This window comes from Microtus oregoni, unplaced genomic scaffold (assembly GCF_018167655.1).
Source record: "Microtus oregoni isolate MIOR12 unplaced genomic scaffold, Mior012 000043F_ref0000047, whole genome shotgun sequence".
NCBI classification, from domain to species: domain Eukaryota; kingdom Metazoa; phylum Chordata; class Mammalia; order Rodentia; family Cricetidae; genus Microtus; species Microtus oregoni.
Genome location: NW_024543210.1, coordinates 473,491 through 612,925, shown reverse-complemented (window position 1 = coordinate 612,925; position 139,435 = coordinate 473,491). Strand labels below are relative to the sequence as shown.

At 51.9% G+C, this 139,435-nt stretch overlaps 5 protein-coding genes across 13 annotated transcripts; 4 read left to right on the top strand and 1 right to left on the bottom strand.

Annotated features, from left to right (window-relative positions):
- The first annotated feature begins 36,283 nt into the window (after positions 1 to 36,283).
- Positions 36,284 to 62,224, top strand: Inf2 (inverted formin 2). 6 transcript variants are annotated; one of them, XM_041633314.1, is made up of 25 exons: positions 36,336 to 36,419; positions 40,971 to 41,092; positions 44,822 to 44,935; positions 47,306 to 47,705; positions 48,726 to 48,841; positions 48,915 to 49,074; positions 49,532 to 49,565; positions 50,444 to 50,585; positions 51,064 to 51,205; positions 51,353 to 52,138; positions 52,612 to 52,757; positions 52,846 to 52,907; positions 53,316 to 53,418; positions 53,612 to 53,697; positions 54,109 to 54,209; positions 54,997 to 55,067; positions 55,603 to 55,710; positions 56,042 to 56,112; positions 56,880 to 57,000; positions 57,327 to 57,491; positions 57,662 to 57,764; positions 57,896 to 58,057; positions 58,571 to 59,200; positions 59,715 to 59,771; positions 61,591 to 62,224. In XM_041633314.1, the coding sequence occupies exons 4-24, from the start codon at positions 47,315 to 47,317 to the stop codon at positions 59,768 to 59,770; spliced, it is 3,756 nt and encodes a 1,251-aa protein (XP_041489248.1). In that variant the 5' UTR covers positions 36,336 to 36,419; positions 40,971 to 41,092; positions 44,822 to 44,935; positions 47,306 to 47,314; the 3' UTR covers position 59,771; positions 61,591 to 62,224. The 6 variants fall into 6 exon arrangements, with proteins under 6 accessions (XP_041489250.1, XP_041489247.1, XP_041489251.1 ...); XM_041633316.1 differs by lacking the exon at positions 40,971 to 41,092 and having other exon boundaries at positions 36,284 to 36,419; positions 58,574 to 59,200; XM_041633313.1 differs by lacking the exon at positions 40,971 to 41,092 and having other exon boundaries at positions 36,284 to 36,419.
- A 4,904-nt stretch (positions 62,225 to 67,128) lies between these two features.
- On the top strand, positions 67,129 to 89,171 carry Adss1 (adenylosuccinate synthase 1). Its single transcript, XM_041633292.1, has 13 exons — positions 67,129 to 67,397; positions 75,716 to 75,818; positions 79,842 to 79,904; positions 80,317 to 80,367; positions 80,679 to 80,745; positions 81,896 to 82,003; positions 82,125 to 82,206; positions 82,392 to 82,518; positions 82,995 to 83,149; positions 83,902 to 84,026; positions 85,670 to 85,767; positions 87,109 to 87,258; positions 88,786 to 89,171. The coding sequence occupies exons 1-13, from the start codon at positions 67,206 to 67,208 to the stop codon at positions 88,836 to 88,838; spliced, it is 1,374 nt and encodes a 457-aa protein (XP_041489226.1). The 5' UTR covers positions 67,129 to 67,205; the 3' UTR covers positions 88,839 to 89,171.
- A 4,110-nt stretch (positions 89,172 to 93,281) lies between these two features.
- Positions 93,282 to 101,293, top strand: Siva1 (SIVA1 apoptosis inducing factor). Of its 2 annotated transcripts, XM_041633381.1 has the most exons (4): positions 93,289 to 93,457; positions 96,318 to 96,512; positions 99,797 to 99,953; positions 101,127 to 101,293. In XM_041633381.1, exons 1-4 carry the CDS (start codon positions 93,340 to 93,342, stop codon positions 101,182 to 101,184), a joined length of 528 nt encoding a protein of 175 aa, XP_041489315.1. In that variant the 5' UTR covers positions 93,289 to 93,339; the 3' UTR covers positions 101,185 to 101,293. The 2 variants fall into 2 exon arrangements, with proteins under 2 accessions (XP_041489316.1, XP_041489315.1); XM_041633382.1 differs by lacking the exon at positions 96,318 to 96,512 and having other exon boundaries at positions 93,282 to 93,457.
- A 7,039-nt stretch (positions 101,294 to 108,332) lies between these two features.
- On the bottom strand, positions 108,333 to 128,829 carry Akt1 (AKT serine/threonine kinase 1). Of its 2 annotated transcripts, none has more exons than XM_041633367.1 (14): positions 128,581 to 128,829; positions 126,123 to 126,258; positions 116,365 to 116,493; positions 113,793 to 113,904; positions 113,360 to 113,507; positions 112,856 to 112,987; positions 112,713 to 112,778; positions 111,907 to 111,975; positions 111,538 to 111,663; positions 111,341 to 111,469; positions 111,052 to 111,266; positions 110,734 to 110,821; positions 109,500 to 109,602; positions 108,333 to 109,197 (listed from the first exon to the last, which is right to left on the bottom strand). In XM_041633367.1, exons 2-14 carry the CDS (start codon positions 126,166 to 126,168, stop codon positions 109,118 to 109,120), a joined length of 1,443 nt encoding a protein of 480 aa, XP_041489301.1. In that variant the 5' UTR covers positions 126,169 to 126,258; positions 128,581 to 128,829; the 3' UTR covers positions 108,333 to 109,117. The 2 variants fall into 2 exon arrangements, with proteins under 2 accessions (XP_041489301.1, XP_041489302.1); XM_041633368.1 differs by lacking the exon at positions 128,581 to 128,829 and adding an exon at positions 128,285 to 128,465.
- Positions 128,830 to 132,887: 4,058 nt separating this feature from the next.
- On the top strand, positions 132,888 to 136,741 carry Zbtb42 (zinc finger and BTB domain containing 42). Of its 2 annotated transcripts, XM_041633041.1 has the most exons (2): positions 132,888 to 132,986; positions 133,590 to 136,741. In XM_041633041.1, the coding sequence occupies exon 2, from the start codon at positions 133,675 to 133,677 to the stop codon at positions 134,689 to 134,691; it is 1,017 nt and encodes a 338-aa protein (XP_041488975.1). In that variant the 5' UTR covers positions 132,888 to 132,986; positions 133,590 to 133,674; the 3' UTR covers positions 134,692 to 136,741. The 2 variants fall into 2 exon arrangements, with proteins under 2 accessions (XP_041488975.1, XP_041488974.1); XM_041633040.1 differs by lacking the exon at positions 132,888 to 132,986 and having other exon boundaries at positions 133,374 to 136,741.
- The last annotated feature ends 2,694 nt before the right edge of the window (positions 136,742 to 139,435 follow it).

Here is a 139,435-nt window from a genome sequence, read left to right as displayed (position 1 = left end):
CTTCTCATTATTTGGATGCTTTTAGAACTTTCTTTGAATAGGAAGCATAAGCCATGTCTGGTGCTCCCTTTCCCTCTCTGTTTTTCCTTCTGAGCCCTTCCAGTATCCACCACGGACTTAGGGGAAAACCCTCCAGTTCCCTACATCCCACCACTTCCACCACTTAGGCAGCTCAAGCCCCACACCTGCTGACTTGTCTCCATCTAATCTCTCAAGGCTGCTACTGTGGCTGCCCTCCTGATCAACCCGTCTTTAGCTCCTTCTGCGATCATGATTGGTGTCATTTCAACAACATCAGACCTGGGGTTTCCCCTTCTCCTTCTCCATTGGCGGTTTCCTCCTCCTCGATACTGCCCTTCTTTGTCTACCTCCTCTCTCCCTTGATTCCATTTCCTCAGGCTTACATTGCTACATTCCATTTGTTTGTTTATCTATCTAACGTGTGTGTTTGTGTCTGTGTTTCTGTGTCTATGTGTCTGTGTCTATGTCTGTGTGTCCATGTGTCTGTGTCTATGTCTGTGTCTGTGTTTCTGTGTGTCTATGTGTTTGTGTGTGTGTCTGAGTTTCTGTGTCTATGTGTCTGTGTGTGTGTTTCTGTGTCTATGTGTCTGTGTGTCTGTGTTTCTGTGTGTATGTCTATGTGTCTGTATCTATGTCTGTGTGTCCATGTGTGTCTGTGTGTGTGTTTCTGTATGTCTATGAGTCTGTGTGTCTGTGCGTCTGTGTGTCTGTGCGTCTGTGTGTCTGTGTGTCTGTGTTTCTGTGTTTCTATGTGTCTATGTATCTGTGTATGTGTGTCCGTGTGTGTCTGTGTCTGTGTTTCTGTGTGTTTCTGTGTTTGTGTGTGTCTATGTGTCTGTGTCTGTCTGTTTCTGTGTGTTTCTGTGTTTGTGTGTGTCTATGTGTCGTGTCTCTGTTTATCTGTCCGCGTGTTTCTGTCTATTGCAGTGTCGCAGTTTGCATGTGGAGATCAGAGGACGGCTTGCATCTCTCCCTCCACACATGAGTCCAGGAGATTGAGCTGACAGCAACCATCTTTGCCAGCTGAGCCATACATCTGGTACCTCTCCATGCTTGCTCTAAATGCCTGGTTCCTCTATGCCACGCATATCACCTCAAGCAGGGACTCGTTTTTTTTTTGTTTGTTGGTTTGTTTGTTTGTTTAATTGGTTGGTTCTGTTTTTTTTGTTGTTGTTGTTGTTTTTGTTTTTGTTTTTTAATATTTATTTATTTTTATTATGCATACAATATTCTGTCTGTGTGTATGTCTGCAGGCCAGAAGAGGGCACCAGACCTCATTACAGATGGTTGTGAGCCACCATGTGGTTGCCGGGAATTGAACTCAGGACCTTTGGAAGAGCAGGCAATGCTCCTAACCACTGAGCCGTCTTTCCAGCCCGGTTCTGTTTTTTTTTTTTTTTTTTTTTTTTTTTGAGACAGCATTTTACTGTGTATCTCCGGCTGGCCTAGAACTATGTAGACCAGGCTGTCCTCGAGCTCACAGAGATCTGCCTACTTCTGCCTCCTGAGTGCTGGAGTCAAAGGTGTGTGCCATCACATCCTGCTTGTTTTTGTTGTTGTTGTTTTTATTTGTTTAGAGTAAGGATCTCCTGTAGCCCAAGCTGAGAACTTACCAAAAAGTGGAGAACGACTTTGAACTCTTGACCCTCTGCTTCTACCTCCCTCCCAGTGCTGCTCTACGACAAAGTGGGGGTGATCTAGCCAGGCCTGGCTTTGTGCATATCAGATAAGCACGTGCCCAGTTCTCCAGCTGAGGACTTGATAATGCCTCTCTACCTGCCCTTGCAGGAGCCCAGGCTCCCTCTACAGGGAGGATCCAAGAAGTGGAGATGCCCAGGATGCTGGCTCTGAGAGAACTGATGGACTTGACCTAGGAAGAAAGGTTCCTTAGTGACCCCCTAAGTCTGCCCTAGGAGCTGTAGACAAAGAACAGTGACCAAGGAGCCTAGCCACTCTTGCCACCTGGACCAACAGGTGATCACCTGTAGTGGGAGAAGAAGATACCTTTGCCTTGTAACCGGGGATTCTCTGAGATAGTTGTTATAATTTTGCTGGTCTTCCCTGTCAGTACCTTGTGCCTGTAAGAGACAAGCTCCTCCCACTCCAAGTCTCTCCTGCAAGCTGGTCTCCTGCTCTTCCTCCCCCTCTTGCTCCTCTCCTCTCCTGAGGAGGCAGCTTTCTGTCTTTCTCCCCTTCTCTTCTCTCTCCTCTTCCCTCTCTCCCTCTATTTCTCTCTTTCTCTTTCTTCCCCCATACCCTCCCATCCTTATACCTTCCCAGTACTCACTAAATACACTCTCCATACCCAAGCTCTTTCTGCATGGCACATCTGTCTGTCCCTTACCCACCACAGTCCCCACACCAGCAGTGGGACCTGCCAGGGTCACTTGTGCCCTTCATCTTAACAATAGCCACCTGCACAGTAAAGACGAGAAGTCGCTGCCGCCACGTGCAAAGTGCTGAAAGGACAAGAAGGGAAAGAGAAAGAAAGGGTCTCACCCCAATGTGGGGCCTGGGCCACCCTCTACACACACACACACACACACACGCACGCACGCACGCACGCATGCATCTCCACATGCTCTCATGCAAAGCCTACAGTTCCCTCAAGCCTCTTGGCATTTTCTTTCTTTCTTTCTTTCTTTCTTTCTTTCTTTCTTTTCTTTTCTCTTTTTTTTTTTGAGACAGGGTTTCTCTGTGTAGCCCTGGCTATCCTGGAACTCACTCTGTAGACTAGGCTAACCTTGAACTCACAGAGATCCTCCTGCTTCTGCCTCCCTAGTGCTGGGATTAAAGGCATCCGCCATCATCACCTGACACCTCTTGGCATTTTCTGTGCTCCAGTACTTACAAGAAAAGCCAGAGAGAACTCTGGTCAGACATCCCAGCTTAAGAAAGTCCAAGAACTCATTAGCCTCAAAGTTTTTAAATGATGCAAAATACAGAGAATCCTCAGTTTCTCGCTACCTGGGGAACAAGCACCCCCCCCCCCCCCCCGAGAGGGCATGAATGCCCCCATGTCCTCTATCAGGGGCTGCTGGTTCTTAACCAGAAACAAGATGTGTGTCCTCTCACCTCTTCTGCTATAGAAGAGACTTCACAGCCTGTTGACACCTGGATGTGAGCCCTGCAGCCGAACCAGGCAGACCAGGCTAGACCAACGGACATGTAGGGAAGGCAGTAGAGTGGGGTAGTAGTTGCTCAGGTTTGTGGGTGAACCCTACCTGGGAACATTACTAGGACCCCGCTGACTCCAAGTGGACAGGCCCTTGGGTGTCTGAATCTTGGTACTGTCGGGGCTCCAGACAGGCTGCCTCCTCGTTACAGGGGCTGTCTAATCACCTCACTGGCTTGCAGTGTCCTGGACAGAGGCCAGAGTCCAGCTAATAGATCAGAAAGAAAGACTTTGTGTTCTTACATTCCCACAATGTAAGAGCTCTCTCTTCCACCCCTTGTCCTTAGGTCCCCATGATGTAACAGCTCTCTCTTCTACCCCTTGTTGCATGCCACACACTTTCTTGGTACAAGGCTGTGGTGTCCTCAGAGCCAGGTGTGATGGTTTCAAAGAAAATGGCCAGCAGAGGGAGTGGTACTACTAGGAGGTATGGCCTTGTTGATGAAAGAGTGTCACAGTAGGGTGGGCTTCAAGGTCTCATTTGTTCAAGCTTCTCTCAGAGTGACAGTCAGTTGACTTCCTGTTGCTTCTGAGTCAAGATGCAGGACTCTCAGCTCCAGCACCACGTCTGCCTGCATGCCACCATGCTCCTGTCATGATGATAAGGGACTGAACCTCTGAAACTGTGAGCCCCCTTAATTAAATGTTTTCCTTCATAATAGTTGCCATGGTCATGGTGCCTCTTTACAACAATAAAAACCCAAACTAAGACATAAGTTGGTACCAGGGACTGGGGTATTGTGATAGTCCAGACCATGCTTCTGTTTGGGGTAATATGGACCTTGGGGCTGTGGATTAGAAAAGCCGTTGCTTGTATTAGGTGCTGCCTAGTTGCTGTCCTAGTATAGCATGGAAGAGAGCGATGCTGAACAAGGGCTGATGAACTGGGGGGTGGGGGGGGCACTGCCTCAAGATGATTCAGAGGAGAATTTTAGTATGCTGCTTAGAGATCATTCTTATGATATTTTGGTGAAAATAGTGGCTGCCTTTGTCTTTGTCCAAAGAGTCTGTCTGAGACTAAAGTGAAGAATTTTGGATTAATTTCATTGGCAGAAGAAATCTCAAAACAGCCTAGTATAGACTCTGTCCTGTGGTTTTTGGCAGCAACTCTAATGAAGATTTGTAATGAAAAGGAACTAAAGAAAAGTTAGAGCCAGATGTAATGGTGCGTGCATTTGGAGGCAGAGGCAGGCGTATCTGTTGGTGGCCCTATCAGAGGAGCATCAGGTGGCAACTGAGGTTCAAGGAGTCAGCTCACCAGGGGGTCAATCCCTGAGGACTGAATCTCTGCTCAGCAAGGCCCCAGGACACAGACTCCAGAATGTCTTTGCTTCTGCTGTGCCATTGTTCCATGGTATCTGGCATGGTGTGAATGGGTGTGGAGAGAGCCCCACTGTCTGTAATATAGCGTGTTTATCTCGTGGAATCATCCAGTTCTACTGGGCATTTTTACCTGTGAATTATTATGAAGATGATTTCTTCTTAAGATGTACTGTCTAATTGATCATGAAAATGTCAGTTTAAGTAGAGTTTTGGTGATAAAAAAAAATGAAACAAGAAAGTGTCACAAGGCTAGAACTCGGGAGTTTCTATTGAAGGGTCATATAGACTGTGGCTTAGGTTAATGATTGAGAAAAACGTTGAGTCCCGGTAGCACAGACAGTTTAAATTCTTCTAATCGTCATGTTGGGAGATGTGTTCACAGGTTTCAGAGTGCATCATAGCTATACCAAAGCTTTGAAAATAACTTAGACTAATATGTTTTTGTCAGATAGCTTTGAAGGGAAAATCCCAACAAGACAATCTAAAGTTTGAGAAAGGCACATGGTTGAGTCGGGGACTCGTTAAGGTCAGGGGACAAGAACAAAGCAGCCCAATTATTAGTGACTGATGTGCCTCTCTTGCTAGGATTGGTTGATGACCAAACATGATGATTAATTCCTTATACTCAGTTTTGTCCTCAATCTCTTGATGACTGGGTATGCACCCTAAAGAATTAAAGTAGAGCTCACTGATTGTTTTCCATATCTAAAAGTTTATATTCATGATTCTTTTTAGATTCCTTCTAAGCTGACCTTTCAGAATAAGTAATAAAGTGATTGGTCCTTTCTTTGTAACCACAGGATGAAGCCTGCCGGTAAAAGAATACCTTGCTTGTTTACACGCTGTTAATCTATAACAAGTTGCTTGGAATAATGTGTTTTTCTCCTGTAAAATGTTTGCACATGTAAGGGAAATGGAAAACATAATGGTTTTTACTTTTATTCATTGTAATCATTCACTTGAAAAACAGAATGTACCCACATTGTAATTTTTATATTGGCTGAAAGAATTTTCTGGGGTATATAAGCTGTAAGGGAAAGAATAAATATAGAGTTAAAGTGAGTTAGAAGGAAAAGATCAAGAATAAGTTAGAAAGAATTAGAAGGAAACATAAAGAATAAAGATAGAATTTGAAGAAAAACATCAAGAATGAGAAGGAAGTCTCTAGCAAAATAAATAATAGAGAATATGGGAAAAGAATAAAGAAGAGGTCTGAAGAAACCCATCAAGAGTGTGTATGTGCGATACCTGCTGAGGAGAGCTCCTGGGAGGGAGTGGAACCAGCCCAGGAGAAAGAAGTGTGTTACAGTCAACAAAGCTGAACAGAGCGGGAGATTGGAGAACTTTTCAGCGCAGTTTGGAGTTTGCCCAGCTGGTTTTCAGTCTTACTTTGGTCTAATATTTCCTCACTATGCTCCCTTCCCTGTGTTTTGGAATGGTACTGTATATCCTGTGACATTATATGTTGGAAGTATGTAGTCTGCTTTTTGATTTTGATTTTTACAGGGGGTTATAGGTAAGAGACTGCCATGAGTCTCAGAAGAGACTTTGGACTTTGAAACAAGTTTAAGAATGTTATAGACTATTGGGACTTTTGAAGTTAAACTGAAAGCATTTTTTTTTTACATTATGATATGGCTATAAGCCTTTGTGGGGGCAGGGAGTGGGATGTGGTGGTTTGAAAGAAAAGACCCCTAGAGGAAGTGGCAGTATTAGGAGGTGTGGTCTTGTTGGAGGAAGTGTATCACAGTGGAGGCTGGCTTTGGTACCCTTTTGCACGTTTCTCTCAGTATGACAGTCAGTCAACTTCCATTTGCCTCTGAGTTGAGATGTGGACTCTCAGCTCCAGCACCATGTCTGACTACAGGCCACCATGCTCCCCATCATGATGATAATGGACTGAACCTCTAAAACTCTATGCAAGCCCCCTCAACTAAATGTTTTCATTTATAAGAATGTTTTCATTTATAAGATGTCATGACCATGGCAACCCATGGTCATGGCATCTCTTCATAGAAATAAAAACCCCAAGTAAGACAGCACGCAGTCTCAAGTTGCCACTGAAGCTTGAGGAATGACAGTTTGGGGCCAGCCAAGGGCACTGTGGCTAGTCTGCCATGTTCCCGGAACTCTTCAAGTTCAAGCACACTAGAGAGCTGAGTTGCAAGAAGAGCACAGTTCTGGGATTGCTGTATGTAGACAGAGACATGAAGCCTCCAAAAAAGAATGTGCCAGATCTTGTTCCGGGTCATCTCTCCACTGTGGCATGGGACAGCCACGTGACTCCTTCAGCAGCAGGAGGTTCCCGTATCATGACCTACACAACATCAGGCATGGGGCTTCAAAATCAGAACTGCCAGCTACTGGATGACACCTGAAAAAATATTCCCCAAACTGACAATAGTAAAATTGGGGTTCATCCAATTATATTCCAAGCAGGACCAGGGCTCACCAGAAAGGACAAAGTAGGCAATGCACTTGCCTGAATAGAGGCTGTGAAGAACAGTAACTGTTACACAGAATGGTTTTTTCAATTAGTAAAACTCCTTTGATAATAATCAAAATATATTGTATAAAAAAATCTATTTTCAGTAAGAGAAAGATAGAAAAAAATGTTAGGGGCGTTTGCTATGTATGTGTGATGTGGGATTCCCCTCTGTATCCTATGAATACCATTGGTTAATAAAGAAGCTACTTTTGGCCTCTTGCAGCGAAGAATAGGGTAAGGTGGGAATTCTGAGCAGAAGATATAGAGAAAGAGTGGAGTCAATGAGACACCATGTAGCTCTGCAGGAGACAGACACCAAATGGAACTTTACCCAGTAAGCCACAGTCACATGGTGACACACAGATAATAGAAATGGGTTAATTTAAGAAATAAGAGTTAGCCAAAAATATGCCTAAGCTAATAGGCCAAGCAGTGTTTTAAGTAATACAGTTTCTGTGTGATTATTTAGGTCTGGGCAGCTGGGAACAAATGAGCAGTCTCTACCTACATATGTGTGCACAGCAATTTGGGGGGACTTTTGTTCAAACTGTATATAAAGAATTCTTCCAAGTCAGGCATGGTGGTCAACTCCTTTAACTCCAGCACTCAGGAAGCAGAGGCAGGCAGATCTCTGTGAGTTTGAGGCCTGGTTTACATAGAGAATTTCAGGTCAGTCAGAGCTACATAGTGAGATCCTACCTCAAAATAAACAAACAGCAAAAAATGGAGCTCTTTCAAATCAATAAGAAAAGGGCAGACATTCAAAGAGAACTGGACTCAAGAACAAGAAAAACTGTATGAGGACAGCTCGGAGGTCAGTGGACATACGGGAAGGCACCATGGAATGTGAATTAGAACCACAGTGTGATCTCAACTGGACTGGTCAGTATGGAGAAAGGGTTATTTTTGGTTATTACAAGGACACAAAAGAACAGGGCTCCTTGTGTTGCTGGTGACTAACAGTGTAGCCACAATGATAAAGTACTAGATCATACCCATTAAAGTTGAACAAATGCAGATCCACTCCTAAGAAGCACCCAATAAAAATGTATTCAGAGCCAGTCAGACACACATTTTTTGACTACCCATGAAGTACTATGCAACAGAGCCCCTATAGGCTTCATAGCTATTTTAGTCTGTATGTCAGATGACCATAAATTTCCCTAAGAACACAGTCCTCAGAATGCAGCCAGTGGTTCAGTGACACAAAACTGTAACAGGTCTCTCTTTGGACTGCTGCTCTCAAAAAATGACATGGAGATGTTTTATTAAGTATGAAAGCTTGCCCTTGTCTTAGGCTCATTCCCAACTGGCTCTTAAAACTTAAATTAAGGGGCTGGAGAGATGGCTCAGCGGTTAAGAGCACTGACTGCTCTTCCAGAGGACCCGGGTTCAATTCCCAGCACCCACATGGCAGCTCACAACTGCCTGAAAATGCAGTTCCATGAGATCTGACACCTTCACAGCAATGCATATAAAATAAAGTTAAATAAATCATTAAAAAATTAAAAATTTATAAAAAAAACTTAAATTAACCAGTTTATATTAATCTACATCTTGCCATGTGGCTTGTTACCTCACCTCAGTACCACACATCTGACTTCATGTCTGACTGACAAACCTCCTTTCCCAGAGTTTCTATCTCTGCTTGGAAGTCCCACCTATCCTGTCCTTCCTAGCTACTGACTGTTCAACCCTTTATTAAAGCAATCAGGTACCTTAGGAAGGTGAGGTAAAAGAGAGACACATCATTACACAGTATACAAAACGATTATTCCAACATAACCCCCTTAGTCCAATAAAAGGCTCTTCCTCTAACATTAATAAACTTTATACAATAAAACAATCATCAGGTAAGAATTACATCCACAATGTCCAGTCTATTTGTATTGGCAACTTTGGAGAAAGCACACTATTATCTGTCCTATCTTAGTGAGTCCAAGGTTTTTTACCTAAATCACTTTCTTTCATAACTTGCATTACCAGCCTAAAAATATATTCCCTAAAACATTTCTTAAATAACTTAAACTTTTATGTCTCTCGGCCCTTATAAAATTTGCATCTCTTTTGTGAGTTTCTTTTCTGAATTTAGTAATGTGAAAAATGGTAAAGATATAACTATCTAATCTTCAACCCCATCAGAAACCTGAGGAGGATAAAGTATTACCTGAGTAAACAGGAAGTGCAAAACTATAGAAGTGTCAGAGAGACCTGATGGTCACTCAAGATTCCCCTGTAACATTGAGGCATCCATCTTTGGCCTGCCTACAGGCCCAGAATCTCTGACAGACTTTTCTGTGAAGTAGGAATTTTGAAGGACTGGCCTACCTTAAATGCAGCAGTCAACTTCTTTTGCATCCTGCTTGTCCAGTTTGGAAGGCATACAGTCAGCAGTTGAGACAGGGGAAGTTTCTTCCCAGTGGCTAGATTTTCCACATCAAGAGCAAACTCCATATGGAGGTTCTTCACTGCTCATCATCTTCTCTGAAGTAGATTGGTTCTGCAGGAGCAGATGTTTCTCACTGTCATGAAAAGCCTTATGTTATGAAAACATCTTAAATGTTATATTCTTTAGATCTCTGAAGTGTTTGAAGACCACTTATCTATCTAAAATATATTTTCGTTTAACCTTGAAGACATACCTACCAAGACTACAAGTTTGATTGTTATAGATGATTAAACTACTAGCCTGCCTCTCTTAATTATTCTAAACAGTTTGTAATAATAGCTTTCAAGGACTAGAACTTTACATTTCAAATAAACTGCACATCTATAATACCTGAAATAAGAGTAGAAATATATATATGGTATATTATAACAAAAATAATCTTTGAAATTTATATCAATATACAAAAATCCATACTAATGAAAAATATTTGAAACTAGTAGTTGATTTTTAGCTTAGAAGTAGATATTTAAACTAAAAAAAATAAGTATATTTTTAAACTTCTATCCTATCATTCCTATATTCCTGCCTTTTTAACTAGGTAAGAGAGAAAAGATAGAGGAAACAAAAAGTAGAAAAGAGAGAGAAAGAAAGAAAGAAAAGAAAAGAAGAAAAAAAGAAAAGAAATCTCTTAATCTAACTTCCTTTGTTTAGTTTCTTCCCTGACCATGACTGACAACTTGCAACTAACCTCCCTAAATGATGACAAACTTCCATAAACCACCGAACCACCCATCCCACCTCTTGGGAATGTGGGCATAGTGTTTTTCAAGTTACTTCCTGTTGTCTGGGGGTGATGGCATCTCTAGGGGACCCTGAGAAAATGGAGATAATGGTCAAGTCCTGTACCATTTGTTGTACAGTCTCTGTGTGACAGGAAAGTGAAGCCCTGGCTGGAGTAGCCTGTAAGGCTGGACCATCTTAGATAACCACTTTAAAGTTGTTCTAGATGCAGATTTTTGAGAAAACTGTAACAGGGGCATTCTGAGAGGCAGGATCACCTAGGCTACTAGTCTTTATTGGTCCTGGTCCTTTTTTCTAAAAACACACAAACTATTAAAGGTAACGTATCTACATTAACATAAATATGGAGTTGCAGTGTACACAGATCAGCTAAAGCTCTTTTCTCTGTGTTCGAGCAGGTAAAAGACATTTGTCAGCTTACTGTAATACAAGTCTCCATCCATGCCATATGGAAGGGTGGCATGTAATAAAAAGTCATGAGGACTCTGCAGCTGACAAGATTTATGGTGTCTCATCCAGTTCCAGGGCTGTCCCATGTCACCTGTGGTGCAGTCTTTCTTGGTTTCTTTCTTCATGTCTGCAGTCAAGATTTTCAAGAAGTCTCCCCAGTCAGATCTGATCTTTATTAATTTTGGAACAAGCCGTAGCTTTTTGTTACCTGTGGAAACAAAGGCACAACCTCTCCCCCAACACAACACATTTTTCTGACCTCCATTTTGAAGTTAAGACATTCTTAAACTATATAGGCGAATTCAATTCAGCAAGTTTTTCTACTATCCAATGTCTCTCAGCAGTTGCTGCTTTTTGCTCATTAGTATTTTAAAAACCTAGTTAATAAAGCACTTTATAAGGTGCAAATGTCTTGTGTTATGGTATTTCCCATCCTCATGTGGCTTATTCTTTTTATATTATTTTAGTCTCTCCTTAAAGACTTAACTTCATTATTTTCAAACTCTTTATTTTTTCCATGACTGTGTATACCCTTTCTTCAGCACCTAAGCACATTTTCAAGCATACTGTACCTGTTCCAAGGTTTTATTGGTCTCGACCAGGCTTTTTGTGTGATGTGGCTCCAGGAAAATGTTGTAAAGCCCTTCTGTGTCTCTGCTTAGCACATGGTGCTGGTGATTGGCTCTGTCCCCCGCCCCCCTTCCTGGGTCCATGAGAGCTTAACCTCGTGCCTATCCTCTCCTGCCTAGCTAGGGCCATTCAGCTCTTTATTAAGCCAATCAGAAGGTGCCTTAACCACGTGAGGTAAAACAAAGACATTTTCACACAGTATACAAAAGGATTATCCCAACACAAACAGTGCTAGAATGCTCAGGGTGGTGCTGGAAGCCACCAGCACACATATCGGTGTACTACTTCTCTATTCCTGAAATATTAGCCACACCTGTTGACAACCTTGAGAGAGCTTAACTCTCTGATCTAAATCTAAGTGGGACCTTTGTTTGATGTAGAAACCCAATAACCTTGAAGGCACAGAGGTAAGTTCCAAGTCTCTGACATTAGGTCAACGTGGAAATAGGCTCACATTTTTGGACCTCCACATGATACCCACTTATGAAAGCTTACAGGGCAGTCAGAGTGGTAATATTCTTTTGTCCTGGGAAGGAGTTGACAGGGAAGGATATAGAGTGTGTGTGGGCAAGGACTGGGGCTAGACTGGATGCTAGCCCTTCCCCTGGGTGGGAATAGCTGGAGCTCACAGCTCTAACCTCGATGCACTTTTCTGTATCTTGAATAGACTTCAGAAGGAGGCTGAGCATAGTGACCCTACAGCAGCATTCTTGTGATCAGCAGACAGAGGGATATGGAGGAAGCCATATGACTGACTACACATGAACATGGGACTCCTCTACTCGGTGCTCTTCAGAGCAATTTACCCACACAAGTGAGACATCTTTAGAAACCAAAGCAACATTATAAAAATACAGAGAAAAGTAAAGAAACATGTGATGGTCTATCTTGATTGTCAACTTGACAGAACTTAGAACCATTACAGAAATACATGTGATGGCTAAAGTTATGGCCTAAGTTTAAATTACTGCACTTAAGAGTACTACAAAACAAAGCTTCTAACCTGTAAGTTTCACCTGACCAAGGACAGATAACTTCGTGTAATGCTGGGGACTGCTATTCATTTAAGCCATGTGTTTTTGCTTTCTGGAAACAGCCTTGGTTGCCACAAGTGCATAGGATGTGCTTGATCACACATAGGCCGGATGTACAAAGTCAGGAAGTTCCTCAGGATGTGTGCTTGTCCCCAGTTGAATGAGGTGGGAAGTACGTACCCTTGAGGGTTTTGCCTTTATAAGCCTCTGACTAATGTAATTTGATGCCATATTCTGGAGATCCTGGATATGGACCTGTCCTGTGTCCATCATCCTGGCTAGCATTAAATAACATTTGCTTCAAATTTCACTCAAAAATTGTGGTAATAGCCGGGCGGTGGTGGCGCACGCCTTTAATCCCAGCACTCGGGAGGCAGAGGCAGGCGGATCTCTGTGAGTTTGAGGCCAGCCTGGTCTACAAGAGCTAGTTCCAGGACAGGAACCAAAAGCTACGGAGAAACCCTGTCTCGATAAACAAAAAAAAAAAAAAGTGGTAATGGTCTTGTTCTTGCCTGGTGGGATTAACATTTTCTAGAGGCCCCAGCAAGATCAGACCATCCACCTAAATTCTAAACCTTCACTACAGGACAAGAGATGAATTTTTTAGGCTCAAATTTAACAGAAATAAAGCTGTAAAAGCCTAATCTTTTAAAAAGCTACTAACTCATTGTAAGCTGTTATATAATTCATTTACAAACAGAAGCTTTATGTATCCTCCTGTATTTGTTTTCAAGGTCCTCAAACTCTTCAGAGAGCTGCTGGATATGGCATTTTAATTATTTAATGGAAAAAATTTCCATAATTGAAAGAAATGCTAGCATCTAGTGATGATGCTAAGGTCTCCAAAGAAGACTATGGGGGAGAGACAACACCATCTTGACTGTGGCAATGCTAACCACTGGGTAAAACTGCACCATGACTCTTCCTCCACAAGAACCTGCCCAAACTGTAGACAAGCAGGACACTGGAAAGTTGATTGTTCCACTTTGCTCAGACAAGGTAGGCCAGTCACCCAGTTCCTCCTCCACAGGAAAGTGTCTCAGTTCTTCTAGACCTGGTGGCCAAACACTGATGCTTCCCTGTGATGTCTGCCCCCAGATAAGCCATGGAGACCATGGGGGCCTAGGGTAACCATCTAGGTAGTGAATAAGTCTCTGTCATTTTTTGTTTATTCATAGGTCATTTGTTTTATATGTTCTGCTATAATTTATCCTTCTCAGATCTCTGATGGTGTTTATGGCTAACTGTGGCTTTATATGAACAACTGTGAGCAAACCATCTCCTTTCCAAGGCTGCAGCCACCTTGTTAGTTCATCTCATATATAAAAATCGGGTCCTGTTTTTTTTCTAGAGTTACTAGGTCTCCTTCTGAGAAAGGCAGATAGATTTGCCTTGCTAACAGGATTCATATTAAAAGATAAACAGGTTTGAGATGTGAGTTTGTACTATTCCTCTACTTAAAAGAACTTGTTTTCAATAACTGCTCTCAGTAATAACTACTCATATGTCTGGTAAATGATTAGAGGGAAAGAAAAAGGTTTAAAGTTTATAAAGTTCAGAGGGTCCAAGGGAGTGTTGTAAGGTAAGTACAAACTATCAAGTTCTGAGGCTGTGAAAGCTTAAACTGTAAGGGTATAAAATGTGCAAATGTAAGTTATAGAGGTATAAGGAAGTGATCTAAGGGATATAAAAGATTCAGAGAGAGAGACAGAGAGAGGGAGAGAGAGAGAGAGAGAGAGAGAGAGAGAGAACTGTTTCAGATTTCTTTCCCCCTCTGTGCTATTGTTATATACTAAGATTTCAAAGGATCAGACTTTTAACATTGATCGATGGAATTCTGACAAGCTGGGAAAGCTCTGACTATACCTTCAGTCACAAGTTCAAGATTTTAAATCCTTTGGCTGTCTTCTAAGTATAGACTTTAAAGTGCTTCTCATCAGGCTAAAGGCATCTCTGTCTAGTCTAAATATTCAGCCGTCTGGACAGAGAAATGAGTGTTCATGCTTTTTAACCTAGGGCCATAGTTTTTGTGATGACTCCAAGGTGTGAGTCTACTCCAGCTGTTTTACAGACACCTGTGAGCTGCTTTTTCTACAGTGTGGATTTCAGTGCAGAATACACGCCACGGTAATGCTAGTATAAATTTCTACAAACTAAGTATTCATGTAAGCATCAAAGAGTCAAAGGGGTCTTAAGGCTTGAGTCTACCTGCCACTGGTCAAAGGGACTCCAGAGAAGTACGCCCGTCATGTCAACCAATGACCTACATTTCCCTGCTTATTGCCTATTCTGGAGGTGGGGGGAGCTCCAAATGTAAAATTTTCCTTTAAGTTTCTTAACTTTAACTTCTGTCCCTAGTCTATAGTCTATATCTGTCTTAGCAGACTTCCACTTGACTGACAGACACCATTCAGGAACCATCTACATATAAACGATTCCAAACAGCTACAAGCCCTGGACTTACTGATGTGAACCAGTTCAGACAACGTGATCGCTACTGTCTCTTCAGCTGGGTCAGCCAACAGATGCTTCTGATGAATGTCCCATTGTCTGAATCCCCTCCTGGCCTTTGACTAGCCTTCCTGGGCCCTGACAATGGCATCCTAATTTTATCAGGAAGTAGTTACAGAAGAGAGTACATAACCCCTTATGTTATTTTGAAAGGAAACCCCCTGGCAAAGGGGATAAAATGACTACCTATAATGCCTACTGACATACCAGGAAAGGCACCTGTTAAAACTAAGTAGACCAAGATTTGTCAATGGTAGATTCATTAGCTGAAGTTCTACAGTATGATAGGACACTCAACCTGTTCTATGTAGAACTAGGGGGTTATTTATGGCTTTAAGAGAAAATTGTTGTTTCTATGCAAAACCACTCATGAACCCTTAGAGATAATCTGGCTGTCCTAAAAAAACAATCTCAAGGTCTGGAGAGATGGCTCAGCTGTTAAGAGCACTGACTCTTCTTTCAGAGGTCCTGAGTTCAATTTCCAGCAACCACATGGTGGCTCACAGCCATCTATAATGAGAGTTGGTGCCCTCTTCTGGGGTGCAGGTACACATGCAAGCAGAATACTGTATGCATAATAAATAAATGAATAAATCTTTTTAAAAAAAATCTCAAGAAAGGTGGACTTGAAATGAAATAAATGACTGGTTCCCAGTATTATTTTCATGTTCTTCCTAGACAGTAAATCTGACGTCAGCCATCTCAGGGCCTTTGGCTCTTCTGCTACTTCTAACTGTACTTGGCTCTTTATCATTAATGCCTTAACTAGATACATAACTTCCCATCTGGGTGCCATTAAGTTAATGGTTCCTAGATCTTGATATAAACAGTACCTACCACAGAGTCAAGGATTTGACTCAGAGTACAACTCAAGGAGGGGGAGTGTGAGGGCTAAAGTTACGTTTTGAATTTAAATTACTGTGCTTACAAGATCTATAAAACAAATATGCCTCTAACCTGTAAGCCCCACTTGCCCAAGTACAGATAACTGGAATTCTGTGGGGTGTTGTTCATGTTTTCACTTCTGTAAACAAGCATGGTTGCCCCCACTGCACAGAATGTGCTTGACCACACATAGGCGGGAGATAGACAGGTAGGCAGGAGCATGTCAGGATGTGAGCTTGCCCCCTATTGCACAAAGGCAGAAGTATATAGCTTATAAAGGGTTTTTTGCCTTTCTAAGTCTCTGACTAATGCAGTTCAGGACCATATTCTGGGAATCCCGGTTACAAATCTGACTAATATCCACTGTCCTGGCCACTATTTAATAAAACTTGCTTCAAATTTGACTAAAAATGTGGTAATGGTCTTTTTCTCTCCCGGTGGGATTAACATCCACTCCTGGGTATGTCTATGATGGTGTTTTCTGAGAGAGTTGGCTAAGCAGGGAACTCACCTGAATGTGGGTGGCACCACCAAATGGGCTGGGGTCCCAGCCTAAATAAATATCTGACTGCAGATACAACACAACCATCTCTCCTGCTGCCGTGAATATCCCTGAAGTGATGGGCTGCATCATCAAACTGAGTCAAGATAAACCTCCCTTCCTTACACTTAGGGAAGTATACATACACTTCCTTATGCTTTTGTCGGGACAATGAGAAAAGTTACTAATATGTTCCGGGGTCCAGTTTGCTTTTCCTGATGAATGAGAGTCAGGAAATGTCTAATAAACTAAAAACTAATAAAACCAAAGTTGTCTTCAGAGGACTGGGGAGATATCTCTGTAAGTGAAGTGTTTGCCTCACCAGTGTGAGATCTGGAGTTTGCATCCCCAGAACCCATGTAAAGGGGTGCAATGCCTGTGTGACTCTCTACAATACAGTTCTCACTACTGTACCTTTCGTGAGGCTGGGCAAGGGCCTGGAGATTAAAGGAACACACAAGAAACATGGGTCATTCATGAGGAGAGAATGCCAAATGCCATTTATTCAAGCTTATAAAAACCTTATATACTTAGCTGTGCACAATGGAAATCCCCCTAGGCAGGTGGGAAATCACCAGGCTCAAGAGTAAACATAACCCCTAAGCTAACTACCAATGGGGACAGAGGGAGCACAGGAACAAACAGGATGTTTAGCCAGAAACTGCAACAAGATGATTGACCAGAAACTGTCCTCAAGATGAACCCCGGGAGGAGGGGTAGCCCTGCGGGCCTTACAGGTCCTCCTTTTATATAAATTACATGACTAGGCCTGTCTTAGGTGGCATTGGACATGAGGCAACACCCCTTACCCATCATGGGAAAGCGTCCAGGTCAAAACACATTTCCTGTCTTAGGTTGGGGCAGCCCCCCAAAGACCTTTCCTGCCATTGGCTCACTAGTCACCCATCACCATGTTCAGCCAGATTTTCACCAAAAGATCCTATGAGGCAATAGCTAAGAGGACTCACCGAATGGCGATACAATCAATTGCAAATGTAACTGCAATATTCCTTTGTGAATATAGCTATTAATATCATTTTGAGTGGCCAAGCATTTGCAACCTGCCCTGAAGAGATATCCATTGTGCTAGCAGAAGCAACTGAGTGATTAATGGCAATTCCAGCAGCCATAGCCGCTGTGGCAGCCACAGCAATGGACACCATTATGGCTGCTGTAATGCCAAAATTTCTTCTTGCTAGATGCAGGATGAGTTGATTGACAGGTAGAGGAACAATCCTCTGCACTCGGACCATGGCAGCCAGATCCTCAGGACCCCAGCAACTCCTCAGTTGACAACCTGCTCAGAACATTTTAAAACTCCAGAAATATTAGCAGGATGATGAACAACAACAAGAAAAAAGAAAGGGGCAGTGACTCAAACTCCTGCCCGGAAAGTACAGATTTTTTGCTGAATGGGATTTAAGAGTCCAGGGGGAGGTGGTAACACATGGCCCAAAGTACAGAAAGACTCCAATTGTAACTCAAGGGCTCAGGCCAGCAGCGACTGCCTGGGCTGGGCAAATTCTGCTAACAGAAATATCTACAACTGAGGAATTTTCCAAAGCCCTGTGATAATATTTTGGGTGGTATCCAAAGGCACAATGGGTTCACCTGTACTAAAATTGGTAGGTAAGAAATAGGGCCATACAGGGCTATCCAATCCCACCAGCATCAGAAACAGAAGATTCTTTCTTTTCCAGTATCCATTTGATCTCTTGGCTCTGTTCTGTCCTCAGGCTCCAGGGCAGGTACTCAGGTACCCCTACTGGACTGTCAGCATCCTGCAGGAAAACACAAACAGCCCCTCTTCTCCACACCAGTACAGGATCTGGACCATACCAGGTGCCATCTGCTAGATTCTTCCATTTGACATGAGGCATCCCAGAAGAAACTGGCCACCAATGCCAGTCAGCAGCAGTACAAGATTGAGCATCAACAGTCAAAAAATTTAAAATGTATAAAATAAAAGACAAATGGTTTCTAGGGGTGGAACCATATTCCCCCTTTTTTGTCTTATGCAAATAGGCTTTGAGCATACAATGTGCTCACTCCACTATAGCTTGTCCTTAAGGATTATAAGGTATTCCTGTTTTATGAGAAATTGAGAACTCAGAGCAAAATTTAGCAGAGCCAGTAGTGATATAGGCTGGCCTGTTATCAGTTTTTACAGTTTATGGAACTCCTATATAGGCAAAAGCTTGGAGACAGTGACTTTTAACATCCCGTCATTTTTCTCCTGTATGGGCTAAGGCAAAAATAAGATGAGAATACGTATCCAATGGTTATGTGAACATATTGCATACACCCAAAAGAAGGAACATGGGTAATATCCATTTGCCATATGTGATTAGGGGTAAGCCCCTACAGATTAACTCCCAAATGGGGAACAGCTAAAAGTTCTGTGCACAGAGTGCATTTTTAAAACAATATCAGTGGCCTGCTCTAGAGATATCTTAAAATAAAATCTTAAAGACCCAGCATTGAGGTGAAAACGATTATGAGTTCTTTCTGCAGCTTCATAAGATTCTTGACTAACTGCACAAATCTGGTGAGTAAGCTGATCAGCCAATGCATTCCCTTCGCTAAAGGGACCAGGGAGGTCAGTATGAGCCCGCAAATGCCCTACATAAATGGAAACAGATTCAAACACAGCAATGTTTGAATAGCCAATAACTGCACCTAGACTCAAGATACCAAAGCAATATAAGCTACAGTTTCCAAAGGTGTGAGAATTCTGCTTACATATTGACTGTCAGTAAAAAGTCTAAATGGAATATAATGAATATGAGCAGAGGCAAGCTTTTCTTCAATTAAAGTAATACATTGCCTTGCCCAAGGTGTCAACTTACAGAAGGAGGTTGGATCTGGATTCCCCTGCAGAATGCCAAAAAGTGGTTTTAAGGCTCCTGTAAGAATTCCCAAACTGGGTCGGACCCAATTGAGATCTCCAAGCAATTTTTCAAAATCATTCAAAGTGTGTAGTTTATCTAAATGAAGAGTAATTTTCTGTGGTTTCACTCCTGTCTGCAACAGTTGATGCCCCAAGTACTGGAAACTGTTGCCGTACCTTTTCAGAGGCAATCATCAATCCAGCATGTGCTAGGCATTCCTGCAAGTCAGCAAAAGCCTCAAGAACCATATCTGGGTCCTGTCCAGCTAATAGGATGCCATCCATATAATGAAAGATATACAGTTGAGAATACTTATGCTTATGGGGGCAATAACCCAGGCCACAAACATTTGGCAGATGATAGGACAATTAGCCATTCCTTGGGGTAGTGTCACCCATTGGTAGTGTCTATATGGTTCTTTGAAATTTATAGACAGTACACTGAAGGCAAATTTATCAGAATCTTTTTGATGCAGTGGAATGGTGAAAAAAAAACAATTCTTCAGGTCAATAACTAAAAGATGGTATCCTGCAGGAATACCCACAGGATAAGGGAGCCCAGGTTGAGTTGCCCCCATTATTTCCATAAATCATTTACTGCTTTTTGATCTTGCAGCAGTCTCCATTTACCAGACTTTTCCTTAATAACAAAGATAGGGGTATACCAGGGAGAAGTGGATAGCACTATGCGTCCTGCCTCTAGCTGTTCCTGGACCGGGGTATGAGCAGCCTGCAATTTTTCATTACTTTGGGGCCATTGTTCTAATCATACAGATTTTTCAGTTTTCCATTTTATGTAAATGCTTTCTGGCTGCTCTGCAATGGCCCCTAGGAAAAATTTCCCAACCCTGCACGCTGTCCAGGTGACTGTTGTATTATTTTCTTGTCTGCTAAAATTTGTGGGTCTCCCTGCAGATTTTTGCCCAATCCCTGCCCAGGAACAAAGCCCTGGTCTGTTAACATGTGCTGCACAGGTTCAGTGGTCAGAACTGCTTCCATAATTTGCAAAACATCTCTTCCCCACAAATTGAGAGGAAGGTGGGTGTTCCAGGACAAATGATCTAAAAATGCCCTTATAGCCTTCTTCATCCTTCCAATCTAAATATTGGGTACTGCACTCTGGAGAACTGGCCATTCCTACCCCCTGCAATGCCATAGAGGCTGGCTGTAGAGGCCAGGCTGTGGGCCAATGTTTTTTTTAGCAATCACAGAAGAATCAGCCCCCATATCTGGAAGGCTTTGGAACCTTTTCCATTGATTGTTAATGTAAGCGTGGGGTGGTTCTCTATACTAGAGACCCAAAAAGATCCAGGGAGTCCCATGGAGCCAAACCCCATACTTCCCAAGCTTGCTGGTGGTCTCTAATTGTAATGCCTGCACTACAGGATGGTTCACGAGCTGGTCAAGGGCCTGGAGATTAAGAAACCTGCAAGAGATGTGGGTTATCCATGAGAACGCCAAATGCCATTTATTCAAGCTTAGAAAAAACCTTATATACCTAGCTGCTGCACAATGGAAACCCCCAGGCACGGGGGAAATTACCAGGCTCAAGAGTAAACAAAACCCCTAAGCTAACCACCAATGGGGAGAGAAGGAGCACGGGAACAAACAGGATGTTTAGCTGGAAACTACAACAAGATGTTTGGACAGAAACTATCCTCAAGATGAACCCCTGGAGGAGGGGTAGCCCTGTGGGCCCTACAAAGGGGGATTTGTACAGGTCACCTGTAATTCCAGCACTCAGAAGGGGATCCCTGGGACAAGCTGGATGACTAGACTAAACATATTTGCAAGCTCTGGGTTCAGCAAGAAACTCTGCCCCAGTAAATAGTAAAGAACGCTCAAAGAAGACACCCAACACTGGCTTTGAGTCTCTACACACTCACATACACCTGTGTACCACACCCACCTGAACACATATTTAAAAATTGCCTATAGAGAAAATTTTCCTAAAGACATCTCAAATGCTAAAAGCCATAAATGAGGGGGTTGAAAAGATTGCTCAGGAATTAGGAGCACCTACTGCTCGTGGGGAGTTCAGATCTCAGCACCCACTGGGTGGCTCACCATTGCCTTTAACTCAGCTCCAGGGGATCCAACACCCTCTTCTGGTTTTCTTTGGAACTGTATTCATACACATAGTCACATACAAGGACACATACAGATACACATAATTCGGAGGGTCTTTGTAGCTTTGGCTGTCCTGGAATCACTATATAGACAGGATACCCTTGAACTCACAGAGATGCACCTGCCTCCGCTTCCCAAATGCTGGGATTAAAGGTGTGCACCATTATGCCCCAGCTTATATACACATAATTAAAAAATAAAAATATGATTCTTTAAATGAGGGCTGAGGATGTAGTTCAGTTGATAGAGTGCTTGCCTAGCATGCACGAAGTCCTATGTTCTAATCCCCAGCTCTGCATAAACTGGGCCTGGTAGTACACACCTTTAATGCCAGCATTTGGGAGGTAGTGGCAGGAAAATCAGAAGTTCAAGGCCACCATCTTCCACACAATGAGCTCAAGGCCAGCCTGGGATAAGACCCTGTCTCAAAAGACAAAAGGAGAGGCAGGGAGATGATAGCGTAGAGATAACCAGTGAGTGTTATTCTTGTAGAGAACCTGAGTTTGGTTTTCAGCACCCAGCTCAGGTGCCTCACAGCCATGTGTAACTCCAGCTCCAGAGGACCCGACACCCTTTTCCAGCCTCCAAAGGCACCTGCACGCAGGTGCACCTACACACATATACACATAATTTTAAAATAAAGACAAATCCTTTTTTAAAAAAAGAATAAACAAGCAACAAGAAAAGAACTGTTCCTGATAAGACCCGGACATTGCCGTCCTGAGTCTCACTCTTTCGGCCCTCCTCCCAGGTCTACACAGTGGCCTCAACAGCCACCTGAGAAGGGCATTTACACAGGGAAATCTGTAAAACGAGAAAAATAAACAGCTCATATGTCTTACTCAGACTTGAACTTTTTTGAAGTCTCAGCTATGCCTCACTTACAGCATTGTTGTAAAGACATTCTTTGAGAAATGTGACTTAAAATTCTACAGGCCCGGGTACAGCCCTGTGTCCCTCTACAGACCTCCACGGGAACTCCCACCAGGATTTCACACTGCTGTTTCCTACACGACAGCCCTGTGTCCCTCTACAGACCTCCACGGGAACTCCCACCAGGATTTCACACTGCTGTTTCCTACACGACAGCCCTGTGTCCTCTACAGACCTCCACGGGAACTCCCACCAGGATTTCACACTGCTGTTTCCTACAAGACAGTCCTGTGTCCTCTACAGACCTCCACGGGAACTCCCACCAGGATTTCACACTGCTGTTTCCTACACGATGCTCCATTTAAATACTTAACCAACTCACAAAGTTAGCTGGAGCCAAGGATCCAGCTTCACCTGTGTGGGTGTCCCTAAGGGGACAGGGATGCTGGCGACTGAGGGCTGTCTCCTAGCCGCTGCTGACAGTCAGTGTCTTTGTTCCTGATAAGATATTTACCCAGAATCCAGCAGTTCCATCCACTTAAATGCAAATGAACTGCAATTTGATGTTCCCTTCCTACACATAGTATCTACAAAGTTCCCCTCTGCCGTTTCATTCTGTCCAGCCCGCCTCTCTCTAGACTAAGGCTTGGCAATTTACCTACGGTTATTTCTTAGTTGTAGGATTGAGTTGATGTTAAAGCAACTTCTAGAACTGGTTTATTACACTTTTTGTATTCACCAATGTTTTCAATCAATCAAGTTTTTGTTTGTTGTTTGTTTGAAAAGGGGTGTCTCTATTATGCATTCCTGGCTGTCCTGGAACTCATTATGGAGACCAGGCTGGCCTCAAACTCACAGAGATCCTCGTGCCTCTGCCTCCCAAGTGCTGGGATTAAAAGAGTGTGCTTCCATCACCCAGCTGCAAATTTCGTAAACTGGATGTGGTGAAGCGTGCCTTTAATCCTAGCACTCAGGAAGCAGAGGCACAAGGATCTCCGAGCTTGAGGACGACCTCAATACATAGTGAGTTCCAGGACAGTCAGGGCTACGTAGAGGCCCTGTATCAAAAACTCAAAGTAATACATTGGTAGAAACATCAGGTGGACAGGAACTGCAAGTGAGGCAGCCTCTGGGAGGTGGGTAGGGAGTGGTTGGGGTGGGTCAGAGGCTCTCTGACGACAGTCATAGCTTTTAGGTTGGTGGCTGTTAACACATTCCCAAGGTCTTACCCGATGGTCCCAAGGGTATTAGGCCATACACAGAGGTGGGTGAGAAGAAGCTGCTGAGAGAGTAGAGATAATTTCCCAACCATCAGCAGCATTCCAATTGTCTGCAGTCTCAAAGTTCTGCGCAGTCAGTCAGCCTTGTATAATCTTCAACAAAGACTGTATCTGGCGGCTTCAGTTTACATTACAAAGCCCCGGCTGACTTCCAGCTTGTGACAATCCCAGTGCCTCAACCTCCTGAGTGCGGGATTGCACCAACTCCACACACCTGGCTGAGATTCTTAACCTGTCAACAGTAAGGAAAATTCTCACACAGACAGTGGCTATGTTAATGGTTGCAGGAGCGCAGGCGCGCTGGAGAGCCAGACTACTGCGTGGCCACACCCTCAAGATTACGGTCTGAAGGACCCTGCCCCACTCTGAAAAGACCCATCTGCACCCCACAGGATGGGAACTCCAGACTGCAGAGACTCCTGACACTGCCTGGCCCAAGGCACTTTGAGACAAGCATGCCTTTCAGGAAGAGGACAACTGAGGTTGCAGGTGCTGCTGGGAGGGTGGAACCCGGAGTGAACTGAGTTCAGAGCCTCCTGGAGATTCTAGATGCCTTGAAGCGGGGCAAGAGAGAGAGATCCCAGGGACAGTCCCTGGAGTACCTTGGTTTAGGTGAGGGGTGAGGGAAACAGGAGCTAGCTAGGTGGGAAGCTGCAGTGGAGAACACATCTTATTAAGTAGCCAGGGAGCTTCCTGACCCTCCTTGATCCTCCCTCCTTCCCCTCCCAGCCCTCTGCCTGCTCTTCCTGTAGAGACAGCTGGTGGAAACTCCTCTTCCCTCATTTTCCGGAGCATGACTCAGCCAGGCAGCTTCTCCTCCCCCACTGCCACCCCCAGCTGGATCTCCCCCCTCACCCATCAATTTCATATGTGGAGCCCTGCTGAAAGTCCCTTCCCGACCTCAGCCTGGGAGGAAAGAGCCCCCTGGGGAGACGCCACCAGCCTCCTGAGGCAGCTGCCCAGATGTGTGGTAGATCTTCAGATGACCACCCTGGTTCAAGAGAATAAAAAAAGACAGTCAGGTCAAGAAAGGCGGGAACTTGGAGAGGCGTTTCCAGGAAGCACAAGGAAGCTGGAAAACACTGGGAGTTTTTAGTTTTTCAGAAGTAGGAGGTGAGGCCTTTGTGGAATGCAACAGGACAAGGCAGACTAACCTCGACCCAGCGCTGCAGTGAGAGCCTTCCTCACCCTTCACCTCCTGCCCCTCATTCCACCCAGACAGTCCGGAAAACAGCTGCAGAAACTGACCTACAGTCAAGTCCCTTCCCCTAGGCCCAGGGCTGAAGGTGCCAGGACCATAGAACCCAGCCCAAGGCACCCAGCCTGAGGCACCACCAGTCCAGTCCTGTGAAGTACACTTGTGGCAGGTCTCCAGAGGCCCAGCTAAGAGGCTTTCTGCCAGGAGACACTCACAAGCCCAGCTGTATCCTGTGACCACACGAGTGCCCCACTCCGAAGAACGCCCCTTAGTAGCTACGCTTGCAGCTTGTGTCCAGCTGGGCACACTCAAGTTTGTTACCTTCAGGGTCTCCTCCCTACCAGCCTCTCCCGTCTTTAGCCTCAGTTTCTCTATTTGTACTTGGGAATAACAAGATCCCTGCTGTCCTGACTGCTGAGAAGACCTGAGCCTTTGACGACAGGGCCTGTGCCTTCCATGAGCCCCAGCTGAAGAGTTCCAGCTACCTCCATGGACCTCAGTCAAGTCCTTAGCTGGGCTCCTTGCCACTTCTCCTGTCTCTACCTGACCTTGACGTCTTGGCCACATCTGGGTAGGACCTGAAAGACTTGACACACATCTCCAGGTGGCTCTCCAGCAGCCTCTGGAGACTAGGAGCTGGGTCTTTATCATCATGTTCCAAGGTCTAAGAGGTCATAGCCCAGCTCCCAGCATCCTAGGTACCTGCCTGAGGTCAAGCATCTCTTCAGGGACAGAGAGAAGGCCTAGACCATCAGAAACACAACTAACGGGCACTTCCTACCTCTGAGAATTCCCTTGACAGGCCAAACCCCGGGGGCAGGAGCTTCTGTAGCCCAGCCAGGGCATGCCTTAGCTGTCAGTCTGTGCCTGCCCTCCCCCATCCCATGATCCAGCAAACCACGAGTGTGGCTGCAGCAGGGAGGTGGGAGATGACTCAGGCCCTGCCTGAGTCAGCAGCTTCCAGAAAAGGGGACAACCATCCCTTCAACACAGGAAGGGCCTCAGCTCTGTTAGCTGCGTCAGGGCTGCTCAACTACAAGTACAGGAGCCCTGGAACACACACGTGCACATGCAAGTGCACATACACACGCATGCACACACACACAAACGTGCATACACAAGCGCACATACACACACACACACACACACATGCACACACACGTGCGCACACTGCCCATTACCAGGGACTGGACAGTGTGGGAAGAAAAGTAAGGCTGTGAAGTGGGGTCTCTGGACTGAAGGCTTCCTCTTTGGCCTCCCTGACCACAGACTACCCAGCAGCACCCAGCAACACTTGAGATGGCATGGAGGAGACATGAGAAGGGAAAGGCCCCGTGCTTTAATTCTTCGCCATTTACGGATTGACACTTACGAATTTTGATATATTCGAGCAGTCCACCTGCAAAAAAAGCCACCCTGTCCTTCCCAGAAACATCACAAAGCAGACTGTTAAAGCAGACGAGAAACTAGTCCTCGAGTCCGCCTTCCTCGTGTCCTAGGGAAGTAAGTGGCGTCTCTGATCCAGGGTTTAGCTCTCCTAGCACCCCCTTCTCCAGTGGCAAGAAAATCTCTTCAAAGACAGAATTCTGTGGAGAAGAAAAAAGAACGGCTCAGCAGGCAAAGATGCTGCCACCAAATGGTCAGTCCTAAGGACCCTGGTGGATGGAGACAACTGATTCTGCACATGGACTGTGCCATATGTGCTCACACGTGTATGTGTGTATGTGTGTGCATGGAGACATACATGCACACAAATAAATGTGAAAAAAAATCTTTTAAGAAAAAAGAGGGCCTGGGAAGATGGCTCAGCAGCTAAGCATGTGTGTAGTGTTCCTCGAGAAGAACCACGATGGGTGGCTCACAGTAGCCTGGAACCGCAGGAATCCATGCTTCTGGCCTCTGCAGGCACATGCACATCCTGTCCTGCCCTCCCCACACAATATAATTTAAATAAAGTATTTTTTTTAAAGATAGATCAGCACATACACTCCCAAACATGTACACTTGGCTGCAGATAAAGGGATTCACAGCCTTGGAGCACGCAGGCGGTCACGGAGGCGCTTGGATGCAGCCCTCTCCTGACGTCCACGTTTGACTCTCTTGAAGGGCCTCCTGTCCTTTTGCTTTGGCAATAACTTTACTAGCTTTGTTTTACTTTGATTCATCCTGAAAATATTCGCTGCGGCAGAGTCCAAGGAGCAGGGTGCCCCTAACGGGAGCCCCGGGCTCTAGGGGCTCAGGCTCTGCTGGCTGGCAGCACTCGCGGTCTCTGTTCCTAACAACACACTGACTCACTCGGCAAACATCCTGACTCCTTGAACTGGGCGCTGGAGGGGCAAACATCATAAACTGCTGCCAGAGGTGGGAAGGGAAAGGGGAGTGTCCTCATCCCTGCAGAAGGAAAGAGAGCTTATGAGGAGGGCCTAAGGGCTAAGCAGCCCTTCACACCCTGCTCCCGCAGGAACTTTCTGAGTGTCTATCTATTGGACAGAGAAGCATTATCACTCAAAGTGTAAAGAAGTTCTAGAAGGAGTCAACCCTCAGAGCTTGGCATAGCTTTCCCCAACTCCCAGACAGTGAATAAGGCAGTGGCCCCATCACAACTGGGGTCTGGTGCTGGGAGTGGGGTGGGATGCCCAGGAAGGACTCACTATGGAAGGGCTCAGTCTAGCATCCAGCACCTGCCCACATCACCCATGGGACCCTGGGGCACAGCACACTGATATCCTGAAGTCCAGCGAATAGCATTGGATCCACCACTGTCCCTCTCTAAACCCTGATATCACAGGTCATGAAAGAGAAGTTGATGTCAATTTCACTTGCAAATAAAGCCAAACTAATAAGGAGTTATTTGAAGCTAGGAGTGAGCCACCAGCTAGAGAGGCAGCAGTGATGCCGTAAGTGGAGCAAGGGAGTGGTAGATATGTTCAGGCCCTAGAAGGGGACGTGAGAGGAGAACAAAGGGGAGGAGAGCAGCGACCCAGGCAGAGTGCTGCTGACTGCCTGTAGCATAAGGGATGATCCTCCATTCCAAGTCTGAAAACTCTTCGTCCCTGCCTGGAGAACTGACATACAAAGGACTCTTTCCCCTGAAGTGATGGGGCAAAACAGGGGCAAGTCGGCTAGCTGATAAAGGTTAAACCAAAGGCAAGGCTTCTGGGTGTTATTGCTTTGTGAATAGAGTGGCTGGTTTTGCTGTAGATTTTCACTGTAGCTGACTCTCCTTCTGCTACATATTTGGGAGTTAATTTCCACAGTTGAGAGCTGTTTCCTACACCTTTGGGACTTACTGATCGTATTCCCCAGCTACAGGTGAAAACAGTTTCCCACTTCCCAGCCTTTGTTCTTCTCTCCTAGGTAAACGCAGAGATCTGCCTTCCTGCAATTATCTTTGTCAGCAGGCATTTGGTCAGTGTTCAGAACTGATCACTTAGAGGCCTGGGTCTCCTCTTTTTTTGGATTTTTCGAGACAGGGTTTCTCCATAGCTTTTGGTTCCTGGCCTGGAATTAGCTCTTGTAGACCAGGCTGCCTCGAACTCACAGAGATCCGCCTGCCTCTGCCTCCCGAGTGCGCCACCACCGCCCGGCTTGGGTCTCCTCTTTGTTTCTACCACTTAGAGCAATAAGTGTAAACTTCAGACCTAGGCCCATAGAAATTGCAGCGTCTGGTGAATGTGCTAACCAGATCAGGAGCCATTAGGTCCCCTGACTGTTTACATCAAGGTTACCGGGTATCCTCCATGCATGCTGGGAGAAAAAAAAGCGGCTCACTGATTTTAAAAAACAATCTGTGCCCTGCTCATACTTTTACTGAAAATAAAACTTTTAGCTTTATCTAGACACCTAAAAGTATAGCGTAGCATACTAGCCTTCCCCTTTAGAATTCCCTGATGATTTAATTCCTTCCTTAACTAACTCTCTCACCTTTGAGCAACACTCATGGATCTGTGTGCGAGTGAGAGAGAGAGAGAGAGAGAGAGAGAGAGAGAGAGAGAGAGTGTGTGTGTGTGTGTGTGTGAAAACTCTTATCTGATTTTTATGGGAAAAAGGAATTCCAGTCCTGGAACCGGCTAGGGCTGGGGAATTGCTGGTTATAAGGGTACATATGACTGGGAACGTTTGTAACAAAGAGAACACGGAGGAATAAGGAATGAGAAAGAAAAAGAAGAAGAATGAAGAAGCATGGATAGACAGATCCTCTTGTGAGTAGATTTCTTAACCCTCAGTCTTTGCTTCCTTTCACTTATTGTGGTGTCTTTGATTGAATCCTGGGAGGGATCCTCAGAAGCTGGACTTTTAAGGACCCCAACACAAGCCATGTGCTACCTGGGCATGAGCAGGTAGGTGGAGTGTACAGGGAGCTGGGGCAGGGCCTGGAGGTTCCTGCCAGGCAGGTAAAGAAAGCTCTAGATTAGCATTCGCCCATGAACAAGGCAATGGGTCCCATCAAGCTAGGAAGCATGAGGGGCAGCCATAGCTTATGTCTTATGGCCATAAGACTGGAGGGCAGATGTTATATAAGAACTGGATGTTCTTAACTCACTTAATTCAGGCTGTGTATTATGCAACCAGCTCAAGCCTCAGGGGAAGCCAGAGTGGCTACAGGCCCACACCCCAGGCACAGGGGTATTAGAAGCTATGCAACATCACCCTTGCCTTTTCCCAGGCCCTCCTAGGATTGAATATGAAGAGGAAGTCAACAAACCCTGGGGTTATCTGGGACTCACTGAACTTTGTTTAGACGAAGGGTTATATCCAGGGTGTTTCAGTGTCACTCAGGAAAGTTGCTACAGCACTCAGCATCAGACCAAGAAGGGACCATCCCTCCCCTACATCTAAATGTCCTCTGTAAAGCAGGGATCTCGGTGATCTGAGGCTGAGAGGGTCAAAGGAGCTGGGATTCAGAGGAGTGACAGCCGGGTGCTTAGATGGGTGTGGCTGTTCCCTGAAGATTAATCACAGGTAATCAAGTAACCGACTTAGATCTCTGATTTAAAGGGAATGAAAGCATGAGTGTGCCATTGTAGACGATATTAAAGTTTTTGTTAAATTTGTTTATTTGTTTATCTGTTTATTTATTTACTGTGTGGTGTTGGTGTGTACTTTCCACAGTGTGTGTGGATGGAGTCAAAAGACAACTTTTGGGAGTAGCTTCTCTCCTTCCACCACGCAAGTTCCACTCATTAGGCTTGCTGGCAAGCACCTTTACCCACTGAGCCATCTCGGCGGCCTATAGCAGTTTTAATTTTTAAAATTTATTTTAGATATATTTTTTATAGTTGTTAGTGTTTTGCGCGTGCGTGTGTGTGTGTGTGTGTACATTTTCGTGCCTGCCACTTGTGGAGGTCAGAACCTTTGTAGCTGGAGTTAAAGATGACATGAACCACCATGTAGGTGCCGCAAAAGCAACAAGCATTCTCACCTACCAAGCCATCTTTGTAACTCCCCACAGTAGGACTCTTAAGGAACTTGAAGACCACTCTATTTGATGTCAAGTCTGATCTTGGTGTTCTGGCAAGATAGATCACATGTATTTCAATCATAAATGCACCTGAAAATGGAAGTGAGGCCCTAGAGAGTAACTGATAGCATTTACTGGGTTAGTAAGCAGAATAACAGGACTGGTCAATTAAAGAGCCATCACGTGACTCTGTGTGCTATCATAAGGTGATTGTCAGCCTTGAAAACTCGTGGGTGAGGTAACCCTGAATCCTAAACCATACAGTAATCTGAGACAGGGAGCAAGAGCAGGGGTAGGGGCAGAATAGCTGGGGTGCTCCATAACCATTGGTAACCTCTTGATATCCCCCTGGTAGCCACACGGCATCGCTCTCTTCCTATCCTACACACTGGGGCACATGCCCTGTTCACTGTTTTCTTCACCTGGATTCTCAGAGTTTCTGGACCATCAGCCAGACATGGCAGGGCAGAGTGGGTTGTCCATGGTGACCAGGGGACCTGAAGGCGAGTGTGGTAAGTGGGGAGAGACATTCAGGGAGCCCCCAGAGACGTGGTCTGTGGAGAGCAAGTTGGAAGTGCTGGGGTGCATTGGGAAGGGCTGAGAACAGCAAGGTCGTTAGGAGCCAGCCCACAGTGGCGTCCCTTCGTTTCAGTTATCAATACTATCACACCCCTTGCTTCCCCAGCCCTAGGTCAGCCCATGGCCAAAGCCAGCAGAGGGGACATGTAGGCTCTGTTCATATCACTTGAAGAGCACAGATGTGATTCTTTGCTCCAGCCATCTCCTGCCCGGCCCTGCCTCCTAAAAATCTAAAGGTTCAAGGCTACTAAGAATAAGACTACTTTCCTTCAGAGGCCAGGGTGGAATCCAAGCACCCTCCACTCAAAGCCTCAATGGGACACAGCAAGGGATTTCATCGTGTGCACATGTTCCCTCCCCACCCTCCATTTCCTAGCACCTAGGCTTCAGGTCCAGTGATTTCTTACAGAATTAACTGCAGAACCATCCTATTAGCAAAAGATGACCCAACCCCATCAAAAAGTTAAAGCTAAGGGGCTTCCCACCCCCATTGCACTAAGCATGTCTCTGGGCTATGCTCTGTGTGTGTGGGGGGGGGCAACCAGAGTCTCAGACAGGAGAAGGGAGACATGTGTTTGTCTGTGTGGAGGGGTAGAGTTAGGGTTGGGCTCAATGAAGATCAGCAGAAAGGCCCAAATTATGCTCTGGACATCTGGACATGGTTCTAGGTATTACCATGGCTGGCCAGGGGTGTGGGATAAGGAAGGCCACCAAGCAGTTAGTGATTCATGCACATCAGTCTAGCTCAGAGTCCAACAGTGAGGTGTCTGAGGTGTCACCTTTATAGCAGAGGAAGAAGCCAGGAGGAAGAATGACAACCCAGTGCTGGGTGTCCACCTAAGAGCTAAGCCGACCAGGAAGCATGTCCGGATGTGTAGATGCATAGCCCAATGGCTGACTGCACCAACCCCATTGACCACCAGCAGTCTAATGGCTGTATAGGTTGTGATGTGTTTAATGAGGGTATATTTCAAAGCGATGAAAAATAATGAGTCTAGGACTTTTACTGCTAGATAGTATCCGCTAGACATGACGGGGAGAGGTATTTGTGAACTCTTAACAATATGGTTGCTCAGCAAGACCAGCATAATGACAATAGCAGTTGACATGCTGGCTTGGCCAGGAGTAAGACCATAAGGTCCTACACCTAAGCAAAGAACTACAGTCGGCCAATGGCTGCCGGAGGAGAATCTGTTTCTTCTGGCAAACACAACTCCCACACAGGTTTCCAATCCTAAGTGGTCAGCCCTGGGCACATGTATGTACAAGCAAAGCTAAATGGACTCAGTAGGGGCTAAAGAGATGGCTCAGCAGTTAAGAACACTGGTTGAGGTTCCAGTGTGCACTGGTTCAAGTCTCAGCCCCCACATGGCAGCTCACAACCGTCTGTAACTCCGGCAGGTGATCAACTGCCCTCTTCATTCACATGGTACACAGACATGCAGGGCAGGCAGCAATGTACATACATGGAAGTAAAATAAAATAAATGTGTTTTAAATGGACTCGGTAGGTTGTGTATACACATGTGAATATATATGTGCAACAATACTAATTAAAGAGATCATGAATTTGGGGTGAACATGAGGGAGGGGCAGAAGTGATATAGATTTAGTGTTTATGTGTAAAGTTCATATATATATATATATATATATATATATATATATCTCCATGGAGGGGAGAAGAAAGGATGGGTTAGAACTACAGGGAAGCATACAATGAGCCACAGGTTTCTGTAGAAAAAAAAACAATTAAATGCAAGGGTGAACGTGCCATAAAATTGTAGTCCTGCCCCCCACCACCAAAAATATCTGAAAATGAAGTGGCAAGAAGATAAATAACCTCATCTCTGAAGGTACAAATTTGGGGTCAGAGGACACAGTGAAATTTCCCGGGGTCTAGGATGTTTCGTGTCTGGTAGCTTCCGTGGGAACACAAGAATGAAAACACACCAAGGTATAAACCAAGATCTGATTACACATCAGCTAAATACATACACTGTTTTATCATTTATTATGTCCCATAAAGCTGCCGACATAATAAGACTGATATGTCTCAGCTACAGGCCATCAGCCAGGTGTGGCTAACAAAGACTTCTGAGAAAATACAAGTGTAGGTGTCTCTGAGCTTCTGGGTCCCATCGTCCAGGCTCACGGCTCAATACGCCATTGCTCAGCACTGACTCAGGACGGCAGCACAAGATCTCACACATGAGCCACTCACTCTTCCTGCAGAAGACACGGAACAGCCCTTTTGAGCTTATGCCTGGGGTCACTTTAACAGTAAGATCACCAATAAGAAGCACAAAAATGCATGATCATGCCCTAAATAGATGGAGGAAATTTCCACCTGTCCATTGGTGACCCTGACTTTCTCAACGTGTGCATGTCTGTGAAGGACTGCCAATGTACTTCCAGTATTGATCTCAGGGCTAATTTCAGTGAGCAGGCATATTCACAAACACAGAATCTGCAGTTCTGAGATGCTCTGATGCGGTGTGCAATATCCAGACCAGGAGGATAAAGGCCTTGCCAGAGCCAAGCCCCTGGCTAACCAATCTGCATTCTGTCCCTTTTCAAAGATGCTTAGTCCTTGCTCCAACCTGCCCCCTCCCGGGGTCAGAGATGAGCTCTCTCCAGTGTCTGCCTCCTGCAGACAGGCACTTAGGGACACACAGGGGAAAGGGTGAATGCCAAGGGCCGCTGTGAGTGGTGTGGGGGCCTTCGAGCTGCACAGCAGAGCTTATTTCGAAAGTCTGGGCCTGGAGCCAGAACCCATGGCAGCCTTCTCACTAAAGCCAAGGTAATTGAACTGGTCTTGTCTCTGTCAGAACACCTGTCCAGGGTAGATGGGCGGATCGGAGGGGAGGTGGGTGTGAGTGGGTGTGCGGACGAGCTTTCACTTGCTTCGTTCTAGAACAGCATCAGAAGGCATCTCGGGGCACCCAGGAGGAAGGGAAAAGAAATGGTTTCAAAGGCAAAAGATAAAAAACATTCCAGGAACAGAGATGACGGAGGAAATGAAACCCAAGCCTGGCTGCTGCTGCTTGGGATCCTAGAGTCAAGTATCCCTTCTGGGCCTTTCAAGGGGTCACCTGCTATACCTGCTATTTGACTGGGCCTTGTACACCATGCTAACCATCCCACCCAGCTGGAAGACTTCTCTTTTGGAAACACCCACGCCTGCTTGCTTTGTTCCCGTGAAGCTCAAGCTGGCAATGCTGAGGTCTGCTCCTCCCTGGTTCCAATCGCAGCGAGTCTCTGCTTCCTGGTGAGGCAGTGGTGAGCTCTCCTCAGGCAGTGGCCTTGGCATGTCAGCTTGGGGGCACTTGCAGTGTGGGCAGGTTTGTGGGCATCTGCTGAGTGTGCTGTTGGCCCAGGGCATGGATGGCAGGTGCGTGCTTACATGTCTATAGGAATCTAGTGTTGGGGTGTGAGGAAGTACTGTGCACTCCAGCTGCAAGGGCAAACTCACAGGCCAGGATATGTGCTGTCCATAGCTATGGCTTCTAGAACGAAATTCCTATAGTCATGAAGGGCCCAGTGTGCTGAGCATGACCAGAGAAGCACACTTCTGAGGCCGCTTTGTTCTTTCCTCTTAACCCTTGGGTGCAGAAAGCTCAGGATGGGGTTGATGTGTCTGGTAATGCAGAAAGAGAGAGAGAGATCAAGAAGTATTGTGACACAGCCTGTAATCCTATTACTTCCCAAGAGCTGAGACAGGAGAATCAAGATTTCTAGACTACATGGAACAACAACTCAATAAAATGAAGAAAAAGGGAAATGGGAAGGGGCTGGGAATATCAGCAATCATAGCAGGTGGTGTTCCTGGAGCCGAGATTTCCCTGCTCTACCAGATCCCCAGCTGAGAGCCAAGGGAAAGTCCCAGTTCTCCAGAAGCCATAGCCAGAAATTACCAGATCTCTGACCCCTCACCCCAGCTACCCACTATCTACTTTGCCCTCTTCAGCCTGCTCTGGCCTCTTGTGACCTGGCCTGACCTTGAGGTACAGCTCCAATAGGCCCCCAGCAGTGCCCATATGGTACCTGCAATGTAACCCGGTCCTTGGGTCCAGCCAACCCCACTCAGGGAAGAAAATCTCCAAGCAGAAGCGGGGGTGGGGGGGGGATTGGGAAGAGGAATGGCTCTCCACCTCTATCAGGGCTACTGAGGAAGCCAATGGGGAGGGTAGTGGGGGAGGATTCGGGGGAGGGGAATGGCTCTCCACCTCTAACAGGGTTACTGAGGGAGCCAATGGGGAGGATTGGGGGGAGTGGCTCTCCACCTCTAACAGGGTTACTGAAGAAGCCAATGGGGAGGATTGGGGGGAGTGGCTCTCCACCTCCATCAATCAGGGCTACTGAGGGCAGAGGCCCCTGGAAAGATGGCACAGCTCCCTCAGAGCCTCTCAGGGTGGCTCAGGTAGATGAGGGATGGTGGTCAAGCTGAGGCCAGCAGTCCTCCAGGGTGGGGCTGAAGTCACATTCTTTCTTATGGATAAAGAAACACACCACTGACCAAAGGAAGTCCAGGACAGAGGTGAGTTCATCTGATGTCCCCTTTCCCAAAGGTGCCAGACCTAGGTGATACTGGGTAATCAGAACTGCAGTTTGGAAAAGGCAAGAAGGTCTCTGTGTCGAGGGTTACTGGGGGCTGACTGGCTTCTTAGGTAGAGGCTACGAGGACTGTGCATTCTAAGAACAAGCCAGCCCCAGTCTGGGAATGACCACAACTTACATCCCAGGCTGGACGGTGTCCAACAGCCAGTCAGCACCTGCCTTGGCGGGCTCCCCAGTGCACACCCTGCACTCAAGACCATCCCAGCACTGGCTGGCTATCAAAGACTATTCCTGCTTGGGACCCAGCCAGGGTTTCCAGGGACTGAGATGATGGGGCCACCCAAGGGGCACAGAAGCGGGAGATGACATTTACAAGCAACCAAGGGTGGGCTTAATCCCATGTGGCTGAGGAGAATCCTGAGCACCCCACATGAGGTTATGCCCAGAATAGAAGTGGCTACAAGGTTCGACAGAGACCCAAAGCCCTTCACTCTGCCCATCGGCCACACATCCTCCACTCAGCTTGGGGTACTCGAGACACAAGGGAGGGGAGAACCTTTGTTCATGCTCATAAATTTTTAGAGGTACTGCTTCAAGCCGGAGAAACTGAAGCTGCACAGGGTCTCAGCCCAGACTCAGGCCAGGGATTGCACTTCAGGTCCCCAGGACAGAACTGGAAACTGAAAGAGCTATCTCCCATAAAGGGCCAGGGTGGGTATCTATCAGAGGACCCACAACCAGCAGCCCAGAGCACGGCTCCCATGGAGGAGGCAGAATGAAACCAGAGGGGTGGGGAACCTGAACAGGTGGCCAGCGTAGGGGGCAGACCAGGAACGTGCTAGAGAGCCTGGGAGGGAACTGTCAGTGAGGTCACAGGCAAAGGGGTCACTCTAGTCGGGTCCCCAGCCTGGCCCGGAATGTACCACTCCTTCCCATCTCTCGCCCTTGCAGAAAAGCCAAACCCGGTTGGGCAGGGCCTCCTTGGAGACCCCACCCCGCCCCGCCCCGGGCAGTACCGCCTCCCACGTGGCCGCCGCCAGGCGGGGCCGCACCTCCCCTTCCTCCCTCCCGCCCCACCCGGCCCGCGAGCGCGGTTAGGTTAGACCGTGCGGAAAGCAGCCGCGGGGCCGCCGCCCGCAGCACCAGACGCTCCGGCGCCCGGACAGAGGAACCTCTGCACTATCTCTCGCTGCGCCCCCACCTGGTAAGTCTGAGGCTTCTGGCTAGTCTGGAACCATAGGGAAACTGAGTCTGGGGACGGTGAGCAAAACGGTTGAGATTGAGGAGAGGGCTTCGAGCTGCCGCGTAGGCACCAGTGTAGCCAAGATTCCGGTCCGCGCTCTAAGCGCTAGACTACCAGCAGGGGAACGTCGCTCACTGCCTGCAGGGTGTTTGCCCAGGGTCTGACTGGTGGAGGAGTTCCCCCACCTTGCGGCTACCACATCCTGACCATGAATCAGCCACAGCTGAGAAAATAAACTTCAACTCGAGGTCCGCCTACAGAGTAGCACAATGTGGGCTTGCGGCCCCGCCTTGACGGCTAGCTTCTAAAGATGCCCCTGCAGACTCTTGCACCCTACTGGCGGACCTGAGAGAGTGGCACAGGTCTACTTCTTGTGGCAACATCTGTCAACCACCATCCTGGGCCAGGATGCTAGGAATGAAGGTGATCTTAGAAGGAAAGCTGAGTGACCCCAACTATGCCTTGGTGGACTCCCCAGAGGACTATGGGGTGGAGCGGGGTCTGTAGGCCTATCTATCCAGGCCTCTAACCACGCAGGGTCCCATGTCACACAGCGGCAGGTTGGGCACACCAGGAGTCAATGGCAAAATGGCCCTTATCCTGCCTGAGCTCCAGGCCAGTGCACTTTCTCGAACGCCCGCACACCCACGCTGAAGCTACAGTTGGGAATTCCCTTCTCACTAGTCCTCCTGTGGCATTTGCCTTCTCTGGGCCTCAGTTTCTTCTCCCATTCTTGAAGGGTGGGGACAGTGGCTCAGACATGAGCAAACATCTAGATCTCTTCAGGGTGTCACCCAGGGCAGGGAGCATTTGGGGAGCAGACACTTGTAGCAAAAATGGGTGTTTGTTCCAAGGCTGGGGACTGAAAGGTCTCCCTGTCCCCACCCACTGGCTCAAGGGCAGCTGTCCAAGTTGACCTAGAAGGGTACTCCTACCAGGTAGGAGCTGAGCCTGCCAGTTCTACCCTCCCGCCCCTTCCCTAAACTCTCTAGCCCCAGTCCAGCCCTCCCAGGAAGGGCTGCCCTCCACCACCCTACCCAAGCAAGCTGCTAGCGAGGGTTCTGCTCCTGAACAGCAGCGAGTTAACCTTCAGGAGAGGCCCCTCACTTTGTGGGGGTGCTGATGGCTGTCGGAGCTAATTGCACACATCTCCCTGTGCTGGGACCTGAAAGCACCTACCTTAAATAGACTCGTTCACCTTCTACCAAAGTGCACTTGCTACAGAGGGAAAGTTTTCAGGCTCATGAGAGCTGTTGAGGGAGGCAGGGGAATTGTTAGATGCTGGGTGCAGGCAGGCTACTTCTGGCCCATTCTGGGCAGGAATGATGGCATTCTCTGGAGGAGGCACAACTCCTGGGCTCTGTGAGGGTGCTGATGTGTTGGTTCCCGGGGTCTAGGGGATACTACCTGACTCCCCTACTTCTGTCTTACACACATAAAGTGTTTAATAGGTGCACAGTTCCTCATCCAGCAGACGTCCTCTGTTGGAAAGGGCTACCTGCCTCTTTCTAGAGTGAGTCTGTCTCCACAGAGATGCCCCTGTGGCCTGAAGCGGACTGAGGCGCGTCTGGCGTGTACAGAGAGGATGGATGGAGTCCCTGTCTCCGGAGGTGTTAGAATAGGAGCCCTATTATGTCGCCTCAACCTGGTAGCCTGACTTGAGTGAAGACAATCTTGTTGAGAAAGTTCAGACAGCCCGGGCCTTGAGCCAAAGTAGGATCTGTACGGAACTACCCACCTGCCCAGCACCCAGCACATGGTGCTTCCAACTGTACAGGAACTGGGGAGGGGACCATGCCAGCTGCGCCAGTTGTCCCCTTGTGGCCCTCTCCTAATGTGTGATTACATAGGAACAGGCAGGGGCTGATTAGGGTCTCTCCTCCGTTGGGGCCACCTCCACGATCCTTCAAGCATTGGCCCCGAGCCCTCCTTTCCTTCCCGTCTGAGCGCAGACAAGCCAAGGGCTGTCGGGACCCATCTGGCCCTTTGGCTCCCACTCCGTCGGGAGACTGTATGTGCTTCTGTCTATCCTGACAAGAGGCCCTTAGAATGACTGTGCTTTAGACATCAATTCCTTGTACTGACATTGCCCACCCCCAGGAGGTGGTACCCAGTGATATGCCACACAAAGCCTTCTTATCTCCCTAACCCTTATGGAGCTCTGAGAATGGCGCCCTACTATGTGGCCTTCAGCCTGGTAGCCTGACCTTAGTGAGCACACGCTCACCACAGGACAGCATCTCAGGACTGGCCACTGCAGCTCAGACGATCAGCCGGCCTTGCCCTGGTCAGGTAGCTCCTGCTGAGTCTCTAAATAGGGTGAAGCCAGCTCACCCTCTAGGCTCCCTCTCCCCCCAGTGACTATAATAGGGCCAGATGCCCTGACTCCTGGGACCTGGTTCATGGGGCACTGGTAGGTGGAGTGGGATGTGACTGAGGCGGGTGTCATAGTTAGGGTTTCTACGCCACTGATGAAACTTGACCAAAGCAACCTGAGGTTTATTTCTTCTTACAACTCAGTAGGAACTCAGGGCAGGAACCTAAAGGCCAGAACTAAAGCAGAGGCCAGGAGGAGAGCTGCTTATTGGCTTGCTTCTCGTGGGCGTACTTCTCCTGCTTTCTTACGGTACCCAGGACCACCTGCGTGGGGCAGCACCGCCCTCTGTGGTGCTACCACATCAGTCTATCGAGAAAATGCCCTTTAGACTTGCCCGCAGGCAATCTGATGGAGGCATTTTTCTCAGCTGAGGAGCACCAGATAACTCAAGCTTGCGTTAAGATAACAAAAAACCAATCAGGACAGAGGTATGCACTGAAGCCCAGGGCCCTTCACCCCTGATGGAGGACAGGATGGCCAAGGCTGCTTTCCTAGCTCACCCTCACTATGGCTTTCCTTTCTGTAGGAAGTAGACATGGGACAGAAGAGGGGATGGGAGAGTCCAGAGAGGATGCCAGGTAGCCTCGACCAGTCTCCTGCCTCTGGCTCACTCTTGCGGCATGTGGGCTTGAGGAGAGCTAGCTGGCCCTCTGCAGAGATCTTGGCAGAGTCCGAGTACCAGGGCAGCCCCCGCCTATGCTGCCACAGCATTCCACGTGTTTCCAGAGCTGGACTTGGTCAGAGCATCCCAGGTCCACGTGGGTACTGTGTTTCCATGGGCCCAGCCTCACCAGCGTGTGGCCTGCACTGACAGAGGTCAGGCTGATTGGGGCCTTGATGTGAGCCTCTTAGTGGATGGGAGGCCAGTGTAAAACTCGCATGAAGGAATGAAGCCAACATTGAAGCCACGTGCTAGGCCAGCCAGGCCCAGTGGGTGAGGAAGGACACTTCCTGCTTAGCACACCTCATGGCGGTAGGCGTGGCTTCCCTGGGACCCCTCCAAACTTTGCAAAGCAGACTGGCATATCTGCTGCTCCAGGCCCCTGCAACCCTGGGCCGTGGTTTCCATGTGCAAACTCATCCCTTCCTCATCACCCCTGTGTCCTCGTTCCTGCTGCAGACACAGCTCTACTGCTGTCTGTGCTCATAGCAGGGAGGTAGACGTCTGTTCCCACCTAGCCACAGCTGGGAGGAGGACGCTACCTGTCCCACACCTCTCTGCCCCACGTCATATACAGACATGAGTGGCCTGGTGCAAGACCTGTCTCCACAGAGGGAAGGCTGTGGAAGTATCGACAGGAGTAGGGGCTGGGCCCTGGCATGTTGCAGAACCCCGCAGCTGGTTGCAGGGAGATGGGAGGTCACCTCTGAGAAGAGTGAAGGCTGAGCCGTGGAGGTGGTGGTGCTTGCAGGCCTGATGGTTGTCATTCTGACAGTGCTAGATCAGCCAATCCATGCCGAGTGTCCAGGGCTCCCTGGTGACCATCCTGGCCACTGTACACATAAGAAAACCCAAGTCCAGAGTAGGCTTTCTCTTGCAGAAACCCTGGTGTCCTCATTTCCCAGCCAGTACGGTGAGCGTGCACTGAGGATCTTGCTCGCCCGGTTGGGCCTGACTGGCTCCCCCAGGCCAGGTGGCTGAGGAATTCTGAGCAGGGCCCCAGAAACTGGAGCTCTGAGCTAAATAGAGACTGTCAGGGCTGAGATGACCTTGTGCGGTGGTAGTTACAGTTAAGGCGGCATTTTTTTCCTGACAACCAAGAAATCGTGGTACTGGCAGTGACGTGCTTGTATGAAGACAGAAACAGGAAGTCCATTGGGTTGTCAAGGAACCAGCAGGTCAGAGGTGAAGGCCTCCTCACTTGGAGGCAGCCTTGTCTTCTCCATGAGACCCGGCTATGCCTCTGGCTATGCTGGAGGATGCAAGTGCTATCCCTCCCCCACTTTCAGTGTGTCTTTGTTCTCATTGCCCCTGGAAGGGAAGCTTGGAGCTAGACACTGGCGGAGGGTGGAGACTGGGATCTGGGATGTGGGTGGACAGGACAGCTTTCCCATCCTGGGCATGGACAGGGCTGAGCTCAGACCAGCATATAACACTTGCCACATGAATCCTGAAGAAAGTCTGTCTTGTCAAGGTTGGGAGAGGCCTTGCCGAAAAACATCTGAGGGGTCAGAGAGCACATGGGGCCTGTTGGAGAAGAACTTTCCAAGGGTGTCTGATTTTGGAGAGAGAAAACCCAAGCAGATGGATTCTAGGGTGAGCCTGAGGTCCCCATGACCATGAACCCTCGAATTGAGCCCTTCAGATGGAGCTGGTGTGTGTAGCACCATAACCCTCGGTCACAACCCTGCCTTCCTTCCTGTGGAGCTTAGCAAACCCAGAACCCCAGGTCTGCATACCTCCTACCCCACCAGGGACGAGGTCACAGGAGGAGCGCCCTCACCGATGGAGTTGGCATTCCCCCATGCCTCTCTGCAGCTCCCAGTACTTAGTGAATGTCCAAGAGGGCCAGGCTGTCCTTGTACTTCATGCAGCTGGGGTGACATTGCAAGTCTAGGACAACTGGAGTCCCCATATCATCCCAGAGCGGGTGGAAGTGAAAGCAGCTCCCCGCTGTGGGTACCACCACCCTTCCTGTCTCCAGCTTGCCTGAGTGAAACTCCTGTAGAGGAAGGGGACACCGAGAGCACCCCAGCCTGCCCTCAGGGTCCCCCCACAGCTGCTCTGTGGACACCTTTCTCGGAGCAGGCACAGAAGGGACGGGAGCAGGAACAGGGTGTCCCCTGGCCCTAGCAGGTATTTCCTGTTTACTACTTCTGTTGCCGTTCAGGCAGGTGTCTTGGTGACAGTGTTAACTCCAGTGCTAAGAGCTCCTTCAGGCACACTCCCTCCCTGAGACTCCCACATACTAGGGTGGCCCAGTGGAATCCTCGCTCTCCTTGCACACCATAGGCAACCAATTGGGAACTGGAAGTCCGAGCTTCTGCACACTCATTCTGAGCCGCGCTGGCAAGTGGAAACGGACTAAGGTGCTGCTTAGTCAGCCTCTTGACTTGGCTTCATGCATATTTCCATGTATGTGGATATAGCGATGGCGGATGGATTGATTATTTTGCTTCCTGGGGACAGTGGATGGATTCTTTTGTTTCCTGAGGACAATGGATGGATTAATTCTTTTCTTCCTTGAGGCCTACTGTGCCTATAGGATATCTTACCTGAGTTGAGCCCTCGGCCAGCTGAGGCCCCTGAGGGGCTCACAGTCAGGAAGATGTGACCCCTGCTGGGAACCGAGACTGGTTGGGAGAGAAGGCAGTAGGGGTCCGGGTAGGACAGGGGCTGTCCTTGAGTACCGGAAGCTGCCCGGAATGTGTGCACTTCTGTAAAAGCAAGGGTTGTCAAGCAGTGGAAAATCTGGGCTTCTGGAAGGGCTAAAAATACAGTGTGGCAGCCCCTGCCACCCAGTTCCGGAATCCCGCTTCTGCCGTTTCTCCCTCCCACCCATGCAAGGCGAGCTCCCTCCTTTGTGTTTCCCCCAACCCCCAACTGGCTCTGGGCCCAGAAACACCCCGGCCTTCATTCTGGTGTTGGTTGGCAAGGTGCCCCCTCAGCTGCCTCTCTACCCTAGGCAGCAGCCCCTCCAGGGGTCCCCTACCTGGTCTGTGCCTGCCCTAGCCACTTACCTCTGAATTGGCCCATCAACTCCCTAATGCTGGCAGCCCCTGTAGGGGTTGGGTGCAGATGACAGCGCCTCCTGACCCAGGGCTTAGGTGCAAAGCCTGGCCTGCTGCTGCTCAAGGGTTACCTGAACTCTGGCATATCTGAAAGACCCAGTGTAGCTAACTGTCTGCAGGGCCTTCTGGCTACTGGAGCTATATTCCTTGTTTTCCTGGATGTAGCAATGAGGAAGTTGAGATGTGGAGTCATGTGACTCACTCAGATTCCCTAATGTATTGGAACACCACAGCCACCCTTTTGGAGACCAGGGGACCCGTGCAGGGCTTCTGCTGTCTCTCCCTTGGTTTGTTTGCATGGCATGCTGGGTAAGTGGAGTTGGCCCTCCACACCCACTCAGCTCACGTCTGATTACTAGGCAGGGGCGGAAGCCTCTGGAGTTCCATGAGTCAGAGTAGCTGCCCAGGCATGTGGAGTGGAGGTGCGGACAGCGCCATGCCAGGCTGGCCTACAGCTTATGCAGGAGACAGCCAACTATTACTGAGAGCCACCCTCCCAAGCAGTGACCCTGAGGCTTACAGGCCCTGATCCTTTCTAGGAGTCCTGTCAATGCTCAGATCTGGGCTGGTCACCATTGACCCTGAGGGAGACCCTGCCTTCATGAGTAGTCTTGAAGTGGAAGGCCTGTACTTGTGGGGAAGTAACCGTTAAGAATCATGTGTGTGGGCTGGAGAGATGGCTCAGAGGTTAAGAGCACTGACTGCTCTTCCAGAGGTCCTGAGTTCAATTCCCAGCAACCACATGGTGGCTCACAGCCATCTATAATGAGATCTGGTGCCCTCTTCTGGCATGCAAGCATACATGGAAGGAATGTTGTATACATAAAAAAAAAAAAAAAAAGAACCATGTGTGTGGGCTGGAGAGATGGCTCAGTGGTTAAGAACACTGCTGCTTTTCCAGAGGACCCAGGGTTCAATTCCCAGCACTCACAGCAGCTCATAACTGCTTATAACTCCAGTTCCAGGAGATCCAGAATCTTCACACGGACATACATACAGACAAAACACCAGTGCACATAAAGATAACTTAAAAAAAAAAATCCAGGCCGTGGTGGTACACACTTTTAATTCCAGCACTCAGGAGGCAGAGGCAGGCAGATCTCTATGAGTTTGAGGCCAGCCTAATCTAAAAGAGCACAGGCTTCAAAGCTGCAGAGAAACCCTGTCTCAAAAATCAAAACAAACAAACACGTGTAAACTGGGCATGGCAAGACGTACCTTTAATCCCAGAACTCTGTAAGTTCGATGTCAGCCACAGCCAGCCAGGGCTACTGAGTGATGCCCTGTTTTTAAAAGAAAAAGAAAGAAAAGAAAAAGCAAAACAACAATAACAAAAACATGAATAAAGGACAAGCTGCCCCGAGCCCTTGGATCTGGGGATTTTACGGGCAAAGGCCCTGCCCACTGCAGTCCCATTATTCTGAGTGAGCTGTGTAGGCAGGTGGGACAGTCTCCGTGTCCTGGTTCCATCTGCCAAAGACTGGCTGCAGAGCCAGCCCTTCTACCCTAGGATGCTGACTGGAAAAATCACCTGAAAATGGTCCCGTGCTGAGCCGTCCCTGACACCTTGGGCAAAACCAGGGTATCCAGCCCCTCCGAGTCTCTACCAGGTCTGACTCAGAGTTGAGCACTTGGCCCCAGAGCTGGGAGTGGGAGGACCAGGAAGGCACAGATGCCATTCAGACAGCTTCGTGCCAGCTGTGGTGGCACACACCTCTAGTCCCAGCACTTCAGAGGCACGGGTAAGAGGTCAGGAGTGTGAGGGACACTCTCAGCTACATACTAAGTTTGGGGCCAGCCAAGAGGACATGAAATCCTGTCACAAAGCAAAACAAAACCAGCTGCAAGTATTCCAGCTGCTCACTCTGACCGGCGGCACTAGCTCTGTATGGGTCCCACTGTAACCGACCCACTTTGCAGATGAGAGCAGAGAGAGCATGTGTGAATTTCCCTGAGACACACAGACAATAAACAGTGAGGTTCTTCCCCAGCCTTGTTTGGCACCTGTATTTTCCTGGATATTATTCCCCAGGTCTCCCATGGAAGGCAGAAGCTGGGTTCAGAGACTGCAGTAGTAAAGGGGTCACCCTCAGCTGTGTTTGTCAGAAGTTTGACAGCAGGCAGGAGAGGGAGAGCTTTATAGTCTCTGGGGGGCGGGGGTAGGATGCTTCATGGAGGCCATCCAAAAATGGGACATCCTATTGCTTAGACTTGCCTTTCTCTGATTGGTGCTAAGTTGTAAACATGCACACAGGTGATGACGGCTGTCAATCATTAATCGGATCTAATCTGTTGACCTTCCTGGCCAAAGCTGCTAGACTGTGGAGTATCCAGGTGCTGTCCACACTCGGCGTCATCCTACAGAGAGGTAGGAAGCCTGGCAGAGGAAGAAAGTGCTCCTCACTCTGGCATCCTGGTTTCCAGCCAGACTGGCTCTCCTGGGTGGACACAGTCATCAGTAGGGCTTTGGGGCATAGCCACCTTACCCCACAAACAAATTCCCAGGAAAGCGAGCATGAATCCAGGGCCCACCCCCACAGATGCAGGGAGGATCCCATCACAGAGTGAGTTCACAGTCCTTGGACAGACTACACATGGGGCAGGAGGACTGGAAAGTGCCAGAGGAGCAATTGTAAGGCAAGCAGGTACCCTGACCTTTGTATCTGGGGGCCTCAAGCCTGGGGCACAGTGACTCTGGTGATCCTGATGTCCCAGAAAGATTGGGTGGGTTCAGCACGGAAGACTAGAGCTCCTAGCCAGAGAACTCTGGATGCCAGAGGCCAGGTCTGGGTGAGTTCATACTCCAACCACTCAGCCTGTGCCAAGGGGACAGGGCCTCTGGCCAATGGAGGCAGGGATGGGGGTGGGGAGGCCAGTTCTAGGCACCTCTTTGGGCAGCACAGAAACTAGGGAGTGTGCAGAGGCCCCTCAGGCAGCTCCGTTCTGTGGTAAAACTCCCACACTTACAAGACCTACTTCAAGGGCGTAACGCTGCCCAAGAGAGACCAGTCCAGACCGGCAGCTGGCAGCAGGGATGAGAAGCTGGAGGCAGGGCCCCGAATGGGTAGGCAGAGATGGTCGGAAAGTCCTGCGCATCTGGGTGAGTAGACAGCTGGAAGCGCCTAGGATTTGGTGAAAGCAGAGATGGAGGGTAGTGGGTTCCTCCCCCAGTGAGGTGCAGCACAGGACCCAGGCTGGTCTTCCGGGACATTCCTCTGACCTACAGGTAGGAGGAACAACCCCAGTCGCAGGCAGAATCACGGTGGAGGAAACTGAGGCTCAAACAGGCCGAGTGACTGGACTGACACCCCCATAGGTCTCCAGGCCTGTCTCTGCTGCTCACCAGGCTACTTGTAAGAGGGACCCACTGGCCACCAGCATCTGAATGGGTGAAGGATGGGAAGCCAGGCAGGGGCTCTGTTAGTACTGCTTGTCAGGCATGCTCTCTGAGAGCAGCAGGGCCTCCGGTGAGGACAGCAGACGCCTGGAAGCCAGAGCCACACTAGCAGAGTGCCTGAGCTCTCGCTCGACTCAGGCGATGATCTTCAGGGCACCTCTTCAGCCTGAGCTCGCCCCTTCCCTGGAGGAGAAGCCTTATACAAAGAGCACCAGCCTGCTAGCATTCAGTGGGCTCCAGGAACACTTGCAGGGCCCAGTTGCTGTGAGTGTGGCCACAGTGTAGCCTCCCTGAGCGCTGCCCACAGCCCTTCTCCCATTCAGCAGGTAAAAAGCCTGTCCTGCGTACAGCAGAGAGTGCAAGCAAGCCCTTGGGATGGATACGGCTATGGGAGCTTGCCCCATCAAGCCCTTCCCCTCAGCGTTTTCCTCCCACGGCTCCATGATGCCTTTCTCAGATGCTAAATTTAAGATCCCAGCCATACATGGTTGCAGGAGAGCCTGGGATGCCCCTGACCTTTGACGCTGTCCCCAGGGGCTGTGATGGACAGCCTTACAGCCAGCGGGGCCTAGGGGCTGGCCCTGGAGAACCGCATGGATGGAGGAGACAAGAGTACAGTTTGTCTACAGTTAGGCTTTGAGGAAAGACATGATTTGGAGAATGTTTTAGGCCAAACTTGCCCCTGCCCCACTTGGGGGGCATTTCCGTAGTCGGAGTAGGGCCTGTTGCTGATGAGCCAAGTGAAGCTCTGTATGCCAAGGACTCACTTTCTTTCTGGGTGAACCCACTCCATTAAGCCCTGGACATCTCATCACATTGTGTCCTCAGCCTGTTCCTATGACTTGCCCCTCCTCCCACCCCCACTGTCCCCACCTCCCAGGCTGTGGGCATTGGGGAAGCAGCTGGAGCCAGATAAGGGAGCCTCAGAGATGCATCGTCACCACGATGTCACAGCATTCCAGCTGGCATGGCTGCCTGCTGCTTACCCCAGGGTTTCCTAGTTGAACTGGGGCTTGTCAGGGCAACACAACTCACGCCCCCATACCCAGGCACAGAGGTCTAACGGAACTGTCTCTCACTGAGCCTTAGGGTCTTTGTGCATATGATAGGGCTTGCCTGTCTATCATGTGATCCAGGAACAAGAAGAGCCTTTATGAAACAAAGTGGCTGTCCCAAATTCCCATTATTGGACTACAAGCCAGAAACCTAAAAGAGAAACTGAGGCAGCAAACAGTGCCTCCATGTGTCACTTATGGCCAAGCTGGCCTCTAACCTCTTAATCTGTGGGTCCTGTATATCTCCTGGTCAGGCTGATGGCTCTGTCCTCCTCTGTCCCTGCAGGTCAGCAAGATGTCTGTGAAGGAAGGTGCACAGCGCAAGTGGGCAGCGCTGAAGGAGAAGCTGGGGCCACAGGAGTCAGACCCCACGGAGGCCAACCTGGAGAGCGCGGAGCCTGAGCTGTGCATTCGGCTGCTGCAGATGCCCTCCGTAGTCAACTACTCGGGCCTGCGCAAGCGCCTGGAGAGCAGCGATGGCAGCTGGATGGTGCAGTTCCTGGAGCAGAGCGGCCTGGACCTGCTGTTGGAGGCGCTGGCGCGGCTGTCAGGGCGCGGCGTAGCCCGCATTGCCGACGCCCTGCTGCAGCTCACCTGCATCAGCTGTGTGCGTGCCGTCATGAACTCGCAGCAGGGCATTGAGTACATCCTCAGCAACCAGGGCTATGTGCGCCAACTCTCCCAGGGTGAGCTGGAGGCCATTGTGTGAGGGCAGGGCGTAGGGGCCCATCAGGGAAAACCCAGCCCTGAGGTGAGGAAGGTGGAGACAGCTCACCCCAGTCAGGCCCCGAGTCCTTCCACTAGCTGTTCCTAGTTGTTTCCTCAGTTCTGTGACCAGCAGCCTTCTGTTGGCTCTACCTACCCTCTGACCTCAGAACAGGTCCGCACGTACACTGCTTGGTTCCATGCCCTGTAATAGCACAGCACAGCCCTCCAGGCCTGGCCCTCACCTGCTAAGGACATCGCCCTCTGCCTTTCAGCCCCTTTCCTGGCCCACACCCCTCTCTTTCTACCTAGTTGGCCACCCCTGGCCATGCCTCCTGCTTCTGCCTTTGCTATCTCAAGACCAGCTCTACCTTCTGGCTTCTTGCAGTGCCTTGGCTGTGGCAAGTGGATAGGAGTCTCTGTGTGTCCCTCAGTGGAAGCAGCTAGGTCCCACTGGGGCGCTAAGACCTTCTGGGGAGCAGCGACTAGGATGGTGGTGTTGGTGTGAGCTAGGAAATCAGAGGCTGCCATATGTCTAGCCCAAGACCCACACCAGTTGTAGTCTGTCTCTCCAGCCTGGACCCGATTGTACCCCCACCCCATCAAGCCCTTGTTATTCTCAGCACAGCCAGATGAGAAGCACCCCAAAACTTCCCTAGCTCAGGATGGAGAAGGAGAGGGCTCACAGGGATGAGGAGCCATCCCTTGCTGTTAAGTTTGGAACACACTGAGTCTAGAGCCAGCTGCAGGGGCTGGGCTGGGCTGGGCTAGGCTCTGTAGACTCCAAATACCTCCCTTGCCATTCCCTGAAAGGACCTGTGTGTGTCCCAAGAGGCAAAGTCAGGGTTCTTGGAAAGAGGGGATGGGAAAGATCCTGGGCCGTAAGTTTAGCTGGGGTTGGCATGCTAGGCACCAGCGCCAGAACCAGATCACAGGTATGTTAAAGATGGATGGGGGCAGCAGGACAATGGGCCTGCTGAGACATTCCTGACCCTTCACAGCCCTGGATACATCCAATGTGATGGTCAAGAAGCAGGTGTTTGAGCTGCTGGCTGCTCTGTGCATCTATTCACCTGAGGGCCACGCCCTGACGCTAGATGCCCTGGACCATTACAAGGTGAGTAGTGGGGTCTGGGTCAACAACACAGGATCTCCTGCTGGAGCACGTCCTGACCCTGCCCAACCTACAGACGGTGTGCAGCCAGCAGTACCGCTTCAGCGTCATCATGAATGAGCTGTCAGACAGTGACAACGTGCCCTATGTGGTCACCCTACTCAGCGTGATCAACGCCATCATTCTGGGTCCTGAGGATCTCCGCACTCGTGCCCAGCTGCGGAGCGAGTTCATCGGTAAGTGCCCTCACGTGCTGACCTCCAAAGTGCCTGCCTGCTGGGCCAGCCCAGCCTGTGCCTACCCCCTTGGGAAAGTGGGACTGTTAGCAAATCCTGCCCCTGCCCCACATCCCCTAGCACCACAAAGTAAGGCACTGTTCCAGGGTCTGAGTGCCTCCTACTGCCGTCGGTTCCTATGGCAGATAGGACATCACTGCTGAGGGTTCTGTTTCGTAGCTGGCTGGGTGGTAGGGGCAGATGGGTAGCCAGCTTTCAACTCCAGCTCTGCCCCTTCAAGCAGTGGCCACTGAATAAGCAGTAGACTTTGCCCCCTCTGGAACTTTAAGACTCCCTGATGGTCTTAAAGGAGGGAGAGGGGAGATAACGGAGAGTCCTGATCATGTGACAAGGAGCTGGAGGCAGGGAGAAGCCAAAGGCAATTTCCAGACTTTCTAATCCCTTCCGTCTAACCCAGGGCTACAGCTGCTGGATATTCTGACCCGGCTACGGTGAGTCCCTGCTGTGGCTGCTTCTGCCAGCTGCTCCCTCCCCAGTCTTTCCTTGGGATTTCAGCCATTTTGCCCAAGCAGTGTTTGCAGAGGGGTTGAGAGGTTTCTTCTAGGAGTGAACCTAGGACTCAGACACTGCCCACAGGAGCCAGAATGCCTGGTTAACTCAGGATCCAGATGCACAGCAGGCCATAGTGGTGGTGCAGAACTCACTTCTATGGACAGTTGCTCGCCTTGCTCCAAAGCTCGGGTGTAACACAGCCTGGAGTCTGTGTTGACCCTGGTGTCTCCAAAGGGAGCCTGTCCATTTGAGAACCCTGATCCTGACTACACTCAAGACAGACCCCACTGGGGCTCTTCACCTCCAGGAAGTCAGCATGAGCAGCCATAGAGACTCTACTGTTGTGAAACTAGCCCAGTGCAAGGCTCTGGGACCTATCCCCAGGTGGGCAGTGAGGAGGTCAGTTAGTGGCCAGGCTGAGGTAGTGGCAGCACCCAGCCCCAGTATATACACTTGACAGCTGACTCAGGCCAGGCCCATCCCCTCCCATGTTTCATGGTGGCCTGCCTCAAGTATGATCTTGACTGTGTTTTTTTTTTTTAAACCTTTAACATGAGGGCCCAACCCCATCCTATACCTGTCATGAGAATCTGCCCTACCCCATGCCTGGACATACCCAGGTGACCCCTAGGCAGCCTGGCAGGGTGAGAAACTCAGATCCATTCTTGCTGCAGTTGCTGGCTGCAGCTCACTGGGCCTGGCTAGGAACGCTGCCCAGTGTGCTCAGGTGGGCGGCGTAGAGGTGGCTGCATGCAGCCTGGACTGTAAGGAAAGGTCCGGTGGGACAGCGACTCAACTGGCGGTCCTCATCCCCTAGAGACCTAGAGGATGCTGACCTGCTGATCCAGCTGGAAGCCTTCGAAGAGGCCAAAGCAGAGGATGAGGAGGAACTGCAGCGTGTTTGCGATGGTATCAACATGAACAGCCACCAGGAAGTCTTCGCCTCCCTGTTCCACAAGGTGCAGTCCCACCATGGCCAGGCACAGAACTAGGGTCATAGGCAGGGACTGTGTTGTCCTGGAGATGGGGTCATAATGCAAGACAAGCTTCCAGAGGTCAAAGTTGTCCAAACTGACTGTGTCTTCCTGTGCCTCCGCTAGGTAGTGATTACTGGGGACTTCAGGTAACTTAATGCCAGGTGAGGGGTCAGGAGTCTGAGTTTACATGCCCCCCCCAGTCTTAGTCACTGAATGCAGCAGCTCTCATCTGGGGGTGACAGTAATAGGTAGAAACCAGGGGTACCATTTAACATCTTACAGCATATAGGGTGATCCTCATACCACCAGTACCACAAAGAGCTCTGCATCTGTGCCACCCATCACCCAGGCTTCAGGTGAAGGGGCTTTAGGACAGGACGCCCCTGGCGCATGGGCTGGTGGGTAGCCACCTGCCCAAGGGCGGGGATGACCATCTACCTTTCTATTTTGGTTACTGCAGGTGAGCTGTTCCCCAGCGTCAGCCCAGCTGCTGTCGGTGCTGCAGGGTCTCATGCACCTGGAGCCTGCCGGCCGCTCAGGCCAGCTGCTCTGGGAGGCCCTGGAGAACCTGGTGAACCGGGCTGTGCTCCTGGCCAGCGATGGTGAGAAACTGGGAGGGGCAAGGCATGCAGAGGGGCACAGCCTGTTGGGAAGACCCTGAGATCCTCGGCCATGTGGGAGGTGATGTCCCTTTGCCTTGTTCCCATCTCTGGCCCTCTCCCTTAACTCTGCACACTTCCTTCCTGCAGCCCAGGCTTGCACCCTGGAGGAGGTAGTTGAGCGACTGCTCTCCATCAAAGGGCGGCCCCGACCAAGCCCCCTGGACAAGGCCCACAAGAGTGTCCAGGCCAACCTAGGCCAGAATCGGGACAGTTCCTCCCTAAACACTACTACTTCCACAGCTAAAGTGGAAGGCCAGCAGCTGGCAGTGGCTTCTACCTGCCAGCATGTGGGCAGCAGCCAGAGCCCCAGTGATGACATAGCTCCACAGACAGCCCTCCAACAGGCAGCCTCACCTCTACCTACCCCACCGCTCTCCAGCTCCACCCCTGTGCTCCCTCCACCCCCACCCCCCCTGCCAGGCCAAGGGACCATATCTCCCCCAGCACCCCCTCCACCCCCACCATTGCCACCCCCCTTGCCAGGCTCAAGGACCATATCTCCTCTACCCCCACCACCACCTCCTTTACCAGGCTCAGAGGCCATGTCCCCCCCAGCACCTCCACCACCTCCACCTCTGTCTGACTCCTGGAGGACCCAGCCACCACCCCCACCCTCACTCCCTGGCATGGGTGGTCCATCTCTTCCTCCTCCCCCTCCCCCACTACCTGGAACAGACGGGATTCCTCCCCCACCTCCTCCCCTGCCTGGTTTCTCTGTCCCCTCCATGGTGGGTGGTGTGGAGGAGATCATTGTGGCTCAGGTGGCCCCCGGCCTGGACTCAGCCTGGGTCCCCAGTCACCGGAGGGTAAATCCACCCACACTGCGTATGAAGAAGCTGAACTGGCAGAAGCTGCCGTCCAATGTGGCACGAGGTAAGCCCTCGTTCCAAGCCAGCCTCTGGGGAGGGTAGGTACCCACTGGTCATTCCTCCTGTGAGTGTCTACATTCACTTAGTCAAGACAGCCAGGCCCCTGTCGGAGTCCAGTTCTTACATGTCTTGCATGGGAAGAAGCCACCACCTCAGAGCCCTGTGGGTCACAGGTGTCTGCTGCCGATGGCCCTGCCCTCCTCTGAAGGCTGTCTGTAGTGCCCTAGGTGTCAGGTGCTGATGCTCAGAGAAGGCCAGCCAGAGAGCCCAGGTCGCCTGCCAGCGTGGGTGTGTGTGCCCATATGCGTGCACACAGCCTGAAACAGCTTGGAGGTTTCCTTTATCAGATATGCCACCCAGGCTGGGCTCCAGGCTCCTGCTCAGTCCCCAGAGACCTCAGCACACCTGCCTTTGGACCCGCCGGCCCACATTAAGGCGAAGTTTCAGCAGGGTACCTTGTCCATCCCTCCCCTGTAGAACGCAACTCCATGTGGGCAACACTGAGCAGCCCTTGCACAGAGGTGGTGGAACCTGACTTCTCCAGCATTGAGCAGCTCTTCTCCTTCCCCACGGCTAAGCCCAAGGAGCCCTCTGCTGCCCCCATCAGGAAGGAACCCAAAGAGGTAAGGTGGACTCTGACCATCTCCTGCGGGGATAGAATGACCTGCTATGCCCACCCTCCAAATACCAGCTAAAAGGTGGGTTTTCTAGGTAACTTTTCTGGACTCCAAAAAGAGCCTGAACCTCAACATCTTCCTGAAGCAATTTAAATGGTGAGTGAGGGACATCACGTTACTGTCAAATTCAGCCCCAGGCAAGCGGCCAGCTCTGCCCTGAGCTTCCCAGGTCTGCCCAGCAGCGCCCTCTGCAGACTGGCCATGTCTGTGCATGCTTCATTCCCAGGGCAGGAGATAGTGTATGATAGCTGCCACAGACTGTCTCATCGAAAATTCTAGAGGCCAGGGTGGAAGTGAAGCCCAGAAAATCCCTGAGGTAGACTCCTAGGCCATAAGCAAGCTGTGACCAAGTCAAGGGAAGACTAGGTAGACCCTGCCTGCCAGTTTCTAAACCCTTACCCTTCCAAGATGCCCATCAGCCACCCCCACCTCTGAGCATGGTAGGGGACAAGGGGAAGAGGGAAATTCATCATGCTTCTTGACGCCTGCCCTCACCCTCCCCAGCTCCAATGAAGAAGTCACTGCAATGATCCGGGCTGGAGACACAACCAAGTTTGATGTAGAGGTTCTCAAACAGCTCCTAAAGCTCCTTCCAGAAAAGCATGAGGTGAGCAGGGGCCCAAACCAACCAAAGAAGCAGGGATAGTGAGGTCCTGACCCGCCTCGCCCCTGTGGAGAACCACCTCACCCCCTTGGAGAGCCACTGGAAGGCTGGGAGCCACCACGAACCTTGATGAGGAGATGCAGGGAGGCAGGTGTCGGGCAGGCAGACATGGTTCCTACATGTGGCATCCATGCAGATTGAGAACCTGCGGGCGTTCACGGAGGAGCGAGCCAAACTGGCCAGTGCTGACCAGTTCTACATTCTCCTCTTGGACATTCCCTGGTGAGCAGCCCTGGGCTCCTGCTTAGCCTGTGGGGAGGGAAAGATGGGGAGAGTAGGGTAGGGGCCAAGCTTAGGAGTGGAGGAAGGGGTCAGGAAGGCAGTTGTACACAGTCCCTAGGGCTCCGAGAATGAGTCATCTCTAAGTGTCACCATGTTCCTCGTCCTCTCTGAGAAAGCAGAGGTGACCTCTTAAGTCCTGAGGCCAGAGTCTTCCTGAGAAGCTCCGGGCCCCCTAAGCTGCCTCCTTGTCCAGGCCCTATTTCTGTCCTGGGCACAGGCCTAGAAATGTGCACGTTCCCCAGCCAGGCCATGGGGACCCCTCCCCCAGACCACCCACCAAGGGCAGAGCATGTTCCCAGTGGCAAGCGTGGTGGAGCCTCTGGGCCCTAACCCCCTGCTCTGCCACACCAGCTACCAGCTGCGGGTGGAGTGCATGATGCTGTGTGAGGGCACGGCCATCGTTCTGGACATGGTGCGGCCCAAGGCCCAGCTGGTGCTCACCGCCTGCGAGAGTGAGTGGGGCCCAAAAGCCTATGGGGCTGGGAGGGACAGGCCTGCCACGCGTCAACCCCTGCTGTAGCCATGGCATGGCCATCGAGAGCTGTGAAGTTGCTGGCTTTCTCCGCCAAAGCCCATGGTCACCTCTACCGTTTCCACATGACACACACACTTTTGTACACTCAGAACAGTAACTTCCATAGTAAGTTACTGCACATATGAGTGAGGATACGTAGTCCATACCCACAGGTATAGCATGCATGCAGATATATTCATATGCAGTCACTCACAGCACACAGAAACACAAAGGCATATATGCATTCCTCTTCCGTGAATAAAGAATGACAGAGACCTGCTTAGCCACCAGATCAGGGACATAGATGGGCTCCAGTGGCCCAGGGACAGCTCACTCCTCTCCGGCACACAGCATGGTGCATGGCTGCTCCCATCTCAGCCACTGAGCCAGGAGTTTCCTCCCTGCAGCCTAAGGGACAGGGACCTGAGAATGAGGGTGGCCACGGATCGGAAGGGGCTTCTCTAGCATTCCAGAATCCTCACCCACAGGACCTGTAATGGCCGTACACCTGCTGGAGTTGAGGGCTCAGCAAACGTGGCCATGGCAGGAAGTGTTTCGAGAGTCCCTATACCTATTGGTATAGGAGCGCATAGTCCCAGGTAGCCCCTGCCTTGTGTCCTTTCTGGTGCTGTGATAGGCCCGGGGTCAGGAAGCCAAGCAAACAGCCACACTCTGGGATACTTGGAGACTTTGGGCTTTACTTCAACCCTGTTCCTCCATCACAGGCCTGCTCACTAGCCAACGGCTGCCTGTCTTCTGCCAGTTGATCCTCAAGATTGGGAATTTCCTCAACTATGTAAGTCAAAATTGTCCTGTGACCCACCTCCCACCATACCCTGGGAGTCAAGGGACTCACCCCACACCCTGAGAGTCAGTCAGGGGACTCATTCTACATCTGGGATTCAGGGGGCCCCCACACACCCTGGGAGTCGGGGCGCTCACCACACACCCTGGGAGTCGGAGGCTCACCCCACACCCTGAGAGTCAGTCAGGGGATTCATTCTACACCCTGAGAGTCGGGGAGCTCACCACACACCCTGGGAGTCGGGGGGCTCACCACACACCCCTGGGAGTCGGGGGGCTCACCCACACCCTGAGAGCAGGGGGGCTCACCCACACCCTGAGAACAGGGGGGCTCACCCCATACCCTGGGAGCGGGTGGCTCACCCCATACCCTGGGAGTCGGGGGGCTCACCCCACACCCTGGGAGTCGGGGGGCTCACCCCACACCCTGGGAGTCGGGGGGGCTCACCACACCCCAAGGGTTGAGGAACTCATCCCATACCCTGGGAGTCGGAGGGGAGTTGGGACTCACCCCCTGTCCCTCACAGGGCAGCCACACAGGAGATGCAGACGGTTTCAAGATTAGCACGTTGCTGAAGCTCACAGAGACCAAGTCCCAGCAGAGTCGCGTGACGCTGCTGCACCATGTGCTGGAGGTGACCTCCGGGAACCTGTGGATGGGGTGTCCCCTACTCTTACCAGACCTTACTCTGGCCTTAGGCCTGTTAATTATTCTAGAGACTGAGCCTCAACACTGCCCATCCCCAGCAGGCCTTACCTACCCCCCCCCCCCAAACATCGGGACAGGCCCTCTACTGTCACCCACCTCTAGAAAGCAAAACTGTTACAAGACCACAGGCCCCTGGCAGGATTTTAGAGGCCCCAAAGGGTCAAAGAGTTGGTGGAGGTTCTACCCATGCTTGTACAGGGTAATATCCACAGGCTCAGTGGGGTCACCAGGATCTTACTGGGCATCTTGTGTTACAGGAAGTAGAGAAAAGCCACCCAGACCTTCTACAGCTGCCGCGGGACTTGGAGCCGCCCTCTCAAGCTGCAGGGTGGGTGCTCCTGCTAGCCTAATGCCTTAGCAGCTTGGGCCCCAACCTCTGATCCCAGCTGCCTTGCCATAGAGCCTGGCCACAGCGGTGCCTCAGGACCCCCTACCCCAGAGAATGCCCACTTTCACTTTGGGACAGGACTGTGTCTGCTCTAACTGTGACCTAGATCAGAAAGTGAAGTCTGGAAGGGCTGGGGTGACAGTCTGGCACAGCGTCTCTACAAAGTGAGCCTTCCTAACAGCTTAAGCTAGGTCCCGCCACCTCATGATTCAGTGAGGAAACCGAGGCTCAGGGAAGTGGTGTTGTCATCCTGGAGTCTCACCACCCAGCGGAGAGGCTAACTGGACATACCAGCTCCATAGTCTATGCTCCCATCATGCTCCACTGCCCTGGGAGCTTTTGGTCCAGCAGCTGCTGGGCCTTAGAGCTAGTCAAACAAGAGTGACAGTGGGCCTAGCAGCTGGGCAGAGGTTCCCATGTGTGCTCAGTATGAAACAGAGCCCACTCTACAGTGAGGGGTCAGTATCCTATCCATCTGACTGATCTGAGCGTCACTAGAATAGGCACCTAACCTAGCATCCAGGGTCATCAGGATTGGCTGGCTTCTGGGACCTGCAGTGTGAGAATTGTGGTGTACCCAGGGTTGGCTGGGGGTGCGTGAAGAGGGCTGATACAGTCCCAGGGACTGTGCAGACAAGGGCCCACTGTGACAGGTGTCAGCTGATGCCTGATTTACCTTGCCCATCTTGCCCCTCCGTGCCTTTCAGAATCAACCTGGAGATCATCCGCTCAGAGGCCAGCACCAACCTGAAGAAGCTTCTGGAAACAGAGCGGAAGGTGTCTGCCTCAATCCCTGAGGTGAAAAACCAGTATGCTGAGCGCCTCCAGGTAAGGCTGGCCAGTGGGTGTCCTATAGTTGGCAGAAGAGGCTTCTTCTCAGTACAGTCGAGGGAGTAGATGGGTGAGCAGCTCCAATGTGAGCACAGGCCAAGGGGACAAGAGAGCCTGAGTCAGCAGAACCGCTTCTCTGCTTCCTGTCCTAGTCTTTCCTGTAGGGTATGGACTCCGTGGCCCTAGGCTAAAGCTCCCAGGAACATCCAGCATGCCCCAAGCCCTACTCTACATGGAGACATCTGCTCAAGGGTCCTGGGCATAAGGTCTCACCAGCATGCTCCCCTGGCTCACTGTGGAGTGACTGTGGCTTATGTCCCCAGGCCAGCATCGAGGCCTCTCAGGCATTAGACAAGGTATTTGAGGCCATTGAGCAGAAGAAGCTGGAGCTGGCCGACTACCTGTGTGAAGACGCCCAGCAGCTGTCTCTAGAGGACACGTTCAACACCATGAAGACTTTCCGAGACCTCTTCACCCGTGCCCTGAAGGTGTGGTGGGCCCAGGGGAGTTAGGTGATGCCTGAGACCAGAGTGGGGTTCCCAGCCCCTCTGTTCCCAGCTGTGATAGGTGCAACCGTGAGCCCCCATCGTACTTGTCCCTCAGTATTCCCGATGTGGGTTACTGGGATGGATGACGAGGCTCCTGTCTGTCTGAGCAGGAGAACAAGGACCGGAAGGAACAGATGGCGAAGGCAGAGAGGAGGAAACAGCAGTTGGCAGAGGAGGAGGCACGGAGGCCAAGGGGCGAGGATGGGAAGCCTGGTGGGTCTCGGGGACAGGTGGAGCTGCTGTCCTTCCTCTCCCAAGCCTTGCCGTGCTTCTCTGACTCTCTTGGGGATCCCTGGGGTGGCCTGGGGTCTCTGGGCTGCCCTCTGAGGTCTGTGGCTCTGCAGTCAGGAAGGGGCCTGGGAAACAAGAAGAGGTGTGTGTCATCGATGCCCTGCTGGCCGACATCAGGAAGGGCTTCCAGCTACGGAAGACAGCCCGGGGCCGAGGGGACGCTGAAGCGGGCAGCAGAGTGGCTCCAACAGACCCTCCAAAGGCCCCAGAGCCTGGTGAGACCCTAGCCTGTGACCTTCCCATGCCCTCCCACCTATGCTTACCTCTAGGAAGCCTTCTGGGACCTGAGGTTCTTTGGGAACCCTACACACACGTCCCTGGAGACACTAAAGTGGGGAGCATAGTGGAGGTTCCTTTGGCACAGCTCTGAAAAGGCCCCCTGAGAGGGCTGTGCCTTTGGGTGGCCAGGAGGTGTGGGAGTTGTGGTCCGCTGATAGACAACCCAAGTTCTGGGCACCTGAGATGTTAAGACAAGCAGACCTTAGGAAGGGCTCCACTATTGGAGCTCTGATGAAAGCGGTTGGATTTTGTGGCCCATTGGGTATTCTCCCAGTCTCCCGTGTGTGGCCAGACTGAAGATACTGCCTTGCCTTGACCCATAAGCCATGCTGGAGGGTCCCTGAGACTGAAGTTTGGAGTAGTTTAGGAGGGCTCAGAGTCAGGAACACTTCCAGGAGCGGGACCAAAATGCCCCACTTCATGTCATTGACACATCCCTCCATCCACAGCAGCTGCCAGCATCCCTATACAAGGCACAGACCACCCTATCTCAGAGCCAAGCTTGGATACGACAGCAGCCGGCGAGCCACAGGGCTGGGACCTTGTGGACGCTTTAGCCCCCAGCCCCCAGCCCTCCAAGGAGGAAGGTGGCCCCCCAACCCTGGAGAGGCGCTCTTCCTGGTATGTGGATGCCAGTGATTTCCTGGTCCCTGAAGATACCCCGAATGTCCAGCCCTCTGAGGGCATCTGGCCAGTGACTCTGGGAGATGCTCAGGCCTTGAAGCCCCTCGAGTTCTCTAGCAATAAACCTCCTGGAATCGAGAGCTCACAGCAGGATGCTATGGATGCTGAAGCCTTGAGGGGTGTCCACCAAGCCAAGGCTGACAGCATGAGAGAGGGAGCAGAGGATACAGCTGAGCGCGGCCACAGCACCCACCTCCCCTGCACAGGCCCTGGAGAGGATGAGGACGAGGACGACACAGCCCCAGAGTCTGCGCTTGACACGTCCTTGGACAGGTCCTTTTCTGAGGATGCAGTGACAGATTCCTCAGGGTCTGGCACCCTCCCCAGGGTTCGAGGCCGGGTCTCAAAGGGGACGAGCAAGCGAAGAAAGAAACGTCCCTCAAGAAACCAAGAAGGTAAGTGGGAAGCGGGCTGCGGTGAGCGAGGCTGGGGGCGCCTGGGTCTGGGCATGTGGTTAGAGCTGATTGTCCCACTACAGAGCCTGGGACCTCTCTCTGCCATCCAGCTGGTCCCTCCCCTATCCCTGCGGGTACTACAGGCTCAACCAGCGTCCAGGAGACAGGGTGATTCAGTGGGACACAGCACCTCACACAGAGGCCGCTTTGGGGGCCACCACTTGCATCACCCTTGCCTGCAAATTCCCGCCTTCACACCCCTTCTGCAGGGAGTGGAGCAGGGTGGTGGACCTTGGCTCTTGTTGCTGCAGGGTGGTCTGGCATTAAGATCCTGGGTGCAGCTGCCATTGTCACTGTGACCCAGAGAATCTGGGCTTTGGACTGGCGATTTATCTCTGCCCCTGACCAAGAGTGTTGCCATGGCTAGCTTGGCCCCCACAGATCCCACCACCCTGAGCTCAGAGCTGCCCACCTGTGATGAGCTGATGAGTGTGTTTCTTTTATTTGGAAGCAGAGTTTGTCCCTGATTCTGATGATAATAAAACAAAAAGGCTGTGTGTGATCCAGTGAGGTACGTATGCAGCCTGGCTTATGTTGACTAATGGTGGCAGCGGGTGCTGGGGCCTCAGCCTGCTGCCTGACCCTCCTGGGCACTAACCTAGCTTCTCTACAGCCCTCTGGGTATTATCAGCAAATCCCAACCTTGGCTCTTGGTAATGGTGCCCTTGCTGTTCCTGCCTTGTTGGAGAAGGCCCAGCTGCCAAGCCTTGCCTGCCCCAGGGTCTTCTCTCCCCCAGCTGGACACAACCTCAGAGCTGGACTCCAAATGGGCTTCCAAGGAAGGGTAGATAAAACCAAGCTTCCTTTAGGGAGTGGGATCTCAGGCCTTTGTGGGTACAGCGTGGGATCTTCGGAGAGGACTGTTTCTTGGTCCTGCAGGACAGACTGAGGTTGTTCCTATCTGTGCCTCCGCCCTACCCAGGGTCATGGTAACTCTGCAGCTTTACTAACCCCAACTCCCCAGAAGACACGGTCCCTCTGCATGGAGACAACCCTCCCAAGACTATCCCAGCTCTTCCATGGTACAGGTTAAGGCCAAACACATGCCCAAAGAGACTGGAAGGAAATGGATGTCTCAAGTGCAGCTGCTGCCAGAGGCAAAGGTGCCTGGGCCTCCCTTTCCTGTACCCAGGAGCAGAAAGGGATCAGTTTAGATGCCAGGTCTTCCTTGTATGTGCCATAGGGGTCTTCTGGACCCCACTCATGGCAAGACAGCTAGGGCCAGTGACATGACCCTAGAGGTTAGAGATGCTGTTGGACCAGCTTGGGCCCTGCTCCGTGGCCAGGCTTCGTGGATGGAGGAAGGCCCAGCTTAGGACAAAAGATCCTGGCCCGTCATGAGCCGTGAGTCCAGGGTGAACAAGTGCCAAGCACCTCTGGCTGTGCTCAGGGACCCTGGGTCTGCCTGGCACTTAGAACCCGCTGGCCACTGGGCGTAAGTCTCAGGATCGAGGTACAAGGATGAGGGCTGTTGGTTCATTGCAGGCAAGACCCACAGAGAGGTCAGAACTCCATTCTCCATTCCTCTTGGGGCCCAGCATCACGGTGTCTTCCCTCACTTTTTCAGTGGTGTTAATCCTGCACATGGTCTACCCCATTGTATAATGCACTTTGATGGAGACCAGCTCCTGTGTCCCTGGACCAGCAGCCTTTCCATGCTGCGTCCACTGTTCTAACTAACCCGGACTTGCTACTCCCCTGCCTTGGTTGTTCATTTCCTCACTCCCTGTGGATGGCCTGATAACGCCCTGGGTGAAGTTTTGGCTGCTAGCTGCTGCTCCACTCATTTTCTCTCGTCTTGAACAGATTCTCAAACCCAAGCCTCCAGGGGAGCCTGGACCCCTACCTACCACTGGTGGAAAAGCAGGCTTTTTAGGAAGCACATAGAGTGTTGGGATCAGGGTTCCTACGGGGGCAGGCTGGTGGCAGTTAAGTGTGTGACTGCCAGTCCAGGACCCTCCTTGGTCAGCACCTAGCCAGAGAGAAAGCAGGAAGGACCAAGTCCAGCTCAAAGGGCCCAGTGCAGGTTGGTGAGAATAGAGAGTGGGTGTGGGGTCTGAGAGGTGAGAAGTAGACCCCACGGACCCCACGGACCCCACTGCAGGTGGACTCGAGCTAAGGCACCAAGCCTGGCTGGGACAGCCTCTGCAGGGGCAGCCTGCTTATATCACCTTGACTCCATCCACTCAGATGAACTCTGCTGCCCTGGAGAAGAACCTGGGGTCAGAGTGGACCTGGATACACATCATAACCTTGGCATTGAGACCCATAGAGGGCAGCTGTAGCTTTGAGGAAGGTTGCTCCTGACTTTGTCATTTCCTTCCCCACAGGCCTCAGGTCCAGGCCCAAAGCTAAGTGAGTGTCCTGAACGGCTCAGTACAGCAGCAGATGCTGGATTGCTGCCTGGAGAGGCTCTTCGTGGCCAGGCTGGGACTGGGCCCCCGAGAAACCGAAACTCCGTGCCTTACCCAGCCGGGATCCTTGGAAACCTTGGCCATTGATGCTAGGACCTGACCTGGCATCACCCTGGACCACCTGCACGCTCATAGGCTCACAATCCGCTTTGCAAACCCTTACCCACCCCTACCGCATGCACCGCAGGGGTGGAAGGGAGATACAAACTCCTGCAGTGGGCTGCAGCATCCCCATCCTGCCTCCGTGGCGCAGTTGATTTTTAGCTGAGTGCTGTTTTCTGCATCTTTCTTCTGCTGTGGCTGAATTGGGGATGGCAAGGGCTCCAGGGAGGCTTGCTGGCAGTGCTGTGGGAAGATCCTGGCTGGTAGGCCCCAAGGAACAAGAAGAGCTGAATAATGAGAGGGGACTACAACAGCTGCCATTTCCCTCATTGTCGGCCCAGCGAGGAGCAGGCTGCCCCTGCTCGACTCCCCTGTCCCCACTCCAGGTGTGCACTGTTGAATTTGGAGCCCAGTGGGGATTTTAACCAATAAAAAGCAACCTTGTCTGTCATGACCATTGTGTTTACACCATGGGACGAGTGGCAACATTGTGGAGAGGGCCTTCGCCTTGTAGCTCAGGTGGGACTGCATGGAGACAAGTGAAAGGCTACGTGCAGCATGCAGGGTTGCTTGACGGGTAGAAAGATGGACGGGTGAGCCAGTGCAGGAGTGGTGGCACACGAGTGGTCAAGACCATCTCCTCTCTTTCTAGACGTGGAAAAGGAGCAGGTGAGGAAGCACCAACCTGGAGTTTGTATCCAAGGGCAGGGCCTGGGCCCCATGCATGCTGCCACCCAGCCTGAATGATCTGGGTCTCCAGACGCAGCCCTCACCCCTCATGCCGCCCAGCAGACAGCAGGGTGAGACATGCGCTGACAGTCGTCTTCAGCAGCGTGTCCCCCACCACTGGAAGAGAATGAGCCAGAAAGGGGTGGTGGGCTGGATGGGTGCAGCACATAGCTAAGCTTCCAAACCCCCGAGTGGGTAACGGGCAGCAGATGCTGGATGTACTGCCTGGAGAGGCTCTTTGGGGCCAAGCTGGGACTGAGCCCCCGAGAAACAAACTCTGTGCCTGGACCAGGTGATGTTTGGGACAACCGTGAGCAAGTGCAGGCCATGTTCCTCAGAGACCCTTGGTAAAGTAAAGAAGGGAGTTGCCCTGTCCCCCAGGCTCCTGCCATTAGGGATCCCAGCCCGAGAGGGACATAGGGGCCTGGGGCATGAAGGCAATGTTGGGACTCACGTCACGGCCCAAGCTCAAGCTCCTGCTGGCCTAGCCCAGCCCCCTGGAAGCCACTGGCTGTCTGCCAGCAGCCGGGGCAGAGTGTCCCTAAAGGCTATCCAGGGAGTGTGTTCCCAGACTCACAGGAAGGTCACAGTCCAGCCTGGGACAGTCAGCTGCAGTCCTCCCTTGCTTTGTTCAGACTCAGCTGCTCACCAGGCACCTGATGAGGGTTCCTGAGCCCTGGGGAGGTGGTGGGAACTAAGGCCAGACAAGGCAAATGCTCAGCAGCCCCGGCTACCCTGGCGTGGTGGCTGATTTGCATTCTGCAAACCTCACTCCACATACTGCAAACCTTTTTTGCCTATCTAAAGGCTGTGTGGTGGTTAGCAATTTATGATGAAAGGAACTAAAGAGATGGCTCAGCAGTTAAGCACACTGGTTGCTCTTACAGAGGACCCAGGTTCCTGTCCCAGCACCCTCACAGGTGCGAACAACCATCTGTAATTCCAGTCCTAGCATCTGTGGGCAAGAGGCATGCACATGGTGCACAGACATACATGCAGGCAAGATGTGCACATAAAAACAGTTTTTAAAAAACTCCATGATCAAGTCAGACATGATGGCACACAACTTTAATCCCAGCACTGGGTGGGGGGTGGGCAGTCAGATACAGGCTGATCTCTGTAAGGTGGAGGCCAGCCTGGTCTGCAGAGTGAGTTCCAAGACAGGACTAACAGAGAAACCCTGTCTCAAAAAAAACAGAAACAAAAACAAAAAATTCCATGATCAAAGTTTTCCATTACCACAGAATTCTTTCACACCCCTGAGCATCCACTATTCTGGCCCTGCCCCTACGATTTGCCCATACTAAGCATATTGTATAATGGAAGCATTCAACATGTTTCTCTCTGTGGCTGGCTGCTTCCAGTTGTTCTCGAGATGCATGGAGCCGTGCTTCCTATTTCATGGTTGAATCACAGTCTGTGACACGGCTGGATTGTGCTTTCCACTTAACTGCCTCTGCGTGTGGGTCATTCTGCGAGGGTGTGGGGATGGTGCTAAGCGCAGCGGGTGCCTGCCAGGCCGAGAGTGGACTGTTTCATCTCTGCTCTACACACCCACCTGGACTGCATTCCCAAAGCTGCTGCCTTATTCCTACCAGGGATATTTTTAATTTTTTCTTAATGGGGAAGGGGATATTTGCCTCTCTCCTACCACGTGGATCCAGAGGGTGGAGCTCAGGTTGTCGGCTTTGGTGCCTTTCCGATCCAAAATATTCAAACCATCTTGCTGGCCCCTCAGGCTATTGTTTCTAAGCAACTTAACTCTGCTTTTCTCACTCTGGAGCTCCCAGATATTAAAGTAAAATTGAGTAGTGAATTGTCGACTTTTGGGTAGAATGCCTACCTTATCAGTCAAACCTGCTGAAGCCTCAAGTGAGGCCAGCATTTCACTGGCCTGCAGACAGAGGGCTGCTCCCCTAGCCTTCTGTCCCCACTGTTTGCTGAAAGTCCACCTAGTGGCTGACAGGTGTGGAAGAAGCCAGCCCTGTGGCAACGATGAAGCCCCTGGCACCTGCAGGCTGACGGGTACCAGTTCGTGTGCAGCGTCTGTGTCACGGTCGCATGGTGAGCCAGAGAGAACCATAGGTGGTGCCGTGCCTACACACCCTCTCCCTAAGGCCATGCAAAACACTGTTGAAGCCACTTGTCTGAGGTCACACAGCTGCAAAACCAGACCCCCCCCAAACTTAGTGGCTGTTACACTGCCCACCACCCTGGAACGGCTCGATGAGGGGGTGGGGTGCTAATTCCGGCTGAGCCTCATGACTGTCAGGGCTCAGCTGTTGAGCTTGACTGAAGCTATTTTTATAAAAAACCTTCCCCCTTCTATCTGGGCCTTTGGCTATTTATAGTCCCTGGCTTAAGAGAGTCAGTGTCCCAGGACCCACCTAAGCCCCCATAGCAGATTCCTCTGAGCCCCTGACCCGTGTCTCTCTCCCAGAACCCCAGGAAAGGGAGCCAGGACTCCTTTCCTGCTTACAGCAACACCTCCCGGAGAACAAGGGCAAACTAACTCTCTCTCTCTCTCTCTCTCTCTCTCCAGGGTTTCTCTATGTAGCCCCAGCAGTCATGGGTCCAGGCTGCCCTTGAATTCACAGAGATCCTCCTGCCTCTACCTTCTGAGTGCCAGGATTTCAGGCATGTGCCACCACCACCCTGCTGCAACATGGGCCTTCTTAATTCCTAATTTCTCTCACCTGGAGACAAAACTCATTAATTCTTGCATCATTCTAGCCTCTCTCCTGCCTCACTCCTCAGAAACTGCTGTGCCCCCCACCCCCACCTCCTATGACTCTCATCCTCTCCCGTGCACCCCGACTCCATTCCTGCATCAGCTGCCTCTGCTTCACTTTCCAGGAGTAAGCTCTCCTCGGGTTTTCCTGTCTGCCCAGCTGCTTCTCAGGAGCTCTTGGTCTGGACCACTGACTCTATCCCGCTTCTATTAGTTTGTCTGCTCCCCGCTGTGGCCGAGTGAGGGAAGCAAGGATATGTAGTCTGCACATAAAGGCTGAAGCTCTCTTCTGGAGGTAGTCCCTGGCTGCTTCACCCACAGCAACTGAAGGATAGTGAGTGTCTATGTCCCCTGTGAAACAGGGACACATTACAGTCACCTGCATACAGGGAGGAAGGAGGGAGGTAGCAGCAGTGTGACTGAGGCTGAGTAGGAGCAGCATCTCTTCCCCAAGCTGGGGGGTGAGGGCCAGGCCCCAAGAGGGTGTGTCAAGTCTCCCTGGTCTTGTGACAGATCTGGGAACTGGCCCCAGGATCGCAAGGAGCCTGATGGTTCTACAGACCTGTTCAAGGGTCAGTCAGCACACTCTGGAAGCACATATGAGCCCCCGGGGGTGGGGCAGTCCTCCCAGCCCCAAGGCCTTCCTTTGTCCCTTTTTCCATCCTGGACTGACCTGCTTCATCTACCACCCAGGAGCTAGCAAGAGCAAGGCGAAGCAGTGCACCCGGGTAGGCTCCCAGGAGTGGTAGAGGCTATCATCACCGAAGTCTGGTGTTGGTTTCTGGGAAACCTGGACCCTGTTGTACTCCTGTGTCTCTCAAGTTGATCTGATCGGGTTGTTTGGGGTGCTTCATCTTACTCTTGGGACTAGAGTCCAGTGGCGAGCTACAACCATCCCAGAGCTGCATGCCACCTCCACAGCATGTCCTGGGCCCGGAGGGGTGACTATGTGGCTCTGTGGAGAGAGGCTATCCTCAGCTAAGGTGACTTTCTGGGCGGCCTTCAGGAGACCGGTGCCCAGTCCTCAACTCGAAGTTCACCATGGGAGAGCAGGCGATCCCGCAGGCAGATCCTCCAGGTTAGCGGCAAGGACGCACTTTTTTTTTAAAATTTATTTATTTATTAAAGATTTCTGTCTCTTCCCCGCCACCGCCTCCCATTTCCCTCCCCCTCCCCCAATTAAGTCCCCCCCCCCGAAAAGCAATCAGGGTTCCCTGTCCTGTGGGAAGTCCAAGGAACCCCCACCTCCATCCAGGTCTAGTAAGTTGAGCATCCAAACTGCCTAGGCTCCCACAAAGCCAGTGCGTGCAGTAGGATCAGAAACCCATTGCCATTGTTCTTGAGTTCTCAGTAGTCCTCATTGCCCGCTATGTTCAGAGAGTCCGGTTTTATCCCAGGCTTTTCCAGACCCAGGCCAGCTGGTCTTGGTGAGTTCCCAGTAGAACATCCCCATTGTCTCAGTGTGTGGGTGCACCCCTCGCGGTCCTGAGTTCCTTGCTCGTGCTCTCTCTCCTTTTGCTCCTGATTTGGACCTTGAGATTTCAGTCCTGTGCTCCAATGTGGGTCTCTGAAGGACGCACTTTTAATTCTGCTTTTGCTAACGCTCTCTTGCCCAGTGAAAGACAGCCAGCCACCTTTGCAGTTCCTGCAACCACAAACCCTGGCAGTCTAGGGGGCAGAGGACTAAAGTGTCCGGGTCACACAACACTGACCCACCTTGCGTCCCTGGATCTCTGGGTCATTTGCTTGCCGGAATTGTGTTGGGGGTGTCTGCGCGCTAAACGCGCCACCAGCTACGACAGCGGCAGGGGCGGAGAGCTGAGGCCACAGGTCACCCAGGCGCGTCACTGCACGCGCAGGACCCGCCCCCGGCCCGCCCCCAGCTCAAGGCGGCCGCATTTAATGGTGAGAGCGCGCTGGCGGCGGCTGGCTCTATTGTGGCCCAGCGCAGCGGACCGGCTAAGCCAGCATGTCGGGGACCCGAGCCTCCAACGACCGGCCCCTCGGCGCGGGCGGAGTCAAGCGGGGGCGGCTACAGCAGGAGGTGGCGGCGACAGGCTCCCGCGTGACCGTGGTGCTGGGCGCGCAGTGGGGGGACGAGGGCAAAGGCAAGGTGGTGGACCTGCTGGCCACGGACGCCGACATCGTCAGTCGCTGCCAGGTGCGGGCCAGGCGCCGAGTCCCTCCCCAACCCGCCCAGCGAGCCTCTCCCCTTCCCTGGGATCCAGATGAACCCTGTCCTTCTGTGTCCAGAGTGGGTCACTGCCTTTTAGATTCCTCCCCTCCAGGAGCACCTTCCCCTTACCCAATGCCTAAACCCTTCCTTCCCCCCCCCCCACACCCTCTCACGCAAAGTTCTTGTCCTCCCACCCACCCATCCCCTCCCCAGGGCGATGGCAGGGGCCCGAGCTAAAAATACAAGTTGCTGAGTAGGAGACATGGGATCCTTAGGGATAGGGTGTTCCAGGGCAGTGATGGTGGGCCCTCTGGTGGGGAGAGCCCCACGGGGGTGAGTCAAGGTCCCCTAAGACACCGCAGTGGCTGAGAGCTGCTTTCTGGGCAGAGGGTGGGCTCCTGAAGCAGAGTTCACAGGGGTCCTGGATGACATGGGGAAAGGAGGAGCCACAGATTTCCAGGCAGGGTGATCTAGTGGTGCTCAGAGAAGGCCAGAGACGGACTTCGTGCTCTTGGCCAGCTGCAGACTGCTCTGAGCACCCACGCTTGTGCTGACTGGCTCTGAACAGTGGGCTAGTAGCCTGGCCTCTTTAGGTCCCTGGGGGTGCCATACTGCTGCTGGCAGTCACACTGTTTTTGGGCTGTTAGCTCTAACAGAAAGGGTTCAGGATGAGGGAACACATCCTGTTATGACTGGATTTGGAGCCACACTTACGGCTGCTGACCTAAATGGAGGCAGGACACCTGCTGGAGTTCCTTCTCCCTGGTTCTATGGCTTTCTTGCTCAGTTCCTTTTGAACTCAGAGCAGGGATTCAGGGTCTGTGGGCTCAGGAGGCAGAGCTTGGGGCTGAGGATTTCTGGAAAGTTCTCCTATTCTCTTGCCCTGTTCACCCCTCCCTCCTGAAGTCTCTAGGTCCTGAGGACAATTCTTGGACTTCTACTCCCTATGCCTTGCATGCTTTGTCCAGCTGAGTGTGTGGAGCCGGAGTATGTACACTCTCAGGGCTCTGTACGCCTTCTTTCCACATCCTCACCCTTCCCCTGGTCATTTGCTCCTGTTGTGTCTACAGCCCCTCCTTCCAACTTGCTGATTCTGGTCAGCACTGTCAGAGAAGCCCACACTATGGTGTGCCTTGATGGCCCCAGGTTCCCCCTCCAGCTGTGGACACAGTTCTGGTGGGGATGGTCCTTCCCTACTCTATCTATGCCCAAGTCAACATGCCAGGCCCAGATCCCCACTACTGGACAGGGCCTGCAGAGATAAGAGCCAGCTGGAGCACACCATCCACTCAGACAGGTTTTCTCTCCCACCCACTGACCTCCCAGCAGACCCAAGCAGGTGCTCCCCTAGAGAACAAGGGAAGGGAGACATGGTTCCCTTTCGGTCTCTAATGAGCTAGCAGGTCAGGAGTCACTGATAGCTCCTCTACAGGTAGGGACACTGAGGCTCAGGGTTGCAGAATGAAACTCACTGTCCCTTTGGGTCCTCTATAGCCTTTACCTACCACAAGCCACCATGATGGCACAGGCCTGCCCTCCTTCCCTTGACTCCATGGAGAAGGCAACTGAGCCAGAATTCCATCGGGCACTACTTAGCCCCCTCTGGAAGGCACCACAGGTCCTTTTCCTATGGATACCCAGCCCTGGTCATTGCAAAATCTTTGGTTAGTACAGTAAAATCCTTCCTGCGCTTGTCTCTCTTCTCAGTTGGATCCCTTTTGCCTGCCACTGGCCTCACATCTTCTCTGGTCTTCTGTCTCCATGGCTAGCCCTATGTGATCAGAGGCCGGCAGGGTGGGAGTCTAGGCAAATTGTCTCTGACTTTGGATGGGTGCATGAACCAAGTGAAGGTCCAGAGGTCAGCCTGAAGTGTTGGACCCACTGGCTAGGACAAGATTGCAAGTCAAAGTCCCCCCTATCCCCCCCGCCCCCCCAGCAAGTTGGCTACTTAAAGAGGCTACAGTCAACTAAGCTACTGGTTCCTTGGGCTCCTGGAGAATGACCTGGCCTAGCACCTGGGCTCATCACTGCTCTAAGTGGCAGTTGTGACCCCAGGGATACCCTGGTCTCTGGCAGGCACAGGCAGTCTGCTAATGCTCCATGCCAACAGGGCTATCCTCCAAATCCGGCTTCCACACCTTTCTGTGGCCACAGACACTTGTTGTAGCTCTCCACCTTACCTACGCTGGTCTCTGACTCTGCCCAGTCCTGACAGCTGCTCTTCTTTCTTGTTTTGCCATCGTGATTAATTGGGGTCTATGGGGCAGAATGCAGCGTTGAGCCCCCAGGAGCACCCTCCAGCTAGCGCCTCTGGGCTTCGGTCCTGCCTGCTTCTTTTCTTTGCCTATAGGTCCCTGCTCTGGCATGGTTCCTACTCCACCCCTGCTCTTGACACTGTGGGCATCTTTGCTCCACCCTGAATCTCTGAGGCTGCTGAGGGCTGCATTGTCCTCCTCCCGGGGTCCCCTACTGCTCTTTCGCCCTTCACCCCCTTCTAGGCAAGCCTTTCTGACCTTCTGCTCAAGGGAACATTGCAGCTCTAGGCCATCACTTGCCTCTTGTGCTGGGGGATTTGTTTTCTCTTCCTCTTCCTTGGAACCTCTGCCCAGGCACCTCTGCCCAGGTTTCCTCTTCCTGTGTCCTCCATGTTTCTTCCTCTGCTGCCTGACTGGCCATCTGTGTCAACTGCTGCCTCAGATGAGGCCGGTGTACCTGTTACTTCATGGGCATCTTGACCTCCATCTCCTGGCACACCCCACTGCTGGCCTAGGCTCTTTCCACCATGCACATAGTACTCTTTCTCCAATACTTGTGGTGCCCTGCCTGGCATTGCCAGACTGCCATGCAGGCCTGTTGGGATTTAAAACTCTTCTTCCATGTGGTTGGAGGGTCAGAACCTTCAAAGTGTTAGGTCATGCTCAGTACTGGGCTGCTTTGGGGGCTTGCTTGGTATGAACCTACATACCATTCCCATGTCTGAGGCTTCTGCCCAGCTGAGGTCACCCTTGTGGAAGGGTTGGCCTCAGGCGGTGGTGGATAGCCATGACCACAGGCCATGAATCCCAGGGCTTTCTCTAACAGTGTAGCACTCTTGGAGCTGAAACTCTGTGTGAGGACCTGTCTCACGGTCTGCAGGTATTCTGGCACTTTGTCCATGCATGGTCTTGGGTCTTAGGATGCTCCAGGAGTCTCTGGCAGGTAAGAGGAGTCACTGCTTTGTGCTGAGAATGCCTGGTGTTGATTCCAGAAGCATGTCTCTCTATGGCTGTACTTATTGATGAGTTTGATGGCCAAACAGTATTTCCAGGAGAGGACTCTCAGGGTCACACAGCCCCACATTACCCTGGGCAGGACCTTCACACTCCTGCCCAAACCTATTCCTCGATGTAAGAAAAGAAGTAAGTGAGCTACAGGTCTGTGAGCAGATCTGGGAAGGAAGTGAAGGCCTTGACCCCCCCCCCCCATAGCCTTTAGAAGGCAGGCCTTGAGAGGAGGGGCATCAACAGGTTAGAAATCTGGCACAGGGCAGGTCCCAGGGCAGGAGCTGTGGCAGACACGGACAGGAACAGGACGATGACTAAACCTGTGACATGTTAGTGGCCAGGTTCAGTCCTGCAGTCACATAGCACCATCCAAGGCCTGAAGGACAGCCAGACTGACAGAGGGGTGGAGAAACCCCTGCAGGTGCTGTAAGAGTGGAGATGAGCTAAGATAAACTGGAACCCAGTGCTGCGGAGGTCCTGGGAGCTAAACACTGTTCCTTAGATTGCCCCTTGGGTGTACAGCGCAGTAACACACGTCACTCTGACATAGCCCTTCCCTGCTGGCCATGAGGAGGACAGAGGAGTCCTAGTTATCTCTGCCATCTCATTGTACCCTACCTTACTAGGGCCGCAGGTACCAAGCCAGAATAGGGATTGAGGAGGACTAGGAAGGCAGGAGCCCAGAGCACCCTCTGGTGGAAGGCAAAGGCCACCGCTCCCTGTTCAAGGACCTGCAAGGCAAGGAAGGTCCTGGCCTAGAGTACAAAGGTGGGAGAGGCTAAGGAAGATCTCAGGGATGTGTTGTAGGTGCCCTGCATCCACACACAGATCTCCTGGGTAGAGGTGCCAAGCTGGCCATGGAGGTCTATTTCAGGTCTCTGCCCAGCAGGGCTCTGGGTCTGTCCTGGAAGGAGACGCCAGGACACCAGCTGGTTGCATGCAACTTTGAGGTCCTCTGCTTAGCTTAGGTCTATGCACTGACAGAGCCTTGAATAGTCAGGAGCTGTGTTCAGACAGCCACAAGATGGATGGCTGTAGGAAAAGCATTCTGGACGTTGGGGTTGGAGCTCAGGGTTGTAGGGGCAGGTAGGCTCTCCAGTAATAAGATAGGCATGGGTAGGCAGAGGAAATGAGTATTGGTTTCTGCAGTATATGTCCACAACCAATGCGTATGCAGCCCATTTAGAAGGTGATCCTACAGGTCTGCACCAGAACCCTTCCCTGTCTCACACTAGAGATATTGGGTCACAGCTACAGGGCATGGCAGTCCAGATCAAGCTGATCTGGGATAGAATCTTGTTTGGCCCTGGTCCCTCTTTGTTTGTCCAAGACAAAGGTCTCTTGTCTTAAAATCTTGGATACCAGGGGCTGGGGGTTCTGGGTGACTAGCCAGGCTATCGGAAACTGCTAGGGGGATTGCAGTGACACGGGGGACTCAGAATTATGCTGTAGAGGAGGATCCTGGAGACACCAAGTGGTGTTGCTGTGCCCAGCAGGCTCCTTGATGCCCCTGACTGTGGGTTTGCAGCCTGATCTGAGTTCCTGTGGGACAGACATCTTGAGGTATGTGCTTTGGGCTGTCCAGGTAGCCATTCCCCTTACCTGGCCGGTGGTGAAAGGTGTCACGATGTACCACGGTGACCATGCCTCCAAGGGCACTGTTCCACACTATTCATACTGTAAGTGGAGAGAAACTGCCCTTGCTGATGGATCCTGAAGGCTGTAGCCAGGATCCATTTGCAAACATAGACAGATGGTCATCTTCCAGTGGACCTTCAGGAAGGGTCCTGAACAAGAGCTTGGCTCTAACATCTCAGGTCCTCCTTAGTGTTCAGCACCTGTGGTCATCCTAAGCAGAAGGCTCCCACAGCAGGGCAGGGCCACAGCAGGCCTTTGGGCTATTCCTGACATACGTTGGCCAGTGGCCACTTAGCACACTGCTGGATTTTTCCCCGTATTGAGGGTCAGTGAGATGCTGGGCTCTAAGATGCCCTAGAGCAGTCTGAGGCTGGCAGACCTCTCCATCCCCTGGAGCTGGAGCCGACAGTACCACAGGTAGCGTTTCCTCACTTGTGCAGACCCCCACAGGGTCCTCAAGAGCCTGCCCACTTAAGGGAACTGCTGAACCTCAGAACCAGAGTTGACCTCGCTTCTCCTCACCCCACCTCCCGCATGGGGGATGAGTCTGATCAGCTGTACCAGGCAGGTCTGAATGTCCCCCACCTTTTCAGGGGTTGGTGACTCCCATCATGCCCAAATTTTATTGAATGTCTGGACCAGGTTAGTAAAGCCAAAGAAAAGGCATGGGAGGGCTTGTCTCCATCTCCACCTGTGCAGCCCATCAGTCTGAAACCTCAGTGGGAAGAGGGAACCATCACCCTGGGCTCTACAGGGCTGCTGAACCCCAGTGTCCTGGGATGGTATATGCCTTAGCAGTGGCCTGTGCCTAATGCCTGGGTGTTGTAGTGGGCACTGGCGCTGAGGTCATCTGATATCTGTTGGCCCGTGATGCTCATGCTTGTTCCCAGGCACCCGGGTTTACCCCAACACAGACAGGCGGGTGGCTTGCTGTCTGTGTTCTCAAGCCAGCTGACATGGCCCTGGGCACGCGAAGAGAGGGTGGGACAGAGCATCCCACCTAGGGTGTCTGGGCTCCCTGGCCCTAACCACAGTGGAATGCAGGTTGGCCACCTTGCTGTCCCTGCAGGCCTGCCAGCCCAAGAAAAGCTCATCACCCTAGGCTCTGTTGCAAACTTATCTTCTCTAGGGGCCTCAGTTTCCCTATCTGTTCTTGGACACCACCTTGACTGCCTCAGGCAGGAAACAGCATTGTGGGTATTCACATATTTTGGGAACTGAAAGGGGGCGATGGCAGTTTTGCATCTGCTGTGGCTGGAGTCTCCAAACCCTAAGGCTTGCCAGGGTTCCTCAGGGGCCATTCTGATGGTCTGACCTCACAAGTTCAGGCGTCTGCCATAACCAACTGATGGCAAATTCAAAGCCAGAGCTGCAGGTATCTCCCTCAGCTCCACCTCCTTCATGCCCTACCCATAAGTCCTCTCTTCTTCCCAGCAGCCCCTCTGGGCTCTTCTTGCAATTCACCTTCTAGCGCTCTATCTGGCGTGCTCCATGTCACTTTCTCCTACTCCATGGGCAGTCCAGACAGCTAAGTACTTCAGGTTTCCCAAGGAGGTACCTTTATGTTCCTGGAGCCACCTAAAAACCAGGAGCTCCTGCGAGTCATGTTAAAGCGAGCAGCCTCCTAGATGGTTTCTACCCTCTACACGATGAACAGCCACAGCAGAATTGTGTCTCAGAGGTTTCAGAACAGACTGCATAAGTGTGCCTTCCCTAACAGTTGGGTACCTGGGCCCGTGCCATGAAGTTGGCCTCTGGTTGACCCATCTCTTTCATCTGATGTCATCTACATGGTGCTAAACTTCTCAGAGAGCAAGCAAGGAGCAGGAAGCTTAGGCATACAGGTCTGTGGCCTACCTTAAACCATGTGGAAAATGAAGTCCTTGGAGGGAAAGCCCCTCACACAGGATCTCAGCATCAGCGTTCTCTGCCGCCTGCCTCAACAGAGGAGCTGGTAGGCATTGTGCATACAGGTGGTCACAAAGGGAGGTGAACCTTCACTAAGGGTCTTGCTTGGGTAGGCAAAGGAGATAAGGGAGCTGAAACCACCTCTTTCAGCAAGGTAAACACAGTGACATGTGTCTGGCCAGTGTGTCTTCCAGGAGATGGTCCAGGGAGGTGATCTGGAGCTGAACTTCAGAGTCCCTAGGCTGAAATGAGCGCCACAGGGGTCAATACTAGAGGCCAAACCCAAATGCTGAGCCCCATTGCACAATCAGGGGGACCACAGTGCTACCTGCAGGTGGAATTTGGTACTGCAGGTCATAACTCTATTGACCTTTGAAAGCCTGACCACAGTTTGTCAACAGTGGTTCTCAACCTGTGGGTCGCAACCCCTTTGGGGTCCTATATCAGATATTTACATTATGATTTATAACAGTAGCAAATTACAGTTATGAAGTAGCAAAGACATAACTTTATGGTTGTGGTCACCACAACATGAGGGTTGTGTTAAAGGGCCACAGCGTGAGGAAGGTTGAGAACCCCTGCTCTAGAAGGTACCATATGCAGAGGGTATGAGGTGCCTGGCTTAGAGGACATCAAGTCAGCTTGGGAGCTAAGTCTTCCACTCCCTATACCAATCTATGTTCCCATTTGTAGACATCCACGTAGTGTGGCCTTCCACCTATTCATGGCTTCAGCCTGACCCGTTGTGTCTTGCCTCCAGCACACCCAAACTACAAGTTCCTGCTGGACAGAAACTTATTAAGGAGCCCCTGCAACCCCATGTGGGTGACAGGCTACCACAGTCAAAGGCAAGAAAGCTTTGGTGACCCACCACCATGGTCTCTATTTTTTTGCTGGCATCAGCAGCCTCTGGGAGCCTGGGGACATAGTGTCCAGGGTGTGGAGCTGTGTGCTTGTGGTCAGGTGGCTGACTAATGGAGGAAGGATGCTGGAGCCTGAAGCCTGGCCTTGGTGCTTGGCTCTTTCCCCACCCTGAAAACCCCAACTCAATTGACCTACCCTATCAGCTTGAATTCCAACAAGGAGCCTCCCTGGAACAGGGTGACCTAGGAATCACCTTTTCATTTTTATCCAGGACAGAGCCCTGCTAAAGAGGGCCACAAGTTGGGCTGTGGGGTCTGGATCTGTTCTTTCCACAGGGATTGATCCTCAGTTCCTCATTCCTCCCTGGTGAAGAGGGATGCTCGGTAAAGTCCACCTGCCAAGGCTGTACTGAGCCCTGGGGCAAGGCTGGGCCAGAGCACCCCCACCTAATCCCTGGTCATCCCAGAATCAGACACTAACTCAGCCCAAAGCCCTGACCACTGACTTATATTGCCCAAGCGGTACCACTGCATAATACTGGGGCCTCGAGCACCATGTAGGGACAGAGCTGGCTCTGGAATTGTCTGCAACACTCAGGTACCAGCCACTTACTCGGGTCTCTGTTCCTAGGGGGGCAACAACGCTGGGCACACAGTAGTGGTGGACGGCAAGGAGTATGACTTTCACCTGCTACCCAGCGGCATCATCAACACCAAGGCCGTGTCATTCATTGGTGAGTGCCCCGCTAGCCTCAGCCTGACTTCCTGAAGGAGTATCCTAGTATGTGTGGAGAGCCTGGGAGGTCTCTTTGTACAAACCCTAGGGCTGGACCTCAGCCGGCCTGCCCTGTGTGCTCATCTGGAGCTCCCCACCCAGAAACTGTCCTCAGAGTATGGTCGCACTGGGAGTCAGAGGGGGCAGGAAGCTCTGTGGAATATAGAGAGCACACGTGTGTGTGTGTGTGTGTGTGTGTGTGTGTGTGAGAGAGAGAGAGAGAGAGAGAGAGACAGACAGAGAGCAAGTGTGTGCGTGTGTGTGTGTGTGTGCGTGAGAGAGAGACAGACAGACAGACAGACAGAGAGCAAGTGTGTGCGTGTGTGTGTGCGTGAGAGAGAGAGAGAGAAAGAGAGAGGTGTATGAGAGAGAGACAGAGAGCAAGAGTGTGTGTGTGTGTGTGTGTGTGTGTGTGAGAGAGAGAGAGGTATATGAGAGAGACAGAGAGCAAGAGAGAGAGAGTGTGTGTGTGTGTGTGTGTGTGTGTGAGAGAGAGAGAGAGAGAGAGAGAGAGAGGTGTATGAGAGAGAGCAAGAGTGTGTGTGTGTATGTGTGTATCTTTAAGTTCATATATTATGTGTGTGTGTGTTTGTATGTGTGGGGTGAGTATACAAAAGTGTGCCTTCAGAGTACATGGGTCTGGGAACAGCCTGGGCATATTTCCTGATACTGCCTGGGCTGTCACAGCCATTACCACTCGGACAGTTACTCCAGATGCCTGAGAAGGCTTCTCTGCCTGGTCTCTCTAGGTGGTGCTATCTCAGCCCCAGCCCCGCTTGTCCTCATTTTTCTAGCCCTGACCGACATACCTGAGGCTTAGCTGACCCCATATCTCAGTCAGCAAAGGCAAGGTACTGCCCGTCCCTGACCAGCGGATAGCACAGATCTGGCCCACTGTGTAGGAGCAGAGGGAGGAAATCTGAAAGGTAGGGGCTGGGGTGGGTAGGGTCAGAGCTCAGACTTCTTAGACCCCTCCTCTCAAGTACATGCTGTCTCTAGCCCTCCCAGTAGAGTCAGGTGGTGGTGATGTTCACCTTCCACAGTGAGGAGCCCCAGCTGCTAAGGTGGCCTGTCTACCTGTGTGCCGAGCGGAACAGCGGGACAGTGGTGCTGTCCATCCTTCGGGAAGGCTGCAGGAAACAACCTGCCAGCCTGGTTCTCCTTCATCCAGAACCCTCCTCAGTGGAACAAGGCAGCACAGTGGAGATGCACATGGCACATGCTTCCTAGCCTAGAGGATGGCTTGGAACCCACAGCAGGAGGGCGGCTGGCAATTATCTGGGAGCTCACTCGAGAGCAGAGGGGCCATGGTCACCGCAAAGGGTGCCCAGAGCAGCCACTCCAGCTCATGTTGCCCCTCAGCTTGCGACACTCCTTCCATTTGCTGTGGGGTTATTTCAAGATGCTGTGGCATTTGGGTGACCTTTTGTGTTCTCTGTGGCCTGTGGAATCTCTGAGTCACTCTGATTTGGCTAGTCTCTCACCTCCCTCTGCCAAACCTATGCCATGGCCAGCCCCATGAGGCTGGTATAGGATTCCTCCAGGAGCAATGGTGGTCTCTGCTTGCTAGGATCTCCTCGGTCCAGACCCTATACTGGCATGCCATGTGGTCCTCAGCAAGGCCACCTTCACCTTCTGAGCTTCTGACTCTAACTGTGTGAACTAACTCTGAAGATCCCATGTTTGTTTTTCCATGATAAAGAACAGCTCCTAGGGTGCTGGTAGGATTCTGAGAACCTTTAAGGTCCACGTTTCTCCATTGTTCTTATTTTCTTATTTTTATATAATTTCAATAAATGGAACTGCTTCATTGAACCATAATTTACATATTATAAAATCCACCCACTGTAGGGACTGGAGAGATGGCCCAATGGTTCAAAACACCAGCTGCTCTTCCAGAGGACCTATGTCTGAGTCCCACGTGGTAGCTCACAACCATCTGTAACTTCAGTTCCAGGATACCTGATACCCTCTTCTGGCCTCCATGGGCACCAGACCACGTGTGCATGTATATGCAGGCAAAACGCCCCTACACATAAAATAAAATAGAATAATTTTTTTAATTATCCACTGTGAAGGCACAGTTTTGAGGCCACCACAGTTGATTTCAGAATGTCTGGGGATGGTAGAATGCTTTGGCCACTCAGAAGCTCCCTGTGTCGCTGGCCTTCTTCGGTTGTCATCTAGGCAGTCGTTTCAATTTGTGTTGCTGGTTTGCTTTGCTTTGCTTTTTGAGACAGGGTCTTTGTAGCCCAGGTCAGTCTTGAACTTGCTCCAAAGCCAAGCCTAGCCTTGAATTCCTTATTCTCACCCTGAGTGTTGCGTTGATTTGGGATTTTGAGACATGAAACCAAGACTGGCCCCAAACTCATGATCTTCCTGCCTCAGCCTCCCAAGTGCAGTTCACGCTTCTTGTGGGCTTTGACTGCTGTTCTGGGGTCAGCTGAGGAGATGCAAACTCACATCCCCTTAGATCAGGATGTCCTGGTGAGTTGGGCAGAGGGGAGCTCTGGAGGCACAGATGGTGGGAGCAGCAGGAGCAGGAGACCCTGGCATCCTCAGGGCTAGAGGGAGGACTTCTTGCTAGGTTGACTTGGAGCGGAGTCGGCATCAGGTCCCTGTACAGCCCCTCTGTTCTGGTTTGCTGTGGTCTCCAGGTCTCCACATAGAAGATTTAGCCTCTACTCTCGTTTGTTTTCTGATGCTATGATAAAGCACTCTGACTGAATGGGGAGGAAAGGGCTTATTTCGCTTACATTTCCAGGTCTCAGTGCATCACTGAAGGAAGTTGGGGCAGGAACTTAAGGAGGATCTGAAACAAAACCTAGTGGAGCTCTGTTCACCGGATCCCTCACCTTCTGATCATTCATGCTCAGCTTTCTTTCCCTTCCTTCCTTCTTTCCCTTCCTTCCTTCTTTCTTTCCTTCCCTTCCTTCCTTTCTTCTTTTCCTTCTTTCCTCCCTTCCTCCCTCCCTTCCTTCCTTCCTTTCTTTCTTTTCTTCTCCTCATCCTCTTTGTTTTTTTTGAGACAGGATCTTGCTAATGTAGACCAGGCTAACCTCAACTCATAGAGATCTGCCTATCTCTTCCTCCAGGCCACTGTGACTAATGGCATGCTCCACCAGACCCAGCCTCAACTAACTTTCTTATACAGTCCAAGCTCCCCTGCCTAGACATGGCACCGTGCACGGTGAGTTAGGCCTGCTTACATCAATTAGCAGTCAAGATAATATCCCATAGACATGTTCACAGGCAATCTGATCAAGGGGTTCTTCAGCTGAGGTTTCTTTTTCTTGGGTAATTCTAGGTTGTCAAGTAAATAAAGAAACTAACCAGGACCACCCCCATAACTGCCCTTGCTTCACACCAGCCGGGGGCTGAGTGGACAGCCTCCTCGGACACTCCTTCATTTGCCTGCATTTGAGGGTCCTTTCAGACCTCCTGTCTTGACAGCTCACTTCCCTTAGCTCTGAGAAACAGCCCAGCATTTGACAGCACAGGTCTTCATCCACTCCCCCTCCAGAAGTCTTGCTAGCCTTCAAGATTTGTCATTAATAATAAGCTGCTGTCACCATCAGGGCAGGCTCAGTGCTCAGCCCCCTCGGGTAAACACCCAGGAGAGAGGTGTATGGGGCCATCACACCACTAGCAGCAGAACCTTCCTTCCCCCGCACCTACACTGTGGAGTCCTAACCACTGGCTCGCCCCTCCACTTCCCCGATCCCAGAAGCTGCTCCTCTACTTTCTGTCTTCATGAGCATGGCACCTCAAGATCTCACTTAAGTGGGTCATGGGGTTCACGTCTTCAGTGTCTAAGCCCAGTGTCCCCAAGTGTAACCGTGCTGTTGCATGTGATGGAATGACCTTTCTCATGCAGCGCCTAGGTCTGGGCACTTGAGTCTCTTGCCGCTGCCATCTGTCAATACCATCTGAAGCATAAATGTCCAAGACCTGGGACATGATCCTGCCCCTTGTGTTGCAGGCAATGGTGTGGTCATCCACTTGCCGGGCTTGTTTGAAGAGGCGGAGAAGAATGAGAAGAAGGGTAGGTCATCTCCCCACCCACAGGCCCATGGCCTGCTGAGGTCCTAGCTGACTGCTCACTGCATGCTAACTGTGCAGAGTGGAGTCCTCACTCAAGGGCAGTAGCTGGGCAACCCACAATCTCCAAAACTACTGTAGGCCACTGCCTTGGCATCTCCAGCCCCTGGAGTTTCAAGGCCCAGGCCATCCAGGAAGGAGGTTGATGCAGGGGGAGCTCTAGCATGGCTATGGTGCCTTGTGGGTTTGGAGTTCAGAAGCCTCGGTAAGGAACAGGTGCCAGGGCAGGGCCGTGGCTGCTGGGCAATGCATGTGGTCCTTTGGAACCTGGCGACACTGAAGCCAACAGTACTTGGGAGGATGGCCCTCATCATCTAAGATTGCACATACCTGTGATCTCTGCCCTGTCCCCACAGGTCTGAAGGACTGGGAGAAGCGGCTCATCATCTCTGATCGGGCCCACCTTGGTAAGGTTCCCATGGGGCTCTGGGGGTGGCCCTTCCTTGCTCCCTCCACCCAGAGCTCAGGAGACCCTGGAGGACCTGCCTAGTCCCATATGCTGCTGAGCTTACTCTTTTTAATGGGCCTCAAGGTAGGAGCTAGGTCAAAGCTAGGGACATATTTGGTTACCTCTTTGTGGAACCTGGGACTCTGGGATTCCAGTACCTACTCCCAGCCAGGGACCTGCTAACCCCTTCTCCTGATACCGTTCAGAAAATGAGGCCCCTCACACACTGTCCTCTCTCCTCTCCTATCCACGTGCCGGCCGCTGCAACAGTGTTTGACTTCCACCAGGCGGTGGATGGGCTGCAGGAAGTACAGCGTCAAGCCCAGGAGGGGAAGAAGTAAGTTCCTCGTGCCACACTCTTCCTCCTCCTGGGACCCCAGCTTCACAATCTGGTGACCTGGGTACAGGTGCTGTCTGAGTAGGAGAGGAGGCAATCATCAACCCACTTAGGGTCCCTTGAGAATAAAACCTGTAAGAACAATAGGGTCGTCCAGCCTTGGGTCAGCTCATCATCTCACCCTGTCACACCCTGGCTTGGTTGACTGTCCCTGCTGTCTCCTGCCATAGCAACACCACCCTGACCATGTCCACATCTCACAGGAAAACGTAAGAAACACTGAAATGGCCTGACTGTCTCTGCTTGGCAAACAGCCACCCCGCACCCAACTCCGGCTCTTTCGTGTAATGTTTGCACTTTTGTCCATTCAGAAATGTTTGTTAGGACCCCAGATATGCCAGGGATGCATGTGGGAAGCAGTCACCAGCCACATACACACTGCACGGGCACACAGAGCTCACATACATGCCAAGGCACATTTGCTTATACAGTTGTGCATATGAGCACTCATGTGTATTTGCACATGTGCCTGCACACCTGTGTATACACACTCACACTCACACGTGTGCCTGCACACCTGTGTATACACACTCACACTCACACGTGTGCCTGCACACCTGTGTATACACACTCACACTCACACGTGTGCCTGCACACCTGTGTATGCACACTCACACGTGTGCCTGCACACCTGTGTATACACACTCACACGTGTACCTGCACTTGCATAGGTACATTCACACAGCACACTTGCAGTCACATGTACACACTAGCACACATAGATCTCACATGAAAGCACAGAGCAAGACACAGGGGGCAGCAGTATTTGACTGACTGGGGTCACATGCAGACCTTCGGGCTAGGTGTGTAGCTCCCACACTCCTGCAGTGTTCTTGCAGAGCACAAATGCAAATGCTTAGAGGTTGGGAGACGGGAGAAGCCCTGATAATGGAACCCACCTTCCTGCCCTGTAATCTGTGTGCTCCAGCTGTCCAGGTGTCTCTGCAGCAGCTGAGCCCCAGACCCCGCTACCTCTGCTTAGCGGCCTCCCTCACCTTCCGTCCTTGATTCATGAGGTGGAGCCCGAGTCTGCAGGGAGCTGGGGTGGGGTCAGCAGAGCTCCTCAGCAGCGCCTTCTCACATCTTTCAGCATTGGCACCACCAAGAAGGGGATTGGACCAACTTACTCCTCTAAAGCTGCCCGGACGGGCCTCCGCATCTGTGACCTCCTGTCGGATTTCGACGAGTTTTCCGCCAGGTGAGTCTGCCCCACCCTCCCACAGCTCAGAGATAAAGGTGGTGGGAGACAATGAAGGGAAGCAGCACCCCCGGGTCCAGTGTGCGCCCTCAGAGGGTCACGGTGAGGGTTGCCTGCGCAGATTCAAGAACCTGGCCCACCAGCACCAGTCCATGTTCCCCACCCTGGAAATAGATGTGGAAGGTCAACTCAAGAGGCTCAAGGTAAACTGGCCACCACTGGGCCAGGCGCTGGGTACGTGGGGGTGGGGCAGACCCCTCTGAGGCAAGGGAGCTGCCACCGAGCACCCAAGTCCCAGGCAGGCACTACTGCCAGCTGTCAGTTTTGGGGGGCTGTGTAGACCCTGCCCCTCTGCAGCCTCATGTGGTCGCATGGTCTGTCCTCTCAGGGTTTTGCTGAGCGGATCAGACCCATGGTTCGAGACGGTGTCTACTTCATGTATGAGGCACTCCATGGCCCCCCCAAGAAGATCCTAGTGGAAGGAGCCAATGCAGCCCTCCTTGACATTGATTTCGGTGAGTCCTCCTCCAGGCAGTTCCATCCTGAGGGGCTCTCACATGGCCTTCTGTATCTGCCTGGGACTACGAAAACTCATGGAACAGTTGAGTGAAACAGGTCACCTTCCAAGGCCACAGTGCTGCCCATACCACTGTCAGCCATTTCCTGCTTGCCCAACCAGAGGCTGAACTAAGGCAAGGCTGAGAGGCCAGAAATAGGACAAGAAAGCCTTGCAAGGCTGGGTACCTCAAGTCCCCAGCCCTGTGTCATACCAGTCTACTGCCCTCATTGTTGGGGAGGCCAGGCCACCTCAGTACAGGCTCCTATGTGAGCCACACAGCATCCTATATAGGCCATTGTCCCAGGTAGGACCTCGGCTGATGGCTCTAGTAATTCCCACAGAGGGAGTCCAACTGCCCTTTGCTAAGAAGGTCCCTTGGGCCCTGGGATCTACAAAGGGTGATTGGTAGTCACTGACTATTCTGTCCTGCAGGGACCTACCCCTTTGTGACTTCTTCCAACTGCACCGTGGGCGGCGTATGCACAGGCCTGGGCATCCCACCTCAGAACATAGGTGATGTCTATGGTGTAGTAAAGGCCTACACCACCCGTGTGGGCATTGGGGCCTTCCCCACGGAGCAGATCAACGTGAGTTCCAGCACAGGGGTTGCACGGTGGGCAGGTGGAACTGCAGGCATGCTGAGGGGACCCTAAAAAAAATTCTCCATGTCCTACTGGGGTCTTTTTACAGCACAGGCTCAGAGGTGAGGGTGTTAGGGGCTTTGAAGGACAATCTGTTTCCATACCATCAGCAACACAGTTCACAAAATGTGTGTGTGTGTGTGTGTTGTGTGTGTGTGTGTCTGAAACTCCACTGTTCCACCAAGGCCCACAGACAAGTGGGACTCCTTCAGCACTAACTTGGAGTTGAGGCTGAGCACAGTGCCCTCTCCTCAGCTCTCTAGTCTTGGAGCAATTCTGGAAGCTGTTGAGGCCTCAGAATCTTCCGGGCCTTCCTTCCCTGACACCTGATTGGGATGGGTCACAGCTCTTGTCCCGGAAAAGAGCCTAAGTTGGGGCTATTTTTAGGGTGGGAATAAATCCTGCCCCCTACCCCAAGTTGCAGGACAAGACCCACCCTCACTTACCCACATGTAAACAAGAGGAAAGAAGATGAGCTGCCCGAGCCCCAACAAACAGGCCAGACCTCTGGGGTGCTCTGGAAAAAGTGCTGCCTTCTTAGAGTCGTGCTGGGGAGCAGAGCCCCGTGTGTGTGCCTCAGCTTGACGGAGATGGAGAAGAGAGGAAGCCAGGAGCACAGGAGAGAGTGGGCACCCACCACGCCTGTCCTGGCCAGTGCCCAACATGGCCGGCACAAACAGTCCTTTATTCTCACATAGGAAATTGGAGATCTGCTACAGAACCGTGGCCATGAGTGGGGGGTGACCACAGGCAGGAAGAGACGCTGCGGCTGGCTGGACCTGATGATCCTCAGATACGCTCACATGGTTAATGGCTTCACTGCGTAAGCAGCCTTTCTGTACACTAGCACCAGAAAAGCTATATCACATAGGAGACTTCTCTGATCCCAGTGCCCACGGGGCAAGTGAAACTCATCTCAGGGGTTGGGGTCCCCACATGTGTATGGAGTCTTTCCACCCACCAAGCCCCCACCCCCAAGCAAGGCCAGCACCAGGGAGTGGCAAGGAGGATATAAGTGTGAAGCAAACCCAGCACAGGGACGCTCTTCCATCCTGACCAATCCAAAATCACTGCAGGGGCCATCTGAGAGTTAGTGTGAGCTAGCTGTTTGTGCAGCACGGTGTGGGGCCAAGTGCAAGGTGAGGGTGATCCCGAGCTGAGCTACCAGGCCTGAACAGAGCAGGCTTAAAAAAAGGGCGTGTTTGGGAGGATGTGGGGGTGATGGCCCCTGGCTTTGTCTGCAGAGCTTGGGGACATTCTACAAAGTACAGTGGTAGTTTATAGGCCAGAAGCACTTGTCACTTCTAGAAGACTTGTCCACAGGAGGAACCCTGAGAAGGATTTGGGAAGAGGCACAAGCCTGGGTTGGGGGAGCATATAGGCAGGCAGGGTCTGGATGCTTCTAGTAGGGCGGGGAGACAGACCAGCCCTGTAGCTCCCATGTACCTCTGGGAGCTGTCTTAACACTCCTGAGGAGACAGAACCCCAGTGAGAGAGGCTCCCTATGAAGAACCTGAAACCCTCCCCCTAGTCAGGAGACATGGGAGGGGGTCACGGTTGGATAAGACCTAAAGCAAGGTATCCCTGCAGCAACAGCAGGGGCTTCCCAGGCCAGCCCCCCACCTCTGTAAGACTGCAAGGAAAAGCTTCCAAGGATGCGTTTGGTTGGAATGCTAGAACAGTTTTCTGCAAGAGTGTCAGGGAGCTCAGAGTAGACCACAGGGGGCTTCTGCAGGTCTGATTGCCCAGGACCCTCTCCTGGGGACAGAAAAGGGGGTTGTAGGATGCTGGCTTCCCTGCTGCTTCCCCAGCTATGAAACGGGGCCAAGGCTTCTCCGCCAGCATTAGGAAGTGTCTGCTGGCTTCAAGACTTAACCAGAGCCTTCCTGGGTGCAAGCAGCTGACAGGTAGCTAGAAGTAAACCGTGTGGCTGGTGAAGAGGTGTCTGAGGCCTTGTGAAGTAGATGCAAGGTGGCAAGGGTCTGCACCCTACATCCTGCCGAGTAGGCACAGCCAGATGAGATCATCTGTGAAGGCTGTGTGGAAAGGGAGAGAGCAAAAAAGAGAGGGAAGGAAGGAAACCAGTACAAGGCAGTGCTGAAGGTCAAGGAAGGCCACTGCCATGTTGCACTGGTCACAGCTCTGGAGTGGTGTTCAAGCAGATCCATCCTGGAAAAGTGGAAGGGAAAGTGGGTACCATGCTCAGAGCCCTAGGCCCCACATGCCCCAAGCAACAAGGACAACATGGTGGGAGCCCAGGCAAGAGAGAAAGCTCAGATTTCAGGAATGCTCCAGCTGCAGGAAATGAACAGAGGAGATGTCTCTGTGCTCCAGCCCCTGCAGTGACTGCATTTTGCAAGGAATCACCTAATCTTTACCATGTTCAGTGCAAACAGCAGGAGAAAGGAGAGGGTGAAAAACAGACGGAAGCCATGACGGTATGCTATTCCTCTGTTCTGGGTACAGGCTGGCCTTGACCAAGCTGGACATCCTGGATGTCCTGAGCGAGATTAAAGTTGGCATCTCCTACAAGCTCAATGGGAAGAGGATTCCTTATTTCCCTGGTATGTGAGATGAGCCCGGGGTTTTCCCGGCTGTGGGACCCTTCTTGAGCAATAGAAAAGACATCCACTAATTTTTAGGTGGCTAGGGGAGGGGCTTAGACTCTATGATGAGGGTCACTGCTTGCTTCCAAAGATGGGCAGACACCTGGTGTAGTCCCTCAGTTTCTCTGGGAAACTTCAGGCCTTCTGGTGGCTTGGACGTGTCTTGGGGCAGGGCTGAAACTCAAGGTAGTTGAGAGCCCACCCTGCCACTTGCCCTAGCTTCCTGGGGACCCTCAGCAGCCTCAGAAAGGCCCGCCTCCAAGGAGACAGACACCCTGGAGAGTCAGGAGACCTGAGAGGCTCTGAAAAATCTGGATCGCTATGAAACATAATACATTTCAGAGAGAAAACCTGCTCTGTGGGTGGATTCCTTCTTTTGTGAGTTCCTGCTGCTAGGGCTAGAACACAGGGCCCACCTATACTAACAGGTGCTTAGGCTCTGAGCTATGTCCTTATCCCTGGGTGGTATCTAAGGATCTGGCATGGCTTCTGCACCCACGCATCCTGTCTTTTGTTAAACACTGTTTTTGGCTTTTAGTTTCTTGTGCATCTGACCTATAAAGGCCTGTCAGCCTCAGGTCAGAGGTGCATCTTCTCAGCCGAGACTCCCTCCCCTGCAGCATATTACAGACAAACGGTCTCTTGCTTGTCACCTCTCAGTAAACCCACACAGACTCAGTAGTTCCCCTTAGCTGGCGGAGCCATGTGCATCCTTGAGGCCTAGTCCTCTGGCCCTTCTGACCCCTGACCTTTGAAAGGGTGACCCTTCGAGTTGATAGAGTCCTGCTGGTGGCTCAAGGCTCTGTGGTGATCTGGAATACCCAGGAAGTCATTATCTGGCTCTGAGGCTTGAGAACCCTTCTAGGAGGCTGCCTATCCAGAATATTCCATCAGCAGGAAATGGTACATCCACTATAAGCCATGGTGCCCCGGGACAGAGTTGGCGGTGCCAGGGAAGAAGAGAGTTCTATTTCTTTAAGGATACCTTGGCTTCAGGACTCTAGAATCCATTATCATTTCCAGCTGTGCCTTGGAGTCCCTCCATTGACATTCTGCGGACACTGGGCAGATCAGCCAGCCAGTGTCTCAGAGCTGGTCATGCTTCCTGGCTGGAAGGAACACAGCCGATGTTTGAGCCCCGCTACAATCCCCTGCTTACTGCCCAATGCTAAAAAGCCAGCAGGGTCCACTTGTCCTCAGCAGCTTCCTGCCTGCCGACTCTCTAGGTCAGATGACAATCATCCCCAGAAGCCGGACCGTCTGTGGGACCCTTCTGACCCCACTCTCTCCCACCCCCAGCTAACCAGGAGATTCTGCAGAAGGTGGAGGTAGAGTATGAAACACTGCCTGGATGGAAAGCAGACACCACTGGTGCCAGGAAGTGGGACGACCTTCCACCGCAGGCCCAGAGCTATGTGCGGTTCGTGGAGAATCACCTGGGAGTTGCAAGTATGTGCCATGGGTCCGTTCTTTCTACCCCCGGCCCGAGGCCTTGGATACCCTAAGGGGCTGGTATCCCAGCACAAGGCCTAGTAAGAAATAAGACCCCCCCAGGTAGTAACCCCATGAACAGAACAGATAGGAAGAGGTGGAGCTGGGAACAGATGCCATCTCGGGAGGGTCCCTTCCACAGCTCCAGCCAGGTTGGGACCCAGCGACCCTGACTAGTGTGTAGTTTAGGGTGCAAAGAAGCAGGCAGGATGTCCCTGTCCTGTGGCTGTGTTTACTCTGTCACCCAGAGAAGACTCAGGGCTGCATCCACATGACTCAAGCAAAGAGAAGGATAGGACAGGGTGCTACTTTCTGATGCCTATGGATGAATGGCCTGTTATAGGGCCCACAGTACAGTTTAAAACACTCCCCTTCTGGGGCAGGAGAGGTGGCTCAGCAGTTAAGAGCGTCGTTGCTCTTGTGCAAACCAGGGTTTGGTTCTCAGTGCCCACATGGCAGCTTACAGCATCTGTACCTCCATTTCCAAGGGATCCTCTGTCTTCTCCTAGCCTCTGTGGGCACCAGGCTTGTATATGGTACATATACATGCATGCAAGCAGAACACTTATCACATAAGATAAAATTTTTTAAATTCTAAAAATTATTTTAAAAATTCTCCATTTGGTGAACCAGCAGCACCTTTGCCAGGGGAATGAAAACCACATGATGCAGTGTTAAGCTTTGTAACATGCATGCATGTGTGCAGAGGACAGTCCCACCTCAGGAGTCACCTTAGGAACCAGGCATGCTAGCTACCTCTTTCTTTTTTTTTTATTTATTTTTATTTATTTATTAAAGATTTCTGCCTCCTCCCCGCCACTGCCTCCCATTTCCCTCCCTCTCCCCCATCAAGTCCCCCTCCCTCGTCAGTCCAAAGAGCAATCAGGGTTCCCTGCCCTGTGGGAAGTCCAAGGACCACCCACCTCCATCCAGGTCTAGTAAGGTGAGCATCCAAACTGCCTAGGCTCCCACAAAGCCAGTATGTGCAGTAGGATCAAAAACCCATTGCCATTGTTCTTGAGTTCTCAGTAGTCCTCATTGTCCGCTATGTTCAGCGAGTCCGGTTTTATCCCATGATTTTTCAGACCCAGGCCAGCTGGCCTTGGTGAGCTCCCTATAGAACATCCGGACTGAAATCTCAAGGTCCAAATCAGGAGCAGATGGAGAGAGAGCACGAGCAAGAAACTCAGGACTGCGAGGGGTCACCCACACACTAGCTACCTCTTTCTAAGACAGAAGTTCTCGCTGGTCTAGAGCTCAGAGAGCAGGCTAGACTGGCTGGCCAGTGAGCCTCAAGGCTCTGTCTCCACCTCCCCAGTATTGGGATTAACATATGCCACCAGCCCAGCATCTTAACTTGGGCTTTTAGGATCAATGCAGGTGCTCGTGCTAACAAGGAAGCTCTACCAATGGGGCTGTTTCCCCAAGCCCCGAGGAACATATTTTTTCATGGTTTCTCTGTTGTGCTCTTTGCTGCTCTTTCAGTCAAATGGGTCGGCGTTGGGAAGTCTAGAGAGTCCATGATCCAGCTGTTTTAGAAGCCAAGCAGAAGTCAGCAGGCCACACTGCACCGCACCGCCCTGAGCAGCCGCAGCCAAGACCCTCAGCAGTGCAGTCAACACCTTCAACAAGACAACCTGAAGCCACTTCCCATACATTTATTTTTCTATGCACGTCTTCAGCTTGACCCACCGAATTCTACGACAACGTAAAGTGTGTGAAAGGAGCACTGTGAGCACTTTTTAAAAATCTGCTTTTAAAATGAGCCTACGTGCTCAAAACAGAGGCCTTCAGTGACTGATTGTCAATGGCATGTGTTTAGTTGGAGCTGTGTCGTAATAAACATACACCCAGGAGCCACCGGGAAGTTATCACACCTGTCTTGACTTTTCCTTGTCACTCTTAATCACTTAATGGCAACCTTTCCCGGTGACCGTGGTCTGTCTGCATGATGCCACTCCCAGAGAGCAAGTCCCAAGTCACTGCATGAGGAGCGCTGCCCACAGCATGGGGTCTGTGAGACCCGAATCAGAAGCCAGCAGAGCCAGGATCACACAAAGAGCAACTTACTACGGACTTATAAATATCAAAGCAGGAGGGGCCACTTCCCAGGGTGGGTGTGGGGAAAGATGTGCACAAAGCCAGACAAAAGTGGGCCAGGGTTATCTGGAAGGCACCTGCCTTTAAAACTCTACTATTGTCCACTGTCAATCAGGAAATGGTCCCTGTCTGTGGCCTGCACTTCACACTGGGATGGCTTAGTGACACTGTCCTGCAGAGCTTGGGAGAGTGCCAGAGCAATAACGGGTGTTATAACCAAAATGTCATTACAGCTGCATTCCTACAGCCTTGGTGTATGGAGCCACAGCGCTGGGCTTGCCCAGAAAGCAAATGCATCAGGCCCATGAAAGACAGACCTGGTATATTACGTTTTCTAGAACTAACCATCTGAGAGAGAACATACAGAGAATACACAGTCCAGAGCTGCCAGGGATCCAGGAACAACAGTCTTTCCTGCCTCCTGGGACAGAGCAGCCCAGACAGCACCTTGTCGTTTTAGCCAGACACACTGGGTCACTGTCCCTGGGAACTTCTCCAGACTGAAGCAGACAGGTCTTAACTAGCACTGCCTCTGCCTTGTGCTCACTGGTACACCGAGGGGCCTCTTTGAATTTAATATGCCCGAGTTTGGGGTACATTATTAAACTATCCCAGTCTAGGGACATATCTCATTGTGTTTTCACCTTTATGACAAAATAACTAAGAGAGAGAGAGAGAGAGAGAGAGAGAGAGAGAGAGAGAGACTTTATTTTAGATCACAGTTCCAGGCTGCTCCTGTAGGTCTGTGGTGGAGCAGATGCATCGTGGTGGAAAGGATTCAGGAAGGAAGCAGAGAAACAGGATGAGGACAGGGATACCATACACCCTTCAGACACACTGTCAGGGGGGCGCCTCCTCCAACTGGATCTCACCGAAAAGCCTATTCCGCCATCAACTCACTGAAGTATTTATTCATCTACTGAAGTTAGCCATAGTGATCCGAACACCCCTCAATCACGCTGCCATTGAATGGAACCTCTGAGGGGAGACTTCATATTCACACCAGACCACCCATGAAAGGCTCACACTAAACTTCCCTGACCCATCAGGTGGGGTTAGAGATTAAGGCCTTTTTTCAGAGCTCCCCTAAAGACCATGTGGGAGGAAAATCACGAAAAACCCTATTCCTAACACCTTGGGAAGCTGCCGGTTTGTTTAGAGGAAAGCACACGACCCCTCCCCCTCTAACACATTCACAGCATGGAACAGGGAGCCCCACTCCCAAGTGCCACCAACACTGAGTGAGCATAAATGGCCTGATCCAAGGTTGTCTACAGGAACTAAATTCATCATAGCCAAAACTTGCCAAGGGACCTGGTGTCTAACAGGCTGATGAACAAACTTTAGGCTCCCTAGGCAGGAGAACAAGCAGTATGAAAAGGAACCAGCTGTCAACAGATGTGAGCTAGGGGGAGCAAACTCAGAACTATGAGACAGCAGCCAGACATAATGGCATACACAGAATGAGTCTCCCTGCGTGAGATTCGGATGCCATTTGGTGGGAGCCCTAGAAAAAGAGTAAGAAAGCCCAATGTTAGAAATTTTAAAAGCATATTCAGGCTCTAGCCTTCATCTGGAGGAAACAGACGGAAGAAACTAAGAAATAATTATACCTTTCTAACTCAGAATGGCAGTCAGACCCAGTGGAACCCCATGATAGCTTGCAGGGACTGCATTTGGAAGTGGGAATTCGGTGCAGGGAGTTCATTATCTTAATGTGAGCAGTTTTGCTAGTGGTGGTTCCCTAGCCAGGTCCCCGACTGTCTGTCCCACTGGATTTAAGCCTGATAGTAGGAGACGAATGTGTGTCTCCACATAGAGTCAGTTCCTTACAGCTCTGCAACAAGGGACATCACCCACGGGAAAGGAAGCACAGAAGTCAGTAGTTAGTCACTGAAAAGTTTCTGCACCCCATAAGCCTCTCCACTGACACAGCAATCCAGATCGGACCAAATCAAACCAAATTTGAAACAGCCCAGGTTTAATGGGTAAAATGCTCTCAGGTGATTTTCCAGCCCCCCAGAGAGGAGATGGGAGAGACTGAAAAACCAGTCTGATTTCTGGGGGACAGCTTGAATACTCTGTGGGCGTGGTCTTGAGCATCTCTGGGGAAGGGCTGCAGGGTTTGGAGAGAGATGGAGAGGGGATTTGGGGTGGAACTTCTACCAGAACATTCCAGACTCTTTATGCCAGAGGCTGGGGTGAAGCTTCCACCAGAACAGTGACTTTTATCAGGTGTTTATTACAGGGTTTACCCTGTACACTTACTTGGCTCTGGTATTGTGTCCCCTATTTATGTTGAAGACCTAGCTCCTAAGACCTCAGAATGTTACTTTTTGAGACAGCGTTTCTTTTTGTAACAGTCCCAGCTGTCTTGGAACTAGATCCCGTAGGCCAGATTGGCCTTGAACTCACAGAGATTCACCTGTATCCGCCTCCTGAGAGCTGGGATGAAAGGTGTGAGCAATACACCTGGCTCCTGGATATAGTCTTAACAAGTTAAAATGGGGTACTTATGGTGGAACCTAATTCAAAGTGCATGCAGTAGGGTCAAAACCCAGTGCCATTGTCCTTGGCTTCTCAGCAGCCCTCATTGTCCGCTATGTTCAGTGAGTCCGGTTTTATCCCATGCATTTTCAGTCCCAGTCCAGCTGGCCTTGGTGAACTCCTAATAGATCAGCCCCACCGTCTCAGTGGGTGGGTGCACCCCTCGTGGTCTTGACTTCCTTGCTCATGTTCTCCCTCCTTCTGTTCTTCATTACTGCATGTACTGGCTTTGTGGGAGCCTAGCCGATTTGGATGCTCACCTTTCTAGACCTGGATGGAGCGGGGAGGACCTTGGACTGCCCATAGGGCAGGGAACCCTGACTGCTCTTTGGACTGGAGAGGGAGGGGGAGGGGAGGGGGCGTGGAGAGTGGGGGGGAGGGGAGGGAAAAGGGAGGCGGGGAGGAGGCGGAAATTTTTAATTAAAAAAAATTTTAAAAAAATTATTTATTGTTTTTATGAGATGAGGACACAGACACCCCATCCAGTAAGGACACAAAAGATCGTCTGCAGATCGAGGAAGATGAGAGGCCTGTAGAGAACCCAATTTCAGATCTCCAAAATCTGGAGAATAAATGCCTGCTGAGCATGCTTCCGGTCTCCCGCGCTCCGAGACGAGAGCAAAACTTACTGCACCTCAGCAAGTAGCCCTTACGTTCAGATCGTGTGGAAATACAACACGAGGACTGAGGACTGAGAAGGTCCTCAGCATCGCTGCTTTGCCCGAGTTCACTATGTTAGAAGACCCTACGGCAGTTTAAAATCCGCTCTGACCAGAGGACCCACGATGTAGCTGTAAACCCTCCCCCAAGGTCAGGCCTCAGGGATGCAGGAGGAACTCTGAGGGGAAGATGGGTGCCAGGATTCACCACGCCCGGACAAAGTGCGCCACCCTACTGCTGGTGACTCGTAACCCAGAAATACCATCCATCACAGTTGCTTAGCGACAACGGGGACATTCTTCTTTCCGCCGGCGGAGCCTTATCCCAGACCTCGGACTACTTTACCGAGAGTCCCACCCTGCTTAAGTCCCACCCCTGCGTTAGCCTCCCCGCTCATTTCCCGCGCCACACCCGCCAGAGCCCCGCCTCTTAATTCTCGGCCTATCCTGAGCAGTGTCACGCACTAGCCCCGCCCACCATCACCTATCCTGCTCCACGCCACGCACAGATCCCGCCCACCGGGCCATCCCCCTTGGCCTTTCCCGCGCCTCTGAGTCCCACCCACTGCCTCCCTCGACCTATCCCGCGCCCTTGAGCCCAGCCCCCAGCCTTTCCCCGGCCTATCCGGCGCCGCTCCCTCGTCCGCCCCGCCCTCCTCGACGGTGTGAGCGCGCTGTGACGTGTGTTGGGCGCGCAGTGCGCAGCTGTGGTCTGTGTTTGGTACCCACTGCCATGCCCAAGCGGAGCTGCCCGTTCGCGGACGCTTCCCCGCTGCAGCTCAAGGTCCATGTGGGCCCGAGAGAGTTGAGCCGCGGTGTGTTCGCCGAACGCTACTCGCGCGAGGTCTTCGGTGAGTGCGGGGTTCTGTGGTAGAGCAGGCCGTGCTGCACGCGTGGGGCAGCGGGAGACCCCAACTGGCCTGAGCGTCGCGACCCCAGGGGGTAGAGGCGGCCAGAGGCCGCTCCGGGAAAATCCGAGTCGAAGCCGACTACTGCCGAGTGGTCCAGCCTGGCGCAGGACAGGCGGAGGGCCTGGACCGGGTGGGCGCGAAGGCCTCTCAAGTGGGCTTTCTAGCGGATTGTTGTTGAGCATTGCTTTGCCGTAATGACTCTCTGGGGTAGATGCAACGCGATTTACCTTGCTTAGAGCGAAGTTTTCACCTATAGTTCTGAGTGGTACCGCTGTGCCTTCGAATGTGCCGTAAAGCCCGGGCTTCAGAAGTACAAACTCCCTATTCAGCCCCAAGTGTGTGGCTAATTGGCCTTTTCCCTTTCTGTACTCTGCCGACACCTCGGGGGTGATGAAGTGTGAGAACTGAACAGCAAACCGTCGTGCCCTCGAAAAAATGGAGACATGGGGGGCGGGGGGTTGTGACCTATGCCTTTGATGCCAGCACTCACGAGGCAAAGGCAGGCAGAGCTCTTGAGTTCGAGGCCAGCGTGGGCTATGTAGTGAGATGTCTTAAAACAGCAATAACAATAGATCAGCCCCACTGTCTCAGTGGGTGGGTGCACCCCTCGTAGTCCTGACTTCCTTGCTCATGTTCTCCCTCCTTCTGCTCCTCATTGGGACCTTGGGAGCTCAGTCCGGTGCTCCAGTGTGGGTCTCTGTCTCTATCTCCATACATCACCAGATGAAGGTTCTATGGTGATATGCAAGATATTCGTCAGTATTGCTATAGGATAGGGTCATTTCAGGTTCCCTATCCTCAGCTGCCCAAGGAACTAACTGGGGACATCGCCTTGGGCTCCTGGGAGCCACTCTAGGTTCAAGTCTCTGGCCAACCCTAAGGTGGCTCCCTTAACTAAGATTTGTGCTTCCCTGCTCCCCTATCCAACCTTCCTTTATCCCAATCATCCTGTTTCCCCAAGTTCCCCCCATCCTCCCCTTCTCACTTTTCTCTCCCCTTACCCCCATCCCACCCCACCCCCAAGATCCCAATTTTTTCCCCAGCAATTTTGTCTACTTTCCATAGCCAGGAGGATAACTATATGTTTTTCTTTGGGTTCACCTTTTTATTAGCTTCTTTAGGATCACCAATTATAGACTCCGTGACCTTTATTTATGGCTAGAAACCAATTATGAGTGAGTACTGGACTGTGACTGAAAAAGCATGGGATAAAACCAGACTCTCTGAACATGGCGAACAATGAGGGCTGATGAGAAGCCAAGGACAATGGCACGGGGTTTTGATCCTACTTCATGTTCTGGCTTTGTGGGAGCCTAGCCAGTTTGGATGTTCACCTTCCTAGACATGGACGGAGGGGGGAGGACCTTGGACTTTCCACAGGGCAGGGAACCCTGACTTCTCTTTGGACTGGAGAGGGAGGGGGAGAGAAGTAGGGGGAGAAGGGTAGAAGGAGGGGGAGGGAAATGGGAGGAGGGGGAAACTTTTTTTCTTTTTCTCAATAAATAATTAAAAAAAAAAACAGCAATAACAAAATGCAAACAGGATCTAGAAGATGGCTAAGCCTGACCCTGAGTCAGATCCCAAGAACACACTGTAGGAGAGAAATCAACTCCTGAAAGTTGTCTTCTGACCTCCACATTCATAATGAATAAGTCAAATTTCATTTTTTTTCATGTAAACAAGGAGTTAAAAAGAAGACCTATGTAAATTGGAACCTCAACCCGGCTCTACCTTTTTAAGGACTTATGTCCTGGAGCACTTGCCAGAGCCAGTCAGAGCCAGGTCAGGGAGGGGTGCTGGGTTCTGGGGTGTTGTATAGTAAAACAGGACACACAATGTGAGGCCTGAAGGATGAATACCAAGCCTCAGCCCACACTCTGGACTCTTCTGTGGGTCAGGAGTTCTTGAGGACAAAGGTTACTCTCAACACCGGACTCTTTCTATTCCCCAAACAATGTATCTTAAGCTGACCTTGAACTTAAACAGTCCTTCTATTCAGCCTCCTGAATGATAGGATGTGTCCCACATCCACTTGCTGTCTTAGAGTAGGAGGTGGCACTGAGTGTAGCTAGGCTGATAACAGCCACTCTCTTTGAATTTTTGCTTGATGTTGCTGCTGCCAACTTCACAGAGAGCCCTGGGTCTGGCAGGTCTCCCCTGGCTGTTGCTGTATGTGGGAGTGAGTTTTTCTGGGACTAGCAACACTGTTTCACTTTGAGGTTTCCTGGGCCTGTTGCCAAGCGGGAAGCCACTGTTAAAGGTGTGAGCAGCCACTTATCCTGGGATGGTGGGTGGGAGGGCCTGGCAGATTCTGACAGACTTTGCTGGCCTTGTCCCCTATAGTAAGTACAGTTGTTCACTGGCCTGACAGTGATTGTCGGTGTTGTTTTAAACCTGTGTCTGTTTCCTGCCTCCTTGGGGCACTTGCTGTTGAGAATGAATGCTTTAGGGCCAGAGTTTTCTCTGGTTATAAGACGAGCTCTCAGGAGTGCTGGGAGGATGAGGAGGAGATTTGCTGTGGCTGCTGAAATTGGCTAATGAAAGGAGTAGCAGTGTTGTGCACAGCCGGACGGAAGGGTTGGGCTGCATGATCTGCAGACTGCTCTGGGAGGACACAACAGTGGAACCAGAGGAAGGAGAGCAGGAGAGCCTTTTCAGCTTGGAGGCAGGGAGGCCCTGGCAGTGTCACGACTGAGGGGACAGGCACGAAGAGGGACTCTGCCTTGCAGGGTCATAGAACGGCTGTGCAAGGGCTTTGCTGTTGGCAGTATTGTCTTTAGAAAGACTCTTCTTCCCCCAGAAAGAACCAAGCAGCTCCTTTTCCAAGGGGCCCAAGCCTATAGAGATCATGTATTGGGAGAAGGCTGTTCCATCGTCCACCTGCCGGAGTCACTGAAGCCTGGCCTGGCTGGGGCCCCTCAAGCTACAAGGGGACAGATGTTGATTGGACCTGATGGCCGACTGACACGGTGCCAAACTCAAGCTTCAGAAGCTGGTGAGTGGCTGCCAGTGGTACTTGCTGGCTATTGCACCTAGGAAAGACCTTGGCAAATGTTCTGTTCAGGGACTTTGACTACCTGAGCAAGCAGGATCCACTCAGAGCAGTGGTTCTCAACCTGTGGCTTGCAACCCTTTAGCAAACCTCTATCTCCAAAAATATTTACAGTACAGTTCTTAACAATAGCAAAATTATAGTAATAAAGTAGCAACAAAAATCATATTATGGTTGGGGATAACCACAACATGAGGAACTATATTAAAGGGTTGCAGCATTAGGAAGGAAGAAGGTTCGGAAGCTTCCTTTTATTGGGAAGTCTGCCCCTCACAGACATCCAGGAGTAGAAGTTAAAAGCTTCAGACTGTTGTATCAGAAGAACAGGGCTCTCTTGGTGTAGAAGAATTGTCTGTATTCTGTCAATCATATCTTAAATAAACGCTGATTGGCTGGTAGCCAGGTAGGAAGTATAGGCGGTAAAACCAGACAGGAAGTAGAGGTGGGGCATTGAGAACAGGAGAATTCTGGGAAGCAGGAAGCTCCCTTGCCAGTTCTGCCCAGACCACCAAAGAAGCAAGATGTGACCTGCCCTGCTGAAAAAGGTACTGAGCCATGTGGCTAACATAGATAAGAATAATGGATTAGTATAAGCTATAAGAGCTAATAAGAAGGCTGAGCTAATGTACCAATCAGTTTATAATCTTATGGAGACCTCTGACCTCTGTGATTTTCTTTGGGGCTAAATGGCTTTGGGAACTGGGCAGGACAGAAACCCCAATAAACCTGGTCCTCATATTACAGAATGGCGCCCAGCGTGGGACAACTGCATTCACATAAAGCCCGAAAGAGTTTGGGAAGTAATTCTAGACAGAAAAGAATAAAGCATGGCTTCTTGGTAGCAATAATTTCTCAGGTCTGCTGTGCTTGCTAGAGGCAAGCAAGCACTCTCATCTAAGAGAGGCTTCCTGACTCAGCTTTAGCTGTAAAACCTTGCAGCTCTTATAAGAGGTCCTGCCACGAAACAGTTAAATGGTGTTGATGAAAAGCTGAACGCATGCTTTCTGGTTTTCAGCAGTAGCAGGAAAAAAAGTTGTGCTGTTTTAAAATGCCAGTTTTCTGGGCCGTCCTGCCAGGGCAAACTCTGACTCGTTCAGGCATGTGGTCTGACTGTGGAGCATTTAAGTGTGGTTTGTGAGCACACTGCTGCAGCTTGCTTGCTGGCAGAGACTTTGAAACACCATAGAATTGTGGCAGTAAACATGGCTACAGCCAGTACCTCCACCATGAGGCTGGAATCACAGAAAGCTAAGGAATGGGCTGGATCCAGCTGTCAAAGCCACAGCTTTAATCCTATCCATATTGCTTAGTAAATTAAAGACTCGTGTGATCAGAAAAAGAGAGATATACAGTAAAGATAGATTCAAAGATGAAGAAAACCTCTAAATTGTTTACTGTGTGTTTAAAAATATATGCAGGCTTAGGAGAGAAAAGAAAAAGGTTAAAATCCTTAAAATAAAAAAGAAAGAGTAGTTGGGTATGATGGTACACACCTTTAATCCCAATGCCTGAGGGGCAGAGGCAGACAGATCTCTGTGAGTTCAAGGTGTGGTAGCACACACCTTTAATCCCAGCACTGGGGAGGCAGAGACAGGCAGATCTCTGTGAATTCAAAGATAGCCTGGTCTACAGAGAGAGTTCCAGAACAGCCAAAGATACACAGAGAACCTGTCCCAAAAAGTAAAAATAAAATAAAGGTTAAAATAAAGCCACGTAAAGTTGGAAAACATACAGAGAATCTTGATACTGTACGCTATTATGCTCTCTTTGAATTGTTTGAATGATGAGGAAGGAGCAACAGCTGCTAAAAGATAATTTGCTTATAAATACTGCTGAATTAATCCAAGATAGGTATTTTGAAAATACCTTGGCTTCAAAATTGAGGTCAAAAGGTGTGTTACTTTGGAGAAGAGATTTTGCTTTTGTTTCCACAGGAAATGATAGACTGTGGATTCATTCTGAGTTAAGAAAAATTAGGTTTGATCAAGGAAGACCACCTGAGAAATCTCCAGTAGGAACAGATGGCCCAGATGTCTGAGTTCTACATCCAGAACAGATTCAATACTGCTTCCTGAAATGATCAAGACTCACAAGATACTCCAGTCAGGACTTGAGCATAATTTAAATTTTCTTTAGGTCCCCATAAGATTATCAGCGCCCCCAGCCAGCTGAAAGTAGCTTGGAATACTACACCCACATTCCAAAAAATGGACTATGGATATTTTCCTTTGTTTAAAAAAAAAGAGAGAGAGAGAAGCCGGGTGGTGGTGGCACATGCCTTTAATCCCAGCACTCGGGAGGCAGAGGCAGGCGGATCTCTGGGAGTTCAAGGCCAGCCTGGTCTACAAGAGCTAGTTCCAGTACAGGAACCAAAAAGCTATGGAGAAACCCTGTCTCGAAAATCCAAAAAAAAAAGAGGGGGAAGTGGTGTGGGAGAATTGTCTGTATTCTGTCAATCATATCTTAAATAAACACTGATTGGGTGGTAGCCAGGTAGGAAGTATAGGCGGTAAAACCAGACAGGAAGTAGAGGGTGGGGCATTGAGAACAGGAGAATTCTGGGAAGCAGGAAGCTCCCTTGCCAGTTTTGCCCAGACCACCAAAGAAGCAGGATGTGACTTGCCCCGCTGAAAAAGGTACTGAGCCATGTGGCTAACATAGATAAGAATAATGGATTAATATAAGCTACAAGAGCTAATAAGAAGGCTGAGCTAATGTACCAATCAGTTTATAATCTTATGGAGACCTCTTTGTGATTTTCTTTGGGGCTAAAAGGCTATGGGAACTGGGCAGGACAGAAACCCCAACAAGCCTGGCCCTCATGTTACACTCTCCTGTGTCCCATCTGTAGTAGGAACATGCTGGTCCATTGCCTGTTGAGACGTGGTTCTCATGTGACTGGTGAGGACAGACCTCTGCCACAGCCCTGAATCTGGGTGGCCCCCGAGGCAGCACCGAAACCTCCTAGCTGACCAGTGAAACAGGGGACCACATCTTGAGACCTAGACAGAGGCACGGAGTTCTGATAGAGTACTCCAGGAAGAGTGGACCCATTCGTGGTAGGACCAGGCAGGTGGTCTGTCTGGAGTCCATGACCAGTCCTGGGAATGCCTCTAGGTGGCTGACAGGTATCAGGACTCAGTTGCTGGGGAAGGTCTGTGCACACTGCTCTCTTGCTCTTCTAGTGTATTTCCAGTTTTGACAGCCTGGGTGTTTTTTCCTCACAGGACTGCCTGGGACAGCACCCATCGTTTGTTCATCCTGCGTGAGATCTGTGGATGGGAACGCAGTCTGCAGCCAGTGCGACCGGGCCCTGTGTGGACGATGTATATATACCTGCTGGAGCTGCGGTGCCTTGGCCTGTATACTGTGTGGCCTTGCAGAGTGAGTGCTTTGATTGTGGGGCTGCAGAAATCATGGTCTCTCTCCTGGGTGGGCTCTCTGTAGGCACCATTTGCCATCATGTTACAGGACAGGACTTGGTGGTAAATGCTCTGCTCAGCTCTTCTCAAGACTCAGTGACTCTTGTTTTGTTTTGTTTTTTTGAGACAGGGTTTCTCTGTAGCTTTGGTGCCTGTCCCAGAACTAGCTCTTGTAGACCAGGCTGGCCTCGAACTCCCAGAGATCCGCCTGCCTCTGCCTCCCGAGTGCTGGGATTAAAGGCATGTGCCACCACCGCCCGGCTTTCAGTGACTCTTTTGAAAGAAGTTCATGTTTCTCAAGTGTCTGGACTACTTAAAGCAGCTGCCTGGCTTAAACAGCCTTGTGGTCTGGTCTTCTGAGTCCTTATTAGAACTCCAGTAGTCTACACTGTTTCTCAGCTTCAGTTTTTACCCAGTGTGCCTGTCATTTGGGGATTGCCTCACATGTGCCACTGTGTCCACGCAGGTCAGGCCTGCCCTGGGGAAAGGGGCACTGCAGCCAGCTGGGTCAGCTCTTTGTTTGGAAGTGCTTGGTCAGTGAGTGGATACTGCGGAGCCCTGCCCCCTTGTCCCATCCAAATGTGTGTGGAATCAGTACGGTGGATCCAGACAAGCTCAGACCCAACATTTATAAAACTAATGGATCAGATGGAAAACCACACATCACATGGCAGATCCTTGCTACCACTCTACAGTGGTTTGGAGGAACCAGGAGTGCCATGCAGATGTGCTCTGGGGAAAAGATTTAGATGCCTGTAGGGCTGGTCATGCTGACGCTGGGAGGGAGGATTTGCCAGGCTGCCTCCCAGCTTCTGATGGCTGCTTGCTCTAAGTCTTAGTGTTCCTGTCAATGGCCATCTTGTTACTCTGTCTTCATGTCACATCTCTGTGTGTCTCATGACATCTGCTCATGTATCTGGTAAACTAGAAAGGACTGGAGCCTAGATGTCAGGTCCACAGGATGTTTGCACCTCCTCCCAGAGACAGTGGCATCCCCAACTGTCCCTGAAAAGCTACTGTATCCTGAGTCTGTCTTCCAACAAGTTCACATGCTGAGGTGTCCTAGGATTAAGGGCTTCAGTAAGTAGGGAGCATTCAGCCTCTTAGGCTGCTTTTCTTTCTCTTGAAAATGCAGCTATGCTGATGACGGTGAGAAGACGCTTTGCACCAGCTGTGCTATGTTTGAAGACTGATGTGGCCATGGACAACTAAGATGCTCACACTGAAGAGAGAGGAGGAGGCTTTTTTATGCATTATGTTTTGTACCCCAGTAACAAGTGAATAAACCTCTTTATATTTGCACGAGGACTCCCTTTCTTCTGTCAGCCGTGCTGAGGGCAGCAGTGACAGCTTCAGGGGCCAGCTTTCCCAGCAGCACGCACCTTATCTCCTGTATGGTGTGACTCCTGCTTATTGCAACCCACCTGACAGGCAAGCCAGGCCCAGAGAATGCTTTCCTGTCCTCCCGCAGCTGGATCTCAGGAGGCTGGCTGCCTCTCACCCTGAATGGCCACTGTCACATGACCAGCCCTTTTCAATACCCATGTAGGCGGGCCCCAGGTGATTTACTGAGCTGTTGCCCTCCAGAGGTTTGGCCCAGTGGAGTCCTGTTGATGCTAGGGGTATGACGGTCCTCACTGCATCTTCAGAGATGTGTTTTGTTGTGTTTTGTTTGAGACAGGGTTTCTCTGTGTAGCCTTGGCTGTCCTAGAACTCACTCTGTAGGCCAGGGTGGCCTCAGACTCACAGAGATCCTACTGCCTCTGCCTCCCGAGTGCTGGGATCAAAGGTGTGTGCCACCACTGACAGCCAGAGATGTAGTTTATGCAGGGCTTTGGAAGGAGTTCACAGAGGTAAAATGGCCTGGGAGGTAGTGGTGGGCCAGGCACTCCAGCCCCCTGGCTCTGATAATTAGAGGGTTTGGCTGGTGGGGGGATAGACAGCACAGAGCTTCCCTCACCCCACCCTGTAAGGACAGCTATGGCTGTTGGTCCCCATGCACATCAGTGAGGTGTTGCCCTAAATGAGGTTGGTTAGCTTCCTGGTATGATTGGACAGTTGACCCATAGCCCCTTTATAAGCAGGAGGGTTAGAGGCTGCAGGTGGAGAGAGCCTTACTGCTGTGGATAATGGGATCCTGGCTAGTTCTGAGGGTTAGTGCTGAAAGCTGCTGGTCTGTAGCAGTTAGGCTGCTAATAGCAGGGCTGGGAAGGAGGGGCATCCAATTAGGCCAGCCAGTGAAGCTCTGTCTGAGGATGGGATTTGAGGTACTCCCCAGAGTGAGCAAGGACAGAAGGACGGATGGGTGTGTTTGCAGCAAGGGCTCACTATTAGCTCTGGCTGTCCTCGAACTAGACCAGGCTGGTCTCAAACTCAACAGAGATCCATCTGCCTCTGCCTCCTGAGTGCTGAGATTAAAGGCGTGTGCCACTATTCCTGGCAATCTTCTGGATCTTAAACATTCTGAGGCTGTCTTAAGTGCTAAAGCCATCAACACTAGTCTGCAGGTATCAGAAAGGAGCTGGCTGCTGGGGGCTTGCCAGGTACCCACAGGAACCAAAGCAAACCCTGGCCCCACACCACAGTGTCACTCCCACGGCTTCTGATGCTGCTTCATCCTGCTGTAGCTTTCTCTCGGGCCCTCCATTCTGTCCTCTAGCCTGCTCAGCCATGTTTTTCATGAGTCCTGTTGTAGCTCATCTCTCTCACCAGCTAGGAGCATTGCATAGCCCCCACCACCTTCAGGCTGTCCTCATAAGTAGCTGACTGGCTCTAAATGTAAAACACTGGAGATTTTACCTCTCCTGCCCCCCTAGGGTTCAGTCCACTCCCGATCATGCTAAGCATGCTTGCTCCTTGGCTCCACTCACTTCTGTGGCTGGAGGCTCTTCCTCTGGATGTCCCCGTGGTTCAGGTTAGGCTCAGAAGCATCCCAATGCCTTAATGCACAGCCCCGTTGACTTTTCTGATTCCACCATTCAGAATATGATATATTTGTTAACCCTTCAGCTGTGATGTGGGCGGGTTCCCAAGAGCTGTGACTTCGCTTGAAATGGTACCTTATGTGTCACAGACTTGTGATCTGCCCAACATCCTTCCATGGAGTAGCGATGACTTAGAAATGGTTTGACCCATGCCTGTCTTAGTCTCCCCAGCATTAGGATGATGATCAAATGCCACCACCGTGTCTGGCTTTTTATATGTATTCTGGGGATCAAACTCAGGTCATGTTTACACCGTGGGCATTTTTACCAAAGGAGCACACCAGCCCTTATACAACTTTTTAAAAGAAGAAAGTACCAAGACATTAGATAGCACCCAATGTCGGATGGTAACTCCAAAGAAGGGAATGAGATGAGCCCAGGGTGCAGTTCCTGCCTACAGGACGCCCAGCTGTGGTGTGGGAGGGGATTCAGAGAACCTATGAAAAGGATTGAGATTGAGATTTTGGGGATTAGAGCTAGCGTGGCCAGAGTTTGCACACCAGATTGCCAGTGTGACCTGTACACTGGAACAGGGCACCCTTGAAAGGGTTAATGTGTCGGGTTTTGTTGTTGGGGTTTTTCGTTTTGTTTTGTTTTTCAGGGTTTTTTTTTGTTTGTTTTTTTGTTTTTTTTTTGAGAATTGAAATTTATTATTTCTTTTTTTTGTCTTTTTTAAGTTTTAATTTTTATTTATTTTTTATTCTTTAGAAAAGGAGGAAAAAAAAAACAAGTTTCCACCTCCTCCCAGCAACCCATTTCCCTCCCCCTCCTCCCACCCTACGCCCCCTCCTCCCACCCTTCTCCCCCTCCCCCCACTCCTTTCCCCCTCCCTCTCCAGTCCAAAGAGCAGTCAGGGTTTTCTGCCCTATGGTAAGACCTAGGACCTCCCCCCTCCGTCCATATCTAGGAAGGTGAACATCCAAACTGGCTAGGCTCCCACAAAGCCATCACATTACGTAGGATCAAACCCCCGTGCCATTGTCCTTTGCGTCTCATCAGCCCTCATTGTTCGCCATGTTCAGAGGGTCCAGTTTTATCCCATGCTTTTTCAGTCACAGTCCAGCTGGTCTTGGTGAGCTCTCAATAGATCAGCTCCACTGTCTCAGTGGGTGGGTGCATCCCTCATGGTCCCGACTTCTTTGCTCATGTTCTCCCAAGGAAGGTTGGACAGGGGAGCACGGAACCACAATTCTTAGTTAAGAGAGCCACTTTAGGGTTGGCAAGAGACCTGACCCTAGAGGGGCTCCCAGGTGCCCAAGCCGAGGTCCCCAGTTAGTTCCTTGGGCAGTTGAGGATAGGGAACCTGAAATGACCCTATCCTAGAGCAATACTGACGAATATCTTGCATATCATCATAGAACCTTCATCTGGTGATGGATGGAGATAGAGACAGAGACCCACACTGGAGCACTGGACTGAGCTCCCAAGGTCCCAATGAGGAGCAGAAGGAGGGAGAACATGTTTTTCAGTTTTTCGAGATAGGGTTTCTCTGTAGCTTTGGAGCCTGTCCTGTCTGTAGACCAGGCTGACTCGAACTCACAGAGAATCTACCTGCTTCTGCATCCTGAGTGCTGGGATTAAAGGCCTGTGCCACCACCACCTGGAAAGTGTTAATGTTTTTGAGAACTAGGAAGAGGACAAGAAGCAGTCAACATTCCTAGCAAAGAAGGGATACGGGGAGGATCCTCACCAGGGCCTCCCATCTCCTCGTGGAAACTGCATGAAGTGCTGCTAGCATTGGACTGATGTGTAGCAGCTTCCTGCAGGACTTCACTGTCCTGTCTTGGGGGAGCTCTTTAAGACAGGATGTTGAGAAGTGGTGAAACACTCCTGCAGGGAAGCTCAGCAAGTAAATTCAAGAGTTTCAGAAATCCCTGAAACTAACCAGATTCCCTAGGTCTGTCCCAAGCATTCTCAGGTCCGATGAACTACCTGGAACAAGCAAAATCCCCCAAAGCTCTGTCAAAGAGGCTCAAACTACTCTTCAGCCTGTAGTTTATGCAGTGTGTGTGTGAGCTGTCACCGATGCTTTGGTGACACAGCTGTCTCCTGAGTCACTTCTGTTCCTATAAACAACCCTTCCCTTACTTATTTTATTGAGACAGGGTTTCTCTGTGTAGCTTTGGTACCCGTCCTAGAACTCGCTCTGTAGACCAGGCTGGCCTCAAACTCACAGAGATCCACCTGCCTCTGCCTCCCAAGATTAAAGGTGTGCACCACCACTGTCCGGCCACCTATATTCTATAGAACTAGGTTCACCAGGTGGTATCTGTACTTTGGTCTATCATTGGTTCCCTAGCTGGGGTAAATAGACATTTGCTTGCATCACCCAGGAACAGTATCATACAAATACTCAACCATATTCCAGCACATAACTCTGATGTTGGATTCCCCTCTGTATGCTGTGAATACCATTGGTTAATAAAGAAGCTGTTTCCGGCCAATGGCTTAACAAAATATAGCCAGGCTGGAAAAGATGTAGAGAGAGTAGGTGGAGTCAGGGAGATGCCATGTAGCCACCAGCTGGAACTTTGCCTATAGGCCATGACTTCATGGTGATGCACAGATTAATGGAGATGGGTTAGTTTAGGATAAAAGAGCTAGCTAGCAATATGCTATAAGATCTTGGTCTATTGATAGAAATTTAAGGTCATTTTTGTTATGTATATATTTCTTCTCTTGATTAAGGTATTATGTTTGTGCAGCTCATTTTAAAATGTAATGTATAATTAAGAAATATAGGTTAATAGATCATCATCTATAATAGTCAAGCTTATAGTCATGTTAGGTTTTCTAGATATATATAGATATATTTCAGTTAGATAATCTTCAAATCTTTCAGAGACCTTCAGAATATGGCATTTAAAATGTTTTAAAAGCTGGGGATTTTTCATGACAGTGAAGCTCATCTGCTCCTGGCAGCACCAATCTACTTCAAGAGGATGATAGGCACCAAAGAGGCTCCTTATGGAGTTTGTTGGCCATTTGGGCAAGAAATTGCTCTTTCCTGGACTGCTTGGTGTTATGCTGTGTGAGCTGGACATGTAGGACCCACGGAGAGATGACTGGTGAGCTTGGGGTTCCTGTTTCATGAAAGGGTCTGCCAGACATTCTGCAGGACACAGAAGAAAGTGACTGACAAACTGCCAATATAGGAGGAACTATCTTTGAAATTTCCTGCTTCATGGAAAAGTCTGCCGGATACTATGGGCCTGTAGGCTGAAAACGGTTGCTGCAACATTACAGAAGAACTTAGGGTGACAATCCAGGCAGTGAGATGTCTCTGTCAATTCTAGAGTTTTGGAAGTTGCTTACAATGTACTTCCTGTTTACTTAAGTAATAATATATCCTTCTTTGATGGAGTTGAAGAATAGACAGTTACAATTATAATTTTCCTTAGTTATGACAAAAGACAAAGCAGATATAAATATTGTAACTGTAATTCTTGCTTGATACCTGTTTTATGTAATTTTACTATGTTAAGATTAAAACCTTCCTTTTTATTTACAGAAAAGGGAAGGTGATGTGGGGGTCTCCTCTGTATGCTGTGAATACCATTGGTTAATAAAGAAGCTGCTTTCGGCCATTGGCTTAACAGAATATAGCCGGGCTGGAAAAGATATATATAGAGAGAGTAGGCAGAATTAGTGAAAAGCCATATAGCCACCACCAGAGATGGATGCCCCCGCTGGAGCCTGCCAAAACTTTGCCGGCAAGCAATAACTTCATGGTGATGTACACATTAATGGAGATGGGATAGTTTAGGATATAAGAGCTAGCTAGCAATATGCTTAAGCTATTGTCCAAACAGTATTGCAAACAGGAACAGTTTCTGAGTGGTTATTTCGGATCTAAGTGGCCAGGAACGAACGAGCATCTTTCCCCAACACAACTTGGGTGTCACAATACAAGTACTCAACCTTTATCCTAGAACATATCCAAAAGGTCTTTCACCTAAGTCCCCAGAAGACAAACAGTAAACTCTCCTTTCGTGGCCTCAGTAAGTCGTTTCCCTAAATGGAAACTAAAATCATTAAGCAATTACTCCTCGTTCCTACCGGTCCCCACCCTGGCAAAAACTATTCAACTTTCTATAAACTGGACTACTTTAGTGAACTCATGTAAGCTTACCAGACCCTTCCGTGGCTGCAAGGTCTAGCCCCTTATCTGCTCTGGTTGTAGGGTAGCCCAGGTCTGCCTTTGGTGAGCATCCCCTAGACACCTGGCTCTTGCCTACAGTGGTTCTGTTGGGCAGCTGTGTGAGTGACAGTGGGCTCATTGACCATCACTGTATTCACTCCACTAAGAGCGTTGCCCATCTGTGAGGGAGGCATACAAAGACCCCTTCCTCTGTACTAGAGACATCCCCAAGAGCTCTTGTGGAAAGAACAGCCTGCTGGTTTATTTTAGATAAGGTTTTACTCTTAGTCTGAGGGTCATGGAGAGCACTATTTGTCATGTGTACGTTTGTTCCACCCCCACCCCTTTTTGATAGGGTCTTGCTGTGTAGGCCTGGCTGGGCTTAAACTCGAGAGCTATCTGCCTCCACCTTCTGAGTGCTGGACTAAAGGTGTGCACCGTCACCTAGATCTGGTGCCTATTCTCACTAGATCCTTAGTAACTTCAAGGAACAGTATGCAGTGCTGTGTACACCTCCAGGAGGGCTCTAGAAGTCACCACTAGTATGGCTTGTGGTCACCCAGAGAAAAATTTAGGCTGTTCTAGAGGTGGATATTCTCATCTCCCAGAGGTCAAGACCACCACCAACTCCTATTTTTCCAAGAGCCAGACACCATCTCAGTAAGGCCACCAGCCACTGGGTTCCCACACCCACAGGGAGCCCAGCACTTGGATGCCTCTAATGGTTTGACTCATCTCTTGCTGCAGTAGCCACCAGTAGCCACCAGGTGGCACCAACAGCATATTCAGTATATCTTGGAGGCTGCTTGAACACTCTAAGAGTATGACCTTGGCTCCGGTCACCTCCATCCAAACCCATAATGGCCCCATTTTGTTCAGTCACAGACGTGCTACGTGATTTCAATCAGGGCCTCTTGAGCCCTTTTTGAACTGTATCCCCAGCAAGTTGTGATTCTTCCTGCCTACTGCTCTGTCCAGACACACAGCAGCTAGGGCTCGCCAGTGGCTTGGATAGCATCTTTTGGGGAGGGTCAAGAGGACAGTGGACTCCAGAAACAGACAGGATCTTGTCATCAGGAGTGTCTTACTGGAGGGATATCTTCCCCTGAAGGCTATCCCTGGAGCGAGCCTTAGGGATAAGGTCCCAGGTGACCCTTGCCACTTCAAACCCACAAACAGGGTTCACACTTCACACCATCCAGAAAAGCAAACCACAAACATGAAAAGCAATTTTTATTGAATTTGGAGGGACAGTTTCTTATTATAATAGTAAAAATGCTGAAGTTGAATGTTGTAAAAAACGACATGGTGCAGCAATGGCCACAGTGTCTGGCCAGGGGACAGCTGGAGAAGTAAAGCATCTAAGGACAGCGCTAAGGGACGAGCTCGTGTGAGGCAGACACTTCTGTCGCCGTGATTAACCCCGAAAAATGCCTTTCAACAGCATGACACACAGCGACAGACTGAATTCTTGTTCCTCTGTCAACCTAGGTGAGCCCTGGCCATCCCATGAGCCCTAGTGCTGAGGCTGCTCTGCCTCCTCCCATTGCAGGGAGAGCCAGCTAGCATACCACAGTGAGGTGCTTCTGGTGCCCTCCATTTGGACTTTGGCACTGGACCCTAACGACAGGTGGCAGCTCGAGTGGCCAGGTCGATGGGGGCAGTGACAGGACCCACCCAGACCCATGAGCCCACATTGCACATGGTCGCAGAAGTCCTTAATATTTTCCTACATGAATCTAATTGTTCTGGGCACTGAGGCCACATCTGGCCTCCAATTGGATGAAATAAATTAAGGAAAACCCCAGGATAATTTTCCTCCTGACCTGGCTGGGAGGTAGGCTGCTGCCCACAGTAGAAACACTCTCCCCTGGTCCTGGAGGCTGGCAAGGTTCCTCCCCAGCACATCCGAGAAACAAAACCATCAGTTAGATGATCCGTGCGGGGCTTCTGGACTCGGCAATGCAAAGGAGTGATAGCTGCCAGCCATTGCCCAAGGCCTCAGGCTGTGCCACTGGCTGAGTACGAAAACTGGGGAAAGTGTGGCCTCCGCTCGCTGTCTACACACTCCATGCTGTCATCTGTGGGACACAAGAGATGGCTCAGACCCAGACTTGGAACAGCACACCCACCCGCCACAAAACGGAGGATATGAGGAGGCCTCAGAGTGCTCACTCTCAGCTTAGTTACTCCACCCTCCAAAGGAGCTTTTTAAAAGTGTGCATTTGGAGCTGGAGAGAAGGCTGAGCGGTTAGAGCATGGGCTGCTCTGAGAGAACCCAGGCTCAATTCCCTGCACCTACATTGCATCTCGTAACTCTAGTTCCAAAACAGAGTCAATAAAAGCTTGGCACTGAGGCACCTTAGAGCGGGGTGGCCCTCACCTTGATCAGGCGGTGTGATAGTGATCATCTGGGCTGTGAACTCCTCATCAAAATATCTGGTGTCAGTCTCAGAGGTGACCTGGGGCTTGAAAGGTGGGCTCAGCTGTGGAGGGACACAAGATGATGGGTGTCAGCTGTTCCAAATTCCAATCACAATGTTCCAGCCCTCTCCATCTCCAGGTAGTGCTGACTCCCTAGGGGTGAGCCACTAGCAAAGGGTGCAGCTATAGATGAAACTGGGAAGGGCAGGCCCACAGGGACAGAAGACAGCAACCGTGCCCATCTCCCGGTGGCAGGAATAGTCCTGTCTTTTTTCTGTTTGTCATTTTTTTCTTGCAAGTTTTCTCATACATAGGGAAGGAGACAAAGATGACCAGATTCAGGGGAGCTCACTTGCCTCACTGATAGCCCAGGGACAAGAGGCAATCCAGAAAATGATATGTATATAAGTTGCTAATGTCCCCTAGAGTCCCACAGGCAAGGATCCTCAAATACCATCTCCCCAAAGTCTGGCGTAAGGGCAGTGCTACATGTCAGCTCAAGGAATCTCTAGTTGGTATAGGCAGGAGGGGTGTGCCAGCCACACCCCCATATGGTCAGAGGGCAGGGCTCCAGCTGCTGGTCCCATGTAGCCTAGAAAGAACATTCAAGGTAGGAGGGCTGGTTACACTAAAGGCAGGCTTGGTGCAGGGCACCCAACACATACAGTGTTGAGCCCACCTACCAAGCCTCATCAGCTACTCAGGGCCAAGGCTGCTTAGGAGCCAAAGGGCACCCCACCTATAGAAGAGTACAAGGGGTTCTGCTCTCTGCCAGTGACCTCCACTATGCCAAAAAAAAAAAAAAAAAAAAAAACTGTCTAGGAGAATGGGGTGGGGCTCTCTCTGGAGCTGGAGATACCTAAATATTAGCTGCCACCCTCGGTTAGCTTTCAACTTATGGCACAGGAGCCCTCCAGGGAAAAGCAAGAGTGAGGGTGCAGGAGCAGGCAATGCAGGAGTCCAATCAAGGCCTGGACAGGCCTAGCAACTGAGTGAGTGAGGCCTGCAGAGCAGCAAAGTGGCCCTATCATGTGTGAGCATCCTATGCACATCCCTGTGGTTCTGGGGGGCATGTGATTACCACAGAGCTGTGAGCCTGTCATGGGCATCTGAACCAGTGAAAACTTAAGAGTGTTTGTATGTGCGTGTGCACACACGTGATCCAGAAAGGGGCACAATGGCCAGATGCACACCTTCTTCTCATATACATCCTGCCACACGATGTTGGCAAAGAAGCGATGCTGCATGATCTCCTTGGCATCCTCAGAGCCCCCGCCAAGCCTGTGGGTGGGAGACGGGTCCAAGGTTAGACACTGCATGCAAGGTGACAGGCTCGTGGGGATGGTCGCAGGGTGGAGCTTTCTGAGCAGTTGTGGGTATCCCCTAGCTGCCTGACCACCCCCTGGGTCTGCCCTGGCTGCATGTGACTGAGCCTGTGCAGGGCAGTATGGTGGGTCCAGTGAGAAGCAGTACTGTCCAGAGGCTGAGCCTGAAGCACTGATGGCCCTTACCTCTGTGTGGGGTCCTTCTTGAGCAGCCCAGAGAGCAGGGACTTGGCCTCAGGGCCAAGTGTACGCGGGAAGCGGATCTCCTCCATGAGGATAAGCTCGAACAGCTTCTCGTGGTCCTGGTTGTAGAACGGCAGGCGGCCACACATCATCTCATACATGACCACGCCCAGCCCCCACCAATCCACTGCACGGCCATAGTCGTTGTCCTCCAGCACCTGGATGGGGGACTCTGTCACCATGTGTCTGCGATATGGGGGGGTAGGGGAACACACAAGAAGTGGCAGAGCACCTCAGGGGCCAGGTACTCAGGGGTTCCGCAGAAGGTCTTCATGGTGGCACCATCCTTGATACCCTCCTTGCACAGCCCAAAGTCTGTTATCTTGATGTGCCCGTCCTTGTCCAGCATGAGGTTCTCCAGCTGTGTAGGAAGCCTCAGTTAGCGTGGCCAGGCCCCCGGTCCCCACTTCCCCCAGTCTGTGGACACACCTTAAGGTCCCGGTATACCACGTTCTTCTCGGAGTGCAGATAGTCCAAGGCCGACACAATCTCTGCACCATAGAAGCGGGCCCGGTCCTCAGAAAACACACGCTCACGAGACAGGTGGAAGAAGAGCTGTGGGGTGGAAAGTGCTGAGGAGGCCCCACACATGACCCACAAGGCAGAGGGAAGGTTAGAGATTACCCCCAAAGAGAACCAGGGATCTGAAGATTCTAACTCAGCAGAAACAGGACATCCCAAAGCAAGCGATCATGGGCTTGCTCACGTGGCCAGGGGTGCTGCAGAGAGGTTCCAAGGCTCTCAGAGGGACAAGTTTACCCACCAAGTGCCCTGCGCTGAAGTTGCCTATGGCCCTACCTCGCCCCCATTGGCATATTCCATGACAAAGCAGAGGCGGTCATGGGTCTGGAATGAGTACTTCAGGGCCTGCAATGAAGCACAGCAAGCTTTAGCACGGATGAAGCATTAACATCCTGGTATTACACTGCCACCCAGCCAAGATACATCAGGGCACATTTCAGTGTCCTGAGACAAGGTAACACTTGTCTCAAGTATTATTCCACGCCATCCTGTCCTGCAATCAGCAAATCCTTCTGCCTCAGCCTCCCAAGAGCAAGGGCCACAAGGGGGAAACGGCATACGTCAAATGGCATATTTTGAGATGAGAGACATGGGGTCTGAGATCAAATGCAGATGGCTTAGAAGTTGACTGTACCAAGTTCTGGGGTCACTAAAAGCCTCCAGGCGGAGGAGTCTGGCACAACAGCGTTCCTAGCCCTGGTGTGCTGAGCCACCCCAGCAGCCGTCCCCTCATGGACTACAGGTGGCCCTGTTTAAAGGCATCAAGCCCAAAATGCTGACCCTGGAGCCAATCGAGCTGTTATACCTGACCTTCACTCTCCAAACCCTGAGGAAACCTGGCCTCCGAAGGAATCAGCTTAAAGATGGGTCCAAGCGGAGTAAGGGGATGGAAGTCAGAAGACCAAAGTCATGCCTCCTTCCCTGCACACGACTGTTGCGAGCACGCTTCCTGCCCCTCGCCAGTACCTCACACCCATCCTTCCCTCAGTCCGCCTAAAGCCCTTGAAGGCAGCACGCGACTGACCCACTCTATCCCACTCGGCCCTACCTCAGATGGACTCAGACTGACGGCCACTACTTACTGTAAGGAAAGGATGCCTAGAGTTCTGCAGGACACGGTTCTCAGTCAGTGTGTGGGCAACCTCGTCCTAGAGGGCAAAACCAAGTGAGCACTCATCTTCCCTGCATTCCTCTCACCCACCCTCCAGCACTGCCCACCGCGCACCTTGGCAACGATGACCTCCTTCTTGAGGATCTTCATGGCATAGTAGCGGCCTGTGGCCTTCTCCTTCACCAGGATCACCTTCCCAAAGGTACCCTTGCCCAGTAGCTTTAGGTACTCAAACTCGTTCATGGTCTGTGGATAGTAGACAGTTAGGCTTGCTCACCACAGCTAGCGTACGTGTCTAGAGCAAACAAGACTCCAAATTACCCACAGCAAACTCAAGAGAGTTTGAGACAAGACAGGCCCATTCTCACATCTATTGGCCTGCAGTGAAATTTAGTCAGAGCACTGGGGCTTGGGAGGTGGTGGACATCTTCATTTTCATTTTTTTTTAGCACTGTGGCTTCATGCATGCCAGACAAGCATCCTGCCAATTGAGGTTTATCTTCAACCCATGTAAGGGCAGCCAGGGCACCCAGGGCACCCAGACCCAAACAGGGAGTCAGTCAGTCAGGGATACAGGGCTTGCCAGATTCCTCCAGTAGAAACAGAGCCCGGACTCACCACACGGTGCTTGGGCTTGGCCAGGGACACCTCCATGTCCTCAGCCCCTGAGTTGTCACTGGGAGAACCTGATGGGAAGTCCATCGTCTCTTCCTCCTGCCTCTTGAGTCCATCAGCCACAGTCTGGATGGCGGTGGTCCACTCTTCCCTGCAGCAGTCAAGTGAGGCCTTAGGCACCAGGCAAGGGCTCTGCCATGGCTTTTACCCACCAATTGCCTGGCTACCTGTTCCTGAAGCTGCAGGCAACCACCCAGAACCTGGGTCTGCATACACTAAGGAGTATCAGAAAGCCTTAAGGTACTAGGGACAATGGCTTCTCCCATCATTTCACCACCTACACCCTGCAAGTGGCAGCAGCCTAGTTCTCCAGAATGGGTGCAGCAGAGGCCTTTGGCTCTCAAGCAGGGGGCCCTCCCCACCCCTTCCCACTCACCGCTCCTCGGGCGTCTCCACATGGAAGGTGCGCTCAATGACTGTGGTCCACTGCAGGCAGCGGATGATGAAGGTGTTGGGCTTTGGCCGCTCTGTCTTCATCAGCTGGCATTCTAAAGGAGAGCTCAGGGATGCATCTATTTGCTCCTCCATGAAATCCTTACAGTCCTGGCCAGACAGACCCTATCCCCCAGAGCTCACCCACCCTATCCCAGGAAGGTGCATTCCATCCTCCCTTTAAAAAAATTATTTATTTTGAGGGCTGGAGTGATGGCTCATTGGTTTAGAGCACTAACTGCTCTTCCAGAGGACCCAAGTTCAATCACCAGCACCCATATGGCAGCACACAACCATCTGTAACTCCAGTTCCTAGGATCTGACACCATCTTCTGGTCTCCACAAGTACCAAGCACATGCGTATATAAACACAACAAACACCCTTACACATAAAATAATTTTTTTCATTTTTAACAAATTGTTTATTTTTGACATTGGATCTTTGTTGTATAGTCCTGGAACACTCCATGTAGACTGGAAGCCTCAGACTATGGCAAGCATCCCGCCTCCCCCTCCTAAGTGCTAAGTTTACAGGTTGAGCTACCATCCTGGCTTTTTTGCTTTCTGAGGTTTTGACTGGCCTGGTTTAGCTGGTCCTGAGCTTGAGGAAATCATGCCCTGGCCTCCTGAGTGCTAGGATTACAGCATGAGCCGCCACACCTAGCTCCAGCCCCTCTTCTAGTCCTAATCTCCCTAAAGGAACAGAGAGCCAAGTTCTGGCAGCTGGGATGCTCTGCTCCAAGGTGAGGCCCTATAAGAAGGTGTTAGGTAGATCAGTTAGTCCTACACCGCAATTATTTCTAGAGTTCCTCTTTCCTTCAGCTTCTGACCCTTACCTCATGCTGGGCCTCAGGGAGGGAGGAACACTGATGTCCCCAGGAGGGACAGGAGCACACAACCCACCCACCCTGTCTGCTATAGGAGTACCTTGCTGTTTCCCCAGTCACATATAGAGTCCCTGGAAAAATTACACACATATGCAGCACCCACACTAGAAGCATACACTGGAATATGGATACTCAGAACATGCACACCTGCTGCAAGCCTGGTGCACACACCTAGAATCTGCACACTTATAAGGGTGGATCCCTGGGACAACCAGGGCCCTGAGGGTATGTGTGCAGCGAGAGGGCTTCCTGGCAAGACTCTGTAAGGCAGGAGGGGCTGAGAGGCTTCCCACATTCCATCGTCTGGGTCCTGGCAATATGAAGGGCCTCCAGGCTCCAATGAATGAGCAGGGGACAGTCTGCCAAGCCAGGGGCCAAGAGGGGCTTGAGGCCCAGTCTTGGGGAAGGCCTGTGTCAACATGGAGTGGGGGATGGGGGTGGAAAATCACTCTGAGCCTTGCCCTCAGCACATCTGGGATAGCTTGTTAGGCAAGCAGATGAATACAAGCACCAAGCTGGGGTCTCAACCCCTCCCACCAAAACCCACCTCCAAGAAAAAGCCCTTGAACTGATGAACACAGTCCCACCCAGCTCTGTTCCCTGCTAGGTATACACTACCCACCTCCTGAGGCCCAAGCCCTGCCCACTGCTCGGCAGCCCCCTTGGCTGGTGCCCATATACCTATGGGTCTGCTCCAGAGAGGCCCCTTTCCTACCTCTTGCAATAACTAAGCTGGGATTCCTTCCCCATCCTTCTGCAGAGGCAGCAAACTATGTTAAACCTCAAGCCTCTGGGGCAGATGTGGGGACTGGCCAAGTCAAGGAAAGTGGACATCTCTAGGATCTGAGGCAGATCAAACAGCTACCTGCAGAGCAGGAACATATCAAGAAGGTGCTGGGGGCAGAGTGCAGACCACACTACGGCGGACATACACTGTACTCCAGACTGGAGCCCAAGGATGACCCCAGAGTCTGCCATTAGTAACCTCATGGCTCAGGCTTATTGCTACTTATCACTATCAAACTCAACCACACCTACAAAACTAGCTGAGCCCTTGGCCAATCCCAGGCATAACACAATGTGGCACAGAGAACAAGGACATAGCTTCTTAAATTGCAAGCTCTCAAAGATAGTGTCACAATATCCCTAACCGTATCACCCTCACCAGTCTTGGAATAGGACTGACTCCCACTGGCACTCCAGCTAAGGGGACCACAAGACCCACAGGGAAAAGGACTTCTGATGGCCTTCCCAAGAATTACAGAAATAGTTCCTAAGATGTTACAGACTCCTAGAACTAGGAGCCCCTCCTCCCATTGTCTACCCAAGAGTTCCCAGTGAATGCCCTTGAGTGGCTGTTTAGTGCCATTAGGGGGACCCTGATCAGCCCACTCTCTGAATCAGGTCCAGTCACCACATGCTGGAACCTCCAGCTTTCCTAGCAAGGGCTCCCTGGGCCAGTCAGAGCTGGCCACTCACCAATCCTAGAGGAGGTAACTCAAGAGCTAGCACTGCCCAGCACCCTAGGACAAAACCTAGGGGGCTCTCTTGAGTTTTCTCAATGGGCACAGAGAGCTTCAGTTTCCATACTGGCCTGCCTAGCCACCTCACTCAACCCAAGACACTTACGTGCCACTGAGAAGTTGTTGAGGGGGGACTCGCGCTGCTCCACATCCTGAGGCCGTTCCTTGTAGCCAATAAAGGTGCCATCATTCTTGAGGAGGAAGTAGCGTGGCCGCCAGGTTTTAATGTATTCCCCTGCAGGGGTTGGGAACATAAGGAGTTGCACAGTGAACACCACTGCAGTGGCCCAGACACCTGAGAGGACCCAAGCACACAGATTCAGGTGAAGGGCGCAGTGTGAGGTGGGGAAGGGATCTGGACCACTTCAGCCTCCCCTGAAGGCACTGCCACTAGGGCAAAGCTGCCAGTGCACGTTGTTGGGAGCATCTTCTAGGGCTCTGCCTGTGTAGCAGACTCAGGAGGTGCCGCGGCTGGAACAGGGGGCCTTGGGTCCTAGCTGAGACCTGTGCTGTACCCAGCTGAGTTCTGCCCTGGTCACCCAGGTACGCAAAACACTGTTCCCTCCAGTTTTGCAACATCAGCCATAAGCAGGCACCACACTCAGGAATCAGAGCAGATGTCCTCTGTGATCTCCCAGCGACTGTCATTTTTCATACTGACACCCGGAAAAAATGTTTAATTTACATTTTGCCGAGCAAAGGAGTCTGAACAACAGGGAACTAACTAATTAGGCAACTTCTTCATCTGAGGGGACACTAGGCTGAGGACAGGAGAGGCAGCCCACAGGGCTGGGGTCCCTGGGCTCTATCTGGGATAAAGTCTGTTTGCCCCACTGAGCCCTAAACAAGGGGACCTGGAGGGATGTGTTGTGAGCAACTGCTTGGACCAGGCTACCTACCACCAGGTGCTCCACAGCACAGACCAAGTCACAAGGTCAAACACCCTGGTCTCAGGCACCAGGGAGGCTGGCCAGCTTTCCTTCTCTATCCTCTTACAGTGTGTACCAAATCGAGGTTTCCAGGTGAAATACAGTCTACCCAGTCTAGAACATTAGCACAGACCCCCTCTAGGCTCTCAGGACCTGCCAGGGTGCAAGTAGCTGGGGCTCTGGGGCAGCATATTGCAGGGCTCCACACATGATCCACCTCCCCCATCTCCACCATCTAGCCCCTTCCAGTCGACACCCTGGGAGGCATTGCCAAACACCAGCCTTAATCTGCAAGATGTTACAGTATGACCCTAACCGGGATGAGAGGAAACCTAAGAGATGGAGGAAGGCTCTTGGTGAGAGCAGTGAATAAAGCCACTACCAGGCCAAGACCCCCACTGCAGGGGCTGGCAGTTATCAGAGCGAGGGATCAGAGCACTGCAGGTCTCCTAAGTCGGCCATCAGCACTGACAAAGACCCCAGTACCACAATGGAAAGAGCAAGCATGAGCTCCTCCTGACTGTGGCTGGTGCTCCTCCAGGGCATAGACAAGATTATTCTGCTTCTCTTCAAGGGTCTACAGTTCACATGCAACCACCAGGACACCTGTGAACCCTTTCTGCCTCCCATCTTTAGCTCCCAGAAGCCCAGCTACCTCCCACAGCCACTGGGGGCCTTGAAGCAATGGTTGAAGTCAACCCTCCTTCACTCAGGAGGAGGCTCTAAGGCCTCAGCAACTTGCCTACACAACAGGAACAGAACAGGGATCTTACCCAGTCTGCAAGGTCCCCTGAGCCCCTACAGGCACCAGCCCTGCTCCTGACCAGGTGGAACACGCCTGCAAGTATTTACATGCCCAGGAGTCCCACGACAACCCCCCCCCCCCCCAACACACACACAGGGCCTAGAAGATGCAGTGGGTAAGCAGGGGCTTTGGTAACATAGCAGAGCCACTGGGGGGTGAGCAGCCCACCCCATCCTGCTCCTTCCTAGGCCACCCACTGTGCGTGCCCACCCGCCAGCACCAGTCTGGAGCTGTCGGCCCCTGATGGAGTGCCTCCCATCTCACCAGCTGCTGCTCCCCGGGACACTAACTGAGTATGGAAGCTGATGAGCAACGCACCCGTGCCCCAGAAATCCATCTTGATTTACCAACTGCTGCCCACCCCCCTGTACCCAGTACAGGCTCCCAGTGCAGGCCCCCACATGAAGACTACCACCCTGACCTCTTAGCCTAAATGACCAGCCCCAGGCCAGGTAGATTTTGGAATGTGGACCTGGAGGTATAGGCAGGGGCACTCACCAGGCAGAGGAGAAGGCAGGTATCCAGAAAGGCCTAGGTGCCCTTCCCCTCCCAGGTCTCACAGAGGCCACATGGCCAAGGAGAAAGGTAAAGTGAGGTGACCTCGTCATATCTTTCCCTGTGACAGCCTCCTTCTAGAGGAAAGGGGGCCACAGCTCTGGCACACAGATCTCTTTCTTCATCTCCTGCCTCAAGGTCTAGCCAGGTGGTCAGTGGGGTGCCAGCTGAGCCAGCTGCAGCCAGGGATGTGGCCTACATGCTAACAAGTTCGGTGTAGACAGACCCCCCAGGCCCCACCCCTCTGCAGAACTCTATCAACATATGATAAACAATACAAGAGATGGCTTCCTTGGTCCCTCATGGACTCATGGTATCTAGGAATACCATGGGGTCTCTTTTGGCGACATGAACTTTGGCAGGCCTCCCCCAAGCTCTTCATACTCCAGCGAGAAGGGACTGGTACTGAGCCATTCTGGTCTCTGCAGAAGTGCTAGGTTCTGGCCCAACCAGGATCTTCTTGACTGCCTTACTCCATCTGGATGCTTGATACCCTGACCAGGCAAGGAGAGTCCAGCTGGGGACGCAGAGCACCAGCTGGAGTGCTCCACCTGTCACACAGCCTCTGGGAATGCAGGTACACATGGCCCACTAGAGGTGCCGCGCTACAACTTATCAGGCCTGTGTTCACACAGACATGGGCAGATGATAAATGACTAGGTGCCGCCTTCACAGTGTGGTCCCAATGGCCCTTGAGGCCATAAGCCTAAAAACATCTTTTCAGTGAGCAACAAAAACAGCAAACAGCGGACAGGGGGGTTAAGCCCACGCAACACAGTAGACCCAGCTCCCCACTAAGCTCATGTGCACATCCATCCACACACCTCTATGCAGAGGTGGTTGTTAGTACCCACCTCACCCAAAGGCCTACCCTACCTTCTTGCAACAAGGCCAGTAGCACCTAGGAGGAGGCAAGGGCTTCCTCAGGCGCACCCACCTTTCCAAGACCAGATCCTGTCCAATCCTGGAGGAAAGGATACCTAGAGATGCCACCCTCTGATGTCCACATGGCCTAGCATCTGTGAGGATTAACCTCCAAATCCCTTCATCAGGGTCTCCTGGACCTGAATCATCCAGAAGGAAACAGGGAAGCTGGGCAAGGTAGTGTACACCTTTAATCCTAGCACTCAGAAGGCTGAGGCAGGAGGATCTCTTACAGTTCAAGGCCAGCCTAGTATACACAGTGAAGTAACACGCCAGCCAAGACTATACAGAGATCCTGTTTTAAAAAATAAAAGAAGCCGGGCAGTGGTGGTGTACCCCTTTAATCCCAGCAGTTGGGAGGCAGAGGCTGGCAGATCTCTATAAGTTCGAGGCCAGCCTGGTCTACAGATGGAGTTATAGGGCAGACTCCAAAGCTACACAGAAAAACCCTCTCTCAATAAAGAAAGAAAGAGAGACAGAGAGAGAAAGACAGAGAGAGAGAAGAGGAGGAGAGGAAAGGAGAGGAGAGGAGAAGAGAGGAGAAGGAAGAGTGAAGGGGATGCTGATGTTGGTCTTAACACAGTACCTCCACAAGAGGCTTTCCCTGCTTGGCCCCCGACAGCAGAGCACTCTAACAGGGCAACATAAGAGACAAGGCCATGACCTATACTTCGGACACATCCTAGGGTCACCAATGTCCTAGGCACAACTAGAGTCCTTTGATACTGGCCTGGTCCCTGATCACTGTGAGCATTTTCTCCAAGTCCCTGGTTCTTGGGGAACTGCTGGATATGCTGGGTAAACACTTTGCTGCAGTGGCAGTGGCAGGCGGCAGCTGGCAAGGCGCCAGGCGGCACCGAGCTGTTTCTCCACAGCAAAGTGAGCCCCAGCAGGCCTGGGGAGCAGGCGCCAGCTGACAGCAGCGACCAAACGTCCCCCACCGCCAGCACATCCATCCCACCGACAGCTGCCGGGTGCCCATTTACCTTCTCCAGCACATTGAGCAAGCGGTCTGCTAATAGCAGCCCACTGGGGCCTCTAGCCCAGCTCTAGCTGCCTTCTGGGCAGTGGGTGGTCAGCAGCTGGCAAGTCATCACCAACAGCCTCCCAGGCCTCCCTGAAGGCCCTGGGTTCCATGTCTCTGGACACCCCCCCCCCACACACACACAACAGACTCAATGAGCAAGAGCTGGGCAAAGGCAGGGGTGGAAGGGTGAGACTCCAGGTCTGGTGTCACCAGGTACACCACGGGCCCTGCCTTTCTGAGAGGAGTGTTCATGTGGGTCTCACATGTGGGGACCAGTGGCCAGTCTGGGCCTGCAGAAGGCTGGCCCTCCACTGAGCCCCATAGCCCACAACATTAAAATCTCTAGGAGGAGGTAGGGCTCACTGTACCCACTAGCTCTCTGGAGAAGCTGAGGAGACAAAGGGGCTCTAGAGGTCACAGCAAGGCCGAAAGTAAGCAGAGCTGTGGGTCTGCCAGGACAAACTGTCACAGGCAGGCGTCCGCTGAGAATGGCCAAGATACAGCAACCACCCAACCACAGCGCCTCACAAATGTGGTGACAGACTCCATGCGCCTGCCTGCTGCTCCGGGGTCTACTTCACATGGTGGTGCCCAGGTCTCCAGCCTCCTAGAACCCACTGGGTGTCTATGGCACTTCCCCACAACTGCCACCTCCGATCCCCTCCCTGAGTCACAGGGAGTATTTGGTGCACATGCCTACCTCCTCCACAGCACTGCTCCCACCCTCCCTGGACCAGAAAAGGCCAGTCTAGAGTCTCACCCTGCCATACATCCAACACATGCCGAGCCTCCTGGACCACTCAGATCATCCCATTCAGCTTAGTCCCACAGTCTTTGTGCAAGCCATGGAGCCTCTGTCCTGTTGCCTGGCTTTTAGATCTCTATGACAGTCCAACACCACAGCTGCCATCCTACTTCCCCAGACACACGACACAGCTGAGAGACCCCACACTGTTCCTATGCTGAGTCCAAAAGCTGTGCCCTCCTGTTACCCATCTTCCTCCCTCTCTACCTCATCTGTGGTAGAAGCCCAGACAGTTCTATAAGATGGCTTAGCAGGTAAGAGCACTTGTCCCTGATGACTCAAGTTTGATCCCTCGATCCACATCACAAGGTATCCTCAGAACATATGTATATTGTAGCACATGTGAGCGCTCCTCCCCCGTGCGTGTGTGTGTGCATGCATACAGACACACACACACATACTTAAAAAGGGGGGGCATTCAGACAGAGCAGAAAGGCTGTGCTGGGAAACAGAGCCAGCCCCAGCCTTGCCTTTACCCCACAGATAACAGAGACTACAAGGACCAGCCGGACCCTGGCCAAGGGCAGGAAGCCTTCTCTAAAACAGTGTCTTAGGGACCACTACCTCCTAAGTCCTATGCCAAGAGCCCAAAAGGGTGAGGTGGGGAACTCATGCGAGTTCAGACCAATCTACACTGCAAAGTAAGACCCTATCTCCAAAAACATGTACTGAAGGAATGAGGTGGGAATGGGGAGAAGCAGGCAAAGGACAGGTCCCTGGGCATCAGAAGAGATCACTGAGAGGCTACTGGTTGCTCCTCCATCCACCTGCCTGGGTTGGGCCTAGGTCTTGGCTGGGAAGGCTCTTCTGAGGAAGTGCTGGGTGTGGGTGAAACACCAGCCATAGTGGGGTGGCTAGGACAGTCTCAACTACTGTTACAGGAGGGCCTAAGGGTTGGTGCTGGCTCTGGGCCTGGCCCGGGTGTGACTAGGCAGAGAGAACTGCTAGCCAAGAACAGGACAGTTCTCCCCGCTACCCATGGCACTTCTAGGAACCAGCCTGATGCAACCACTCAAGCTTCTCCTAGCAGAGGCAGGAATTCATGGCTCTGCCCATCCATGTAGCACCCCCTCTCCTCCTAGGGCTCAGTGTACCTCTGTACAGGACACTCTGCCACCCTGCAGAACTGGCAGGGCAAAAAAGCTGTCCCAGGCCCAGCAGCTCAGTGGAGTCCCATATCCACACATTTCCCCATCTCCTTGGGACCTCCACGTGGTTCAGCCCCACAGAGACAATTCCAACTAGAGGACAGTGATCAGGAAGCCAAAGAAGTGCTGCCCACTCTGGAATCACCAGGTTGGGCCAGCAGTGACCCCTCACACCCCAGTGGAAGGCCGCCCAGCTTCCTCTTTTGTTGTTTGGTTTTAAGGGAGAACTCAACATGCTCACAAAACAGGAAACTCAGCCCAGCACCAGCCAAGACTCAGCCACAGCCACACACTACAGTGGACTGTCCCTCCAGGGGTGGGCCCAAAGCATTCAGCTGCCACCCTCTGTCCAGTTCTCTAGTGGGTGCCACATGTTTACCTCTCTCAGGCTAAGCCCCCCCCCCCCCCCCGCCAGCACAACTCCTGTTCCTAAATGCTGACCTGCCCACTAGGCTCAGGACCACTGACTCTCCCCAGAAATCATGAGTTCAGCACTTATTGATCCAGACCCAAAGCCAGAGAGCCCTATACCATATTCCAGCTTCTCTCCACCCGTATCTGAACCTCCTCTACCTGACAGGCATTGACAGCTAGATGGTCCCTAACACGCTGGGCCCCTCAACTACCAGTTTGCTGAGTGGGTGAGCCTACAAGTTGGCCCTGCAGCCGGTATATGCTACCTACTCCCAACAGTCCCTCCATCTACTGTGTCAGGTCCTCTCCTGACCCACCTGTTCCAGCCACCTGTTATGGGCTGGGGGACACAACAATGACTAACCTGACCAAGTAGATGGCTATAGGACAGTTTCTCTGTACACAGCCCAGCAGGTATCAGGATTTGGGGGAACAACCCAAAAGGGTAACACAGATAAGTCTGTGGCCTCAGTACAGAGCTCATTTGCAAGCTGAGGACTGAAATCAGAGGTCAAAAAAGTTCAGCCACCTGCAATTTAACCCCAGGTTGGCTATCAAAACACTGTCAGAGTTCACTGACCCCAAATCTCTGCAACTGGGGACATGTAACCAGTACTGAGTCCTGGCATGTCCACTCTCCTGGGTGACGCTGCCGTCCTCACTGCCCATCCACCTGCTCATCAGACTAGTGACCTTGCTGCCCGCTCATCTTTAGTTCAAGCCCACTGCCTTCCATAGGTCTATGGGCCCCTTGAAGGACGCCCAGAGGCTTTCAGGTCCAGCTGCAGATCAATAGTTAGAATGTCTGCTCTGGCACTGGGCACTTGGCTGGGCACCCTCTGGTCCAGGACACAAATAGAGCTCCCAAGAAGTAGTTTGGGAACTCTTCTTGAGGGGTGAACTCCCACGGAGTAGGAGAAACCTGGACCTGGTATCTCTGTAGATACGGAATGAAGGGGAGGAACATCCTCTCTATATGCCCAAAAAGCCCTGAAAGCATGGCCAGCCCATGGGGAGCTTGGGAGTTTAGCTGAGAACCAATGTATGTTCTCCAAGTGCCTTGCTGAACATGGGAGACCTAACAGATGGGTTCAATTACCAGTCAGAAGTACTCTAACCTACAGAGCCAACAAAGTAGAAGATATGGGAGGGGGGGAGTACCCAGGTGTGCAAGAGATCCTGGGAAACTGAGGGACAATTGTAGTAGCCTTTCTTCCCTGCCTACCCCAGCCAGGTCAGAGTGGCCTCAGGTTAGAGGTTGACCTAACGTGTTCTGGCTTCAACTCAAGACAGGGAGAGAGCTAGAATCCCAAACCAATGATGCGGGTATGAGTTGGAGCCCATAACATATATAGCTAAGGGTGTTCAGAAGGGAGAAATAATGGTCACCAAGGCAGGCTTTTCCCAGCAAGCAGCAGTAGGCCAAGCAGTGGGAAGAGGCTGGGCCAGAGCAGGACACAGTAGGAGAACCCAAAGCAGGAATGACAATATGGATGTCATCATCCCCATCAGAGCCCTTACTACCTGGGCTGGAGCTAGAGGAGGATAAGGGACCACGAGAATGGCCTGAGGCTGGTCACCAGGCAGCTGTCCCCAGAGGCTGCTGAGGGTGGGAAGCTCCTACCCCAGACAGGTGTTCCCTGTCCATTCCACAGGGTAGGTGTCATGTCTAGTTGGGCCATCCCACAGATAACAGTCTCCTCCCCACCCACTCACCACCATTTTCATGCCATAAATGTGGAAATCAAGGCCTAAGGAACTCAATGACCTTCTCCTGGAGAGGCACGATGACACAGCTGCCAAATCAGGTTCAAACACAGCCTCTGGATACCCACAGGGCCTGATGTCCTGTCCCACCTGGCCCCCTCAGAAGGCTCAGCCATAAGGAGCAATACAACACCCCCTAGGCCTCAGAAGGGTTCCTGCCTGGAGAATGTACCAGTAACTTGAGGCCCGGCAAGACTGGCCCTAACTCTAACAGCCATACATATCCATCTGTCCATGAAATAAGCTGTGTGTGGCCAGGGTAGAGGAGAAACAGGAGCCAAAGGGGATGAGCCCCACTTCCAAAGAAGACTGACAGGTGGGGCAGACAGTAGAACATGAGCCCAGGAGTTGAGCTCACCAGGCAGGACTCCTAGAGGGCCAGGGAAGGAGGCCCTGGGGAGACAGGAAGGCAGGTGGGGGCCGGACAAACTGGAGCCAGATGGGCGGCACAGGTCAGATTCTTCCCAGTTAGCTGCCATAATGAGACCTCTCAACAGCTGACCACATCTTCCATGGCTGCTTGAGTCCTCCTGAGTCTCCATCCAGAAAACCTCCCCCACCTCTTAGCGCCTGTGGCTCTCAGGCCTGTTCTACCAGAGCTCTGTCTATCCCGCATCTCATGTCCTAACACCAACTACACCAACTTCTGTCCCCACTCCCCATCTTCTGTGTCTGCGTCCTCCTCCGCCCACCAAGATCACAATTCCCTCTGCTAGAGAGCCAGAAGGAGGAATGGGAGGGGTGACTCGCATTGGCAAGGATCACAAGAACTTCCGGTGGGAGCAGGTCTGCAGGAAGAGGAAGTCAGGAGGGGCTGAGATGCCCGCCCTGGAGAAAGAGCAAGTGACTGTCCTGGGGAACCGGCTTTGAAACTCACTGCTGGCAGGAAGGGGCTGGTGGGTAAGCTGGACCGTGAGGGGCCCTGGCCTAGGAAGAGCCAGTTAGCTCTTTAGTTCTGATGCTAGCATGCCCCTGCTGGGCCCCTGCTGATGAGGAGCCCCCTGACTTCAGGAATCCAGGACTGAGATGGGCACAGGGCCAAGCGGAACAACCCTGCCCTGCCTGCCCTCAGGAGCCCTTGGGCAGTGCCCAGGCTACCAGCCTGCCAGCCCTGGAACAGCAGCCATGTCCTTGCTGCCTTCCAGGAAAGCCAGGAATGAGGCTGAAGCAGTCGGCCCCACCCCCCAAGCCGCTCAAAGCAAGCCCTGCACAGGGCCTCAGCCTCTGGCCAAGAGGCCCCAGGAGGAGGCCATGACCTCCTCCTACTATGGGAAAAGCTGGGCCTGCACACTCCTCTTGAGGCCGACCTAAAGCCCCATGGTGGGGAGGTGCCACTCTTGAGCAGGCCTCGACACAGCAAGACAGCAAGTACTCTTGGATATGGCCACAAAGTTGCCAGCTAGGGCAGTATAGCTCCTCCCCCAAGTTCTACACCCAAGAGCTGGGCAGACCCAGGCCCAGCCCTGCTCCTGCAACGCACAGGCACTGACCTCGTTTGTGCAGCCAGCCCTCCTTCACAATGGCTACGTCGTTCATGGTATCCGTGGCCCCCACAGACTGGGGTAACTCAGGGATGCTCAGAGTGTCTTCTCAGCAGGCTGAGCCCAGCTGGCCTGGCCGCAGCGTCTAGAAGTCAAGAAAGCATATGAGGCAGATTCCAGCTTGGGGTCAGCTTTAGTGAGTTCCAGACGACCCCCATTACCCACGCCCCCTCATGGGGCTTACCCCTCTCTGGCCCTGGTTCCCTCTACACCTTTACCCTGCCAGTGTCCTGATTTATCTCAAAACACTGCTGTGTGAGACCCACCTCCATAGCCGCTGCACCCAAAGCCAGGCATGACAGTCTAGGATTCAGGGCTAAGGCCCACCCCTACCCTCCTGGCCTCTGCTGAAACACTGTATCCCCAGAAGGCCTTTCCTGACAGTCAGCTTGCAGGATCTGCTACCCAGCAAACAGTCCACCTCCTCCAGGCAGTCAGCCCTGACTGCTTCTGCGTTGCCCCATACTAGCAAGGAGTGCTCGTTAGCTGTCCTCGTCCTGCATTCTCATCACCCTCTAGTCGAGGACGCCTAACGCAGAACACAGGGTTCCTACCTGCTCGGATTAGGAACACAGGAATGTAAACACTGTAAAGGCTCCAGGCGGAGCAGGCAATTCAGTCTTTCCTTCAGGGCAACACGCAAAACCTGCTCCAGTAAAACCCCAGACTCTCTCAAAAACAGGTCCCTGCTCCTCTGAAGTAGCCTCACTCATCGGGCTAAGGTGTACCGGGCATCTGTGGTTTTGCCTAGCCTTCACTCTAACCAGGGACAAAGAGACGTCTAGACAGCGAGCAGTTAAGGAGCACTCAGGGCAGAGCAGTTATAGCATTCAGCCCACACATGGGGCAGGCAACATACAAGGCATACAAGGTCCTGCAGTGGCCCACCAGCTAGCCTGTGTAGAAGCACACTTGGCCAGCTCATCTTGCAAAGTTCCCGCACCACTGCTTCTAGGCTGGAGGATCTCCTGGGCATCTCTCAAGCCCCAGTCTTAATCGCCAAGTCTGTGCACTCTGGGAACTGCATTCGGCACTCCTTTACCAGAGAACCGGTGAGGTCCCTCCACCTGGGTCCTGGGAAAGGCCCAGGAAAGACAAGGTCAGTGTGGAAGAGATGCCAGCTGGGGTCTACTGCAGCTGACCCAGACAACGCCCTAGGGACCTCTTTAGCCTAGAAGGCACAATCCAGCACCCAGAGTCACTGTTACTTTGCTTTGACTGAAGCTAAATGTGACAAAAGGAAGGCCTCGCTGCCATGTGTCAAATGCCAAATACCTGACCCAAGAAGGAAAGCTCCCACCCCGCCCTCAACAAGCAGGCAGCAATGGAAAGCCAGGATGAAAAAGACAGCCAAAAAGGAACCCCAGGTGATGGCTGTCACAGTGGGTGTGGCCTGGAGGCAGAGGGTTGAACTGCAAGACCTCTCTCTGGATGCCCCCCACCCCCACCCAGACCCAAGGTCTGCTGATGACAGTCAGCTGTCCAGCGCCCTGTAAAAATAAATTTATATGCATGGAGTGAAGAGACGCGGCAATGTTAACCAATGTCCACATCAAGCAGCCCTGAGCGTGGGACCTTCTTCCCCCTGTGCCCCTGGAGGGCCTTGCTCTAAGGGCACATGGTTGCTATTGTTAAGTCTTAAGAGTTCAGCCCCTCTGGGACACCGGGCCCACACACACAGCTGGGGCCCCTCCAAGGCGATTCGCCCTTCACTTGAGTGGTGGTTCTAAGCAGTCAAGGCTAGCCACTGGAGCAAGACCAGGGGCCAGGGGGAGGAGAGTCTGGCCACGGAGCAGAGCCACCACAACCTAACTCAAAAATCAGTCCTCTTTAGACAAATCCATCAGCTCAACGAGTATCCTGAATCCCAGATACTGTGATCCCTGCCCACGCGTCCTCCAAGCCCCAGCACCTCCAGAAACTACCTAGTCCAGGAAGCACTTTCCGGGCCCAGGAGGGCTAGCAGTCCTTTGTGGGCTAGCCTGGGCACAGTGCCCACCGCGCACCCGGGCACAGTGCCACCGCGCACAACTTTCTGTCCGTGGGAAATGAGTTCTCCTTCCCAGGGCCCTCCCACCACACGCAGGCCGCGGGGCGAGCCTTTCTCCTACCCTCGCTGGCCGAGTGCCCAGACAGCCACAGGCCCCGGGGCGCACCGGCTCCCACTGCGCACGCTAACAGGGCCCCTCTCCCGCGGCCTGGCCCCGCGGGGCGGCCACCCAAGGTCACGCGGCGGCCGCCCGCACCCTCGCCGGCGTGGGCCTCCTGCGCGATCAGCCCGGCCCCGCGCTCCCCGCCCAGGCCTCCGTTCGGCCACTTCCTGCTCTGTTCGGAGGCGCGGCGCGGCGCGGCCGGGAACAAAGCGGGGTGGCCGCGGCCCGGAACAGGGCGCGGCGCGGGCACTCACCGGGCCGCCGCGTGCGGGCGACGGGGCCTAGCCGGGCCGCGGCCTCGGGCGCCCGCCGCTCCGCATCCCGCGGGCGGGCGCTGGGCGGGGCCGGCTGGAGGCAGCGGCGGCCGAGCGCGCGCTGCTGGCCGGGTCTAGGCCGCCGCGGTGCCGGCCGCCGGGCGCTGCTCGGTCCGCTCTGCCTGTCCCGGACTCGCGTGCGCTACCGCGCTGGGCCGGCCGCCCGCCGCCTCGGTGCTGCCGCCGCCGCCGGCCGCCGGCCCGCCTTCTCCCCGCCCCGCGCCCGCGCCGCCCGCCCACATCCGCCTCCGCCGCCCCGGGCGCCCCCGGCGCGGCCCACGGCCAGGGCGAGGCACCCTGTGAGCGCGAGCGCGGCCCCGCGGGCGCCGCCCTCGGGTGGCCCCAAGCCAGGGCCACGCGGGTAACGGAGCCCCGCCGGGGATCCAGAGCTCCAGCTCTGGCCTAGGTTCCCCGTTTTTGAACGACCTGGCACTTATCGGCCTAGCTCTCCAGACCCCACGGAGGCGGCGTGGGGAGTGGATCAGTTTGACTTTCTCAAGAGGCCCAACTGTCCCCATCTTGGGAGCCGGGAGAGGCCGGCCACCGGTGTCCTAAAGGCCACACAACACAAAAAGGAAGGCTACTGGGGGCTCAGTCAACTCAGTACTGTCTGCCACAGAGACTGATAGGCACTCGGCAGGTGACAGGGAGAAGGGGACACACCTGGACATCCAGAGGGACCGGTGTATGTTGGGGCCGACTCAAGGGGAGGGCTCATTCAGCCAAGACCTCGCTGTGGATTCGGATGGGCGAGGCACGGGGGGGGGGGCGGGAGGACGGGGGGGGCGGTTCCTTATGGTGTCCCGGAATTGAAGAGTCAAGGTGGCTCCGGCGTCTAACCCACCCTCCGCCCCCCCCCCTTCAGCCTGCCCCAGAAGTTCCCGCGCAGAGCCCCTCCCTCATCCCTGAGGCCCAAATTAATAATACCTTCACGTGTTTGGTATTTTTTCCCAGGGGGTATTTTTTGTTTTTCATCCAAGGGTCAGAGTTCACCTAGAGTGTAAACAGGAGGGCAGATTTAGTCCACGCTAGCGTCCAGAATGGAGTCGCCGCTAAAATCGGCGCTCTTTCTCAGCCTGCTGGGGTTGACCTAGGAAACACACCCTTCTCCGGGAAAACTCTCAGCAGGGGCATACACTCCTGGGGGTGGGGTGGGGGAGGTCTGTTCGTTGTTCCTGCACTTCGGCTGCCCCAGCTCAGAGCACCTCCAGGGCGCTAAGTCAGAGGCCCAGCAGGTCTGTGCTGTTCCAGCTGTATCCCTGACCTGAGGGTTACCCTCAGAGACTGACAGTCACACACACCCCTCACTCAGCCAGCAAACTTTTACCCTAGGCCCCCTGACCCTCCTCCCAAGCTTCCCTAAACCCAGTGCTACATAGGGCTGGGCCACTGGGAGCCAGCAGGCCGCCCTCTTGTGGAAGACATAGCAATTCCAGGCTCTACTCTCTCTTGGGTGCTCTTTCTGGAAGCCACTGTTGTGACACTCCTACCTGTGGTGAGCCGTTTCTATGCAGTGCCCAGTCCTGCATTTCTTCCTTCCTTGTGTCCAAGGTCTTCCTGTGGACAGAGTGCTCAATGCAACTCCCTCTTCTGGGCCGGCACTTTAGCAACACCCCTCTGGGGACTCCTAGACAGAGTCACATGTGAGAAGCAAGCCTCAGAGCCCTGCCTTACTGTGACTTGCCAGCTGGAGAGGTTCTCTGTACCACCTGGACTGGGACTTTGTGACAGCCTTCTGTCATCTGTATGCCACAGACCACTGGCTAGTGGAGAAGGATCTTGGAATGCCAAGTAGCAGGTTCTCAGCACAGACGATGGACTAGCCTGAGCAATATGGTGTGACGCCGAAGGTCTCCAGGCCCTGCAGGTGGCAGGCTCACTGTCTTTGTACTCTATGACTTCTCTGTCCTAGAAGCAAGCGAGGGGCAAGGCTTTGGGCACTGCTAGATGCTCAGCATGGAGGAAGGAGCTGGCAGGTGTCACTTTCCAGTCATTTTCTCAAAACCTGTTCTGCGGCAGGTAGAGGATCCATCTATGCGCACAGAAGCATGGCCCGGTAAAGGAACAGGGGTGCACTTTTCCTAACAACCTTTGACTCCCTACACAAAGCCAGACAGAAATAGAGAATGGGTTGCAGGCCAGGAGGGACCAGGGAGGACACTCTAGCTAAAGTGACCTTCATGCAAAGACAGGAATGAAGAGGAGCCAGCGATGGATGGAGACCTATCACCTTATAATATGTCATTCCCCAAAGTTAATTGTCATAGACACTAGAGTGTACTTTGATTTCCATATTGTTAATGGGGGATATTTAAAGCTATAGGTGGTGGTTCTCAACCTGTGAGTCTCTAAAGGACTCTTTCACAAGGGTCGCCTAAGACCATCAGAAAACACAGATATTTACACTACAATTTATGATAGTAGCAAAGTTAAAGTTATTAAGTAGCAACAAAAATAATTTCATGGCCTGGGGTCACCACGACATAAGGAGCTGTATTAAAGGGTTGCAGCATTAAGGAGGGTTGAGGAGCACTGCCCTAGAATCATAGCAACCCTGAGAGGAACTGAGGCAGAGGTAGGCTCTAGCCTAGGCAGGCTCAGAGAGGGTCGGTAAGGTCAGGGTTACCCTGAATACCCTGAATACATGATGTGGGCCTTTCTTGCTGAGGCAGAGTAGGGGACAGTCAGAGGAGGGAACTGGCCCTCCTCAGGCAAGGCTCCTAAGTTGGGGACAGCCAAGTTCTGCTGCCCCTCAGCCATGCTGTGCCTTGGTAAATGTAGGGTGACTTGTTCCTTGCTCAAGTTGCCAGATTTAGGAAATAACTCATATAGTGAGTCAAATTTGCATTTCAGATACACTGTTTTTCCAGGATGGGCAGTTGAGACAGGGCCTTGCCACATAGCTCAAGCTGGTCTAGAACTCAAAATACCCCTGCTTCGGCCTCTGTTTAGTGTAACAATGTGGTTTTCTTCCCTGTGGAGTCTTGATCCCCCGGGACCCCTACAGCCCCTTAGGCTTCCAATCCATCAACTTTGAATAGGACCCTGAAGGCTCCCCCAACAGTCAGGAGGTCTCCCTCACACCTGGGCTTTCTCTTCTGTGTGTCTAAGGAGCAGGCCCTCTACACACAGAATGTGCTTGTCTAGTCTACCCAAGCACCTGACCTCACCCTGTCTACTGTAACCCAGCCCATTGGAGACACCCTACCCTGTACAAACCTCCTTCCCACTTGCCTTCTAGCACTCTGGGTGGTGCCCACCCAACATTCTTGGTCCCTGGGCTTCTAGCAAATGCAAGGTGGAAATTCAGAAGCCGTAGAATTGTAAATGAGAGCATCTAATTGACAGCTAATTGTGAGCGATGTCTCAACTTCAAACCCCCTCAGTCAAGGATACCCCACACTTGCAGCCTTGGGAGAGAAGACTTCCCAGGCACCAGTTCAGCCTCAGCCCCTCCAAACCCAGAGCTCTATCGTTCTTGCCATTTCCTCGCCTCTAAAGAACCAGGTGTCCCCACTCACACCTTCCTGACCGGGACTCCTCCGAAACACCCTGCCCAGGGTGCCACCCTGGCCTCTCTAACATGTACTGTGACCTGCCTGCCTGACTCTGGGGGTCTCCTGCTGCTCCTCTGTGGTTGTGTATCTTCCACCCATCCCACCATATCTGCCCTATCCAGTGCCCTCTGACACAGATCTTAGTGCACCTGGCTACCAGCCTCGGGTCTGCAGAGGATGGTAATCGTGTGTCAGAGACCACGGCTCTGCCCTGTCCCAGATACGTTAACCAGAGCTCAAGGGAATATTTCCTAGGAAGACGTGAATTCTTTTTGAAACTTGCCGTCTAAGTTACCCTGACCCATGAGCATCCAAAAGGGGGTCCAAGGTCACTGTCCTGGTGCACTGGTCCTGGGAGAAGTGGACGCCTGGAAGGCGTCCCTTTGTCCACCCGGGCAGTCAGGACCCCATAGAGGGCACAGAGGTCCAGGAAACAAGTATCGCGAGAGGGTCCTGCACCCCCTCCCGCCACAGAGCGCGGGCTGGCTTCTAGCGGGACCGACCGGGTGGGGCGGACAGAGTAGGGATAGTGAGGTGACCTCAGCGGTTCCGCAGCTACGCTCCGGGAAGTCGCCTGGCCCGCCCCCTCCTGCCCCAGCCGGGAGTTTCGCTCTCCGGGGCGGGGCTAGTAGCAGGCGTTGCCTTGTCGGCCAAGTTGGTGAGCGCCCCGCCCGGCGCCGTCCGAGTCCCCGCGCCCTCCCGGCCGGGGCGCTTCGCTCGCAGCTCCGTGCGGTCCGAGTCGCACGGGACAGCTTGCAGTACGAGCGGATAGCGGCGCGTGCAGCGGAGGTGAGCGCAGGGGCGGGTTCCCGGCTCCGCCTGCCGCTCCGGGCCGCTCCCCGCGGCCGCGCTGCCATAAATGGGGCCGACGGCAGCGGTGGCAGCTGGCGGCGGCGCGGGCGGGCGGCAACTCCGGCGTCGGGGGGCGCGGCAGGCGGGCGGGCGGGCGAGGCTGCCAGAAGTCCCGACTTCTATCCGCGCGACTCGGCCCCTCCGCTGCGCCCCGAGCCCCGCCCCGGCGGCAGAGCGGCTTCTGTTTACTTTCGATCGAGTTTTTCCTGCTCCGGGCAGGTGCCCGGGCAGCTCGGGGTTGGCATTTGCGCGCGTCACTCCCGCGCCTCTCTGCGCGCTGCCTGCACCAGGGAAGGGCGCGTCGGGGCTAGCAGCGGTCACGGCATCCCCGGCGTGTTGACAGGAGTCCCGTTTGTGCCCAGGTGATGACTGCGGCGGCATGGAGTTCCCGGAGCACGGCGTACGGCTGCTGGGCCGCCTGAGGCAGCAGCGCGAGCTGGGCTTCCTGTGCGACTGCACTGTCTTGGTGGGCGACGCGCGTTTCCCTGCGCACCGCGCTGTACTGGCAGCGTGCAGTGTCTACTTCCATCTCTTCTACAGGGACCAGCCCGAGAGCAGCCGCGACACGGTGCGGCTCAACGGCGACATCGTCACAGTGCCCGCCTTCAGTCGCCTGCTGGACTTCATGTACGAGGGCCGCCTGGACCTGCACAGCCTGCCTGTCGAGGACGTCCTGGCTGCCGCCAGCTACTTACACATGTATGAGATCGTCAAAGTCTGCAAGGGCAGGCTTAGGAAGAAAGACCCAGATCTGGAGACCCACGCTCTGGGGACAGAGCTTCCTGGTCAGCCACCACACTCCCTGCCTTCCTGGTCCCCTGACTTCTGCCAAGCCGCACCAAATGCCAAACCCCCACCTCTAGGGGTCAAGGCTGCCCATCCCTTGCCAACATTTGGACCTCCATCTTGGCAGGTCACAGGGGAGCCAACTGGGGCCCTGGACCTGTCACTGAAGCCTAGTCCAAGACCGGAGCAGGTTCACCCACCCTGTATCCTCCAGAAATCCCTCTACAGCTCGATGCAGCAAGGGATCCAGCCTCTGGTGAAGGTTGAGCAAGATTCATTCTCTGAACAAGATAGCAGGAGCCCACGGAGCACCAACCGATCCCCACCACCCGTCTGCGCTTCTGCAGCCCAAGACTTGGCAGAGGACTTGGAACCACTGAATGTCCAAGAGACAGGCAGCCAGCAACTTGGACTGGATGCAGAGCCAGTGGGGGACAGCGAGGAGCTGGGTCCCAACAGGCACCTTTGCATTTGCCCACTGTGCTGCAAGCTGTTCCCTAGCACCCATGCACTGCAGTTGCATCTCAGTGCCCACTTCCGAGAGCGGGACAGTGTCCGTGCCAGACTCTCTCCTGAGGGGACCGTACCCACATGCCCACTCTGCAGCAAGACCTTCTCCTGCACATACACACTGAAGAGGCATGAACGGACACACTCGGGGGAGAAGCCCTATACATGTGTGCAGTGTGGCAAGAGCTTCCAGTACTCACACAACTTAAGCCGGCATGCTGTGGTCCACACACGGGAGAAACCCCATGCCTGCCGCTGGTGTGAGCGCCGATTCACACAGTCTGGGGACCTGTATCGCCATGTCCGCAAGTTCCACTATGGCCTCGTCAAGTCCTTGCTGGTGTGAAGTGTTTTTCTGTATCCCCCAAGGTGGAGGAAGGGACAGGGCACGGGTCTCCTGGGTGGGACTCTGGGACAGAAGCAGCCCAGGTGGGTGGAAACCCGACCTCAAGACTAGCAGGTTCCACCTGGGGACCTGAATGAATGCTGCTGCTTTTTAGATGGGCTGCCTACCCCCACCCTTCACTCTCCACCTCACACCTGAGCACAGGTTGTACCCTGCCCAGTTAGGGACAGTCTTCCTCAGTGTCCTCTCCAGCAAGGGATCCCACCTGCCCATTCACTGGGCCTGGGCTTCACAGTGTGAGGTAACAGTTTTTCTCAGCCCCAGGGCTTCCCTGACACCCTGCTGGGATACTTGAGAGTGTCCTTGTGTGCCAGCGCCATCATAAAATGACTCGCTTGTCAAAGAAGTCATTAATGCAGGTGCCGGACAGGGTGCACTGAGTGAACAGCCCACTCCGGGTGAGTGGCAGCAGGACCCCTGTTGAGAAGGCCACCGGCACAAGTATCAGCAGGGGCTGTAGAGACACAGCTGACCTTGAAGGAGACCCAGCTCCTGCAGGGACCCTGGAGCGTCCTGAAGGTGGCTAAAGCTGGGTGTCCCCGCAGTGACTGTTCCTGGAATGGAATGGAGGTGGGACTTTGGGCAAAGAAGGGAATTTGGGAAGGGATTTTCTTTATATCAAAAGAGCCTTCTCAAGGCCACCATATGTCTGCTACTGGGAGAGGACCCTCCAAGTGTCCCTGCTGGTCACAAGGCTGGAAATGGCAGATCCGGCCATGAGCTAAGCTTCACATGTTGAAGCTAATGCTGTGTTCCAGCAGGCCTGACCCTGGGAGTCTCTCCTGCTTTCTAAGGGTCTCCCTGGTGCTGCAGTCATTCCTAGGCCCCAAACACAAGGCCAAAGCTTGTGCAACTTAACAAGAGCAATGTTTGCTGTGCCACCTCCTGTTGTGGGGCACGGGTAGGAACAGCTGTCACAGGGAGGCAGGAAAGGCACACTCCCTCTTCATCGACATTCTTGGAAGGAAGGCTGGCACCCCTGAAATGTGAAGGTCTTCATTCTCTGCCTTTGTATTGGATATGGGCCACCTTACTTTGACACTTGCTCCCCAAGCAAGTCTTGCTGTCGTAGAAGCTTGATGGTTTTAGGAAGGGGTGTGGCAGGATGGGGATGGCCTCAACCTTGCCTGAAACAACCTGTCCCTCTCCCCAGCAGGGCTGTCTGCAGAGGACAGACGTGGGCCAAGTCTGTCATTATGTCTTCTGCTAACACTTGATTTATTTATTTGTCTGCTTGGTCTGGAGTGACAATTGGTCTCCCCATGGTGGACAGAACCATTGTTCATGTCCTGTACCTCTCTGTGCTCTCCTAATATGTCCATGACTGGCCGGGAAGCTGATGCCTGTCCGTGATGCTCCAAGACTGGAGGTCCAGGGCAGGCTGCAGTCTAGAGAGTTGGAGAAGAGGCGATGATGTCCTGGCTTCTGACTCCACTGGTGATTTATGAGCTGAGGTTTCTCCCTCTCTCATGTATGTGTCTGTCTGTCTGTCTGTCTGTGTCTATTTGTCTATGTGTTTGCAGTACTACAAGAGCAGGCAGAGCACCGCTGTGTTGGTTTTCCCCGAGTGCCTGCTTTCCCAGGGCAGGGAATCTGCCCTGAGTCAACACTGGACTCATTGTCTTCGGTGCAGTTACTGTGAAGCTAGGAATAAGTGACTGGTTCTAAGTTTCTAACTGGCACCGTTCAGTTGCCTGTATGCATATGTCTGACACACTACCTGTGTAGAGTACAGGACAGATGTGTGGAGGAGTCCAGGTGCATTCTGCTGTGTGGGGTTCCTAGGACCTCAGCTACTGTCCCTGCCTGTGGTCTCACTGCTGCTCTGCCCCTGGAGGGACCACTGGGAAATGACCACAGGACAATTCTTCCCACGTAGGTTTGCACAGCCCTGCTTGTGGTCAGCCTGCACCGCTCCTAGAAAAGAGGACCATCTTCTATTCACATGTTCTGGCGGTCACATGACAGTGTAATAAAGCCAACCACAGGTGAAGATGGCTATGGCTATTCTTGGGGTTAGGAAAGGTGGGCATTGCTGGGCTGGGGAGTGGAGTAGTGGACAACCTTGGCACTCAGCCCATGAGGTATTCATGCCCTGTGGGATGAGTGGACTGGGACAGGCCTGGTGACAGGCATCCTCTTTCCCCAGCTGCCCCCCCCCCACACACAGAGCGAGAGAGCTGGAGTTTGGGAAAGGAGTCCCACGGAGGCAGTGTGATGTGAGGAAGGGGCAGGACCCTGGCTCTCTACCTCCTCCAAATCATCCAGCCAACCCCCAACTGCCTCCACTTGGCTCTCCTCTCACCCCCTTCCCTCCACAGTCCCTTCACACTTCTTTTGGGCTGGGGCTGTACCACAGGTTTTCTTGTTCCCCTCACTCTGCCTGGTCCCTCTGTAATGGGTGGCCGGGCTCCAGGCTGATGATCTGGGCCCTATGCCAGTTCCCCTACACCTCCCAGTGCTAGCCACTGCATAGGAGTACAGATGTCCCCCTGAGCCCTCCAGGCTTTATCTACCTTCTTACCATGCCTCTGGGAAGGCACAGTACAATGGCCTCAGCATGTGACATCAGCTTCATTCTGCTTGGACCAAGTTCAGGGAAGGGTGGGGGCTGTGCTTGTCACAGGGGCCCTGAGGTCAGTCTAAGCTGGCACCGGGAAGGCCTGATAGTTCCTGGGCCAACTCCTGTGCCTTACCCAGTTTTGGCTCCAGATGTAAGTCCCAAGAGGAGGTGCCTGACCCTCCTTTGCCCCACTGCCTCCCACTAAGCCTGGATGGGAGCCATTGTCCTGCAGGAGGCCATGTCATGTTCCCAGTTGAGCCCATGACTCAGCCCAAGCTTCTTCCCATCCAGGGGGAGGCAGCAGCTGTTGCCATACCATGGGAAAGAGAAGAGGGGGACTTGTCCCCTAGGAGGGGAGGCTTCCTGGGCCCCTCTGATCTGCTGCTCTGATCACTAAGCTTCTCACTCTATTTCTGGGCAGCATGGGCCTCTTGGCATCCTCCTTGGAGGTATCCATTTTGACCTGTTAGCCAGATGGTAAACTGAGGCTGGTATAAAGGATTGGCAACAGCCCAAAATCTCAGCCAGTGAATGACAAGTTCAGGACTTGCCTGCCTCCTCCAGTAGTGCTGAGTGCCTCAGCTGTGTGGCAGAGTGAGGAGCACAGACCCTAGTGACCAGAGACCTGGGGCCCCCAGGGAACTGGCACTCAGCACAACATCAAGAACAAAGCTGGAGGGCTGGAGAGATGGCCTGCTCTTCCAAAGCCACAAGGTGGCTCACAACCATCTGTAGTGAGGTCTGGTGCCCTCTTCTGGCCTGCAGGCATACACACAGACAGAATATTGCTTATATAATAAACAAACAAACAAAGCTGGAGAGAGTGAAGAGGTGTCCCAAAGCCTCCCCAGGAACCGGCAAGGGGCCCACAAGGTAACACAGAACAACGGTGCAGGGGGTGAGGAGTGCTGTGAGAAGGGGTGTGGGAAGGTTGAGGCCTGGGGAAACAGGTGGACCAGAGGCCAGCTGCTGGATCCTCCACTTCCCTAGCTCTTAGCCTCAGAGGCACTGAGCTGTCCACCATGCAACATGCACTTGGCCCCACCCCTTTCTAGTATTCAAAATAGCACAAGGTGTTTTTAAAGATATCCTCAAGGGGAGGCTGGAGAGATGGCTCAGCGTTAAGAGCACTGCCTGCTCTTCCAAAGGTCCTGAGTTCAATTCCTGGGAACCACATGGTGGCTCACAACCATCTGTAATGAGGTCTGGTGCCCTCTTCTGGCCTGCAGTCATACACGTAGAAAGAATATTGTATACATAATAGATAAATAAATAAATAAATAAAAGATATCCTCAAGGAAGGTAGGAAAAACACACTGCAGGTACCGTTCTACACTTGACCATCTCAGGACGGGAGGGAGTGAGCATCGAGCTGCTCTGTGTCTCTGTACTGGGCTCTGTATCTATTCCCAGCTCAGTTCCATTTTCTTTCCAGACAAGCCCAGTGTGTATAGCATCATAATCATCCCACCTCTGCATCCACTGCCCCACGTCTACCATCATCATCATCATCCCACCTCTGTATCCACTGCCTCACATCTACCATCATCATCATCATCCCACCTCTGTATCCACTGCCCCACATCTACCATCATCATCATCATCATCATCATCATCATCATCCTACCTCTGTATCCACTGCCCCACGTCTACCACCACCATCATCATCATCATCATCATCTCATCCCACCTCTGCATCCACTGCCCCACGTCTACCATCATCATCATCATCATCATCCCACCTCTGTATCCACTGCCCCCGTCTACCATCATCATCATCATCATCATCATCATCATCCCATCTCTGTATCCACTGCCCCACGTCTACCATCATCATCATCATCCCACCTCTGTATCCACTGCTCCACGTCTACCATCATCATCATCATCATCCCACCTCTGTATCCACTGCCCCACGTCTACCATCATCATCATCATCATCCCACCTCTGTATCCACTGCCCCACGTCTACCATCATCATCATCCCACCTCTGTATCCACTGCCTCACGTCTACCATCATCATCATCATCCCACCTCTGTATCCACTGCCTCACATGTCTACCATCATCATCATCATCATCCCACCTCTGTATCCACTGCCTCATGTCTACCATCATTAT

Bases quoted from the DNA above. Each gene is read 5' to 3' on its own strand.
- Adss1 (XM_041633292.1), top strand. From the start codon at position 67,206: ATGTCGGGGACCCGAGCCTCCAACGACCGGCCCCTCGGCGCGGGCGGA. The intron at 80,368-80,678 runs GTAAGGTTCCCA...CCGCTGCAACAG, and splicing joins CTCTGATCGGGCCCACCTTG to TGTTTGACTTCCACCAGGCG. The intron at 83,150-83,901 runs GTGAGTTCCAGC...ATTCTCACATAG, and splicing joins TCCCCACGGAGCAGATCAAC to GAAATTGGAGATCTGCTACA.
- Akt1 (XM_041633367.1), bottom strand. From the start codon at position 126,168: ATGAACGACGTAGCCATTGTGAAGGAGGGCTGGCTGCACAAACGAG. The intron at 113,508-113,792 runs GTGAGTGGGAAG...TGACTGCTGCAG, and splicing joins GTGGAGACGCCCGAGGAGCG to GGAAGAGTGGACCACCGCCA. The intron at 111,664-111,906 runs GTAGGGCCATAG...TCCACCCCACAG, and splicing joins AATATGCCAATGGGGGCGAG to CTCTTCTTCCACCTGTCTCG.
- Zbtb42 (XM_041633040.1), top strand. From the start codon at position 133,429: ATGGAGTTCCCGGAGCACGGCGTACGGCTGCTGGGCCGCCTGAGGCAG.
- Inf2 (XM_041633313.1), top strand. From the start codon at position 47,315: ATGTCTGTGAAGGAAGGTGCACAGCGCAAGTGGGCAGCGCTGAAGGAG. The intron at 49,075-49,531 runs GTAAGTGCCCTC...CGTCTAACCCAG, and splicing joins GCTGCGGAGCGAGTTCATCG to GGCTACAGCTGCTGGATATT. The intron at 52,758-52,845 runs GTAAGGTGGACT...TGGGTTTTCTAG, and splicing joins TCAGGAAGGAACCCAAAGAG to GTAACTTTTCTGGACTCCAA.
- Siva1 (XM_041633381.1), top strand. From the start codon at position 93,340: ATGCCCAAGCGGAGCTGCCCGTTCGCGGACGCTTCCCCGCTGCAGCTC. The intron at 96,513-99,796 runs GTGAGTGGCTGC...TTTTCCTCACAG, and splicing joins AACTCAAGCTTCAGAAGCTG to GACTGCCTGGGACAGCACCC. The intron at 99,954-101,126 runs GTGAGTGCTTTG...TTGAAAATGCAG, and splicing joins ATACTGTGTGGCCTTGCAGA to CTATGCTGATGACGGTGAGA.